Source organism: Aquarana catesbeiana, linkage group LG03 (assembly GCF_042186555.1).
Source record: "Aquarana catesbeiana isolate 2022-GZ linkage group LG03, ASM4218655v1, whole genome shotgun sequence".
Classification (NCBI taxonomy): domain Eukaryota; kingdom Metazoa; phylum Chordata; class Amphibia; order Anura; family Ranidae; genus Aquarana; species Aquarana catesbeiana.
In genome coordinates this window covers 467,299,006-467,421,000 of record NC_133326.1, presented here as the reverse complement: position 1 = coordinate 467,421,000, position 121,995 = coordinate 467,299,006, and the positions used below count along the sequence as shown (strand labels likewise).

The window sequence follows — 121,995 nt, the reverse complement described above, 5'->3', positions numbered from 1 at the left end:
TCAGCCCCGATCCTCCTCTTCTGGGGTCCTCCCACTGACACTCCTGGCTCCTCCTTAATGAGTGCCCCCATTGAAAGCCGCTTTCTATGGGGGCAATCATGTGGGCTGGCTCCTGACCTGCTGTCTGCGTATATTGACACAGACAGCACAGCTAGGCCCTGCCCCCAGTCACAGAATTTGATTGACAGCAGCGATAGCCAATGACTCCCACCCACTGCTGTCAATCTGCCCTGTGGGGAGGGAGAGAGCAGGGAGAGCCACTGCTGTCATGCACAGTTCTGGATCAAGATCAGGCTTAGGTAAATATAATAGAGGTGTGAGGAAGGGAAAAAAAAAAAGCTTTAGGCTTTAGAACTACTTTAAGACAGCAATACCAGTGAGATATTACTGACTTATGAACTCTATGTTGCGCGCTACTGACCCCAGTACTCTGCGCAACTTACTACTGACCCCTGAACTATGCATCAAATACAACAGACTGGCTGCCAAACCAACTGCTGACAAGGCCTGTGTTTGCAATCACACTGAAAAAAAAATAACATTTAACAGTCCAGTTCACCCCTAATCTATTCATATTGTCAGTCAAGCCCTAATAAAGGGGCACACATGGACCCCCAAAATGCGTTGGATACTTTTTGGCTTGTCCCTCTGACTTTGGGCAGTGGTGTGGCACTTCAATTTTTTTATTACACGCTAAAGGAGAGCGTGGAGATCCTCTGGGTTGTAGAAGCTGAAAGCCCAGGAACCAGATCATTTTCATCAACATTAATTTAAGAGAGCAATACCAGTGAGATACTACTGACCTCTGAATCACTTATTACTGACTTCTGATCCCTGCGTCATTTACTACTGGCCTCAGAACTCTGCCTCACTTATGACTAAATTCTGATCTCTGCATCACAAACTTCTACAGATCCTGGTACTCTGCTTCACTTACCCCAGTACTCTGCATCATTTACTACTGACCCCTGAACTTTGCATCACTTGTTAACTTTGAACTTTGCTTCAGTTACTCATGACCCCTGAACCTCACTCCTAACCCTTGAACTCTGCTCCACTTACTACTCACCCCTGAACTCTGCATTGCTTACTACTGACCCCAGTACTCTAGGTCACTTACTATGGTCCCCTGAACACTGCGTCACTTCTAACCCTAGTACTCTGCATTACTTACTGCTGATCCCTGAACTCTGTGCCACTTACTACTGACCCCTTTTAAACTATAGCCAGCATTCAGCGCAATAAAAACCACACCCATTTTTTTTTTTTGCAATGCCGATCCTTTTCCTCTGTCAGGAGGACCCAACATTTAATATTGCATACAGGCCCACTTCTTTCAGAAATTGCCCCTGCATTTGCTCAATCAGATGTCTGATAGACACTCCTCCTTTTTCAAAACTACTGTCATTTGTTTGTGTTGCCATTTGTGCCTCATAAGGGAACAGAGAATAAATTCAGACGTGTTTAGTTACTATTCTGTAGCAGACTGAACTATCCCGCCAGGATGTTGTCACTGCGGACCACAAATTATAGGTGGCAGAGGCATTCCCTGCTCCACAGCTATCCGCAGTCACTGCAAAATTTACTACCTCACTTGCCAACCAGGACCACTCAAATACTTTCAGTTGGGCCATCCAGGATGGCGCTTGTGAACATGGTTCACAAAACACACCTGCAGCAACAGAGCAGGATCACCCACTGCTTTCCCCGATACCTAATCCCTCTCTGCCGGTACCGATTTCTTCAACCATCTCAGAGTGCTCAGATATGTCACGGTCCTCTGATCAAGATAAATGCTCCCTCCTACAAACCCTGCCTACTAGAGCAGACTAGCTCGAAGGCTACAGACATCAACAAATTTCTCACACTGATGCAAAGGTGGCCTCAGTACAACAGACTAAGTTCATGTCCAACACCAATGGCAGTTTGCTCCTCTCAGACTGAAAATCAAAGATGGCACAAACAGTTCCTGCTTGAATAATATCAGGGTACGAAGCATCCCCAAAGCCACAATGTGTGCATATCGGTTAGCTATCGCCACTGACATTCTTAACGTAGTCCTGAGAAAGCCCAATACTGGGGCCTAGAGTGGGATCTACAGACTGGCCCTGCGATGTGCTCTGCAGACATTATTATACCATCAACGAAGCACGGTGTATATGGCCCCTACTGTCTGGCTTACTACAGCTTAACTTACTGTGATTGTTTGTTTATTTTTTTTAATGAAAAAAAACCTTTACAAACATGGTATTCTTACCTGCCTTGCTATGTGGCACTCAAGCAGGCTTGATCCCGAGCTGCACTAAGTGTCCCTTGAGCGGGGCCGAGCCACAGCATGTGTGTCAATGGACACTCAGTGCAGCCTGGGATCAAGCCTGCTTGAGTGCCACATAGCAAGCACCCATAAGGGGGGGGGCAGGAGTTCCGGCATGGGACCCGAAAATAGGAGGATCGGGGCTGCTCTGTCTAAAACCATTGCACTGGGCAGGTAAGTATACCATGTTTGTAAAGGGTTTTTTTCATAAAAAAATAAACAATCACAGTAAGTTTAGCTGTGTTAAGCCAGGCAGTAGGGGCCTGATATATCATGCCTCATTGATGGTATAAAAATGTCTGCAGAGCACATCGCAAAGGCCAGTCTGCAGATCCCACTCTAGGCCCCAGTATGCAACCTGCCTAATTACAAGACCTCGGTATGGGGCTTTCTCCCCACTCCCAGGCTGATTATCAGCAGCAGAAGCCAATGGCCAGTGAAGAGGGAGCTGAGAAAGCCACAGCACAGCACTGGATCAAGATTGGGCTCAGGTATTGTAAGTATAGGTGGGGCTTTGGGGAAGCTGAAAACAGAAGTTTTTTTTTTTTACTTTAATGCAGATAATGTGGGTGGATCTTCACACCGGTTACTCCTATTTGAACAAAGTATTATATGGTAAATTGTTTGGTCTTCTGGTTTTGCTCCCTATTCAAGCCTTATTGTTATGTTGTTGACACTGAGACACCCACTCTGGGCATCGTTTAAGGATTATACTTTTATTAGATATCCTATAATACATTGTACCTGTGCTTAGACTATAGTGACCATGATCCTTGCTAAGCACCATCAACTTATCTGTTGGATCGACCAGAGCTCCTCCTCAACTCACATACTTCTCCTAGCTTTCACCTCCTGAAACCCAAGGTTATGGTGCAAGACATGAGTTAAGTACATCACCTTAGTCATCAACCCCAAGCCTTGAGGACGGAGACTGTTTTTTGTGGGATGTTCAATACAGTCGTTATACTGTCGGAAAGAGTTCAGCCTCCCTTGTCCTGCCCTACTAGACTTGCCACTGAGAGTGAGCTGGCAACCACAAACAGCTGAGAGGTGAGGAATAAAAAGCCACAATAAAGTGCGGACGGAGTTAAAGCAATATTAATTTACCCAGAAAAGTGTAATATTGAGTGGATTAAGAGGAGATGAGTGAGAGTTTGTACTTTTGGAATAAATTGGTTAAAAGGCGCTCAATAACGTGTCTTACCAATAAGTGATACCATATTAACAGAACTGCTAAATACTCTTAACTTCAATTTAAGGGGTTAATATCGGAGATAAAAGGTGTTAAATATTACCCTATGATATAGTATGGACATCTAAGAAAGATCTCAAAACAGTGATAAAAAATCATATATATTTAAAGAACTATTCCATAAAGGGGGAGGAGAGGAGGAAGGAAGGAAAAGGGGAAGAAGGAAAAAAAAAGAAAAGAAAAGGGGTTACTTAAACATGGCACCTAAGAAGGGAAACAAAACACCACAACTTCAGAAGAATAAGAAGGATAAAGCGGAAACCAAAAATAAAAACCCTACAGGGACACAAACAACACAGACATCGCATATTAGAGAGATCTTTCAACAATTACAGCTACAATCTCCCCGAACAATGCAAGTTTTACATACATCACAAGAAATATCAAATATCGCGGAAATATCGGCAACTTCTAGATCGTCTGGAAAAGAACAAATGGATCACCCTAGAAATAGTTCACTAATAGACACATCAGGCTCAGCAACCGATCCAAAAGAAATGGATAAAGAAAATTGGGATATGAGCAAATATATTCAATCTCTCCCAACTAGAGCTGATATGTGCATAGATTGGAAAATTCATATAAATTGGAGATACAGGAGCTTAAGGCATCCATAAAAGTTAAACAAAAATCAGTGCAGCGCTGGACATAAAAGATAAAAAGTAATGGAAAAATTACCAAAAATGTATTATGCACAATCCCCAATATCACTGGATGCCCAATGAATGAGGCATCTTCAGTGAACAGGAGGTGTGTACACAATAAATGAACAATGTAACATTGAACAAGTGATGCAGTATATATATATGATACTGCATCACTTGTTCAATGTTACATTGTTCATTTATTGTGTACACACCTCCTGTTCACTGAAGATGCCTCATTCATTGGGCATCCAGTGATATTGGGGATTGTGCATAATACATTTTTGGTCATTTTTCCATTACTTTTTATCTTTTATGTCCAGCGCTGCACTGATTTTTGTTTACTTGGTCTTTGCCTTATATCGAGGTTTAGTGTTTAGCAGCAGGACGTTTCATCACAATTTTATTTAAACTCACTTATTTTATGTTTTCACTATTTATGCACTTAGCGCAGTTCTTTATTTATTTATAATCCATAAAAGTTACACAAGAAAAAACAGCCATTTTAGATACCAGAGTCTCGAAAACGGAACAAGAACTAAGGAAGATAAAAGAATGTGGACAAAAACAAGGAATCCAAATAAATCAATTAATAAATAGCCTTGATGAGCAAGGAAATAGAAATAGAAGTTCCAACATCAGAATTAGAGGTTTAAAGGAAGATGTGAGTGTAAAAGAGCTGATAACAACATTACAAAAAATTTTTCAAGAGCTAATTCAGGATGTAGAAGAAAAAGATCTTATAATCGATCGTGCTCATAGGGTGGCGGGAATAAGACGATTGGATCCTAGTAAACCACGGGATGTCATCTGTAAGATGCACTACGCTCATATAAAAGACAGGATCATGCTCGCAGCACGCCAAAATAAAAATATCCAGCATGAGGGAGAACCAATACAACTTTTTCAAGATCTATCAAAATTTACATTGGAACGAAGAAGAGCATTAAAGCCCCTAGTGGAGCAACTAAGAAGGAATAACTTACAATATAGATGGAAATTTCCATTTCAATTACAGGCACAAAGAGAGGGACTAAATACAACATTTAGCGATTTGGAAGATCTACCGCAGTTTTTGGCAGCTCTTAACCCTTTCATGACTAAGCCTATTTTTGAAATTTGGTGTTTACAAGTTAAAATCCATATTTTTTGCTAAAAAATTACTTAGAATCCCCAAACATTATATAGAATCTAGAGAATAAAATGGAGATTGTTGCAATATTTTATATCACACGGTATTTGTGCAGCGGTGTTTTAAACGCAAATTTTTGGAAAAGGAACTCTTCCACGAATTTTAAAAAATCCAAACAGTAAAGTTACCCCAATTTTTTTGTATAATGTGAAAGATGATGTTACGCCGAGTAAATAGATACCAAACATGTCATGCTTTATAATTGCACGCACTCGTGGAATGGCGACAAACTATGGTAGCTATGAATTTCCATAGGTGACGCTTTAAATTTTTTTTACGGTTACCAGGTTAGAGTTACAGAGGAGGTCTAGAGCTAGAATTATTGCTCTCGCTCTGACGATCGCGGTGATACCTCACATGTGTGATTTGAACACCGGTTACATATGCGTGCGCGACTTCCGTATGCGTTTTCTTCGCTGTGCGAGCTCGCGGGGACGGGGGCGCTTTAAAAAAAAAATTTTTTTAATATTTATTTTATTTATTTTTATACTTAAAAATTGTGTTTAAAAAAAAAAATGTTTTTTTTTTTAATTTTATTGCTGTCACAAGGAATGTAAACATCCCTTGTGACAGTAATAGGTGGTGACAGGTACTCTTTATGGAGGGATCGGGGGTCTAAAAGACCCCCGATCCCTCCTCTGCACCTCAAAGTATTCAGATCGCCGAAAACGGCGATTCTGAATACTGTGTATTTTTTTAAATTCGGCGCCATTGGCAGCCGAGTAAACGGGAAGTGACGTCATGACGTCGCTTCCGCGTTTACACTGAGAAGGCTGGAACGAAGCCGCCCAAAGCCGCTGGAGGCAGCCGATTGGACACCGGGCCTCCCGATCGCACGGGAGGCCCGGTAAGAGCGGCGGGAGGGGGGATGTCCCCTCCCGCTCCTCCGGTATAACAGCCGAACGGCTTTTAGCCATATCGGTTGTTATATACGGATAGCCGATCGCCCGCTCTAAACAACGGTACCGGGAAGATGCCTGCAGCTGCGGGCATCATCCTGGTATAACCCCCGAAAGCCGAGTACGCAGATATGTGTACGGTCGGCGGGAAGGGGTTTTAATTTATCAGAAGTAGAATTACCGGACTGGCCTATTTTCATGCATGAAAATATTTAGAAAGTCCTGATGAGTTAATGGCAGATAGAATGGGGGGGAGGGGAGAGATCTTAAGTAAATAATGTTATACTGATCTAATGAGGAAATCTTAAATAAATAATTTGAAAGATGAGGAGCGCAGGTAGAAAAAGATCATGGAGTGGGGTGGGGGTGTTTTTTTGTTTTGTTTTTTTCTCGTTTTTTGGAATGGTGTGGATAATTTCACATAACACGTAGTCTTTATGTAAATTATTATGGGGTGGTTTTGTATGGGCAGGTGTATATTTCTTTTTTTCATTAGATAATTATTTGTAGGTAGATCTTGGTTTAATTGTCACTAGGTGATATACAGATCAAAACACAACACACATAGAGAGGATAAATTTAGAAAGGTAATGCACGGTATGTTTTATGCATTTTTGTGAGATATTTAATTTTTTTTTCTTTTTTTTATCAAAAATTGTTTGTACAACTAGTGAGTATAGGATTGGGGTTTCACATTATTGCTACGCGTCGATTCACTGAATAATTTTTTTTTCTCTCTTTTTTTAGATCTATAATAGATTGTTTATCTAGTTAGTAACGGACTTGGGTTGCAAATTATTGTCACTAGGTGATTCACTGAATAAATCACAATTTATAATATAAGGATTAGAGGTGGGTAGGTTATATAAAGGGTACCTTGAAATATACTAAAACGTATGCACGGAATATTTGTTGAATTTTTGTGGGTTAGATGGTGGGAGTTTTTTTTTTTTTTCTCCCTCCCCACTTCCCCTCCTCCTCTAAGATATGAGAATTCTTACTCATATTTTGAGATGTCTCCCACTTCTCATTTGCTCCCCTTTTTTTTTTTTTTTGGGGAGTAGGGAGAGGTATGGGGATTGAAGGAATATAAGATATAAGGGATTAAAGATTTAAGATAATAGCATTTAAATTGCAGTGAGCGGCCACCGATCGGGTGGCGGTTTTTGGTCGTCAGTACCTGGTTCCCCCATTAAAGGGAACTTACGTTGTTTGTAAGATAGACTTTTTATAAGTCAATAGTTTTTGGGTTAGGTAGTGAGTGTTGTGTGTGTGTGTGTGTGAGTGGGGGTTATATATAATATATAAAATTAAATTTTTTTTTTTTCGTCTTTTCTCTCTCTCTAGGTCCGGAGAGACTATGAAAATATGCTCATATAATATTGGGTTGCTGACTGCTGTTACCACACTAATTTCCAATCCTATTTTTATTCAACTTGTGATCACTTGTTCAACTTTTTTATCTGATGCTTGTGAAACGTCTGCTGTACCGCTGATGATTTCAAATAAACCTGCTTTTATCGGTTCATGCACCATGTGGAGATTCCCTTTTTTTTCCCTATGTGGATGACATTGTGACGTGGTGAGAACTACATCCTTTCAGCCACCAGCGTATTGGGAGAGGTGAATCCATCCATCCGATGACCTACAGTCTACCTTGTCTCTGAAGTCGCTGTGTATGCAATTTCCGGTACTGTCCATTGGCACACCTCACCGAGTTTCCAGTGAACACCCATAGGATCATCTGGATCCACAAGCCCTTATGACACCCCGCCGTACGGTGAGAGTGTCCATCCCTTCTGGTAAGCGCATCCACCTTACTATTTCTATATGAAATCTGTATGCAGGAAGATTGCCCACCAGATGTAACAATCACTACGGGATCTCATCAGTGCCACAGTTTGCACAGCGTTATCGCTAGAGTTTTTTATGTATGGACTTTATTCCTTTATATACCACTATACACTGCTGTGATGTAGGGTGATATATATTATTCTAATTAGATGATTCATGTGTGTAGACACTGCACTTATAATTTGTTGTTTATTTTCACTTATATTTTTTGAATCACCATCACATTTTTTTCGGATGAACATCCTTATTACCTATGAAAGGTGATATGTTTGATTATATGTTTGTATAATCACTGAAAACGCATGTTTGATTATACGTTTGTTTAACCACAGAAAAACGCATGGTTAATGACACTTAGCGCTGCATTTATTTATTTATCATATAATATTAGAGGTCTTAACTCGGCATTAAAGAGGTCTCAGGTTCTATACTCTCTCCATAAACAAAAAGTAGGGGTAGTCTTTTTTCAGGAGACACATTTCCGTACAGATCACGTTCCTAATCTACAAAATAGATACTATACTACATGGTATCATGATTCTTATATGTATTCCAAGTCAAAAGGAGTGTCTATTGCAATACATAAGACAATTCCATACCAAGTGCAGGAAGAATGGCGTAATAGAGATGGAAGAGCAATATTACTGAAACTCATTATATATGGTAGAAAATATACTTTTATTAACCGGTTCAATACTGGGCATTTTCACCCCCTTCCTTCCCAGACCAATTTTTAGTTTTCAGCGCTGTCGCACTTTAAACGACAATTGCGCGGTCGTGCGACATTGTACCCAAACAAAATTGATGTTCTTTTTTCCCCACAAATAGAGCTTTCTTTTGGTGGTATTTGATCACCTCTGCGGTTTTTATTTTTTGCGCTATAAACAAAAGAAGGGAGACAATTTTGAAAAAAAAAACAATATTTTTTACTTTTTGCTATAAAAAATATCCCAATTTTTTTTAAAAAAAACAATTTTTTCCTCAGTTTCGGCCGATACGTATTCTTCTACATATTTTTGGTAAAAAAGAAATCGCAATAAGCATATATTGATTGGTTTGCACAAAAGTTATAGCGTCTATAAAATATGGGATAGATTTATGGCATTTAAAAAAAAAAAAAATTTATTATTTTTTTTTACTAGTAATAGCGGCGATCGTGATTTTTTTCCGTGACTGCGACATTATGGCGGACACATCGGACACTTTTGACACATTTTTGGGACCATTCACATTTATACAGCGATCAATGCTATAAAATTGCATTGATTACTGTGTAAATGTGACAGGCAGTGAAGGGGTTAACCACTAGGGGGCGGGGAGGGGTTAGAAGCATTCCCTAGGAAACACATTTAACTGTAGGGGGAGGGGACGTACAAGGGGAGGAGACCAATCAGTGTTCCTCTGTTCTGGGAACACAGATCGCTCTCCTCTGATCTGACAGGACGTGGATCTGTGTGTTTACACACACAGATCCACGGTCCGGCCCGGTTAACGGGCAATCGCGGGTGCCCGGCGGACATCGCGGACGCCGGGCACACGCACTGGGTCCCGAGCAACGCGGTGGGCGCACGTGCGCCCCCCCCCATGGCGGCCGGGAACCCGAGGCCGTCATATGACGTCCACCCAGGATGGGAGATCCCATCTGTGGATGTCATGTGTCTATAGGCGGGTGGGGAAGTGGTTAACATATATTTATCTAATCAAAACCAGCTTAAAATGGGGTCACAATTGATTAGTGAACTTATGGAGAAGGCAGAAGGAATAACTATAATTGGTGGGGATTTTAATTTTGTTTTTGATAAAAATATGGATACCACGGCACCCTCGATAGTACAGACCAACAGGGAAAAGAAAAAATTTAAAGAAATGATGGCAAAATACCAGTTGGTAGATATCTGGCGGGTGTTGCACCCACTGGAGAAAGATTTTACGTTCCACTCAAAAGTCCACGGATCATATCATCGCCTAGATTACTTCCTGATAAATCAGTGGGGGGTGAGTGTTACTATATCTGCCGAGATAGGTTGTACTATATGGTCAGATCATGCGCCAATATTTTTGCAACTTGACATACTTAAGGGTGAAAGTACTAGGAGAAATTGGAGACTTAATGATAATCTGCTGTACGATGAGGCATGTGTATTAGAAATAAGGAAGGCAATAATGGACTTCTCAAACGATCACATTAGAGACAACACATCTCTGCCAATCCAATGGGAGGCACTAAAATGTGTTATTCGAGGATTATTTATAAAACATGGGGCCAGATTAAAGAAAATAAAAAATAACAGAATAACCCAACTACTTAAAGAAAGACCCAAAGTGGAAGCTCAACATAAACTAAATCTAACACGCGAAACATTAATAGAATTAACGGATTTGAAGACAGAGTTACAAACACTGTTGAATGAAAGAACATTACATATAAGAGACAATAACCGTTCCCTATATTATCAACAAGGTAACAAGCCAGGTAAATTGTTGGCAAGGGCTTTATGTAACAGGAGTAAAACGTCGCCTATTGTTAAGATTAAGACAGAAGCAGGGGAGCTGAGATATGACCCAAAAGGGATTCTGAAAGAGTTCCAGACATTTTATACGAAATTATATAATATACCTAATCATAAGGCTAATAGTGATCCAGAGGGTTTTCAACAAAACATTCACCAATATATAAAAGAAACTGCACTCCCTGCATTAACACCAATAGAAACAGCACAGCTAGAACAAGAATTTTTAGAAGACGAAATACAAAGGGTAATTGATTCATTAATACCTGGGAAAAGCCCAGGTCCAGATGGCTTTACCCCATGATTTTATAAAATATTTAAAGAAGAGCTTATTCCCATAATTAAGCGGACCTTTAATACAGTATCTACATCGGTGCCCTTTGTCCCACAAAGTATGCAGGCATATATTTCTCTTATACCAAAACCTGACAAGGACCATAATTTATGCGGCAATTATAGACCAATCTCTTTAACAAACATCGATTTAAGATTATATTCTAAAATAATCGCTAATAGACTCACCCCCATAATACCCGCACATATACACTTAGATCAGATGGGCTTTATAAAAGGAAGAGAGGCGAGAGACAATACCTCAAAAACACTCACACTAGTGGAATATGCACAGAGAGGCTCCATCCCATCCTGTTTATTAGCGATAGATACCGAGAAAGCATTTGACAGGGTGGGATGGAGCATCCTTAAAGAGACATTAACACAATGGGGGATGGGCCCTATATTGTTGGATAAAATAATGGCTTTATATCAGAACCCAACGGCTAAGATTCGGGTGAATGGAGGTCTATCGAAGAAATACACATATCGAACGGAACCAGACAAGGATGCCCACTATCGCCAATATTATATATATTGGTGATGGAGCATTTATTAATAGCGGTTCGGGAGAATAAAGACATACAAGGAATCAAAGTGGGTGATATAGAGTATAAGATGTCTGTATATGCAGATGATATATTGTTATATATTACAAATACTCTTATATCTTTACCAAACTTTATATCAGAATTCAAACGATTTGGAGTATTGAGCAATTTTAAGGTGAACTACAATAAATCTGAAGCACTCAATATTAATTTGTCAAATACTTTGGTACAACTGCTTAGAAAGGATTTTTCCTTCAAATGGCAAGTAAATGCAATTAAATATCTTGGCACTTATATCCCCACTGATTTGAATAAATTACAGGAATATAATTATGTCCCGATGGTGCATAAAATAACGAAAACCTTACAGCAATATGAAAAAGGAACATTTTCATGGATAAGCAGAATAAACATCATAAAAATGGATATACTCCCTAAAATATTATATATTTTACAAACGATCCCTACCTTTCCTGCAACAACTATCCTGAAAAAACTGCGTAGGGTGATTGGGCAATTTGTCTGGGCAGGTAAGACGCCCGGAATTAGTAGAGTAGTGCTAAATAAGACCAAGAAAGAGTGGGGCCTTGCTCTCCCAGACATAACAATGTATCTCAGAGCAATATTGGTAACTAGAATAGTAGACTGGTTTCATAATAGGGACAATAAACAATGGGTGAGGCTGGAAGAAGAGATCACAACCCTAAAATTGAAATCATTGCCCTGGATTAAAAGAGAGCAGAGGCCACCGGATGGCAATATGCCCTCGTTAGTGGTATCTACACTCAAAGCATGGGATATCATGATAAAAAGGGGGTTTGGATCTACCCTTAGAGGCCCAATGACCCCACTATTTAGTAGCCCAGAATTCCCATTAGCATTGGATGAGTATTTGTATAGAATCTTCTACTGTCTTGGATGAGTATTTGTTCTGCTTGTAATGTTAAAAATTGTAAAATTGTTTGGATAAATAAAGATTATAAAAAAAAATAAATAAAACTTTCAGTTGGGCCATCCAGGATGGCGCTTGTGAACATGGTTCACAAAACACACCTGCAGCAACAGAGCAGGATCACCCACTGCTTTCCCCGATACCGAATCCCTCTCTGCCGGTACCGATTTCTTCAACCATCTCAGAGTGCTCAGATATGTCACGGTCCTCTGATCAAGATAAATGCTCCCTCCTACAAACCCTGCCTACTAGAGCAGACTAGATCGAAGGCTACAGACATCAACAAATTTCTCACACTGATGCAAAGGTGGCCTCAGTACAACAGACTAAGTTCATGTCCAACACCAATGGCAGTTTGCTCCTCTCAGACTGAAAATCAAAGATGGCACAAACAGTTCCTGCTTGAATAATATCAGGGTACGAAGCATCCCCAAAGCCACAATGTGTGCATATCTGTTAGCTATCGCCACTGACATTCTTAACGTAGTCCTGAGAAAGTCCAATACTGGGGCCTAGAGTGGGATCTACAGACTGGCCCTGCGATGTGCTCTGCAGACATTATTATACCATCAACGAAGCACGGTGTATATGGCCCCTACTGCCTGGCTTACTACAGCTTAACTTACTGTGATTGTTTATTTTTTTAATGAAAAAAAACCTTTACAAACATGGTATTCTTACCTGCCTTGCTATGTGGCACTCAAGCAGGCTTGATCCCGAGCTGCACTAAGTGTCCCTTGAGCGGGGCCGAGCCACAGCATGTGTGTCAATGGACACTCAGTGCAGCCTGGGATCAAGCCTGCTTGAGTGCCACACAGCAAGCACCCATAAGAGGGGGGGGGGGAGCCAGGAGTTCCATCATGGGACCCATGTTTGTAAAGGGTTTTTTTCATTAAAAAATAAACAATCACAGTAAGTTTAGCTGTGTTAAGCCAGGCAGTAGGGGCCTGATATATCATGCCTCATTGATGGTATAAAAATGTCTGCAGAGCACATCGCAAAGGCCAGTCTGCAGATCCCACTCTAGGCCCCAGTATGCAACCTGCCTAATTACAAGACCTCGGTATGGGGCTTTCTCCCCACTCCCAGGCTGAATATCAGCAGCAGAAGCCAATGGCCAGTGAAGAGGGAGCTGAGAAAGCCACAGCACTGGATCAAGATTGGGCTCAGGTACTGTAAGTATAGGTGGGGCTTTGGGGAAGCTGAAAACAGGTTTTTTTTTTACCTTAATGCAGATAATGTGGGTGGATCTTCACACCGGTTACTCCTATTTGAACAAAGTATTATATGGTAAATTGTTTGGTCTTCTGGTTTTGCTCCCTATTCAAGCCTTATTGTTATGTTGTTGACACTGAGACACCCACTCTGGGCATGGTTTAAGGATTATACTTTTATTAGATATCCTATAATACATTGTACCTGTGCTTAGACTATAGTGACCATGATTCCTTGCTAAGCACCATATACTTATCTGTTGGATCGGACAGAGCTCCTCCTCAACTCACATACTTCTCCTAGCTTTCACCTCCTGAAACCCAAGGTTATGGTGCAAGACATGAGTTAAGTACATCACCTTAGTCATCAACCCCAAGCCTTGAGGACGGAGACTGTTTTTTGTGGGATGTTCAATACAGTCGTTATACTGTCGGAAAGAGTTCAGCCTCCCTTGTCCTGCCCTACTAGACTTGCCACTGAGAGTGAGCTGGCAACCACAAACAGCTGAGAGGTGAGGAAGGGACAAAGTGTTGATAGAGGGGCCAATGTACCTTTTGGTTCCAAACTCCTGGTATAATCCATAAGCAATGAAAAGGTTCATGACTATAGATAGGACCTGCCTCAGAGACCTGTCACGCCATTCCTAGCTTTATATTATGTAGCGTCCCCAGCCTACATCCTGATAGATGGGAGGCAGTGTATGTATGAAAGGAGGCCAATGGTATATTCAGCCCCTTCAGAAGTCAGACGATCCAGGTCCTTCCAATACCCCCTCCATCTATAACTGACACATCAGAGAGTAAACTGGGTCAAGAGGTAGGTTAAACAAGGTCTGGACGGTATGTAGCATGTCACGTAAAAACAATCAGCAGCAATGTATTTTTTTTTTTTTTTGTTTTGACATTCGATACAGATCCAAAGACAATATTACTAAATATTTGATAATTTTATTAATTATTAGTTCCACCAACACTGAATGCATTATTTCATGCAGATTCACAATTTATACTCATTAAGCTTCAGCATTCATTCAAAGAAGCATACCAAAAGAGCTGTTCCCTACAACAATCACAATGCACCTTGCACTCTTCTGACACAAATGGTAAAATCCGATTGGCTACTGTGTTTTCCTCTTCACTCCTGTTTGCAATGCCTTACCCAGGAAGACTGAAGGTTCCTTATCAGAGCAGAACGCCTATGTATTAATATTTGTGTATGCTTATTTTAAATAGATGCTCTATTATCTTTTTCAAATATAGTTATGTATATTGGACCAACTTTGGACTGCTTTATGGAACATGTGCTACATTTACATCAGAAATTTCCTTGTACAAATGTTCAGGTGATAAAGTGTGATACATTTATGTTTCTCTCCCTTTGAGAGGAGGGAATGCTGAGGGGAATGTATCAGGGAACAGAAGAATGCAGAATTTGTGTCCTAGTCAGTTTTCGAACAGCCTCTAATTTAAGCCGGCCATAGCCAGATCAAAATTCAGCAAGTTCAGCAGAAAACAGACAAAATATAAATCCATCTATGAGCCGGCTGGTTGTCTTTGACTTCAATACAAGCAGCCTATCCGTTTTTTTCGTACACTCACTGCCACCAGCACTGATCACTGTATTGTGACAGGTTGGAAACCTCTCACTATCTAAATTCAATAGCACAGTGGGAGGGATTCCCCCATCAACAGTCAGTGAATCAAGTGTTTTTCTTTTTACCGGTGGTTGAAGTGTGCCATCCATGCCACCAATATACAGCAGGCGGTGTAAGGAGAAATACAGTATATACATATATTTTTGCATGTTCTCCGCTGATTATCTCAGCACAGTGAGAATCTGTAACTGACTGTCACAGAAACGGCCAGTTTAACCCTTTCATGACTAAGCCTATTTTTGAAATTTGGTGTTTACAAGTTAAAATCTGTATTTTTTGCTAGAAAATTACTTAGAACCCCCAAACATTATATATACTTTTTTAGCAGAGAATCTAGAGAATAAAATGGCGATTGTTGCAATATTTTTTATCACACGGTATTTGTGCAGCGGTGTTTTAAACGCAAATTTTTGGAAAAGTGACACTTTCATGAATTTTAAAAAATCCAAACAGTAAAGTTACCCCAATTTTTTTGTATAATGTGAAAGATGATGTTACGCCGAGTAAATAGATACCAAACATGTCACCCTTTATAATTGCACGCACTCGTGGAATGGCGACGAACTACGGTACCTTTGAATTTCCATAGGCGACGCTTTAAAATTTTTTTACGGTTACCAGGTTTGAGCTACAGAGGAGGTCTAGGGCTAGAATTATTGCTCTCGCTCTGACGATCGCGGCGATACCTCACATGTGTGGTTTGAACACCGTTTACATATGCGGGCGCGACTTCCGTATGCGTTTTCTTCGCTGCGCGAGCTCGCGGGGACAGGGGCACTTTAAAAATTTTTTTTTTTTTATTTATTTTATTTATTTTTGTACTTTATAAATGGTGTTTAAAATTTTTTTTTTTTTTTTTTACTTTTATTGCTGTCACAAGCAATGTAAACATCCCTTGTGACAGTAATATGTGGTGACAGGTACTCTTTATGGAGGGATGGGGGGTCTAAAAGACCCCCCATCCCTCCTTTACACTTCAAAGTATTCAGATCGCCGAAAACGGCGATTCTGAATACTGTGTACTTTTTTAAATTTGGCGCCATTGGCAGCCGAGTAAACGGGAAGTGACGTCATGACGTTGCTTCCGCGTTTACAACAAGAAGGCTGGAACGAAGCCGCTCGCAGCTTCGTTCCAGTCCGCCCCCAGCCGCCGAAGGCAGCCGAACGGACACCGGGCCTCCCGATCGCACGGGAGGCCCGGTAACAGCGGCGGGAGGGGGGTGTCCCCTTCCGCTCCTCCGGTATAACAGCCGAGCGGCTTTTAGCCGCATCGGTTGTTATACACGGGTAGCCGATTGCCCGCTGTAAACAACGGTACCGGGATGATGCCTGCAGCTGCGGGCATCATCCCGGTATAACCCCGGAAAGCCGAGTACGCATATATGCGTACGGTCAGCGAGAAGGGGTTAAGAAGGTGCGATCTCAGCACCTCACTGGCGATCTGTGACAGAATTCTCACTTTCTGATTCACCATTCCAGAGGTGGATAATCAGAGTGAGAAGCATGAAGCTGGCTAAGTATTCTGGAGAAAGCAAGAAGTCTTTTGACTTCTTTCACCAAACAGTCAGAGCACATCTTCCCCACCATCACACACCCCAAAACCAGCAGGATAGGAATTTATAGTGTATATCTCTCTCTCATCGATAGATAGATAATTTTTTTTTTTTTAGATGTTCACGTCTCTGGCTGGGTTCACACTTGTGCGATGCGTAAACCAGCGTGTTTCCTGTGCAGGTTTCCACATCACACCTACATTGACATCTGTGTACCACTGCGGGTGTCAATGTAAAGTTAATGACACCCCCAGATCATTTCACAGATTGCAGTGCGAACCATGTAATGGTGCAGGAATCGGATCACATGGGTGTTCCCACCCATGCGATACGATTCCAGTGCGGACCAAATAAAGGGTCCTGTACCATTTTGGTGCAAATGCAATATGATTTAGGGCCAGTTCCCACTGTTGCGGTGTCCGAGATCGGATGTGATTCGCACCGCACTGCAGTACAAATCACATCCGATCTCTGTGCGAATCGATTTCAGCCATACAGATAGTATGGCTGAATTTGCATTGCATTCGGACCAAACTCGTACAGGACCCTTTTTTTGGTCCGCAGCAGAATCAGATCACATGGATGTTCACACCCATGCGATCCGATTCCTGTCCGAGTTTGCAGATTGCACTGCAATATGCAAACTGATTTGGGGGTGTCGTTAACTTTTAGGCCCGGTTCACACTTGTGCGATGCCAGACATCGCTCAGGCATTGCATGTTCACATTACATGCGATGTCTGTGCGGTGCGATATTAACCGTACAGATAGTATGGCTGATATCGCACCGCATTCGGTGCAAACACGCACAGGACCCTTTTTTCTGTTCTTGCCAGAATCGGATCGCACGTGTGTTCACACATATGTGATCCGATTCATGTCCGAACTGGCAGTTCGCAGTGTGATATGGAAGCTGAACTGGGGGTGTCGTTAACAATGTATTGACACTCCCCAGCGATTCGCATATGGAAATGTGAAGTGACATGCGAGTCGGTTCGATGCCGGAACCTGCAGTGGATTCGCAGTGTTCTCGCATTGCACCAGTTCAATTTTTATGTTTATCAATTATGAAATATATTTTATTTTAATTTATTAATATTTATACTTGTATACTTTATTAAAATTATTTTTTAATGATTATAAATGTATTTTGCATTTATATGACTGGTGTATAGCTGCATTACATATGTGGATTACATTCATTTACTATACACCATTCACATTTAAATAGGGACATGTATGATCTTTAAATATTGATAAAAACAATGTTTTTTTTAATAATTAGGTTAATGTATATTGTGTAGGGGGAATTTAACTTTATTAATATGTTGGGGAATAATGTGTGCTGTGTGTTAAACTTTTGTATTTTTTATGCTTCCTCATACTGTAATCCCACTACATCACACGAGATTACAGTGAGAGGAGCTGTTCTGAGGAGTTCCCAGTGTTTGTAGATCGCTCCTCAACTCAGCATGAGAAGCGATCTACACACTTTCATAAACAGGCACTCATAGGAGAGCGAGCTCCTCTGAGAATGCCTGAGAACTGAAAAGCGGTATTTTACCGCACTTTCATAAAAGGACACCTAAGTGCTGTGGCTTTCTCCTTCTCAGTAGCTCTGTTATCAGCATGAAACTTCTGACAAGTTATCTGACATATGAGATAAAAGCAGCCTTAAATGTTTCCCTGGAGGTTGCTATAAATAGATTAGCAGACAGCTGGCCTTCTCACAGCACAGCTCTACACCTTACTTTCTTCCTTTGCCTATGCCTATGGGGAGAGGGGGGGGTGTGCGTTTCCTCCAATCAGCTGTCTTGGCTGTATGCCAATAATCCGCTCCCAGTGCTGAACAGGAAGAGAAAATCTGTAACACAATGTGCACTCTCTAAACAGTATATAAAGATGAAGACAGCAGATATACAAGTAAAAACATGTAGGAGTATTTGTCTCATCTCTGTGTATTATCTGAGGCAGTTCACTTCACTGGGCATATGTGAGGGGCTTACATCCACTTTACGTCTGAGGCCTCATTCACACTTGAGCAACGCTACTGCTATGCGTTTTTGTACATATGCACGTTTGCTCATTGCATGTTTTGTTGCATGGCAAAACGCACAACTGCTACCTGTGTTTGGGGTGCAATTTAGAAATGATAAAATACTTGTTTCTGTTACACCCATATGTAAAAACAGCATCTGAAGATGTTGAACTTAAAGAGTTGGCAAAATCTTCTGAGGATAGGAGTAAAACTATTTATCACCCACAACAGGGGTCATTGAGGTAGCTTTTTGATTGGGGATTGTCATCTAGGTTCCCATTGCCAAGACATTAAGGGTAGATTCATCCCAGGAGTGGTGGGACAACACTGGGCAGCTATTTAAGCGTACCCCCACCGCAAGACACAGCAAAATACCTAGTCTCCACTGTGGCCTATTAACACCATTGCATTGTGGTAGTGTGCGCTGAACAAAAAAAAACCCCAAAAAAAGAACCACTTTTACCCACTCTCTCCAAGTTCCAGTGATGGTCCAAACTTCCTCCTTGATCCAATGATAGCCATCCTCTTCAGAGCAGAGCATCACCTTGTCATTCTGCCCATTTCCTGTGACCCCAGTCTGTTGTTTACCGGCCCCATTACAATACAGAATACTCACATACCAGTACATGCTCAGTCCTGGAAGGATGCAAGACGAAGCAGCTAGGGATGACTTAGGCCTCGTGCACACTGGACATTTTTACAGCAGCCATTTTTGGCTTTATACGTTTATTTTTTTTCTACAGTCAATAAACTCCCTATAATGTTATCCTATGTTTCCACATAGGCTGTTAGCAGCAGTTTTTGGCTGGGGCGTTTTTTGGCGTGTTTAACGAGGCTTAATGCTGTATACACAGCATTAAGCCTCATCTGGCTTTTCTCTGCCTCCTCTCTTCAAAATCAATGGTTCCCTATGGGAGCCTATTGATTTGAATAGAAGTCGGAACAAGATTATCCTACTTGTGTGCTGAGAATCTTAAAGGGGATTTCACCAAAATGTAAAAAAAAAATTTTTTTAGCATAGCGTTCCCAAGACGATACTAGACCCTTCAGTCTGGTATGGATCTTAAGGAGAACCCCCCCCCCCCCCCCCCCAAAAAAAAAAAAAATGGTCAGGGGGGCTACACGCTCACACCACCCCCCCTGGATCATAGCAGGCCACATGCCCTCAACATGGTGGACCAAAGCACCTTGTCCCCATGTTTATGAGGGCAAGGGCCTCTTCCCAACAACCCTTGCCCAGTGGTTGTCGGTCTGCGGGCAGGGGCTGGAAGCCTCCTTTTAACAAGGGGGGCCTCCACCCTAGGTGAATGAATATGGGGTACATTCACCTAAAAAAAAAAAAAGTGTCAAAAACAAACACACTACACAGGTTTTTAGAGTATTTTATTAAGGCCCCGGCTCGTCTTGCGCTGTTCTTCTTCTGATGCTGACTCAACACGATCTCCTGGTGTAATGCTGAGTCCGCAGTTTGCAATGACTTATATAGGCATGGGGCGGGGCCACCCAATGGCATAATTTGGAAGCCACTGGGCGTGACGTCACAAGGGGCATGGCTTCCACATTACCTCATCAGGTGGCCCCACCCCATGCCAATATACAGGAGGGAGGTCTCTCTCTCTCTCTCACCCTGCCAGGCTGCGTGATTGGATAAGGGTCTGGTATGGAGCTTGGGTGGGACCCCCATGCCATTTGTGTGAGTGTTTCCCATAAGATCCAAACCAGACCAAAGGGTCTGGTATCGTTGGGGAGGGGGGAAGAGAATCTCACACAAAAAAAAATTTTCTTTTTACATTTTGGTGGGGTTTTCCCATCAAGATTCTCAGCACACAAGTTGCACCAGAAGTCGGATCATCTTGATCAGACTTTATTAAAAAAAATAAATAAATAAATAAAAAAAATAATATATCAATGTTCCCTATGGGAGCCCATTGCTTTGAAGAGGAGGCAGAGGAAAAAAAAAATAATAAAAATCGCATTTTTAACAGTTTTTTTTTCCTGGTGTCAGTACTAGCTTTACAGTTCGTTTTTTTTTTTTTTTTTAAACGCCTGTGTGTCACAAAACACATCTTTAATGGTGGTGTTAAATCCAACTTTAACTGGGCTGTGGCAGGACACAACATGTCACCTCATAAATTTTAATGTTTTTATTTTGTTGAGCGAATATTTACAATACTATATTACAAAACTATAAAAGATTTCCTGTTGAAAAAAAACATTCAAATTGAGTCCCCCCCCCCCCCCCCGCTATAGAAATGCTTATTTCTATAAAACTACATTCCTAAAACCTCAAATGATATTTACAGGAGAAGTGCACCCAAACCTGATTTTGGGTGATCTTGAGGAATCCCATTCCCTCACGGGATTAGTGAGACTCTTTACCAGTCAAGTCTTTATATACCTCAATTAAATCCTGCTTTTACCCACAACTGTTTATATTCATTACTAAAGTGGAAGAAAATGGATTCATGTGGAGGAGGATAGGGAAACAACATACTGGAAGTGTCAGAATTAGTCTACTACAATCCTTGCCAGCTTCACAGATGCATGCTTGTTGTCTTGGCAATGCAAGCAATTACATCTAGGTTTTTTTTTTTTTAAATTAAAAATATTTTAAAGAGACTAGCTAAAAAAAAAACAAAAAAAAAACAAAAAAACAACAAACACCACAACTGAAATACCTATCCTATAGTGCCTCCACATTATGCCAATATCCCATAATGAGGTGGGGGTCAGCATGAGGAACCAGTCAATGTGCTTCATGGTACCCAGGACATTGCCACTCCTAAAGAGTTGGTTTCCAGGCAGACTTTGTGGAGAGGGGACAGGGGAGGAGGCAAGCATTTTCTTCTTTACATGTAAAAGAAAGAAAGTAAAAAAAATGAGTGCACGGCCATCCTAGTGTAACTCCGTTTATTTAAAGAACTGATAAAAACAATCCATGGATTGGAGGCATGTAGTACATAAGTTCTCCTTTCCCAGATGGCCACTACAGGGGGGGTGACAAGTAAACTGGGGAAATATCCGACCTGCCCAATGCGATGCGATGATCAACCAATGGAAAGCCAGTAAGTCAGCCCACTAGGTTGCTATGACAAGACTTGATAAAAGGAGGCCACACCTCTGAAACATGTTGTCATAGCAACCTTGCGGGCTGACATACTGGTCTCCTTCCTCATCAGTCAATCACTGCAGCGCAAGGCCGGCTGGTCCAGGCTCATGCACGTTCTGCAGCACACACCAGAGATTATGCAGGACTGTTCGTGAGCTGCCATCCCGTCACTTGTCACCCCCTGTAGTGGCCATCTGGGAAAGGAGAACTTAGGTACTAAATGCCTCCATTTGTACCAGAAAATGTGAGTGCACTCTAGGGATTGTTTTTATAATTTATTTAAATAAACAGAATCACACTAGGGCGGCTGTGCACTCTTCCTTTCTTTGTTTGCATAGATCCCATTCCACCACCAAATGGATTAACAAGAGAGCTACAGCACCCTTAGTGACAGATGTGTTTTTTTTTTTCTTTTTTTAAATCAGCATTACCAGCTGGACTTGGGATTTTTTTTCTGACTAGCGCATAGACTGGTGAAGTGTTTGTTTTAATCTTCTTTACAGGCACATTCTTTGCTAAAATTGCTGACTTATGCAACAGGGTCTCTAACGACCAAACTATGCATCTCTGTCTTATGGTAGAATTACAGGTTCTAGAAGCATAACAGCATTCCCCTCTGTGAGAGAACATAGGTATTTATGTATTTTATCTTAAAGGGTTTGTAACCCTTCTAAAAAGTACTTGGCGTCCATGATAAACCATGGTCAGTTTACAGGGGGGAGGGCAGAACCAGGTAGGATCATCCAGGTATTTCAGGTAACACAGGAGGCCAAATGACACAGCACAAACACTGTGCTGTATAACATGCTTTAAAAGGAACAGGAAGTTCTATTTTTAATAACTAGGAAAAAACAAGCACAGCATCTGCCTTCCTCAACACACCTCCAATTATGTAAAGTGATTGGTGCACTTAAAATAAAAAAAACAAAAAAAATAACAAAATCGATCTAGCAATGAAATCTCCTGTAGTTAAGTCACTCAGACACACTTAAATGCTTCCTAAACAGGTCACACACAGTCCTACGAACAGTGAGATCACCTTCAGCACAGATATATGCAGTTTTATACACACTTCATCCAAGTCTGTGCACAGGCTATGTAGCAGACAGCTCCAGGATATCTAATATCTGCAGAAGGAAGTTCTCACTGGTGCTGGGGGTTCAGAAATCATTGTTTAATTGATTCGTCTCTTCTGCTCTGGCAGCACAAACTCCATCATGTCTACTTTCATGTTCAGTTCTGCTTCTGTTGCTTTCTAGAGGAAGACAAAAGTGAACGGTAATATAGATAGCCACTCTCCCTGCATAATTATTAAATGGGGTGCTTCAACAGCCGAGGGGGGCACACACACACACACACCTTTCTGTAGCTACTGACACACCAGAGATCCCAAACTTGCTGCAGTTTGTTTGGTCACCACGAGGAGGTGAAGACATCTGGTGGACAGAAGCAGCTGCTATAGAAAGATAATGATGTAAATTATTCCAGGCTGAAGCTCCCATCATCTAAAACTATTCATCAGCAAAATATGTTCCCCCATCCAAATTTTTACTATTATTTTATAGACTTATAACGTGCAAGCTACTGGGCTAATGAGCAACTTACCAGTTCCCTTTTTGCCTCTTCAATCTTTACTTTTACCAGAGATGGATTCTAGAAGATAAAGGTCACAGCGGGTCAATGAAAGAGAACCTGTCACCATTATATTTTATGCACTAGAATGCAAAAATGAAAGTGACTTTGCAGCGAATAATTAAAATAAAGGTTCACCTGTAAAGCTGGCCATACATGGATTGAAATCTGTCTGATTCAGCAGGGACCAGCTGAATTTCAAACCATGTATGAGCTAGCTGATTTTAATCAAATGACTTGTGTACAACCAGCCTTTCATGTTTTTTTCCCTGAATGATCAGTGTCGCCAGCTATAGCCGGCAATAGGAATCGTTGTATTCGGCTTGCGGGTAAGGGGGACACAGGAGAGCGACACGTCCACAAGCCCTGGTTTGCAAACAGATTTCAACTAGTGAGTTTCTCTTAGTGGGAAACTGGAGGAGGTAAAGTTGGCCATACACTGAGCGATGTCCGCCAGTTCCTGCTAATTCAGCCAAAATGTACTTAGATGGCCCTGCCAGCTCCACTTTGTTTGAATGACTTTTGTTGAAGGTGCCTGCTTGGATATTTTTGCCCAAACAGCAGCTGCATCCACTGTTTGGGTTTTCTGACAGCTGTCAAAATGCAATAGCCTAGGCCGGGAAGTATCATCCATCCACACTGTTTAGTATGAAATCTAACAGTATATGGCCAGCTTTAGTATTTACAGTCTTCTTTCCAGGTAATCATTAATTTTTAGTAGCCAAATTAGCAATGCATAGTCTTTACCAAGATAAAAAGCATTCTGTGTGCAGCAGCCCCCCTCAATCCAGCGATGTTGCACAAGAGACTGGGCTGTCCAGGACTCTTCCTCCTTATTGGCTGAGACAGCAGCAAAGTGGCATTGGCTCCCACTGCTGTCAAAGTCAGTGAGCCAATGAGAATATCTATCTATCTAGACACACACCTTTTTTGGTAGGAGAAGATCTGGCAGTCATACATTAATATCACGTGCAAGGACTAATACACGGAGTCTTACTGGCAGAAAGATCTTGAATTAAAAATAAAAGTTATGTTCCTTAACCACTTCAATACAGTGCATTTTCGCCCCCTTCCTGCCCAGGCCATTTTTCAGCTTTCAGCACTGCCACATTTTGAATGACAATTGCACGGTCATACAACACTGTACCCAAATGAAATTGTTATTTTTTCCCCACAAATAGAGCTTTCTTTTAGTGGTATTTGATCACCTCTGCGGTTTTTATTTGCGCTATAAACAAAAGCAGAGTGACAAGTTTAAAAAAAAAAAAAAATAATTTTTACCTTTTGCGATAATATATATCCAATTTTTTTTCTTTAAAACAAATTTTTTTCTCAGTTTAGGCCGATAAGTATTCTTGTACATATTTTTGGTAAAAAAAAAAAAAAAAAAATATCGCAATAAGCGTATATAGATTGGTTTGCGCAAAAGTTATAGCGTCTACAAAATAGGGGATAGATTTATAACATTTTTATTTTTTTACTAGTAATGGCGGCGATCTGCGATTTTTATCGTGACTGCGATATTGCGGCGGACATATCGGACACTTTTGACACATATTTGGGACCATTCACATTTATACAGCGATCCGTGCTATAAAAATGCATTGATTACTGTATAAATGTGACAGGCAGGGAAGGGGTTAACATTAGGTGGTGATCGAGGGGTTAACTGTGTTTGCTAGGGAGTGATTCTAACTGTAGGGGGTGGGGACTCACTAGGGGAGGAGACCGATCGGTGTTCCTCTGTACTAGGAACACACCATCGGTCTCCTCTCCTCTGACAGGACCATGGATCTGTGTTTACACACACAGATCCACGGTCCTGCTGTGTTACCGGTAATCGCGGGTGCCTGGCGGGCATCGCGGCCGCCGGGCACGCGCACCGGGTGCCCAGTGACACGGCGGGCGCGTGCGATCGCCGTCGGCGGTGCGCACGCGCCCCCTGGTGGGCTGGGAAAGCGAGGACGTCATATGACGCCCCCCACGAGAGCTGCGCCGCCTGGCCGTCAATTGATGGCCAGCAAGCAGCTAAAGACCTTGCGAAGAAACGGCTGTTAAAAACAGGCACTGAGATTAAGCCATGCGCTCAAACTGCATATGCAATGAGCACATTATGCTGATTATATTCACATGTACAAATCAGACAGTTCTCAAATAAAGATTACACTGAAAGAATGTGTTTAAAGGGTACATTTCCCCAACTTGCTAGAGACATGCCATAAAAAAAACAAAAAAAAAAAAAAAAACAAACACTCGCAGGTGAATACTGCAGGCACCAGTACCTACAGCAGATGAATACCCTGCTGTTACGGCCAATTTCCAGGCCTTTCTAAAGGGCTTTTAGGCAAGGTCAGGTGTTACTGTTACTATACACCCCACCTACACACATTCCTATTGCCCCATACGATAGGCTGTTTCAATGGCCATTAGAAAGGGGCAGGCAAGCTTTGTAAAACTCTCAATGCCAAAGCTTTGCCTTAAAATTCTATATACCTTAAAATATAAAGTAAATCAATACAAAACTTACTGGAGCCAAGTCTAGGTAAGATTTAAGCTTTTCTTTTGTAGCTGTGGATTGTGTTTTCAGCTCTGCCAGCGTCTGCAAAACATTAAAGATTAAAACATTACAATCAGCAAAAAACATACTGATCTATTGAACTGATAATGACAATGTAGGCCATTTCTGTGTCTCTAGTGACAGTGATTTTTCAATATACAGGTGCATCCCAAAAAACATTTAAATAATCAAAAAGTTAATTTATGTCAGTAATTAAATAAGTGAAATTCGTATTTTAAATTGATTCATTACACACAGAGTGATATTTCACACATTTCTTTTTTAATTTTGATTATTATGGCTTACAGCTAGTGAAAACTCACAATTCAGTATCTCAGAAAATTAGAATATTATGAAAAAAGTTCAATATTGTAGACTCATGGTGTCACACTCTAATCACCTAATTAACTCAAAACACCTGTAAAAGGTTTCCTGAGCCTTTAAATGGTCTCAGTCTGGTTCAGTAGGTTACACAATCATGGGGAAGACAGCTGACTTAACAGTTATCCTCAAGGTCAGGATGCCCTTTCCAGAGACAGTGTTATTTTGCCCTGCATGGGCAAGGAGACCAGCTTTTTAAATACATAGATAACATTGGACTATAGAGTTCTACAAATTTAAAGTACTACTGCATTGAGAAAAACATAGCATTTAGGATTGAGGTCAGCAATGGCTGGCTAAGTACCTGGCTGCCCCAGCTTTAATACTTTATTTCACCAACTAGAAGCAGCACTCAGCAAAAAAAGCTACTTCAGAATGCCACAAAAACTATTAAAGCCACTACTCTGCAATAAGTCAGGCAAGTAGCTTTGTTGGAAGGCACAGTCAGCAATTGGAACACAGGTTAGTAAAGGTTTTCTTTAAGTGGCTGTAAAGGCAGAAGATTTTTTATTTTAATGCATTCTATGCATTAAGATAGAAAGCCTTCTGTGTGCAGAGCCCCACTCAGCCGCCCCAATACCTACTTGAGCCCCCTCTCAATCCAGCGATGTCCACTAGCGCCTCGGCCAACGCTCCCATCTGATTGGCTGAGACAATCAAACTGTTAGCCAATGAGGAAAGAGGTCGGCAGTCCAATGCTGCATCTGTCCTGTTCCGTTCTCCCCCCCCGAAAAAAATTATCTGCAGAAAACCCAATAGTGTTTATGTGGCTTAAGACTGCGAACTGAGCAATCAAACACCGCTGATCGCTCAGTTTCCAGAGCCCCCTGAGAAAAAAAAAAAAAAAAAGAAGAGTTGGTGACTGTCAGTCGCTGGCTGTCTGCTCTGCCCCCCCGCACTCACTGGAGCTCTTGGGCTGTCGAGGGGGCGGGAGCAGCTCACTGAGAGGCTGAGCCAGGTGCCGGTCCAGGTATGTGGGCAATGTGGGCATATCCCGACCATATAGTCACAATCTTCCTTGAGCCTGGAATGGGTCTGTAAATTCAACCTGCTGTCTGCTGAAAACAGGTCACAGGAGTGCAGAACGCACTGCACTCCTATAATCCACAGGAAAAAGTACAGTCAAACGAGCTTTGGCTGCACTTCTCCTTTAAGGCTCCACTTGCTGACTTTAACGTACGTGTGTGTACATACAATAAAAAGGTATCCCATTTGCTCTCTTTAGGCCTGTTAAATATACCAATGAACATATTCCTGTGTCTATTTACCAACAAAAATAGGATTTTTTAAAACAGCTTACCTGTAAAATAATTTTCTTTCGATGGACATCACGGGACACAGAGCCACAGTAATTACTGATGGGTTATATAGGTATCACTGGTGATTGGACACTGGCACACCCTATCAGAAAGTTCAACCCCCTATATAATCCCTCCCCTTGCAGGGATACCTCAGTTTTGTAGCCAAGCAATATAGTGTATTAGAAGAGGGGCGGAACCTCTGTGTCCCGTGATGTCCATCGAAAGAAAAAGATTTTACAGGTAAGCCGTTTAAAAAAATCCTATTTTCTTTCTCGAACATCACAGGATACAGAGCCACAGTAATTACTAATGGGATGTCCCAGAGCAATGCTATCTGAGGGGGGGGGACCACGACCAAGTAGGGTGTAATCAGACCTGAGGACCCTGTACCTCTGCCTGCAGCAAACTACGCCCAAAGGCAATATCCTCATGCCTTCTCACATCCACCTGATAGAATCTGGTGAATGTATGGACTGAAGACCAGGTTGCGGCCTTGCAGATCTGAGCCATAGAGGCCCGGTGATGCACTGCCCAAGAAGCACCAATAGCCCTTGTGGAATGTGCCCTAATCTGAACCGGAGGAATCTTCTGTTTCAAACTGTAAGCTTGAATAATCAACTGTCGAATCCATTTAGAAATTGTAGCTTTTGACGCTGCCTTGTCCTCTATTGGGACCCTCTGGCAGCACGAACAAAACATCCGTTTTGCGAATCTGAGCAGTTGCCTCGAGATAGACCCTGACTGCTCTTACTACATCCAACGAATGTAGTGATCTCTCTTCCGGAGAACAGGTATCTGGAAAAAAGGAAGGCAAAACAATGTCCTGGTTTAAATGAAAAACAGAAACCACCTTTGGTAAAAAACTAGGATGAGGGCGCAGTACCACTCTATCCTTGTGTACAATCAAATAAGGCTCCTTACAGGAAAGGGCTGCTAATTCTGATACTCTTCTAGCAGAAGAAATGGCTACCAGAAAAATTAACTTCCTTGTCAACAAGGCCAAAGGAATCTGACTTATTGGTTCAAAAGGCTGTTTCTGTAACACAGCCAGAACCAAGTTCAAGTCCCAGGGATTTAGGGGCGCCCTCACCGGAGGATTAAGATGCGTTACCCCCTGTATAAAGTTACGGACCAAAGAATGCAAAGCAAATGGTTGTTGAAATAATACTGATAAGGCCGAGACCTGGCCCTTGATGGTATTCAAGGCCAGCTTCATCTCTAAACCCAATTGTAGAAAATCAAGAATTCTACCTATCACATATTTTCTGAGATGCCAACCCCTGGATTCACACCAGGATACATAAGCTTTCCAGACTCTATGGTAAATCATTCTGGAAGCTGGCTTCCTTGCATTAATCAAGGTAGCTATCACAGAACCTGAAAGCCCACGACTCTTCAGAACGTGGGTCTCAATAGCCAAACCGTCAAATTTAGCGTTTGTAAGGCAGGATGGAACACTGGACCCTGAGATAACAGGTCTGGTCGTACCGGTAGTGTCCACGGGGAACCTACCGTCATCCTTACTATTTCCGCATACCACGTCCTGTGCCAAGCGGGGGCCACCAGAAGTACTGACTTCCTTTCCTGCCTGATCCTGCGAAGAAGTCGCGGCAGTAGCAGAATAGGCGGGAATGCATAAATCAGTGAGAACCGATGCCACGGAATCACCAACGCATCCGTCCCGCATGCAGGAAGATCTCTTGTTCTTGCCACAAATCTGTCTATCTTTTTGTTGAATCGGGATACAAAGAGATCCACATCTGGGACCCCCCATCTTTGGCATATGTTCCAAAAAACGTCGGGATGTAGAGACCATTCCCCTGGAAGTAACTTCTGGCGACTTAAATAGTCCGCCTGCCAGTTCTCTATCCCCGGAATGAAAACTGCCGATATGCCTGGCACATGTCTCTCTGCCCAGACTAAGATCTGGTTCACCTCTTTTTGAGCAGCTCGGCTCCTGGTGCCTCCCTGATGACTGACATAGGCCACTGCTGTGGCATTGTCGGACTGGATCCTGACCGGGCAACCCTGTAGCCTGATAGTCCAGGCCTTTAGGGCTAGACCTACAGCACGGATTTCCAGAATGTTGATGGGTAAGGTCCTCTATCTTGGACCATACCCCCTGAACTGCAGCCTGTTCCAGAACTGCTCCCCAACCTGTCAGACTGGCATCTGTTACCACCGTCCAGGTAATTGGCAGAAAGGATTTCCCCTTCTGCAGGTTTTCGGGAATGAGCCACCAATTGAGGCTCTGACTCACCGCATGAGACAGGTGCATCGGAAAGTCTAATGCCTGAACCTTCCTGTTCCAGGCTGACAGAATACGGTGTTGCAGCAGTCTTGAATGAAACTGAGCATACAGAACTGCCTCGAATGAAGACACCATCTTCCCTAGCAGCCTCATACAAAGGCGGACAGAAGGACCTTTCTTGGTCCTGACTGCCAGAATCAGCTCCCTTAAAGCAGCGATCTTTGCCTGAGGTAGAAATACTTTCTCCTGGCTTGTATCTATGATCAGACCTAAATACTCCAGTCTTCTTACTGGTTTTAGGAAAGATTTTTCTAGGTTGAGGATCCAACCTAGGTGTTCCAGATACTTGATTGTGGTTCTCAAGTTGCCGTTCAAGGAGGCTACCGACCGGTCTATCAGTAGCAGGTCATCTAGGTATGCTATGACAGCTATACCCTGAGCCCTTAATCTGGCCAGCGGAGGGGCCAAGACCTTTGTGAACACCCGAGGTGCAGTGGCTATTCCAAAAGGCAGAGCCACAAACTGGAAATGGCGCCCTCCTATCTCGAAGCGCAGAAACTTCTGATGAGCAGGAAAAATGGGCACATGCAGATATGCATCTCTGATGTCTATCGATGCCAGAAATTCTCCTCCCTGCAGGGTGGAGACTACTGTCTGAATTGATTCCATGCGGAAAGACTGAAGCCTCAGGAATCGGTTCAGATCCCTTAAATCCAGAATGGGTCCGACATCCCCATTTGGTTTTTGGACCGTAAAAAGGTTGGAATAGAAGCCCAATCCCTGGTCCTTTGCGGGAACCATCATAATGACCTCTTGCGACAAAAGTTGCTCTAACGCTAGAAGGAGCGACTGCTTCTTCTCTGGGTCTCTGGGGACACCTGATCTGAGGAACCGAGGAGAGGGAAATTCCTGAAACTCCAGCTTGTACCCTAAGGTTACTGTGGAGATTACCCATCTGTCCTGGAAGTCCTCCTGCCAGAGCTCTGAGAACTGTCGCAGTCTTCCCCCTACTCGAGCGAGCGGGGGCACCCCTTCATGAAGAGGTCTTAGTGTTTTGCCTAGTAGGCTTCTTCCCCCAGGACTTCTTTTGTTCCTGGGGTTGACTCTTGTTTCTGAACCCAGGAGGAGGAGGCCATCGAGACTGCCTGGAGGCTGAGGCCCCTGGTGCTGGGGAAAGAGTCCGTTTAAAAGAGGGACGCTTACTCTTCTTCTTGACAGGTAAGAGTACTTTTCCCACCAGAGATTTTCTTGATATATTCATCCAAGTCCTCTCCAAAACAACCTTGCACCACGAAACGGAAACCCAGCCAGCAGCTTCTTACATGGTGCTTCGGCTGACCAATTTTTCAACCACAGCATTCTACGTATATGCACCAACCCCAGTGAAAGACGAGAGGTTTGCACGATAGAATCTCTGATGGCGTCAACAACGTAACATAAGGCCGCAGAAAGGTTAGCCAACCCCTGGGCCTGCTCTTCAGGTAATACTTTGATGACCTGCTTAACATGGTCTCTTAAGTACTGACAGACTCCAATCACTGCAACTGCAGGTTGAGCCACTGAACCTGCCAAGGAGAAAACATCCTTCAATAGGGATTCCATCTTTTTATCTACAGGATCCCTGAGCATTGTCTACAGGACAAGTCAGACTATTGTTTACGGAGGAAATGGCAGCATCAATGGCCGGTATTCCCCACATTTTAATAAACTTTTCTTCCATCGGATAAAGTGTTGAAAACTTTTTCGGCGGAAAAAAAAACGTTTGTCTGGGTGATCCCACTCAGAATTAATGAGCTTTTCAAGTAAATTATGAACAGGAAAAGCATGTGCTGTTAGAGGAGGCTTCAGTGACCCCAAAGAAGAAGAGGGTTCTGTAAATGATTCAGATACGGGCAGCTTAAATGTGGAGCGGACCAATCCAGTAAGGATCTGCACTAAGACTTTCTCCTCCTGGGAAGTCGCAGAGGGCCCCTCTCCACCTGATTCCTCAGAAGAGGAATTATCCGTCCCATCCTGATCCTCTGAAAGGGATTCCTCTCTTTTATCCCAGAGCTCCTCTTCCTGAGGGTCTTGGGAAACAGAGGAAGGCCTAGTGCGTTTTCTTCCACTGAGTGAAGATGTAATCACGGCCATTAATCTCTCCTCTAAACCACTAATGGCTGAGGAAAAAACCTCCTGTGTAATGTATACAGGGGCTGAAGTGCCGGAGGCAGGTATAGCCCATGACCCCAATGGCTCCCTCTGGCTAGCCGTCCTGGCCCCTCAGGGGGGGGAGGATTCTGCAGAAAGGGGGTCCTCAGAACCTGACCGAGATCCCCTAGAGTCTCTGGTTCTTGGGGTGTTTGAACCTCTTCTACCCATAGTGCAAAGCAACAAGGTGGAGGTATCACAAAATGAACACTGACTGCTGAGCGATGTAGTCCGGCTAAAAGCTCTGCTACCAAATGCCCAGTCTGGTGTTACCTTAGTAAATGCTGCCTAGGAGAATGCCTGTGTCCCACCTTACATGCGACCGTCAGCTCTGTGTCCCTCCAGAAGGCTGTGTGCACCTGTACAGAGTGCTTTAAATAGCCTGCAGCTGGCCTCAGTGGGCATCTAAGCACCTGTGCCGACGCCCCGCCCCCCCCTCGAATTTTAAAAAGACGAGAGCTTTCCGCGCTGGCCGACCCTCCGGAAACAATATGGAGGAAGGCTGAGGGAGGGGGAGGAAGGAGAGAGGCCAGTAGTGATGTGCCTGTAGCCTGCAAATGGCGGCAGCAGTGCTCGAGCGGTGTAGAACCGCGTTAGACACCTGTGGCCTCCCCCTAGCCTGGGGGGAACATTCGTACAGGAGAAATCCCCCCATCCCATCCTACCTGGAGCCGGCCGGAGACGCTGTGCAGCGTGAGAACACTGAGACCGACATCAGCATGTGAAGGTATGTGCTCTTGGCAGCCCCCGGTGGTCACAATAGGCATAGCATGCATTTACCTTAAAGGGGTTGTAAAGGTAAAAATTTTTTCACCTTAATGCATTCTATGCATTAAGGTGAAAAAACTTCTGACAATACCGCCGCCCCCAGCCCCCCCCGTTTTACTTACCTGACACCTCGAAAATAGGATTTTTTAAAACAGCTTACCTGTAAAATCCTTTTCTTTCAAAGGACATCACGGGACACAGAGCCACAGTAATTACTGATGGGTTATATAGGTATCACTGGTGATTGGACACTGGCACACCCTATCAGGAAGTTCAACCCCCTATATAATCCCTCCCCCTTGCAGGGATACCTCAGTTTTGTAGCCAAGCAATATAGTGTATTAGAAGAGGGGCGGGACCTCTGTGTCCCGTGATGTCCTTCGAAAGAAAAGGATTTTACAGGTAAGCTGTTTTAAAAAATCCTATTTTCTTTCTCGAACATCACGGGACACAGAGCCACAGTAATTACTGATGGGATGTCCCAGAGCAATGCTACCTGAGGGGGGGAACCACGACCAAGTAGGGTGCAATCAGACCTGAGGACCCTGTACCGCTGCCTGCAGCACACTACGCCCAAAAGGCGATATCCTCATGCCTTCTCACATCCACCTGATAGAATCTGGTGAATGTATGAACTGAAGACCAGGTTGCGGCCTTGCAGATTTGAGCCATAGAGGCCCGGTGATGCACTGCCCAAGAAGCACCAATAGCCCTTGTGGAATGTGCCCTGATCTGAAACGGAGGAATCTTCTGTTTCAAACCGTAAGCTTGAATGATCAACTGTCGAATCCATTTAGAAATGGTAGCTTTTGACGCTGCCTGTCCTCTATTGGGACCCTCTGGCAGCACAAACAAAACATCCGTCTTGCGGATCTGAGTAGTTGCCCCTAGATAGGCCTTAACTGCTCTTACTACATCCAACGAATGTAGAGATCTCTCTTCCGGAGAACAGGGATCTGGAAAAAAGGAAGGTAGAACAATGTCTTGGTTTAAATGAAAATCAGAAACCACCTTCGGTAAAAAACTAGGATGAGGGCGTAGTACCACTCTATCCTTGTGTATAATCAAATAAGGCTCCTTACAGGAAAGAGCTGCTAATTCTGATACTCTTCTAGCAGAAGAGATGGCCACCAGAAAAATTAATTTCCTTGTCAACAAGACCAAAGGAATCTGACTTAGTGGTTCAAAAGGCTGTTTCTGTAACACAGCCAGGACCAAATTCAAGTCCCAGGGGTTTAGGGGCGCTTTAACCGGAGGATTAAGACGCATCACCCCCTGCATAAAGTTTCGGACCAAAAAATGCGAAGCAAGTGGCCGCTGAAATAATACTGATAAAAGCAGAGACCTGGCCCTTGATGGTACTCAAGGCCAGCTTCATCTCTAATCCCATCTGTAGAAAATCAAGGATTCTACCTATGACATATTTCCTGGGATGCCAACCTCTGGATTCACACCAGGTTATATAAGCCTTCCAGACTCTATGATAAATCATCCTGGAAGCTGGCTTCCTTGCATTAATCAAGGTAGATATGACAGGACCTGAGAGCCCACGACTCTTCAGAACGTGGGTCTCAATAGCCAAACCGTCAAATTTAGCGTTTGTAAGGCAGGATGGAACACTGGACCTTGAGATAACAGGTCTGGGCGTACCAAGTCCTTCTGGGCCAAGCGGGGGCCACCAGAAGTACCGACTTCCTTTCCTGCCTGATCCTGCGAAGGAGTCGTGGTAGTAGCAGAATAGGCGGGAATGCGTAAATCAGTGAGAACCGATGCCACGGAATCACCAACGCATCCGTCCCGCATGCAAGAGGATCTTTTGTCCTTGCCACAAATCTGTCTATCTTTTTGTTGAATCGGGATGCAAAGAGATCTACATCTGGAACCCCCCATCTTTGGCATATGGCCCAAAAGACGTCGGGATGCAGAGACCATTCCCCTGGAAGTAACTGCTGGCGACTTAGATAGTCCGCTTGCCAATTTTCTATTCCCGGGATGAAAACTGCCGATATGCATGGCACATGCATCTCTGCCCAGACTAAGATCTGGTTCACCTCTTTTTGAGCAGCTCGGCTCCGGGTGCCTCCCTGATGATTGACATAAGCCACTGCTGTGGCATTGTTGGACTGGATCCTGACCGGACAACCCTGTAGCCTGATAGTCCAGGCTTTTAGAGCTAGATGTATCGCCCGGATCTCCAGAATGTTGATGGGTAAGGTCCTCTATGTCTTGGACCATACCCCTTGGACCGCAGCCTGTTCCAGAACTGCTCCCCAACCTGACAGACTGGCATCTGTTGTTACCACCGTCCAGGTAACCGGTAGAAAGGATTTCCCCTTCTGCAGGTTTTCGGGTATGAGCCACCAATTGAGGCTCTGACGCACCGCATGCGACAGGTGCATCGGAAAGTCTAATGCCTGAACCTTCTTGTTCCAGGTCGACAGAATACTGTGTTGCAGCATTCTTGAGTGAAACTGAGCATAGGGAACTGCTTCGAATGAAGACACCATCTTCCCTAGTAGCCTCATACAAAGGCGGACTGAAGGACCTTTCTTGGTCCTTACTGTCAGAATCAGCTCTCTCAAAGCAGTGATCTTTGCCTGGGGTAGAAATATCTTCTCCTGGCTTGTATCTATAATCAGACCTAAATACTCCAGTCTTCTTACTGGTTTTAGGAAAGACTTTTCTAAGTTGAGGATCCAACCCAGGTGTTCTAGATACCTGACCGTGGTCCTCAAGTTTCCCTTCAAAGAGGCTACCGACCGGTCTATCAAGAGCAGGTCGTCTAGGTATGCTATGACAGCTATACCCTGAGCCCTTAATCTGGCCAGAGGAGGAGCCAAGATCTTTGTGAACACTCGAGGTGCAGTGGCTATCCCGAAAGGCAGAGCCACAAACTGGAAATGGCGCCCTCCTACCTCGAAGCGCAGAAACTTCTGATGAGCAGGAAAAATGGGCACATGCAAATATGCATCTCTGATGTCTATTGATGCCAGAAATTCTCCTCCCTGCAGGGTGGGAACTACTGTTCGAATTGATTCCATGCGGAAGGATTGAATCCTTAGGAATCGGTTCAGATCCCTTAAGTCCAGAATGGGCCTGACATCCCCATTTGGCTTTTGGACCGTAAAAAGGTTGGAATAGAAGCCCAATCCCTGGTCCTTTGCGGGAACTATCATAATGACCTCCTGCAACAAAAGTCGCTCTAACGCTAGAAGGAGCGACTGCTTCTTCTCTGGGTCTCTGGGAACATTTGATCTGAGGAACCGAGGAGAGGGGAATTCCTGAAACTCCAGCTTGTACCCTAAGGTTACCGTGGAGATTACCCATCTGTCCTGGAAGTCCTCCTGCCAGAGCTCTGAGAACTGTCGCAGTCTTCCCCCCACTCGAGTGAGCGGGGGCGCCCCCTCATGCAGAGGTCTTAGTGTTTTGCCTAGTAGGCTTCTTTCCCCAGGACTTCTTTTGTCCCTGGGGTTGACTCTTGTCTCTGGACCCCGATGGAGGCGGCCGTCGAGACTGCCTGGAGGCTGAAGCCCCCGGCGCTGGGAAAAGAGTCCGTTTGAAAGAGGGACGCTTACTTTTCTTCTTGACAGGTAAGAGAGTGCTTTTCCCACAAGAGATTCTCTTGATATAGTTATCCAAGTCCTCTCCAAACAACCTTGCACCACGAAATGAAAACCCAGCCAGTAGCTTCTTACATGGTGCTTCGGCTGACCAATTTTTCAACCATAGGATTCTATGTATATGCACCAACCCCAGTGAAAGACGGGAGGTTTGCACGATAGAATCTCTAATGGCATCAACCACAAAGCATAAGGCCGCTGGAAGGTTAGCAAACCCCTGGGCCTGCTGTTCAGGTAATACTTTGATGACCTGCTTAACATGGTCTCTTAAGTATTGACAGACTCCAATCGCTGCTACTGCAGGTTGGGCCACTGATCCTGCTAAGGAGAAAACATCCTTCAATAGGGATTCCATCCTTTTATCTACAGGATCCCTGAGCATCTGAGCATTGTCTACAGGACAAGTCAGGCTATTATTTACGGAGGAAATGGCGGCATCAATAGCTGGTATTCCCCACATTTTAATAAACTTTTCTTCCATCGGATAAAGTGTTGAAAACTTTCTCGGCGGAAAAAAACGTTTGTCTGGGTGATCCCACTCAGAATAAATAAGCTTTTCAAGTAAAGTATGAACAGGAAAATCATGTGCTGCTTGGAAAGGTTTCAGTGACCCCAAAGCAGAAGAGGATTCTTTAGCAGTTTCAGGTATGGGCAACTTAAATGTGGAGCGGACCAATCCAGGGAGGATTTGCACTAAGACTTTCTCCTCTTGGGAAGTCGCAGAGGGTCCCTCTCCACCTGAATCCTCCGAAGAGGAATCATCCATCCCATCCCGATCCTCTGAAAGGGATTCATCTCCTTTATCCCAGAGCTCCTCTGTCTGAGGGTCTTGGGGAACAGAGGAAAGCCTAGTGCGTTTTCTTCCACTGAGTGAAGACGTAATCACGGCCATTAATCTTTCCTCTAGACCAGGGGTCTCAAACTGGTGGCCCTCCAGCTGTTGTGAAACTACAAGTCCCATCATGCCTCTGTCTGTGGGAGTCAAGTTTATAACTGTCAGCCTTGCAATGCCTCATGGGACTTGTAGTTTGGCAACAGCTGGAGGGCCGCCAGTTTGAGACCCCTGCTCTAGACCATTAATGGTTGAGGAAAAAACCTCTTGTGTAATATATACAGGGGCTGAAGTGCCAGAAGCAGGTGTAGCCCCTGACCCCGATGGCTCTCCCTGGCTAGCCGTCCCTGGCCCATCTTTAGGGGGGGGGGATGCTGCCGACAGGGGGCCCTCAGAACCTGAACGAGATCCCCTAGTGTCTCTGGTTCCTGGGGTGCTTGAACCTCTTCTACCCATAGTGCAAAGCAACAAGGTGTGAGGTATACAAATGAACACTGCCCGCTGAGCGATGTAGTCTGGCTAAAAGCCTTGCTACCCAATGCTCAGTCTGGTGTTACTTCAGTAAATGCTGCCTAGGAGAATGCCTGTGTCCCACCTTACATGCGACCGTCAGCTCTGTGTCTCTCAGAAGGCTGAGTGCACCTGTACAGAGTGCCTTTAATAGCCTGCAGCTGGCCTGAGTGGGAGTCTAAGCACTCTGTGCGGACGTCCCGCCCCCTCCTCTACCGCCCCCCCCCTCAAGTTTTGAAAAAAACGAGCGCTTCCCGCGCTGCCGACTCTCCTGTCATGCTTCCGGGGAAAGGCTGGGGAGGGAGGGAGGCTGGTAACAAGATCTGCCTGAACGGCTATCTTGAGAGATGGTGGCCATTAGGCCGCAGAGCCCGGGTGGTATAACCACTTTCTAGACCCCTGTGGCCCCTCTCTAGCCTGGGGGGGAACATTCAAACATGAGAAATCCCCCTTTCCACCTTACCTGTTTGCAGCCTGCTTGAGATGCTGGGACATAAACAGCGATTACAACACCTGAGACAGAGCCAGCATGTGTAGGTTTGTGCTCTTGGCAGCCCCCGGTGGTCACAATAGGCATAGCATGCATTTACCTTAAAGGAGTAAAGCCACTAGAACTCAAAAATTCTGTGGAATCTCCTCTTACCTTATCCAGCCGCAGGGTGCTGTTTACACAGACCCAATCTTCACCTCTCACGGTGGGCTCCGTTTGAAAAAAACGTCAGAGACTGGGGCCCCCATCAGTAGGGGGATCCAACAGTTCTGGGACCGTAAAGCACCTCGCCAAAAATTAGGAAGTTTAAAGCCATTTTCTGATCTGCGGGGTCCAGCTCTCTAAAAAGAGAAGCATTACGGGTAAAACCTCGTTTCTTCGGACAAGAGGCCCGGGTACCATTCAATTCGGCCATGAAAAGACACTTTGAATGGACCCGGTTCGCCTGGCTTGCCCCAGTATAGGATCTTAGGATATTCCCTTTGGAGCTCAGCACAGGACATCTTTACACGTCCATCACCTAAGACACTGGCGTAAAAACTGAGGTATCCCTGCAAGGGGGAGGGATTATATAGGGGGTTGAACTTCCTGATAGGGTGTGCCAGTGTCCAATCACCAGTGATACCTATATAACCCATCAGTAATTACTGTGGCTCTGTGTCCTGTGATGTTCGAGAAAGAAAGTAAGCTTCTCGTTCCCGACATCTATTCCTCCGCTCACCCTGGCCGCTGATTGGCTACAGTGGATGGATTGGAAGCAGCGCAGCCATTGGCTCGCGCTGCTGTCAATCACATCCAATGACGCGGCGCGCTGGGGGGCGGGGCCGAGTGATACAGTGAGCGGCTATAGCCACCAGCTGTATCACGGGAGCGCGCCCGCAAGCACTAACCACCATGCGAGGGAGCTCGCATTAAGGTGGTTAATGCTTGCGGGGAGGAGCTGAAACAGCCGCCGAGGGACCCCAGAAGACCAGGTTCGGGGCCACTCTGTGCAGAACGAGCTGCACAGTGAAGGTAAGTAGAACATGTTTGTTATTTAAAAAAAAAAAAAAAAAAAAAAAAAAAAAAAATTTACCTTTACAACCCCTTTAAAAAGGAGAAAACCTACTAGAATTAAAAAATTCTGTGGAATCTCCTCTTACCTTATCCAGCCGCAGGATTCTGTTATACAGACCCAATCTTCACCTCTCATGGTGGGCTCCGTTTAAACAAACCGTCAGAGACTGGGGCCCCCTACGAATAGGGAGATCCACAGTTCTGGCCCTGTAAAGCACACAGCTAGAAAAAACATTTTCTAATATGCGGGGTCCAGCTCTCTAAAAAGAGAAGCGTTACAGGTAAAACCTTGTTTCTTCGGACACGAGGCCCGGGTACCATCCAATTCAGCCACGAAAGGACACTTTGAATGGATCCGGTCTGCCTGGCTTGCCCCAGTATAGGATATCGGATCTTCCCCTTAGAGCTCAGCACAGGACATCTTTACACGTCCATCACCTAAGACACTGGCGTAAAAACTGAGGTATCCCTGCAAGGGGAGGGATTATATAGGCGGGGGTTGAACTTTCTGATAGGGTGTGCCAGTGTCCAATCACCAGTGATACCTATATAACCCATCAGTAATTACTGTGGCTCTGTGTCCCGTGATGTTCGAGAAAGAAAAGTGGAAAACAAGCATTTCATCTTTGGAGTAAAGATATGTCTGGATGGCCGCACACTAATAAAATAACCAGCCAATGCGTTTGACACCATTCTTGTTCTTAACCGCTTGCCGACCGCCTCACGCAGATATACTGCGGCAGAATGGCACGGGCAGGCAGAGAAAAGTATGGGTACGTTACTCTTTTATAGCGTCAGGTACCCCCATATACTGCCTAAAAAAGGTTTTAACCCCCTGATTGCCTCTTAGTTAACCCTTTCACCCCGTCACTAGTGATCACCGTATAAAAAAAAGTGTCACAGGTGACCCTAGGTAGTCAGTTATTTAGGTTCACCGTCAGCTCCTTATAGCGTCAGGTACCCCCATATACTACCTGATAAAGGTTTTAACCCCCCCGATTGCCCCCTAGTTAACCCTTTCACCAGTGATCACCGTATAAGTGTTACGGGTGATGCTGGTTAGTTTTTTTATACCCGCCGTTTATTACACAATAAAGGTTTAACCCCCTGATCGCCTGGTGGGTGATATCAGTTTTTAGTGTCCGTCAGGGTCTGTGTCGCCCCAAGCAGCGTCAGATTAGTGCCAGTACACGGCACGCACCTCCTTTAGTGGTATAGTGTCAGATCTATACTAGCGTCCCCAGCAGTTTAGGGTTCCCAGAAACGCAGTGTTAGCGGGATCAGCCCAGTTACCTGCTAGCACCTGCGTTTTGCCCCTCTGCCCAGCCCACCCAAGTGCAGTATCGATCAATCACTTACAAAACACATAACTGTAGCGTTCGCAGAGTCAGGCCTGATCCCTGCAATTGCTAACCGTTTTTTTGGTAGCGTTTGATACAGTTGCTGGCAGCCTAGGAGCTTTTTTACCTGCGAGTCTCACTACTGTACCAGTAAATTTAGAGGCCAAAATGGCAAATCGAAGGTACAGTAGTAAAGAGACCTACACGTTTCTGAGCATGACAGATAGTGAAGAGGAAGTCACTCATCTGTCAGATTCAGGCTCAGAATAATCCTGTAGACTACAGCGGCTCCATGACCGATAGCTCTGACTACGGAGTTGTGGTCCCTGTACCAGACCCAGATCTTCTTCTGCTGTTAAGGTGCAAGAACTGCAGGTCCCTCGTATGGAGCAGAGAAGTACTAGTGCCGCTCATCCTTCTGGTGAGCTGGCAAGCACCAGTGGCCTAGTACACCCTGGTCATACATCCAGCACTGCAGTATCACGTGGTGACATGGCGAGTCCCATAAGTGCAGTTCAAGCTGGCAACACGAGTAGTGTCCCGCTGCCACCAACAAGACAAAGACAGGCCCGTCGTGCCCATAGTGTCCTTCCTGCAGAATTTGCCAATCCTAATTGGGAACCCACCACTTCTGCAGCACCCGTACTTCCCCCATTCACTGGCCAACCCGGAATTCAGGTGGAAACAGTTGATTTTACGTCACTTGATTTTTATTTACTGTTTTTCACAGAAGATCTTTATAGCTCTATTGTGGACCAAAGTAATCTGTATGCTGGTCAAGTCATTGCCGCTAATCCCCAGTCCCCCCTTGCCAGAGATTGAAAACCAATTACGGTTTCTGAATTTAAGACCTTTCTGGGCCTATCCCTTGACATGGGCATAGTTAAAATGAGTATGTTGCGGTCATATTGGTCCACCGACCCAATTTACCCTATGCCCGTGTTCTCTGCCTCCATGGCCAGGGCATGATACGAGCTGATCTTGCGGTTCATGCATTTCAACAATGAATTCTGTTGTCCTCATGGACACCCTGGATACGATTGGCTCTACGATTGTTATCTCCCCATCAAGTTGTCTGCGTTGACGAGTCCCTGATTAAGTTTTCTGGCCGCTTGTCTTTCAAACAGTATCTTCCCAGCAAGTGTGCCAGATACGGGGTCAAGATGTATAAGCTCTGTGACAGAGCCACACGCTATACATATAGTTTTATGGTTTACGAGGGAAGAGGTGGTGGTCACAGACCTGCCGAACTGCCCAGATTACATAGGGAGCGCTGGCAAGATTGTGTGGACCTGGTGTCACCCTCATTCAGAAAGGGGTACCATTTGTATGTGGACAATTATTACATGAGCGTGCAACTTTTTAGTCACTTGTTTAAACATCAGATTGGCGCATGTGGCACCGTGCGATCTAATTGCCGGGGCTTACCCCAGAGGCTTGTAGATTCCAGTCTTAGGCTGGGGGAGAGAGCTTGCTTTAAGTGTCATAACTTGCTCGCTGTGAAGTGGAGGGATAATAAGAATGTTTTCGTTCTGTCCTCCCTTCATGCAGACACAACGGTCCAAATTCCTACGGCGACTGGTGTTGTGGAGAAACCCCTCTGTGTCCACGAATATAACCAAAATATGGGAGGGGTGGACCTCAACGACCAGTTGTTGGCGCCGTACCTAGTTGCCCGTATGGCCAGACACTGGTATAAAAATTGCAAGTTAGACTTACCGGTAACTTGTTTTCCAATAGGCTTTCAGGACAGCACCCGGAGAGAGATCATGGCTCCTCCTCCCACAGGAAACACCTCATCAATTAAGTCTTTAAATTGGAATCCTCCACGTTGCCTCATCAGTTGTTTGTAGAGAACTCCAGCCCCAGCTGCAACACATAAGCGACAGTTATATCATAGTATTACAGCATTAGCATAAAAAAAAGGGCGGGTTACTGCTGTCCTGAAAGCCTATTGGAAAACAAGTTACCGGTAAGTCTAACTTGCAATTTTCCAAAACGTCTTTCAGGACAGCACCCGAGAGGATAATCGAGACTTACTCCATTTAGGGTGGGACAACAGCCTGTAAGACTTTCCTTCCAAAAGCCTGGTCCCCAGCCGTCAGGAGATCTAACCTATAATGACGGGCAAAGGTTGTCAGACTTGTCCAAGTAGCTGCCTTACAGATTTGTTCGGGGGTGGCGCCAGCTTTTTCTGCCCAACTCACCGCCGAAGCTCTTGTAGAATGAGCCCGGACATTTAATGGACTCTCTTGACCTGTAAGGGAATAGGCTTCTGAGATAGCCATTCTCAACCATCTGGCAATGGTTCCTCTAGAAGCTTGTCTTCCTTTTTTATTACCGGAAAATAAAACAAACAGAGCATCTGAACATCTAAAGTCTTTAGTGTTTTCCAAGTAACTCAAGACTGCTCTTTTAACATCCAGGGTATGGAATTCTTCTTCCTTCTTACCCGATGGATTAGAACAAAAGGTAGGAAGTATTATTTCCTGAGTTCGATTCTGGATCGAAGCGACCTTCGGCAAAAAATTAGGATCCGTCTTCAGAACAATTCGGTCTGAAAAAATGGAAAAGAAAGGCTCCCTGATTGATAAGGCTTGCAGCTCACTAACTCTTCGAGCTGTTGTAACAGCCACTAAAAACACTGTTTTCAAAGTAATCAATTTCAGGGAGGCTAAATTAATGGGTTCAAAAGGTTCCTTGGTCAGGGCCTGTAGAACAACCGATAAGTCCCATGCTGGACAGCTTTTGATTACCACTGGTCTAGACCGGGTAAGAGCTTTGAAGAATCTTATTACTAAAGGTTCTGATGAAATGGATTTTTCCAGGAATACCCCCAGCGCAGCAACTTGAACTTTGAGGGTGCTGACCGCTAAGCCCTTGTCCGCCCCTTCTTGCAGAAACTCAAGCACAGAAGAAATTTGTTTCGGAGATCTGTCAGATGCTGTGCACCAGGAGTTGAAGATTTTCCAGACTTTGGAATAGATTGCTCTTGTAACCTTCTTTCTACTGGATAGGAGGGTAGCTACCAACCTATCCGAGAAACCTTTCCTCTTCAAGAGCTGCTCCTCAGTAGCCAGGCCGTGAGCTTTAGTTTTGCTACTTCCTGGTAAAACAGAGGACCTTGTAACAGAAGGTCTTTTAACGGAAGGTGCCAGTAAGGTTCTTGTTGCATCTGAAGAAGGGATGAAAACCAAGGCCTTTTTGGCCAGAAAGGAGTGATGAGGATCACTGTTGTCTCCTCCTTCCTGATTTTTGCTATGACCCGAGGGATAAGCTGAAACGGGGGGAATGCGTAACAGAGGTGAAACTTCCAATCTTGAGCCAGAGCATCCACTCCCAGTGATGCCTCGTTCCTGTTCAGGGAGAAGAAGCGAGACATTTGCGAGTTTTCCTGGGTGGCAAAGAGATCCACCCTTGGGCGCCCCCATTTCTGCACTATTAACTGGAAGACTTCTGGATTCAATTGCCACTCTGCCTCTAAAATCTGGTTCCTGCTTAGGAAGTCCGCTACTCTGTTTAGGGTCCCTTTTAAATGGACCGCGGATAAGGATAGAGTATGGAGCTCTGCCCAACTCAGAATGCCTTTTGCCAAGCCCTGCAGAACTTTGCTTCTGGTTCCCCCCTGTCTGTTTATGTAAGCCACCGCCGTGGCGTTGTCTGACAGGATCTGAGTATGTTGCCCCTGGACTTCTTTCGTAAAGGTCAGTAAGGCCATTTCTATAGCTTTTAGTTCCCTCCAATTTGAGGACCTCAGCGCATCTCTTGTGTCCCACAAGCCCTGAGCCCACCGGCCGCTCATATGAGCCCCCCAACCCCAGGAACTGGCATCTGTTGTCAACCTCACCTGAGTTGGGAAGGACCATAACAGCCCCTCTGAGTACCTTGTCTGGTTCTTCCACCACCACAGACTTCTTTTTACTGAAGTAGGGATCCTCACTAATGAATCTAGTGAATCCTGCTGGTGATTCCAGGCTTTTAACAGGAAACTTTGCAGAGGTGTGAAATGGAGCTTTGCCCACTGGATGGCCGGAATGGAAGAGGTCAGGGTTCCCAATGCTGACATAACCCTCCTGATGGGCAGAACTTGATTGGACTGTAGCAATGACACCACTTGTACCAATTTTTCCTGTTTTTCCTCTGGAAGAAAAATTTTTTGTTCTAAAGAGTTGATACGGAAACCCAGGAACAACACTTCCTGTGAGGGAATCAGATTTGATTTTTGAAGGTTTAAAATCCACCCCATGGATTCTAGATGAACCCGGGCTCTGAGCAAGTTCTCTTGAAGACCTTCTCTGGTCTGGGCAAAAAACAGCAGGTCGTCCAGATAAGGAATAACTGAGATCCCCTCTAGACGCAGAGGCGCCAGAGCTTCGGCCATTATTTTCGTGAAGACCCTTGGGGATGATGACAGACCAAACGGGAGTGCTCTGAATTGCAGATGTACCACCTTCTTCCCTTCTTTCAGTGCTAACCTCAGATATTTCTGCGACCTGGCGGCAATAGGAATGTGGAGGTAGGCATCTTGTAAATCTATTGATGCCATATAGCACCCTTGATACAGGAGGTTTCTTACTGAAAATATCGAATCCATCCGAAACCTTCTGTATTCTACCGATTTGTTCAGCATTTTGAGATTCAGGATAAGACGGAACTTTCCTGAAGGTTTTTGAACCAGAAAGACATGTGAGTAGAACCCCTGGAAGAACTCCCCCGCTGAGACCGGAACAATGACTCTCTGATTTTTCAGTTCCTGAATTAGGGACTTCATAGCGAGAGCCTCGACTGCGTCCCTTGGGATGTTTGTCACCAGGAATCTTGTTGGAGGTTCTTCCGTAAATTCTATCACATACACCTGGGAGAGCATCTTTATAACGAATTGATTCGAGGAAATGGCTCTCCACTGAGGAAGAAACTCCTGGAGTCTTCCCCCGACCTTGACGGAGTCATTGTGGTTTTGCGGAGGCCGCAGGAGGATTGAAGAGCACTCCACCCCTACCTTTGGGCTTCTGAGAAGACCATGACTTCCTCTTGCCCTGCGTTTTTCCTTCCTGCTGACTCTTTTGGGGCCGAAAGAAATGCTTACGGGTTTGCACCTGTTTCTTCTTAACCGGAAACGACTTTTTCTTATCTGCCGTGCGGTCAAGAATGGACTCTAGCTCTGAACCGAATAGCAGATCACCTGCAAACGGAATACCACACAATCTATTTTTAGATGCAGCATCCCCTGGCCACGTCTTCAGCCATAAGGCCCTTCTGGCAGAATTTGTTAAAGCTGCTGACCTTGCTGACATGCGGATAGATTCCGCAGACGCATCCGCAATATATGATATTGCTGCCGACAGGGTTGAAAAAGAGTCTAGAATCTCCTGTTTTGAGGAATCTGCTATGACATGGGCTTTCAACTGGTTAACCCAGTGATCTAAGTTCCTTGCAACACAGGTTGTTGCCATTGCTGGTTTCAGATTGTGCATTACTGACTGCCAGGTTCTTTTAAGCAGCAGGTCCATCCTTTTGTCCATGGGCTCCTTCAGAGTGCCCATATCCTCAAAAGGCGAGGTCCATAGACTTAGAGACCCGAGAAAAGGCCGAGTCCAATTTTGGAACCTTATTCCATATAGAATCTGGATTTTCTTCAAATGGAAATCTTTTCTTGTGAGCCCGGGAAAAGAAAGGCTTTTTCTCAGGTTCCAGCCACTCTTTTTTAATCATATCAGTGACAACCGAATGGACCGGAAAAGAACGGCCTTTTGAATCTCCTAAACCAGCATACATGCGGTCATGCAGGGAGAGTTCCTTCTTTTCCTCTTCTATCCCCAAAGTGGCATGGATTACTTTCAGGAGTCCTCCCACCTCTTCTAGTGACAATTTATATTTAGAAGCGGTATCCGATTCATTTTCCTCCTCCTCAGAATCTGTATCATCTGGAGCGAGGGAAACGGACCCTTGAGAAGTGTCCTGGGATATCGGACCCCCAAAAATTATTTGAGAACCACTCTGGGGTTCTGAAGATGGCTGCGGAACCAGAGGATCCCTAGAGGGACCTGGCTTCTCTCTTAGGTTTGACCTAAAAGCTTGAAAGGTGACCCGGAGCTCATCCTTTATTGTTGACACTAAGTCGCCACAAACGGATGGAGTCTCCTCTCTGACCAATTTTGTAATGCACTCTGCACAAAGCGTTTGTCCAAGCATCGCTTAATTTTTCTTTGCAGACAGGGCACCTTTTCTTAACTGGTTGGGCAGAACCTTTGGCCTGGACAAACAGAAAAGAGACATAGAACCACGCTTAAAAGGCTGTAATACAGCGCAAATAATACACCCAGGTGCACTAAGGAAGAAACATCTCGTTTTCCATGTGCCCAGCAAGCCACCACCACCTAATCCCCTGCTGTAGGGCAGATATACTAAATCTGGCCACTGCAACATACCTTCTGAAGAGGGGGTAAGATCCTGTGCTGACATGCGGATAGGTGGGGGAGGGTGGGTGGTGGGGGAAGGGGGGGAAAAGGGTGAGTAACCCCCCCCCCACAGGAGAAAACGGCCCAGGGTAATAGAGGACACAGTCCCTTACCTTAGCCTTGCTGGCGCCTTGGCTTGCCCCCTTATCCGCTGCATCGCTATCCATAGCTGTCTGCGGTGCGTGGTGAAACGACCGGTTCCAGATTAAAAAACGCCGCTGCGCTGACCTGGAACCGGAAATAAAGGCGCCAGGTGACCCTGCCCTCTCCCACTGCGCTTTGCGCCCGGAAATGACGCACGCGCCGACCCGGAAGTGCTGCCTCCTCCCTTACAGGACGTGGCTGAAGCGCTCTTCTGCCACCAGCAATATGGCGGCCGCCACCGCTCATCCCTCATGTAGAAGGGAACATAGGACATCCGCCCATCAGGCTAAAAATTTTGGAGGCAGCACCCCCGGACGTACAGGCTCTCCCCGAGCACGGAAGAGGGAGAGGGAGCCCACGGGACCGTCCATGTAAGAGGCAAGTGGGAGGCTCACTCTCCTAGCCTAAAAAAAGACTTAACAGGTGAGAACCTGTGTCTCCCAGGATAAACCTGAGAGATCATGGCTCCCACCAGAGGTGTTCCTTCAGCTGGAGGAAACACAAAAAACTGATGAGGCAACGTGGAGGATTCCAATTTAAAGACTTAATTGATGAGGTGTTTCCTGTGGGAGGAGGAGCCATGATCTCTCTCCGGGTGCTGTCCTGAAAGACGTTTTGGAAAAAAGTGTTTGTATACTTATATCAATTGGCTTTGCTGAACGCTCATGTGCTATACAGAGCTTCAGGATGGACTGGATCCTTCCTTAAACTCCAGGAAGAGATAGTCAGAGCCCTTCTATTTCCAGACAGTGCTTCACCTCACCTTCCCAATCCAAATGCAGTAAGCCAGCTGCATGAGAGGCATTTTTTGAATGTCCTCTCGAGTACCCCTACCCAATGAGCCCCCCCAAAGAAGATGTTGTGTCTGTAGCAAGCGCAGATATAGGCGCGACACCTGCTATTGTCCCTCCTGTCCTGACAATCCTGGTCTTTGCATTGGTGAATGTTTTGAACGCTACCATACACTAGTGGAGTTTTAGCGTAGGGTACAGCACTGCACAGAGTAGGACACACTTTCATAGGGTCTCCCAAGATGCCATCGCATTTTGAGAGATCCGAACCGTTACAAATAAAAGTATAAACAAAAAAAAAATATATATATCTATCTATCTATATCTATCTATATATCTATATATCTATATATCTATATCTATATCTATATAGAGATATAGATATAAGATAGATTAGATATAGAGATAGAGAGATATATATAGATCTATCTCTATATATAAATAAAAAAACAAAATAGTTGTCGTTTTATTGTTCTCTCTATTGTTCTGCTCTTTTTTTACTGTATTCTATTCTGCAATGTTTTATTGTTATTATGTTTTATCATGTTTGCTTTTCAGGTATGTAATTTTGATATACTTTACTGTTTACTGTGTTTTATTGTTAACCATTTTTTTGTTTTCAGGTACGCCATTCAGCTGAAGCGTGAATTTATCGCGACAGCAACAGCGTTTGCTCCCATGATACATAAAGCCGTGACTCCAGCGCTGTAGGAGGCGATTTCATCACCAGTGTTAAAAACAAAATGGTGCATGTATGCCCATCATTAGAAGTGGGTGGATGAAGGGAGGTATTCTAATGGTGGGCATACCCACCGATCTCTTTTTCCTTCAACCCACAGGCTGCATTAAAAAAAATAAATAAAAAAAATGTAAAAATTACAATATATGCCCAACAAGGACCAGCAACATACTGGTATGTTGCTGGACTTTGAGTGGTTATACCAGAATGATGCCTGCGGGTTTAGGTATCACCTTGGTATCATTCTTTTCAGCCAGCGGTCGGCTTTTATGTAAAAGCAATCTATTTAGCCTCTATACTGCTTTTCCAAGCAGTGGGAGGGAATGCTCCCACTTCACCCCCCACAGTCTTCCATGGTTTTCTCTGGCTCTCCTGTCCCAACAGGGAAAATGAGAATGCAGCCGGTGGTTCCGCCAGCTGACCATAAAGCTGATCAGAGACCGGAACGGCTCCAATCATCTCTATGGCTTAAGAAACCGGAAGCTACGCTATTTAATGACTTAGATTTCACCGGATGTAAACCGCGCCATTGGGAAAGCATTTTATCACACTGATCTTGGTGTGGTCAGATGCTTTGAGGGCAGAGGAGAGATCTAGGGTCTAATAGACCCCAATTTTTTTTTTTAAAAAGAGTACCTGTCATTACCTATTGCTATCATAGGGGATATTTACATTCCCTGAGATAATAAATAAAAAAAAAAAAAAAAAAAAAAAAAAGAAAAAAAAAAGGGAACAGTTTAAAAAGCACCCCTGTCTCTCCTGCTCCCGCGCAAAGGCGAACGCAATCGTCGGTCTGGCATCATATGCCAACAGCAATTGCACATGTGAGGTGAGGTATCACCGCGAAGGTCAAATCGAGGGCAGTAATTTTAGCAGTAGACCTCCTCTGTAAATCTAAAGTGGAAACCTTTAAAGCAGGGATATGCAATTAGCGGACCTCCAGCTGTTGCAAAACTACAAGTCCCATCATGCTCTACCTCTGGATGTCATGCTTGAGGCTATCAGAGTCTTGCTAAGCCTCAGGGGACTTGTAGTTCTGCAACAGCTGGAGGTCCACTAATTGCATATCCCTGCTTTAAAGGCTTTTAAAAATGTATGTCGTTTGTCGCCGCTGCCCGTTTGTGCGCAATTTTAAAGCATGTCGTGTTTGGTATCCATGTACTCGGCCTATGATCATCTTTTTTCTTTCATCAAACATTTGGGCAATATAGCGTGTTTTAGTGCATTAAAATTTAAAAAAGCGTTTTTTCAAAAAAAAAAAAAATAAGCGTTTGAAAAATCGCTGCGCAAATACTGTGTAAAAAAAAAAATAAAAAACACCCACCATTTTAATCTGTAGGGCCTTTGCTTTAAATATATAATGTTTGGGGTTCAAAGTAATTTTCTTGCAAAAAATTTTTTCTTCATGTAAACAAAATGTGTCAGAAAGGGCTTTGTCTTCAAGTGGTTAGAAGAGTGGGTGATGTGTGACATAAGCTTCAAAATGTTGTGCATAAAATGCCAGGACAGTTCAACCCCCCCCAAATGACCCCATTTTGGAAAGTAGACACCACAAGCTATTTGCTGAGAGGCATGTCGAGTCCATGGAATATTTTATATTTTGACACAAGTTGTGGGAAAGACAATTTTTTTTTCCCACAAAAGTTGTCACTAAATGATATATTGCTCAAACATGCCATGGGCATATGTGAAATTGCGCCACAAAACACATTGTTGCTTCTCCTGAGTACGGGGATACCACATGTGAGACTTTTTGGGAGCCTAGCCACGTACGGGCGTAAATTTTTGATTTCACTCCTCACTGCCTATCACAGTTTCGGAGGCCATGGAATGCCCAAATGGCACAATCCCCCCCCCCCAAATGACCCCATTTTGGAAAGTAGACACCCCAAGCTATTTGCTGAGAGGTATAGTATTTTGCAGATCTCGCTTTTTGTCACAAAGTTTTGAAAACTAAAAAAAAAAAATTTTTTTTTTTCCCTTCATTTTCAAAAACAAATGAGAGCTGCAAAATACTCACCATGCCTCTCAGCAAATAGCTTGGGGGAGGGGGTCTACTTTCCAAAATGGGGTTATTGGGGGGGGGGGGGGGTTGTGCCATCTTGGCATTTTATGGCCTTCAAAACTGTGATAGGTAGTGTAGGTAGTGAGGAGTGAAATAAAAAATTTACGCCCTTAGAAATCCTGAAGGCGGTGCTTGGTTTTCGGGGTCCCGTATGTGGCTAGGCTCCCAAAAAGTCCCACACACGGTATCCCTGTACTCAGGAGAAGCAGCTAAATGTATTTTGGGGTGAAATTCCACATAGAACCATGGCATGTGTGAGAAATATATCATTTAGTGACAATTTTGTAAAAAAAAAAATTTTTTTTTTTTTTTGTCATTCAATCATTTTTCTACAAAAAAAAAAAAATTCAATGGGCTTTCCAAAATGGGGTCATGGGGTGGGGTGTTGTACTGCCCTGCCATTTTAGCACCTCAAGAAATGAGACAGGCAGTCAAACTAAAAGCTGTGTAAATTCCAGAGGTACCCTAGTTTGTAGAAGCTATAACTTTTGCGCAAACCAATAAACATACGCTAGTTGACTTTTTTTTTAACCAAATCCAAAAAGTCATCTAGATGGCCATCCAGACATCTCTTTACACCAGACTTTCTGCTACATGCGGGGACAGCACCCTTTGCTTGTGCAGTGGAGGTGGAACTTTAAGGGTGAATACCTTGAGGGGTGTACTACTTTGCTTTGTTGGACTGGAATGCATTTCATCTTTACTAGACCTACCCTCATATTGAAAGAAAACCACTTCAGGTGATTCGGACCACTGGGTTTCTCACCCTAAATGGTGCAACAGCTATCAGCAGCTGATGTGTTTGGGGACAGCCAACCCAACAATAATTGTAATTAGAAAGGACTATGCCCACTTTTGTATATTTTACTGTAGATCACCATCAACTGGCGGGGTCTCTGATGGGCATATACAGACTTATTTCTATCAGTATAATTGTTCATTTATTACAGCTACTCTATGCAAGACCCTGGATTTTACCTGCATACCAGCTCACTTAGTACACTTTATTTATTCATGATAAGGGTAAGTGAGGTCTATATGGACTGTGTGGATCTTGGCCTTTGACCTCACTTACACTTTTTTTCTTTACAGTTTAGTCTTTTTTACACAGCTTGGATTGTTCGACTAGTTTTTGGTGTATATACTACTTACCCGAGGGATAGCCTCTGGGCCGGCAGGCATGGAAAGCTGCTGACTCTCCCTTTTACATCTCTGCATTTTGCCCTTATTCTTTCTGGGGTTAGACATTTTACAACTCTAGCAGATATGGTTTGTACTATTTTTTTCTTCCCTATTGTATCATGAGAATATATATTTATTAGATAGAGATATCTATATATATCTATATCTATCTATTCTACTTTTTGTTATAAAAAAAATTCCAATAAACTCAATTTTAGTCATACATTTAGGCCGAAATGTATTCGGCCACATGTCTTTGGTAAAAAAAAAAAAAAGTCAATAAGCGTATATTTATTGGTTTGCGCAAAAGTTATAGCGTCTAGAAACTAGGGTACATTTTCTGGAATTTACACAGCTTTTAGTTTATGACTGCCTATGTCATTTCCCGAGGTGCTAAAATGGCAGGGCAGTACAACCCCCCCCCCCCCCCCCAAATGACCCCATTTTGGAAAGTAGACACCCCAAGGAAATTGCTGAGAAGCATGTTGAGCCCATTGAATATTTTTTTTTTTGTCCCAAGTGATTGAATAATGACAAAAAAAAAAAAAAAAAAAAAAAAAAAAAAAAAACTTACAAAAAGTTGTCACTAAATGATATATTGCTCACACAGGCCATGGGCATATGTGGAATTGCACCCCAAAATACATTTAGCCGCTTCTCCCGAGTACGGGGATACCACATGTTTAGGACTTTTTGGGAGCCTAGCCGCGTACGGGGCCCCGAAAACCAAGCACCGCCTTCAGGATTTCTAAGGGCGTAGTGTTTTGACTCCTCACTACCTATCACAGTAGACACCCCAAACTATTTGCTGAGAGGTATGGTGAGTATTTTGCAGCTCTCATTTGTTTTTGAAAATGAAGAAAGACAAGAAAAAAAAAATTTTTTTTTTCTTTTTTTAATTTTCAAAACTTTGTGACAAAAAGTGAGGTCTGCAAAATACTCACTATACCTCTCAGCAAATAGCTTGGGGTGTCTACTTTCCAAAATAGGGTCTTTTGGGGGGGGGGTTGTGCCACCTGGGCATTCCATGGCCTCCAAAACTGATAGGCAGTGAAGAGTGAAATAAAAAATGTACGCCCTTAGAAAGCCTGAAGGCGGTGCTTGGTTTTCGGGGTCCCGTACGCGGCTAGGCTCCCAAAAAGGCTCACACGTGGTATCCCCATACTCCGGAGAAGCAACAGAATGTATTTTGGGGTGTAAAGTCACATATTCCCGTGGCATGTTTGAGCAATATATCATTTAGTGACAACTTTGTTCAAAAAAAAAAAATGTGTCTTTTTCCCGCAACTTGTGTCACAATATAAAATATTTCATGCCTCTCGACATGCCTCTCAGCAAATGGCTTGGGGTGTCTACTTTCCAAAATGGGGGGGGTGTTTGAACTGTCCTGGCATTTTATGCACAACATTTAGAAGCTTCACACATGTCAAGCTTCTAAATGTCACACATCACCCACTCTAACCACTTGAAGACAAAGCCCTTTATGACACTTTTTGTTTACATAAAATTTTTTTTTTTTTGCAAGAAAATTACTTTGAACCCCCAAACACTATATATATTTTTTAAAGCAAATGCCCTACAGATTAAAATGGTGGGCGTTTCATTTTTTTTTTTTTTTCACACAGTATTTGCGCAGCGATTTTTCAAACGCATTTTTTGGGGAAAAAAAAAAAAACACACTTTTAAATTTTAATGCACTAAAACACACTATATTGCCCAAATGTTTGATGAAACAAAAAAGATGATCTTAAAATTGCGCACAAAAACCTGCAGTGTCGACAAACTAAATACATTTTTAAAAGCCTTTACAGGTTACCACTTTAGATTTACAGAGGTGGTCTACTGCTAAAATTACTGCCCTCGATCTGACCTTTGCAGTGATTCCTCACATGCATGGTGCAATTGCGGTTTACATTTGACACCAGACCGACGCTTGCCTTTGCGCGAGAGCAGGGGGGGGGGGGGGCAGGGGTGCTTCCCCCCCCCCCCCTTTATTATTTTTTTGCTTTTTTATCTTGTTTTTAAACTGTTCCTTTCATTTTTTTTTAATCATTTTTATTGCTATCTCAGGGAATGTAAATATCCCCTATGATAGCAATAGGTAGTGACAGGTACTCTTTTTTTGAAAAAATTGGGGTCTATTAGACCCTAGATCTCTCCTCTGCCCTCAAAGCCTCTGACCACACAAAGATCGGTGTGATAAAATGCTTTCCCAATGGCGCTGTTTACATCCGGCAAAATCTAAGTCATGAAATGCTCGTAGCTTCCGGTTTCTTAGGCCATAGAGATGTTTGGAGCCACTCTGGTCTCTGATCAGCTCTATGGTCAGCTGGCTGAATCACCGGCTGCATTCTCAGGTTCCCTGTTGGGACAGGAGAGCCAGAGAAAACCATGGAAGACTGTGGGGGGTGAAGTGGGAACATTCCCTCCCACTGCTTGGAAAAGCAGTATAGAGGCTAAATAGATTGCTTTTACATAAAAGCCGACCGCTGGCTCCTTGGGACAGGAGAGCTAGAGAAAAACATGGAAGACGGTGGGGGGTTGGGATTCCCTCCCACTGCTTGTAAAAGCAGTCTAGAGGCTAATTAGCTGCTGGCTGAAAAGAATGATACCAAGATGATACCTAAACCTGCAGGCATCATTCTGGTATAACCACTCAAAGTCCAGCAACATACCAGTACGTCGCTGGTCCTTGTTGGGCATATACTGTAAACTTTTTGTTCATGCAGCCTGTGGGCTGAACGAAAAAAAAAAAAAGAGAGATAGGTGGGTATGCCCACCATTAGAATACCTCCCTTCATCCACCCACTTCTAATGATGGGCATACATGCACCGTATATATATGCCGAAGCATGGGGGCATCCTCCCGCAAAAGTTAGGAGCAAATTGCTCCTCCGCCCTCTGCTGCCCCCACGCTTCGGCATATATGCTGAAGTATGTAACTGTGGTGGTGAAATCACCTCCGACAGCGCTGGAGTCACGGCTGTGTGTATCGTGGGAGCAAACGCTGTTGCTGTCAAGATAAACAGATCCGCTCTGCAGCTGAATGGTGTACTTGAAAACAAAAAAATGGTTACCAATAAAACACAGTAAAGTATAAAAAAATTGCATATCTGAAAAGCAAACATGGTAAAACATAATAACGATAAAACATTGCAGAATAGAATACAGTAAAAAAAGAGCAGAACAATATAGAGAGAAGAGAGAGAGAGAATGAGAGAGAATGAGAGAGAACAATAAAACGACAACTATTTTTGATTTTTTTATTTTATATTTTTTTTTGTGCTTTTTTTTTTTTTACACTTTTTTTTAGTAACTAACTTTTGTAACTGGTACCAGGTTTGGGTCTCTCAAAATGCGATGGCATCTTGGGAGACCCTGTGAAAGTGTGTCCTAGTCTGTGCAGTGCTGTACCCTACGCTAATACTCAACTAGTGTATGGTAGCGTTCAAAACATTCACCAATGCATAGACCAGGATTGTCAGGACAGGAGGGACAATAATACCGGGTGTCACGCCTATATCCGCGCTTGCTGCAGACACATCTTTTTTGAGGGGCTCGTTGGGTAGGGGTACACGGGAGGACATAAGGAAAATGCCTCTCATGCAGCCGGCTTACTGCATTTGGTTGGGGAAGGTGAGGTGGGGCACCGTCTGGAAACAGAAGGGCTCTGACAATCTCTTCCTAGAATTTAAGGAAGGATCCAGTCTGTCCTGAAGCTCTGTATAGCACATGAGCGTTCAGCAAAGCCAATTGAAATAAATAGACACTGTTTCGTACCAGCGTCTGGCCTTACGGGGAAACTAGGTACGGCGCCAACAACTGATCGTTGAGGTCCACCCCTTCCATATTTTGGTTATATTCGTGGACACAGGGGTTTCTCCACAACACCAGTCGCCGTAGTAATTTGGACCGTTGTGTCTGCATGAAGGGAGGTAAGAACGAAAACATTCTCATTATCCCTCCACTTCATAGCGAGCAAGTTATTACACTGCAACCAGGCTCTCTCCCCCAGCCTAAGACAGGAATCTACAAGCCGCTGTGGAAAGCCCCAGCAATTAGATCGCACGGTGCCACATGCTCCAATCTGTTGATCAAAAAGGTGACTAAAAAGTGGCACGCTCGTGTAATAATTGTCCACGTACAAGTGGTACCCCTTTCTGAATAAGGGTGACACCAAGTCCCACACAATCTTGCCAGCGCTTCCTATGTAGTCAGGGCAGTTTGTCGGCTCTACGTGACTATCTTTGCCCTCATAAACCATAAAACTACATGTATAGCCTGTGGCCCTGCCACAGAGCTTATACAGCTTGACCCCGTATATGGCACGCTTGCTGGGAAGGTACTGTTTGAATGACAAGCGGCCAGAAAATTTAATCAGGGACTCATCAACGCAGACAACTTGATGGGGAGTAAACAAGTCTGCAAAAACACTGGTTGAAGTGGTTTACGAGGGGCCGAATTTTGTAGAGCCGATCGTATTCAGGGTCTCCACGAGGACGACAGAGTTCATTGTTGTTGAAGTGCATGAACCGCAAAATCTGCTCGTATCGTGCCCTGGTCATGGAGGCAGAGAACAAGGGCATATGGTGAATTGGGTCAGTGGACCAATATGACCGCAACTCACTCTTTTTATTTATGCCCATGTTGAGGGAAAGGCCCAGAAAGATCTAAAATTTGGAAACCGTAATTGGTCTCCAATCTCTGGCAAGGGAGGACTGGGGAATAGTGGCGATGTGTTGACCAGCATATAAATTGCTTTGGTCCACAATAGATCTATAAAGATCTTCGGTGAAATACAGCGAATAAAAATCCAGTGGCGTAAAATCAACTGTTTCCACCTGAATTCCAGGTTGGCCAGTGAATGGGGGAAGTACGGGTGCTGCAGAAGTGGTGGGTTCCCAATTCGGATTGGCGAACGCAGCAGGAAGGGCACTATGGGCACGACGGGCCTGTGTTCGTCTTCTTGTTGGCAGCGGGACATTACTAGTGCTTGCCACCTCGCCAGCTTGAACTGCACTTATGGGACTCACCATGTCACCACGTGATACTGCAGTGCTGGATGTACGACCAGGGCTTACTAGGCCGCTGGTGCTTGCCAGTTCACCAGAAGGAATAGCGGCGCTAGTACTTCTCTGCTCCATACGAGGGACCTGCGGTTCTTGCACATCAAGGACAGAAGAAGCTTGGGGTCTGGTATGCCTGACCTTGGCAGGGACCACAACTCCATCGTCAGAGCTATCTGTCATGGAGCCGCTGTTCTCTACAGGATCGTATTCTGAGCCTGAATCTGACAGATGAGTGACTTCCTCTTCACTATCTGTCATGCTCAGAAAAGTGTAGGCCTCTTCACTAGTGTACCTTCGATTTGCCATTTTGGGCTCTAAATTTAGAGGTACACTAGTGTGACTCACAGGCAAAAAAGCCCCTGACTGTTAGCGACTGATTCAAAACGCTAACAAAAAACTGTTAGCGATCACAGGGATCAGGCCTGACTCTGCGAACGCTGCAGTTATGTGTGCTTAGCGTTTTGTAAGTGTCAGTGATCGATCGATCGATACTGCACTTGGGTGGGCTGGGCAGGGGTGGGCCGAGAGGCAAAACGCAGGTGCTAGCAGGTATCTGGGCTGATCCCGCTAACACTGTTTATGGGAACCCTAAACTGCTGGGGACGCTAGTATAGATCTGATCGGATCCTTATCTGACCCTAAAAACGTAACTTATATCACCGCCGGGCAATTAGGGGGTTAAACCTTTATTAGGAAATAAACAGCGGGTGCCCTGAAACTGTAATAAACTATAAAAAAAACAAACTAACCAGTGTCACCCGTAACAGTTATACGGTGATCACTGGTGAAAGTGTTAACTAGGGGGCAATCAGGGGGTTAAAACCTTTAGTAAGTAGTATATGGGGGTCCCTGTTGCTATAAAACGCTGACGGCGAACCTATATACTTACCTCCCTAACTAGCATCACCTGTGTCACTAATACAGCGATCAGAAAAACGATTGCTTAGTGACACTGGCGACGGGGGGTGATCAAGGGGTTAACCTTTATTAGGGGGGGTTAGGGGGGTACCCTAGACCTAAAGGGGGCTAACCCTAACACTTATAACTGTCACAAACTGACACCAATGCAAAAAAAAAAACTGCTATTGGTGTCACTGTGACAGGGGGTACAGGGGGGTGAAAAGTGTGCCTAGTGTGTTCTACTGAAAGTGTAGTGTTGGTGCAACTCACATTGATGTCTTCTCTCCTCTGTGCCGGAACGAAAAGACCGACACGAGGAGAGATGACATCACATCACTTCCTCTGTTTAGAGGCAGAGGAAGGATTTCATTCGCCGGGAGCAATCGCGAGGGGGTGGCCACGAATGGATGGCCTCCCCTTCACCTCTGATCGCCCGTGAACAAATGCCGGCAGCCCCGGGCACGGGGGGGGGGATCCGATCGCGATTCTGCCTGCCCGTGCCATTCTGCTGACGTATATAGTCGTGAGGCGGTCAGCAAGTGGTTAAAGCTGTAAATATCAAGTGAATATGGGTGCAGATGAAGCACTTACAAAAAGAGGGTAAAGTCCCATCCACGTATACCCTTGTTGAAAAATAAAACAGGAAACACCACTCCACTGCACCTTCACTATCCACTTTAAATACACCTTACCAAATGGGATTGACTTCCAAGTTATAAGAAGTCAAGATGCGCCCATGTCACATAAATGCATGTAGCTCCACAACGGCATGGGGTCTATGTGCTCTAACCCCACTCACTCCAAATTCATGTTTGTGGCCAAAGTGATCAGTAAAGAACCGATCCGTAAAAGCTGATTTTTATTAAAAACATAACATAGCATATTACTCACAAACATCATCTTCATATGCTTGAACCATCACAGTTAGATTTTATTAATTGGACATTGCACAGTCTTTCAGTTTTCACATATTTGATCTAGGTTTTTCACGTTTATATATTTAACGCTGCACTGCTTTTATGTTTTGCATTCACAATTTGTATGGTTTGATGTGCTAGCTGCTCATTTATACTACTTAGCGCAATTTCAAATTTAATGTAAGGTTTTGTATATAGACGAAGAGGGGTTGATTTACTAAAACTGCAGCGTGCACAAATTGGTGCAGTTCTGCATAGAAAGAAATCAGCTTCCAGGTTTTTTTGTCAAATCTCAATTAAACAAGCTGAAGTTAGAAGCCGATTGGCTACCATACACAGTTGCACCAGATTTTGCACTCTCCAATTTTAGTAAAATCAACCTCAGAGTGTTTATCTGCCGTTTTAATACCATTTCCATGCCATCTATAGACTGTCTAACATAATGCTTTGCAAGAAAAGACAGTTCACCTACAGACCTCAGAGAGGGACACCAAAGAGCGATGAGTCAGAGAATCCTCCATCCCTGCCGCCGACAGCTCATCCTGCATTAAAAAAGGTAGGAAAATGAAACTTAATGAGAGAGTGTCAAGGAAAAATGTTACCTAGAGCTAAGGCAGGCCAGTAACCCCAATTGGAAATTAATAAAATAAGCTAATACTCAGAATTTTGTTTCAGCGCTTTTCGTTATAATGGCTTGCATGCCATCTAAAACATTGAAAAAGGGTCAGGTATGATATACAGTTGGTGTATCCTTCATGAGTGCACACAGACCCCAAAAGGTACTATGCTCTCGCTGCACAATTGTGGAGAAATGCCACTAAGTTCCCCCTTCTCTGCTGCAGCTGCGCTAGTCACAGGCAGCTGAAGCAGAGTAAAGATTGCAATTTGTTTATGCTGGGAAGAGGGCATGAGCTAGAACCCAATGCGGGGAGTAGGGGGCTCCTGTAACAGGGCTGTCATTTAGCACCACTTACTGGACCATGGAAGAGGAGGAGAGGCAGAGCTGCAGTACCCAGAGTACTGTGAAGAGTCCAGCGAGAAGCAGACCAGCTGTAAGCTGTGCAGCGGAGGGCTATTTGATTGTACTGTAAGACAGAGGGTCACTTACCACATTTACTCCTGAAATCTGTAGCAACTGATACTGAGCTCAGTGGTAAAATGACACAAAGGTCAGTTCAGAATTAATGATTCTTATTTAATGAAGCAAAAAACATGTTGTTTTATCAAGGTAGATTAGCTCCTACCAAGATACAAATTTTTGGCCAGATCAAGCGACCACCAATCCACGGTGCCTGAAGACAACATTTGGGTATGTGTGAGGAATACAGTTAGATTGGACAAGACACACACACACACATCCCTTCTCCCTAGGCTTAAAAGAGTAACTCCACTTTTGTTGAGAAAAAAAAATAAAAATAAAGTCCCTTTAGGTGAGCAATTTACATTGAAGGATTTTACCAAACATTGTTACAGATTCCTACTGGTTTTAAAAAGCTGCATTTTCAATGGAAAGCCAATACCCGTTTCTGCGTTCATTCTGATCAGCACTTGCAGTGCAAGTTGCAGGGTCTGAATCCCTTTAGAAATCATCAAAGATGTCCCACAGCCTTCTGGGACCAGTGAAATATTCCAGGAGGCAGAGGGTGGAGGGGAGGGCGAAACTATGCAGCTTCAGTTTTTAACTGAAATTGCGCTTTAACTCTTTGGGAATATCTCAAAGTGACATTTTTGTTGCAGAGGATGCCTTAAAATCTGACTTGTTCCTTAGTGCAGACTTCTGAGAAAATTAACAAACCAATCACACAAGCAAGGAATGATATTTCTGGGAAAGTTCTGTAAACCAACTGTCTACAGAAGACCTCCTATATTGCATTGAATTTTACAGGAAATCACAAAGGCTGCAGATTGAAAAGTAAAAGGTAATTTTTGAACAACATTAAAATTACAATTTGGCTTGTGTAGCAATTGTATATGACCTCTCTATTTTTATTTGCTATACTTTTTCCCATAAAAGTGGAGTTACCCTTTAAATGTGAATGCTCTGCCAAGCAATCATGCTTATGGCAATGCTGGCAAATCAGTAGTTAGCACAACTCACTTTCCTGCTAGGTCTATGAAAATATTAGGATCTACAATCGCGCACCTTTGCAGTCTGGATCTTGTATTTATACTCCTCTGATTTGTCTTTCAGCTTCTTCATATTTTGCGCTCGGACCTCCACTTTGGCTTTTTCCACACTAGACTGCTCTTCTGCTTTCCGGAGATCCCTTTGGGTCAGAAACAATATTCAGTGCCGATTGACCTAAGTTTAAAGTAAGTGCCATATGTTCTACACTTCCACTTTTTTCTCCTTTAGAAGAGAAGCAATGGTTTTGCTCAGAGCAGCCCCAAACCTCCTCTCCTGGCTCCTTCCCTTTGGCAAGCGCCCCCATAGGAAGCTGCTCCCCATAGCGGCACAATCAAGAGCCGCACTGCCTGCAGCCATAGACAGACAGCGAGGCTCAGCCACACCCACTTGTCACAGTATTTGGCCGAGCCAATGGCTCCTGCAGCTGCCTCTTTCCTGTGAGGAGAGAGCACAGAGAGCCACTGCTCTCAGGTACAGCACTGGATCAGGCTTTAGGTATTTGGGGGGGGGGGGGGGCTCCTAATCACAGAAGGTTTTTTTAACTTAATGTAGAGAATGTATTAAGATATAAAAAACAAAAAAAAAAACAAAAAAAACATAAGCCGTTAGAATCATTTTAATACCATGTAAACAAACTCTCAGCATGGTCCTACAAATTATTTTTTGTCTGAATGTATGTGAAAAGGATTCTATACTTCACTCCGTGGGTCTGCCCACCCAAGTCCCTGATAAAATACTGTATGTCCGACATTTATTAAAAACCTGTCCATTCGGGTGAACAGACTGATATTCTCAGAGGATTCATGGTACTACTTACTGTTCCAGGGACTTCTCCAACACAAGAGCGTTTGTTAACTTTTTTCTCAAGTTCATCAGCTCCAGTTCCAACTCTTGATTACTGGACTCTATGGCCACCAGCTTAGAACTCAGGTCATTCACTGCTGGGATGTAGCTGAAATAAAAGTAGCAGCAGTCACAGCAGAAAACTGTCAGCGGCTCTTAGCTGCTAGGACACATATCTGTCATAAGTGGTGGCCATTACCAAGGCATTTATCAGATTGCTGAATGTACTAAATGTAACACCACCAGTGACATCACCTGCGTAATGCATTCCAGGGGGTGTATTAATGACAGTGAGGCTGTCAATGAGGCAGCTAGGGGACGCATGCTGCTATCTAGTAGGAAGTCAGCAACAATAGGCTGTAATAGAACTTCAGCAGCAAATTGTGAGAACTGAAAAAGCATCAGAAAAACATTTGAGGCTACAGTACTTTTACTGAACAAAAACACAGATGAGGTACAGTCATACCTTGTTAGTGAAGAGTCCTTTATCTCCAGTGCCAGGCAACTGTCAACAAGCTGGTTCAAATATGTATTACCCATGCGAGAAAGGTTAGTGTAGGATGGACCCAGACTATCCGAGAGTAGCTCCTGTAGGTAAGTGGCTACAAGAAAAGACAAGGATTACATTTAAAGCTTTGTCATAGTAAAAATGCCCCACATTATCAAACTTCTTTAAAATGGGGCCCTCCATCTCAAAATGTTAGAATCATTGTCATTAAAAGGGGTTTGCTTTGTACACATGAATTTAGCATTAAAACAAAAACAATGTTGGTTCTTCAGAAATCAGGGGTTTAAATCAGACAAGCAGGGCCGGTACAAGGGGTGGGCTGAAGGGGCGGATGCCCTGGGCAGGACCATTTACTGGAGGAAGGGAGGCGCAATACAGTGCACTCCTACATCCGGCACAAGTCTGAGACCAGTCCCGCCCTGCCCCTCACTTCTCACAAGTGAGAGAACGGCTGTCAGCTCCTGCAGCGATTTCTTCCCCCTCCCTCTCCTAAGTGACTCCAATGTTAATGTGAGTAGCGCTCGCACAGCCAGGCCGCCCATCTGCTCCCCCAATTGAAGTGCAGACCGGGTCTCCCGCTTGTCATAATGACTGCAGCAGACCCGACTCCTGAAGCCAGCGAGCAGCGTTCGACCCCCAGCCTGCCCCCGTTTGTATGCTCAGAAAGCTAAAACTCACAGCAAGGAAATGCAGGATGATCTGTGCAGTCACATGCCAATTCTTATCCAATCATGCTACTCCAGCCCCTCCCCTTTTCCCTGCCGCCAGATTTGGACAACTTTAGGCAGCAGTTCCAGAGGAGGAGGAAGTGGCTAAATAACCCCTCAGCGCCTCTGAGCCACAGTGAGTTTTGTTTTCCTTTGCTTCGGGAATAGAAAGCAGCAGCATGGACAGGGAGAGAGAGGGAGAGGGCCAGCAGCATGGACAGTGAGAGGGAGAGGGCCAGCAGCATGGACAGTGAGAGGGAGAGGGCCAGCAGCATGGACAGTGAGAGGGAGAGGGCCAGCAGCATGGACAGTGAGAGGGAGAGGGAGAGGGCCAGCAGCATGGACAGTGAGAGGGAGAGGGAGAGGGCCAGCAGCATGGACAGTGAGAGGTAGAGGGCCAGCAGCATGGACAGTGACAGTGATAGGGAGAGGGAGAGGGCCAGCAGCATGGAGAGGGAGAGGGCCAGCAGCATGGAGAGGGAGAGGGCCAGCAGCATGGAGAGGGAGAGGGACAGCAGCATGGAGAGGGAGAGGGACAGCAGCATGGAGAGGGAGAGGGAGAGGGAGAGGGGCAGCAGCATGGAGAGGGAGAGGGGCAGCAGCATGGACAGTGAGAGGGAGAGGGAGAGGGGCAGCAGCATGGACAGGGAGAGGGGCAGCAGCATGGACAGGGAGAGGGGCAGCAGCATGGACAGTGAGAGGGAGAGGGGCAGCAGCATGGACAGTGAGAGGGAGAGGGGCAGCAGCATGGACAGTGAGAGGGAGAGGGGCAGCAGCATGGACAGTGAGAGGGAGAGGGGCAGCAGCATGGACAGTGAGAGGGAGAGGGGCAGCAGCATGGACAGTGAGAGGGAGAGGGGCAGCAGCATGGACAGTGAGAGGGAGAGGGGCAGCAGCATGGACAGTGAGAGGGAGAGGGGCAGCAGCATGGACAGTGAGAGGGAGAGGGGCAGCAGCATGGACAGTGATAGGGAGAGGGACAGCAGCATGGATAGTGATAGGGAGAGGGACAGCAGCATGGTAGGTTAGTTGTTTAGTGCAGGCAGCAGAGAGAAAGGGGAACAGCATCCGAAGAAGACATGCTCTTACAGTCTGTTCATCCTGACACCAGGCTGTGAAAGATCTTCATCAGAGGGACAGAACACAGACTTGCATTCCTTTAAACCAGCAGAAATCCTGTTTCTTACATTAGATCTCTACCTGAGAGAAAAGAATGCAGGGTCTGTGTGTTCTGTCTCTCTGCTTCACCTTAAAGCTTTAGAGCTCATTCACACTCATTTTGCTTTCTGAAGAGCAATCCACATGCAGATCACTCTTTAGAAAGAACTAGACACCCACAGCCACTGCCTTTATGCAGCTAAACGGGAGTAGCAGTGGGGGGGGGGGGTTAAAAACTTGGCTCAACTGCAGGGTTTAACAGCCTCCCTCACCACTTGTGTTAATGAGTTCTAACGTTGCTGGTGTGGTTCCACAATAAGACAATAAAAATACCACATTACTCTCAACGTATGTGTATATATATAGTGTGTGTGTGTGTGTGTGTGTGTGTGTGTGTGTGTGTGTGTGTGTGTGTGTGTGTATATAGTTCCTAGTCGCCGCTGCGCCCAACAGGCGATTCCTAGTCCCTGGCGGTGGGACTTCACAGAGAGGCTGGCCGGGAGGCAGGATGGAAAACGAGCATGGAGTGCTGCCACTCGCCGGAGCTATTAAAATGGGAGTGCGATCAAGGAGGGCATCATCACTCAAGTAAGCAAATTGCCATCTGCAGATGGCATAATTAACTCTAAATGGGGGGGGGGTTGCTTAATTAGCAATGGTATTGGTAATTTTCCCCAGGAAGGGGGTTAATGCACGGTAAATGATGTATTAGTGGCAGTTAATTAACCCCCTTGTGCGTGCTGCATTAGTGGCACCAGTGGGTTAATTAACACAGACAAGGGTACCACTAATGCAGCACAAGGGGGTTAATTAACTGCCACTGGCCACTAATACATCATTGACAGTGCATTAACCCCCTTCCTGCTGCATATTACCAATACCATTGCTAATTAACCACTTACTAACCCAACGCAGGTGGCAGCCACCAGGACGTACCCACATGTCGCTGCCTGTTTCGGGTGCGTGCTTCTCCCACCTACTCCCCTGTGATTGTACACAGCGAGAGTCTGTTATTTGTGGCTGGGAGCTGCTGATCGGCTGTGTCTAATCACAGCGCAGAGCTCTGTGTTAAAAATCAACACAGTGCTCTGTACTGAGGGAACAATCCTTTTTTTTTTCTTTTCTGTGCAAAGCAGGGAAAATAAACAAATCAGTCAGTAGTAAAAAGCAGCTCACATTACACATTGTTAGATACAATTAACCCCTTGATTCCCCCTAGATGTTAACCCCTTCCCAGCCAGTACCTTTAAGAAAGATTACAGTTGAATGTTATAGGTTTCAGTGAGAAATAGTGTAATCCCTTGATTTTGCACTTTTATATGTTAATATTTTGTATTGAGTGTTCTTTTTTGCTGAAGGCCATGTATGTTGGTTGAGAAGTTTGATATTTTTTGATTTTGCATTTTTCCTATTTATGTGAATATTTGGTATTGGGGCACTACCTCACACAAAATAATGCAAAACTGAAAACTTTAGTATGTTCACATGGGCCTTGTCAGAAAAAATAGTTAACAGGCCTTTCTACAAGTACATTTTTTGCATTATTATTTCAAAGTGCCTCCAATAAAAATACATATAATTAAAATGTGTGTTTCTATTGCATTAAACTTAATTGAATTTGTATTGTTTTAAGTATATTCTTGTTTTGAAACTACATTAATTCTTTCTTAGAAACGGGGGGGGGATGGGCACAGTTTGCCATCTTCGCCCTGGGCACCAAATGGCCTTGTCCCAGCACTGCAGACAAGTACCAGACTGCAATACCCACTCACTGTGTAAACAAACCTCTATGTGCCCTGCACCAAGGAAAAATGAATACAAATTTTTTTTTTTTTTTTTAGCTAACATGATGAACCACAGCTAGCTGTTCTACCCAAGTAAATGCTGTGATGCCACCTAGTGTTTAAACTGAAAATGTGTGATAAACAGCACTTTGGAAAAACGTATGTGCACTGTGAAAGGCTTAAAGTGGATGTAAACCCGATTCTTGAAATTTGAGCTGGGCAGAAATATCTGCAGTGTTTTGTTATCTCTCAAAGCACTATCCCGTTTTTCTGTTATCAGCCTGATAACTCCTGACAAGTTCTCCATCACATATGAATGAAATAAGATGAAAGCAGCCAGTTTTGAACGATTCTACAAACAGAGCTGGAAGGCTCCACCTATGAGGAGAGCTTGGATCAGCTGTCTTGGCTGTATGCCCAGGCTTCACTGCAGTGTGGAACAGGAAGAGAAAATCTAACAGGTTGTGCACTTTCTAAACAGTATATAAAGCTGAAGACAGCAGATATACATGTAAAACCTATGTATGGAGTTTTGTTTCACCCCTCTGTATCATTTGAGGCTGTTCACTTCACTGGGTATGTTTGAGGGTTTACATCCACTTTAAATTGCTTATATAAAATACAACATAACAGACAGTTCAAACCAACTCCAAAATTGCCCATGTGACACTTTTAATTAGGGGTGCAACGGATCATCACCGATCCGTGAGCCGAACAGGCCAGCCCGTTCGGATCGGCACACCCGCGATCCGCGGCCTCAGGTCTTAGGAAAGGCCGCGGCTTTGGCCTAGCTCCGGAGCCGCGGCCATCTTGGTACACCCGGCGGCGCTGAGCTGCGTGCTGACGTCATCACCCCACCCTCAACTCGTGGGTCCGGCGGCTGGCTTGGCGGCTTCTATTCTTAACTGTAAGGTAAGACTAACAGCACTAGTCTTACTAATACTCATCTCATAATGTATACAGTGGGGAGTCTGTGGATATTACAGCACTGCAGTGGGGGACATGTGGACTGGCTATATTACAGTGGGGGGAGATGGCGTGGATATTACGGTGGGGGGAGATGACGTGGATATTACAGTGGGGGGAGATGACGTGGATATTACAGTGGGGGGAGATGACGTGGATATTACAGTGGGGGGAGATGACGTGGATATTACAGTGGGGGGAGATGACGTGGATATTACAGTGGGGGGAGATGACGTGGATATTACAGTGGGGGGAGATGACGTGGATATTACAGTGGGGGGAGATGACGTGGATATTACAGTGGGGGGAGATGACGTGGATATTACAGTGGGGGGAGATGACGTGGATATTACAGTGGGGGGAGATGACGTGGACATTACAGTGGGGGAGATTTTTTTTTTGTTGATCCGAAAATGATCCGAACCGTGACTCCTGATCCGAGGAACGATCCGAACCGTGAGTTTTTTGATCCGTTGCACCCCTACTTTTAATAAGTACCACGTTATAAGCGAGTCCAAGGATCAAACACAAATATAAAATGCTTAGAAAGTGAAATTTAAAACTTGCTGTAATGACTGGAATCATATCGTCACTGTGCACGTACCTATGAACAAAAACAGAAGAAGTGCTCCAAAACGTGCCCATGCCACCTTCACACCATACTCTTACCGGAACTATATGACACTAGGCGTTTGGATCAAAAACGCTTTTATACAGATATTTTGCCTCCATCTTGCTTTAGCAGTACAGGCCCTCTGGCTTCACTTCAAGACTCCAGGTCCAAAAAGGTAAGTAAGCCAAGTATATAAGACGACCACAGAAAACACCTCATCACTAGAGATGGTCTCGGGTGTGTTCGAAACCCCACGTCTGATCCCGCCAGGAAGCAGACACTGCACACCGCTAATCACAGGCAGCAAGACATTTCCCGATCTCTACAGCTGCGGATCGGGAAAGGTCTCACTGCCTGTGATTAGCCCTGTGCAGTGTCGGATTCCTGGTGAAATGGGCAGGTCGGGTTTCGAACGTGCACGAGCCCATCTCTATGAGATGGGATTGATTGCCACCTGAGGGCAATGCAATCAAACACTTAAATATGGATGTGCCACATCCTATGTAATCTATAAATGCGAAATAACAGAATAATGGACTTTGTAGGTACATATAAAAGAATATACAAATTTTAATAAATTCACATTAAATACATACATATACAAACAGAAATATTTATGTTAAAGCAATATGGGACACAGTGTTTAATCCCAGAGGTAACACTACGAAAAAACTTCCTGTGTGGCAATATTGAAAAAACGCCCACACTATGATGTAGCGTCCCTCTTGGTAATTGCCACAGTCCTCATAGGTTAAAAAGGATTGCTCGCTCTACATGTTTTGCGACCTGTTGTCGCTTCTTCAGGACCTTCAGTAATTCTATTTGGAGAAATATACTTAAGTTTAAAAAAAAATTTTTTATAGTTATTTATTTTACATTATTTTATTTTTACACAGTTTAAAAAAAAAAAAATTGTGTCACTTTTATTCCTATTACAAGGAATGTAAACATCCCTTGTAATAGAAAAAAGCATGACAGGACCTCTTAAATATGAGATCTGAGGTCAAAAAGACCTCAGATCTCATATTTACACTAAAATGCAATAAAAAAAAAAAAGTCATTTAAAAAAAATGACATTGGAAAAAAAAAAAAAAAAAAAAAATGCCTTTAAGAGGCGTGGGCGGAAGTGACGTTTTGACGTCGCTTCCGCCCAGCAGTGTCATGGAGACGAGTGGGCGCCATCTTAGCCTCACTCGTCTCCAGGCACAGCACGGAGTAGGACGCGATAGCCCCCGCCACTGATAAAAGTGATCTTGCGGCGAATCCGCCGCAGGGACCACTTTTATCAGAAAGAGGACCGCCGCACGAAAACGGGGATACTGGGGTTATGGCAGCTAGTTGCTGCCATAACAACGATATACCCCTTCAAAGTTTGGATGTACATCGGCGTGCCAGAAGTGGTTAAAGTAATTTTTTTCAAAAAAATTGCATTTGAAAGACCGCTGCGCAAATACAGTGTGACATAAAATATTGCAACAACCACCATTTTATTCTCTAGGGTGTCTACTAAAAAAAAATTATAATGTTTGGGGGTTCCAAGTAATTTTCTAGCAAGAAAAAAAAAAAAAAAATGATTTTAACTTGAAACCAACAAATGTCAGAAAAAGGTTTAGTCTTTAACCACTTCGCGCCCGGAGGGCATCCTGGGACGTCCTCAACTTTGCGGGGCTATATCTGAATGATGCCTGTAGCTACAGACATCATTCAGATATCGGCTTTTTCAGCCGGCGATTCCCTACACCATAAGAATGATCATAGTGGCTGTTCCGCCGCTTGATCGTTCTTACGGGCGGCGGGAGGGGACGCCCTCCCCTCCCGTGCTTGTACCGTCTCACCGCTTCCATCGGTGAGTCGGACACAGGATCCGCCAGCCCTGGATGGTAATCATAGAGATTTATGTTTACATTCCTTGTAATAGGAATAAAAGTGATCAAAATTATTATTATTTTTTTTTTTAAATGTCAAACTAAAAAAAATAAAATTCAAATTAACAATAAAAAAAAAAAAAAAAAAAAAAAAATTAAAGTGTCCCTGTCCCCGTGTGCTCGCACGCAGAAGCGAACGCATACGTAAGTCCCACCCACATATGAAAACGGTGTTCAAACCACACGTGAGGTATCGCCGCGAACGTTAGAGCGAGAGAAATAATTCTAGCCCTAGACCTCCTCTGTAACTCGAAACATGTAACCAGTAAAAAATTTTAAAGCGTAGCCTATGGGGATTTTTAAGTACCAAAGTTTGGCGCCATTCCACGAGTGTGTGCAATTTTGCAGTGTGACATGTTAGGTATCTATTTACTCGGCATAACTTCATCTTTCACAATATGCAAAAAAATTGGGCTAACTTTAAGGTTTTGTTGTTTTTTTTTTTAAAGCGTGAAACTTTTTTTTCCAAAAAAAAACACGTTCGAAAAATTGCTGCGCAAATACCGCGCGAGATAAAAAGTTGCAATGACCGCCATTGTATTCTCTAGGGTCTTTGCTAAAAAAATCTATACAATGTTTGGGTGTTCTATGTAATTTTCTAGCAAAAAAATTATGAATTTTACATGTAGGACAGAAATGTCAGAATTGGCCTGGGCACGAAGTGGTTAAGTGGTTAAACTGTTTTCACTTACACATAGTCTATTCCATTGACAAATTGTTACAATGTTTATACTTGACTTCAACCCATAAAGGATGTCTTGATTCTTGGCAGACTGCCCAGTTTTTCTCTTCCTTTCTTTTGAGGGCTGTGAGCATAGAAAGAATTGTGAAACACTTTAGTCAAGATCACGATAACGATTCTTGACGATTAATTGTGCAGCTCTAGTCCAGACGCTTGGTCCAGACGCTTGGTCTAGTCCTCCGCTTGGTCCTGCCTGTTCAGAGAAGACTAGACCGGAACCTTTGCATTTATTTGTGATGCAAAAAGGTATACCTGGGGAGCTCCCCATCTGTCTACTATCCTCTGAAATACCTCCGGACTTAGGCTCCATTCGGACTCTAGCACCCTTCTTCTGCTTAAAAAGTTCGCTATCTGGTTTAGGTTGCCCTTAAGATGCACTGCTGTTAAGGATGCCACATTGTCCTTTGCCCAAGTCAGAGTCTTTAAGGCCAAGTCTAGAAGACACCTGCTTCATGTGCCCCCGTCTTGAGATGTAGGCCACTGCCATGGCATTGTCTGACAACACCTGGATGCGTTGGCCCCTGATCATCTGTCTGAAGGCCCACAACCCCAGGAAAATGGCCCTTAGTTCTCTCCAGTTGGAGGATCTCCTGGATTCCTCTACTGACCAGGACCCCTAGACCATCTGGTTTTCGAGATATGCACCCCACCCCCAGAAGCTCACATCTGTTAAGATTTTTGCTTTTTTTCCTCTCGCATGGAGGCAAGCCCACTGAACAGCTGGGATTGAGGCTGTGAGAAGCCTCAGCATGGACATGGCTGCCCGAACTGTAACAGATTTGTCTGTACTTTCTTTACTACCACCTGCACCTTGATCATCTTTTCCTCTGGGAAGAAAATCTTTTACTGTACCGAGTCGATGACATAGCCTAGAAAAATGATCACCTGAGAGGAAATTAGGTTTGATTTTTCTTTGTTCAGAATCCAACCCAAATTTTCTAAATGGCTCTGCGCCCTTTTCAAATCCCTGCATAATAGATCTTTTAAGCTGGCGAACAAAAGGAGGTCCTCCAGATATGGTACTACAGATACCCCCTCCAACCTGAGCGGTGCCAGTGCTTCTGCCATGATCTTCGTGAAGATCCTTGGGGAAGTGGAGAGATCGAATGGGAGAGCCCTGAACTGAAAGTGCGACACCACTCCCCCTGCTCTGATTGCCAGACGCAGATATCTCTGTGACGGCGTTATGGAAACATGCAAGTATTCGTCCCCGAGATCTATGGAGGCTAGAAAGCACCCCGCGGAAAGAAGCTCTTACTGAATAAATGGTGTCCACACAAAAATTTTTTTAATCGAATGGACCAGTTTAAGATCTTTAAATTCAGTATTAACCTGAACTTTCCTGACAGCTTTTTCACTAGAAAAACATGTGAACACCCTAGTCCTTCCTCTTCCTGGGGTACTGGGATGATTACCTTCTGTTGAAGGAATTGTTGCAAGAGTGATGTCATCACCAAAGACTATTCTTGATCTCTGGGGAGCTGTCACATAAAATCGAGATGGCGGGTTTCCGAGAACTCCAGTGAGTAGCCCTCCAAGATTACTTTGAGAACAAAAAAACACTGGACGTCACCCCCTCCCACTGCGGGAAAGGACTGGAGCCTTCCTCCCACAGTCAGGAGACTGTCACTGGGTCTTTACGGGTTGGCGAAACACCCCAGACTTCCCTCGACCCCTCTGGGACTGCCAAGGTCTCTTTTGTCCTGAGTCCCGGGTCTAGTAAAAAGGATGAAAATTTTTAGGTTGCGGTGCAACTTTCTTTTTGGCCGGAAATGCCTTTTGTCCAGAACAGCATCAAGATCGGGCCAAATACCAGATCCCCCTCAAAGGGTAGACCACACAGCCTAAATTTTAGAGGCTGAATCGCCTGACCAGGTCTTTAACCACAAAGCTCTTCTAGCTGAATTAATGCCAAAGATCTTGGACAACTTCACCGACTCAGCCGAGGCATCGCCATGTAACCTACTGCCTTTTGTACGACTGGAAGAGTATCTAGCAAATCATTGCAAGAGGTTCCTGCCTCAATATGGCCCTTTAGTTGTTCCAACCAATATTCTAAATTCCTGGCTACCACAGTAGATGCCATTGCTGGTTTGAGATTAGCCAGTGTAGAATCCCAAGCCTTTTTTATAACAAAGGATCAGCTCTCTTGTCCATAGTGTCCTTTAAAACCCCCCATGTCCTCAAAAGCCAAGTCTGTGTTTTGCGTTATTTGCGAGAAAGCTGCGTCAAGTTTAGGTCTCTTGTTCCAAACTTAAAAGGGAGTCCCACCTAGAAAAAAAAAAAAAATATTAAAAGCCAGCAGCTACACACATTGCTCGGCTCTCAGCTGCTGCCCCTGCCATTCTCTGTGAGGGAATCAGGAAGTTAAGCGTTGCGGCTTCACTTCCCGGTTCCCTATTGTGCATGCGCAGGTCTCACTGCGCGTTCTAAGTGGCCCCCGCTATCTCCTGGGACCTGTGTGTTTCCCAGGAGACAGCAGGGGGGGTGGTGCGGGAGGGGGCGTGACTCCCGCGGGAGTCTATTCCCGGAAGTGGATGCAGATACCCGTCTAATACAGGTATCTGGACCCCCCTCCCCCCTGAAAGGTGCCAATTCTGGCACCGGAGGGGGGGGGCGGGGGGGGGGAATCAGATGAGCGGAAGTTCTACCTTTGGGTGGAACGCCGCTTTAAGCGCCATCTTCATCAAAAGGGAATCTCCTTTTAAGAGACCTGGAAAAAAAGGGGGCTCTCTCTGGGTCCTTCCACTCCTTTTTTATAGATTCTGTCAACACTTTATGCACCGAGAACACCCAATGCTTGACCTCATCCATACCCTGATACATTTTGCCATGTAGGGACAATTGGGTCTTATCCTCAATATTTAGGGTCGTATGTATGGTCTTTAGAAGGTCGTCGTCTACCTCTTCCAAAGACAGCCTATAAACGAGAGGAAGATACCTTTTTCTTCGCCTTCCCCTTCGTCTGACTCTGAAGACTTTTCTCCTCAACCTCCGACTCACTAACCACTCTCCTGGCTGCAGAGAGAACATGAGTGCTGGGTGGAGAACTATCTGTCGACTGCGCCACCAGACGTTTTTCCAGATTAGAGCGGAAGGACTGAAACTTATCTTCCAATTCCTTCCGGAAAGAAGTGAGCATCTCTCTAGGTTGGGCAGAGGGAGCTTTAGAGGAAGTCTCCTCTCTGACCAAGTCCTGCTACACAAGACCTGCACAAGGTTTGGTCCAAGACTCCCTAAGGGAAACGCTACATGAAGCACATCATTTCTTAGGGGGAGGGGGAAACATGCTTAGTTTTCTCTTTAGATTTAGTCTGAAATACACCAAGCCAACAAACACTTTGTTTGGGGATCTGCTGGAGAGGAGATCCAATGCACAGTATATTTACTGTCAGTGGAACAAGCATAACCCCACAAAACCACTGCTGAAAAAAAAAACAAAACAAAAAAAACCCACCAAACTCCCCAGAGAAGTCACCCGTGTAGTGTGAGGCAGGCTCCCTTCCCCACTACAGGGGAGGAAGGGAGGGACAGAAAACATACATAGCCCAGGTAATTTTAACAGACCACTGCCTCTCCTACCTGGGCTTGGCTGGTGCTCATGGCTCCTGCTCCCACCACCGCTGCTGGTTCCTCTGGCTCCATTCTCCCAGTGTCCAGCAGCTTTTAATTCAAGTTTTTCCCGGGTCCATTTGTTGCTGCGAGGACCGGAAATTGCACCGAGGAAGCCTCCCCTTCTGTTTTCCAGCAGCCAAAACAGGAAGACGCCACGCTCCGCCGGAAGTCCCGTCCTGTCCGGCAGTGACATCACCCGCCACTCAGACCAGACCATTGCAGACTCCCTCAGCCTGTGCCCTCCGATCTATCGGCGTGGGACCCCCATCAGCCTCTGCCCTCGTCGGGCTCAAGAAGTGGGATGACACCGGAATACCCCCCCACCCGTCAGGGGGGTGTTAGGCTGGCCGTAAGATAAGAAAAACAAAAACGCAAACAGGTATGCTCCTACCCTACTCCACCTGGAGAGAGCACAGCACACCCCTGGTCCCCTGCAGCGCTTCCACCATGGCTGGAGGAAACACTACAAAATGAGGCCGTGCTGGAAGTGTCCAGGCTTTAAAGGAATGACTGCAGTGTTTCCTGGGAAGTGGGTGGAGCTGTGCGCTCTCCAGATGCTGTCCTTAAAAGAAGGTGGGAAATCAGGGATTTTTTCTTTTTTCCCCCACACACTCCGATTGCTTTTTACTGTGATAATCACTAAAATAAGCAATCTGTAACAATGTTCAAAGGTTTTGTTTCTTAAAACCTTGTTTACTACTGTAAATAGGGCACAGGGAGCCCTCCCTACTGGGAGCACAGGGTGCTTATTGACAGCGTCTATAGCCACTGGCAATAAATCGCATGTAAAAATCTGAAATGCTGGTTGTACCCAAGTCAAATCAATCAGATCGACTTGGGTACAATCAGCCTGCCTATAGATGGTTTGAGTCTTGACCAATCCCTGCTGAACCAGCCAAGATTCAAACCATCTATGGCTGCCTTAATTCTACTCAAAAGGATAATTGTACCTGTGTAACTAATGGTAAAAATTTTATTTGGTCAAATGTTCAATTGTTTAATGTCCTGGGTTACAAGGGTCGTAAACAGTGTAGCTAGCCTTAATCGTTTTCAGTAAAATGCAAGTAGGGCCTTTTCAGGTTAAGAACAAAAGTGTTTAACCAACCAAATGTCTTTACATGCTAGTAAATGGGGAAACAAAACTATTTCAAGAAAGATTTTGATTGCTGACACAGTAGTATGGAAGCAGAGGTCTAGAAGTCAGTATGCAGAATATCATGCATGGAAGTTGTCTAGGTGCATAATATAATGAAGAGTGATGAGCACAACTGTATATCCAGTTTACATACCCTGGCAGAATTTGATTTCTTGGCCATTTTTCAGAGAATATGAATGATACACAAACTTTTTTCACTCGTGGTTAGTGTTTGGCTGAAGCAATTTATTAACAACTGTTTAGTCTTTTTGAATTATAATGGCAGCAAACTACCTAAATGACCCTGATCAAAAAAAAGTTTACATACCCAAGTTCTTAATACCGTGTATTGCCCCCTTTAACATCAGTGACAGCTTTAAGTCTTTTGTGGCATTTGTGGTCGAGGCGCTTTATCTTCTCAGATGGTAAAGCTGCCCATTCCCCTTGGCAAAAAGCCTCCAGTTCCTGTAAATTCTTGGGCTGTTTTGCATGAACTGCACATTTGAGATCTCCCCAGAGTGGCTCAATGATATTGAGGTCAGGAGATTGAGATGGTCACTCCAGAACCTTCACTTTATTCTGCTGTAGCCAATGACACGTCGACTTGGCCTTGTGTTTTGGATCATTGTCATGTTCCGTTTTGGATAATTGACCTGTGCTTCCATACTACTGTGTCAGCAATCAAAATCTTTCTTGAAATAGTTTTGTTTCCCCATTTACTAGCATGTAAAGACATCTGGTTGGTTAAACACTTTTGTTCTTAACCTGAAAAGGCCCTACTTGCATTTTACTGAAAACGATTAAGGCTAGCTACACTGTTTACGACCCTTGTAACCCAGGACATTAAACAATTGAACATTTGACCAATTAAAATTTTTACCATTAGTTACACAGGTACAATTATCCTTTTGAGTAGAATTAAGGCAGCCATAGATGGTTTGAATCTTGGCTGGTTCAGCAGGGATCGGTCAAGACTCAAACCATCTATAGGCAGGCTGATTGTACCCAAGTGTCTAAGTACGTCCCATACGCAGCTTCCTGGCTGATGAATGCAAATGTTTCTACAGTATTTTTTGATAACATACTGCATTCATTGGGCCAACAATTTTGACCAAATTTCCTGTGTCTTTGTAGCTCACACATTCATAAAACATAAGCAATCCACCTCCGTACCTTTCATCATAGGCCTTGTTGAGGCATCTACAAAGTAGAGTTTAGGGTTGTGGCCAAAAAGCTCAATTTTGGTCTCATCACTCCAAATGATTTTGTGCCAGAAGGTTTGAGGCTTGTCTGTGCCGTTTGGCATTTGCATAGTAATGGCTTTCTTCTGGCGACTCGACCATGCAGCCCATCTTTCTTCAAGTGCCTCCTTATTGTGCATCTTAAAACGGCCACACCACATGTTTTCAGAGAGTCCTGCATTTCACCTGAAGTCATTTGTGGGTTTTTCTTTGCATCCCGAACAATTTTCCTGGCAGTTGTGGCTGAATTTTTAGTTGGTCTACCTGCCCGTGGTGTGGTTTGGTTTCAACAGAACCCCTCATTTTCTACTTCTTGATTAGAGTTTGGCATTCTCAATTCCTTTGCTATCTTTTTATATCCCTTTCCTGTTTTATACAGTTTAACTACCTTTTCCCACAGATCCTTTGACAATTTTTTTGATTTCCCCATGACTCAGAATCCAAAAACGTCAGTGCAGCACTGCATGAATGATGCAAGGGTCTGTCAGGAGTCCAGAAACTCAGACCTTTTACACACACTAATTACAAGCAAACAGGTGAGGATGGTTACCTTCTATAGCCATTCAAACCCCTGTGTGTCAACTTGTGTGCATGTCATCAGGCCAAAATCACCAGGGTATGTAAACTTTTGATCAGGGTCATTTGGGTAGTCTGTTGCCATTATGATTTGAAAAAATGAGTAAACACAGTTGATTGATAATAAATGGCTTCAGCCAAACACTAGCCATGAGTGAAAGAAATGTTTGTGTTATTCTCTGAAAAATGGCCAAGAAATCAAATTCTGCCAGGGTATGTAAACTTATGAGCACAACTGTACATGCTAGATGAGAAGTGCCTCTGTTTGCTATGACAAAGGGATTAGGTACTTTAAAGGCTTCCGATTGTTGTATTATTTGTAAGTACAAAGTGGACTTTTTTCATTGGTTATGGGATCCAGTAAATGCATACCTCTGGATAAGAGTTGTTGGAGAAGAATTTGGTTGGATTGAAGGAGTTTTGCGCTAAATTGGTGTACTCCTGTTTCTATGGAAATACTAAATTATTAGTCATCACACATAAATTTACAACAACGCTGTGATTGATCACTGCTATCACATGGTACAAGGCTGCTGTGACTGGTCCTGGTACCATGTGTTTGCTGTGACCAGAGATCACACAGGAGTAAGCAAGGCTGTCATGAATGACAGCCTTGCTTACTATTGTAACTGATTGCTGTGATTGGTTGTAGAGATCACATGGTACCAGAGCCACTAACAGCCCAATACCATGATTCAAACAAAGGGATAGCAGTGCGGGGTCCTCATTAGGATAATGCAGTCATTCATTTCATAAAATCAAAAAAGTACACTTATATAGCAAATTCTCGGTACTCAGCACAGGTAGGAGATAGGAACACCACAGGGTTGTCAGTAGGATGATGGATGGACTGTAAAGCTGTCAATAGATGTAAACCAGTCCTATATCTCTGGCGAGATCAAATCATGACAGCTGTCAATCAGCGTTCTGCACAGAAACAGTCTGCCTCATTGCAACCCCTATCGTGTCAATGAAAAGTGAAGAATGCTGCTGGGGGGCTGGATTGGAATTGTCACTGGAGGAGGAAAAACTGACCCGCGTTATTCAATCCAGCCCCCAGCAGAACCCTTCACTTCTCATTGACGTAAGAGGGGTCGCCACGAGGCGAGCTGTTTCCATGCAGAACGCCGAGATTTTGATATGTAAGTGTACTATTTGTTTTCATGAAATAAAATTACTTGATTATTCTAATGAGGATGCCGCACTGCATCTCTTTGACGTTTGAGCTCCTCGGATCTTCTCCTGGCAAACTGCAGGACCCTTTAGAATCGAGCATAACAAAAAAAAAAAAAAAATGTAATAATAATAATCACCTTCAGCTTTTATTTCTGCAGTTTTCATTTTCTGATCCTCAATGACAAGGGTTAGATCTTTATCTCGAGCCTCATTCCACTCTGCTAACTGACACAAGATCTCCACCGTCCGTGTGTTCACCTCGTAGGGTGGCAGTGCTTTGTCACCAAACATTTTCTTCAACCATGTGATAATCTGCAGGAAGGATAAAAAATGCTAATAACAAAATTACCCTAATGGCTTATCACATCACCTGCGCTGGGCTATGTTGTGAAAAGTAGTCCCAGTACAGTTCAAGGGTGTCAATTCACAATGCAGGGCATTGGTGTGCACCGGGGGAGGGAAAAAAAATCAAATAAATAAATTATATATATTTATACACCCCACCCCCCCAATCCCCGTGTGGTGCGATCAAAAGAGTTGTGCTCTCCAACTGGAACTTTCTCAGTACTGCTGAATCAGTACATGAGGGGGTGGGGTGGAGGGAGGCATAGCACCTGGAGAAACGCCAGCTCTGAGCCAGTGCGTCCACTCTGAGTGCCCCGTCCCATCTGTTCAGGGAGAAGAAGAAATGCGTCTGTTTTCTCTCGAAGCGAAGAGGTCTACACAGGGCACCCCCCCACTTCTGAGAGATTGCCTCGAAGACCTCCTGATTCAAAACTCAGTTGCCTTCCCTCAGCATTTTCCTGCTGAGGAAATCTGCCACCTGGTTTTGTTCCCCCTTCAAAATGTACCGCTGAGAGGGACAGAATGTTTGCTTCGGCCCATCTGAGAATGGTTTCTGCCAGGACCCACGGGAATCTGCTTTTGGTACCCCCCTGCCTGTTTATATAGGCTACTGCTGAGGAGTTGTCTGATCGGACTCGCACATGCTGTCCCTGGAGTTCCCTCTGAAAGGCTCTGAGTTTGAAGGCTATAGCTCTCAATTCCCTCCAGTTGGAGGACTTGTGTCCTTTCTCAGCCAGACGCCCTGAACCCGTGCTGCTCACATCGGTCGCGATAGTCCTGGACACTGGTAGGACCCAATCCAGACCTTGTGAAAGATTGGCCCCCTTTCTCCACCACCAGAGGGATCTCTTGATTTGACTCGGCGCCGTTATCAGGGAGTCCAAAGACCCCTGACTGTGGTCCCAAACCCTCAGGTTGAACAGTTGTAAAGGGCGAAAATGCAGCCTTGCCCACTGAACTGCTGGGAGCGAGGAGGTCAGTAAGCCCAAAGCTGACATAGCTTTTCTTACAGATATCTGATGGCTGCCCTGGAGTAACAACATTGCCCTGTCCACCTTCTGGATCTTTTCTAAGGGAAGGAAGACTTTCTGCTTTGTTGAATCCAACATGTAGCCCAGGAAAATGACTTTTTGTGATGGAACCAAGTTGGATTTCCCCAGGTTCAAGAGCCACCCTAGATTTTCCAGAATGTCTCATTACCTGTAGATCCCGAGACAACTGATCCGGGGAAGAGGCAAACAGGAGAAGATCGTCTAAGTATGCGACTACCGAGATGCCTCTGAGTCGCAGAAAAGCCAGGACCTCCACCATGACCTTGATGAAGATGCGGGGGAGGGGGCTTTGGGGGGAGGATAGCCCGAAGGGGAGGGCCCTGAACTGTAAGTGAAATGTCCCTTCTCTGGTATTTACCGCCAACTTGAGGAACTTCTGGTACCCTTCTGCAATGGGAATGTGCAGATAGGCATCTTTCAAATCTATAGATGCCATGAAGCAGTTCAGGGGAAGAAGTGCTTTCACAGAGTACATCGAGTCCATTTGGAACCTCTTGTAGGTGACAGACATTCAGAGGGTTCAGGATGAGCCTGAACTTTCGACGGTTTGCGGACCACAAAGATGTGGGAGTAGAAGCCTCTGCCGGTCTCTCCTGTTGGGACTCGTACTACCACTTCTTGTTCCTCCAACTCCTGAAGGGAGGAAAGAGCTGATGACCTTCCTGCGCATTTTAGCAGCTCGGTGACAAGGAGTCTGAGTGGTGGAGATTTTGAAAACTCCAACCAGTATCCTCTTATGATCCCCAATACAAACTGGTTGGAGGTAATCATTTCCCACTGTGGGAGGAAGGACCCCAATCTTCCTCCCACTGTGGTTCCGTCATTTGGTCTTTTTGGGCTGTTCAGGAGGGTGAAAAATAGCCCCCCCACGCCATTCTGCCCCCAAACTTTCTTCTGTTGTTCAGTTTTTGGGGGGGGGGGGGGTCAAACTTCCTCCGAGGGTGAGACTTTTAGTCTCTGCAAATTTCCTTCTAATCGCAAAGGCCTTTTTCTTGTCGGCCGTCCGATCCAAGACTGCCTCCAAACAGGTCCAAACAACAAGTCCCGTTAGAGGGATTTCGGAGAGTTTGACCTTAGATGCGCTATCTCCCTGCCACGTCTTAAGCCATAAGGCTCCCCTTGCTGAATTGGCTGCAGATCTTGCAGACATACGCACTGATTCTGCCGAGGCGTCCAAAAGATAAGCCACCCCCTTAAGGTGCATGGGAAAAGAAGACAGGATCGTTTTAGACGTTCCTGCTTCTATGTGCGCTTTAATTTGTGTCGGCCAATATTCCATGTCCCGTGCCACCACTGTGGACACCATGGCAGGCTTGAGATTACCCAGGGAAGAATCCCAGGATTTTTTCAAGAGCGAGTCCATCCTCTTTTCCATGGGATCTGGGAGTGCCCCCATGTCCTCAAAGGCCAGGTCAGTATGCCTGGAGACCTGTGAAAAGGCAGCGTCTAGTTTAGGAGATTTATTCCATACTAGCGCCTCCTCTTCTGAAAAGGGAAACCTTTGTTTCAGAGTTCTTGAAAGTTCCTTTCAGGGTCTTGCCACTCCTTGGATGGCATCGACCAAGACATCATGGACCGGAAACACCTTTTTATGTTCCCCTAGGCCCCTATACATCTGGTCGTGGAGCGACAACTTCTTCCTTTCCTCCTGGATTCCTAAAGTGGTATGGATAGCTCCTAAGAGCTCCTCCACTTCTTCCAGAGAAAGTTTGTAGCGAGAGGCTTTTGTGGATTCCCCATCCACTTCCTCTCCCTCCGACTCCCCTTGGGAATCTGAAGAAACGCCATCAGGCTCCTCCTCAATTTCCTCTCTGGAGCCTCCTAGATTCTCTCCACTCCCAGAGGGAGCATCCATTAAGCTTGGAGCAATACTCTGTTGTGCTTGTTGTGGCAACTGGAAACTAGAAAAAAAAAAAAAATGACTCAAAAGGACTGCACGGTGCTAGAAAACTCCTTGACGGATGCAGCTAGATCCGTACATTGTTCCGCTGACTGTTCTCTCACTAACCCCTCTATGCACTCCTTAGAGGGAATTGGACCAGGATTCACCCATCGTGGCTCTGCATGAAGGACATTTTTTCTTTGAATTGTGGGGCGACTTGACTTTGTCCGCAGACTTGCTCTGAAATACAGACCCAAAAAGAAGAGAAGAGCAGTCAGAAAACCCACCATGACCACCAGCACTTCACACAGAGGGCCACCGGGGGTGCTCTTCCCAGGACCAAGCACCACCAGGGTCTTAGTTGCATCCATCCCCCCCCCACCAAGGGAGACAAACACCCGTGGAGCTTACGGGAAAAAAGGATAAGGGAACACCACCCCAGGGTTCCTCTTACCTTTGAGTGGCTGGTGCTGGATTCTCCAGGAGCAGTTCATGAAGCCTCCCGCTGAGGATTGGTGGTTTTCATTTACTCTGTGCGCTGTCCCCACAGCAAAAATGAGGCAGCACCAGCCCGAAGCATGGCCTGCTTTCAAACCCCGCGGCCGGAACTGGAAGCCGTGGGTCAGACGAAAGCACTGACGTCACCCGCCATTTGACCCAGCGCTCCATGCTGGCTGCACAGTGCAGGGCGGCCATAATGTACTTCCGCCTTATGCCACCATCGGACAGAGGAAAGCGGACCCCACCAGCTTTACTGCTTCGCCAAGAGAAGCTGGAGGCGCGTAATGCACAGTCAGTCATTCAGGTACCCAGGTTCACTAGCCCTTCAGACTGTAAAGGGAGAGGGAGAGGCCTTGGTCCCCCCCGCTCAGGAAACCATCGGCCTCAGCCTCCCTGGCCGTTTAGCCCTTGGCCCTTAGCGGTGTCTCTACGCCGGAGGAAACACCAGAACTGAGGGGCCGGCGGGACAGTGAGGCTTAAAACTTGAAATCTAAGGCGGTGTTTCCTGAGATGGGAGGAGCCAAGGTCTCTATGGTGCTGTCCTGAAAGATGGAATGGGGAAAAAGCCAAGCTCCCCTGATCCTGTCCTGTGCCATACTCACACAGGTACTCATTAATGGCCCTCTGCTGAGTGTGCAGCCGCTGCATCATTACCAACGTTGAGTTCCAGGTGGGCATGTCACAAATGAGGCGGCTCTTGGTCAGGTTGCATTCTCTTTGAATGTCAGCCAGCCGAGCACTGGCATTTTATGACCGGCGGAAATGACCACAGACTTTCCTGGCTTGCCTTAGGAGATCCTGTAAGCCCGGGTACCCGCTCAAGAAGGGCTGAACCACCAAATTCAGGACGTGAGCCAAACAGGGAACATGGGTCAAGTGTCCCTGTCAGAGGGCGGAGAGAAGGTTGGTGCATACAACCATTCCTGGCTGAAGCTGGTGTGACATCAACCACCTCTAAGCCTGCCCCTGCAGAGCTGCCAGAATCTCTGCCCCAGTGTGGCTCCTGTCCCCTAAGCAGACCAACTCAAGCACCGCATGGCATCTTTCTGCCTGAGTGCTTGCGTAGCCCCTTGAACACCTACGGAGCACCGCTGGTTCAGAGGACAAATCTGCAGAGAAAGAGGCCATAGAGGAAGAAGAAGAGGAGGGGGTGGAGGAGAGAGCTGTGGCAGAATCACCACTACTAGCATTTTGTAGGCGTGATGGCGGAACAAGCTCCAACAATACTGAACCCTGTCCTGCATCCTTCCCAGCTGTCAGCAGAGTTACCCAGTGCGCCGTGAAAGAAAGTCCCTGTCCATGCCTGCTGGACCATGAGTCAGTGGTAATATGCAGCTTACTGCTGATCGCCCTGTCCAACGAGGCCAAGACATTGCCTTCCACATGCGGAAAGAGCCGGGATGGTCTTCCATTAAAAGAAATGGCGTTTGGGAACCTGCCACTGAGGTACTGCACATTCCACAAATTCACAAAAGGGGGCAGAATCTATCAGCTGAAAAGGCAGCAGTTGCAGTGCTAGCAATTTGGCCAAGCTAGCATTCAGACACTGAGCATGTGGATGGCTGGGATCGAATTTCTTTCAATGGTTTAGCAACTGGGGTAGGGAAATTTGTCTGCTAAAAATCAGATGTTGGTGCTAGCAGATTGGCTGCAAGTACTTGGGACACCTATTTCTATACCTTCATTCCTCTCAGTGCAGGTTTCTGAGAGGACTGGAGGCATAGTGGGGTTGGAGATCCCAGCTGATGAAGAGCAAGGAGAGCCTTGTTCTTTGATGTGGGTCTTTTAACCCCCCTGGCGGTATTCCCGAGTCTGGCTCGTGGTGAGATTTTAGTACCAAAAGCGGTAACCCCGAGCCAGACTCGGGATCGCATCGCTGGATCCTGGAAGACGTGACTTACCTTGTCTCCGGGATCCCGCGATGTTCTCCCGCTGTGTTTGGCGGCCGGATCTTCCGCCCGATGCACCGTGTGCCCTGGCTTCCGTTTCCTGCGAGCTTAGCAATGCAGGGGGTGGAACCAGCGGCAAATTCAAAAAGTATAACACAAACACACTGACACATTGTAATCCTATTGGATTACATTACTAAATAAAATAAAATTGACCTCAGATTGCTCACCAGTGCTTGTCCAGTGCCCCGCCTGCAGTTTTACTGTACTTTGTAAACTGCAGAGCGACCATGGCATCAAAAAAGCACGCTTCAACCTCAAAAGCGGCATATGACCTGCTGGAAAACAGCGACAGCATCGCTTGCAGAAGTGAGTGATAGCGATTCAAGTTCGTCATCAGGCACGGAAAGTGATTTCAGCGATGATCCTCCGACTGTGCCCAGCGATGTGCGGACTTGGTGCTCGATTGATTGCAGTACGGAGCACACAGCGCCCCCAAGATTCCCGTTTACCGGAGCGCCTGGTATCAAAGTGGAGGTTGAAGATGACAGCCTCTTGGGATACCTCCAACTCTTTTTGACTGATGAGGTCATAGAAAGAATTGTTACAGAGAACAATTGGTACCAGGAGCAACATGCTGCTATACCTCAGAGGTTTTCAAGGAGCAGAAAATGGGAACCAGTGACAAAAGGAGGACATCTGGAAGTTTCTGGGCCTAATTATTCTCCAGGGAGTGGTGGGGAAACCCCTGCAGAAGTGGTACTGGACAACCAACAAAATATTAGCCACTCCTTTTTTTTTTGGCACCATCATGTCGGAATACAAATTTTCTCTCAAAATGAAATATCTGCATTTTCAAAATAATGAAGAATTTGATGAGCCTTCACATCCAGCTCCAAAACTAATAAAGATTTGGGACCTATATCAAATTATTCTGAAAAATTTCCAGCAGACCTATGTACCATACAGACGTCAGTATCGACAAAAGTCTAATGGCCTACAAAGGAAGACTTAGCTGGATACAGTACATCGCATCTAAGAGCACGATTCGGCATAAAATCATTCATGCTCTGTGAAGCCAGCACTGGTTACATATGGAATTCGGTCCTTTACACCGGGAAAGGGACCAAATTCAATGAAAGATTCAATAAATTATGGAATGGCAACCGCTTCTGTTCTCACTTTGATTGAGCCATTGCTGAATCAGGGGTACTGTGTAACCACAGATAATTTTTATACTTCTCCAGAACTCTACGAGTTCCTTCTGCAACACAAGACAGATGCATACGGGACTGTTAGAGCTAACCAGCATGACATGCCGCCCACCTTTGGCAATAAAAAGCTCAAGGCAGGAGAAATAGTTGGCTGGCAAAAAGGCAAAATGATGGCACTAAGATGGCGCGATAAAAAAAGGATGTGTGCCTAATGGAGTACCATTCACAACACCTCTGCTCTCATGGTACATACAAAAGGTGGAAAAGACGTAATGAAACCTCAAGTCGTAATGGACTACAACAACACCATGGGAGGTTTGACAGGGCTGACCAGGCCATTACTTTTTATCTTGCTATGAGAAAGCAACAAAAAAAAAAAAAAAAAAAAAAAAAAAAATTATCTTCCGGCATCTTCAACAGTGCCTGTGGAATGCTTTCATTCTTCAAGAAAAAAAAAAAAAAAAAAAAAAAAAAAAAAAAAAAAAGGTGGCAGGCCTGTGGTTCATGCAGACTTCGTTTGGAAAGTTGCCGAACTTATATTTCTCAAGCACCAAACACCAACCACTGTAAATAGATTTGGACGTCGTGGTGCTGGCGTTGTCAACCCGGAACGCCTGACAGGTCGACACTTTATGGACCACATTCCACCAACGGAAAAGAAGGCAGCACCCACAAGGATGTGTGTGGTTTGCTGCTCTAAACGTGACGACACAGGAAGGAAAAATCAGAAAAGAAACCCGGTTCTACTGTCTTGACTGTGACGTCGGACTTTGTGCTATACCCTGTTTTAAAATTTTCCATACCCGAGATGTTTACTAAAGCAATATGACTACTAATATTGCACTCTTATTTGGCCAAAAAAATGTCAGGGTTTTTGATTTATATTATTTACTAAAATTTATTGAATAAAAAGTATTATTACTATTATATTATTTTTTTGTTATTATATTATAATTTATGATTTTGTGTTTCAAACTTTATATCATACCCAGGATGTCTACTAGACTCTTGTTTGGACAGATTTCAGTGAGTTATTCCTAAGAATTACAGGCCTACAATATAAAAACGCCACATTTCCATGCAAAAATAATGGTACCGCTTTCAGCACCTAAAATCCGAAATAATCATACCGCCAGGGAGGTTAAGTGCTGTTGCCAACAGATTTCCTTGGGGGTTGTCATATGTCTGGTCAAGCATGTGGTGCCCAAGCAGCTGCTGTTTTGGCCACGCTTGATACGCTCCCGCAGTACATTATGGGGCCTTACGCTGCGCTCGAATTTGGTGCGAACGCCCCATAAATGTTCGGTTTTCAAGGAACGGGTGAACAGCCAATGTTCGACCCGAACATAAAGCTCATCCCTACACTTAACCCCTGGACCATTTGGCTGGCAAAAGATCAAAGCACTTTTTGCGACTTTGATCACCTCTGCGTTTATTTTTTGCGCTATAAAAAAAAAAAAAAAAAAGTACTAGTTACTTACCGGTAACTGTCTTTCTAGGAAATCTTCCAGGACGGCACACCTGAGAGATGAGAGGCTCCTCCCGACAGGAAACACAATCAATCAACAGCTGTTTTAAGTCCACACCCTTCCCCTTGATCCTCAGTTTGTAGAGAAGTAACTCCTGAACCTGTTTCACAAGGGAAATCATTCCTCATAGGTACTCACCTTCTAGTGTTCTAAAATTTTCCCTCCTCCAACGGGTGGGAAGTAGGCCTGCCGTCCTGGAAGATTTCCTAGAAAGACAGTTACCGGTAAGTAACTAGTACTTTTCTCAAGTCATCTTCCAGGACGGCACACCTGAGAGGATAATCAAGTAGCTCAGGCCTACCTTTAGGGTGGGACCACTGCAAGACCCTCTTGGCGAACCTAGGTTCTGCAGTGAGCTTTACCTTCACTCCATATGCTTGATGAAGGTATCTTAGCTGGATCATGCGGCTGATCTGCCGGTCTACTCCACCGGTGTCCCTGCCTTCTCTGCTTCGGATGCAGGATCTAGGTGGAGTGGGCTCTTAAAGATGGAATCAGAAAACATGTTAAACTTGTAGGTTATCAATGTTGCCTGTCACACATCTAACAACAATGGCCTATTCTGCCTATAGGTGCTGCTTAGAACCACTAAAAAGATTAATCGGAGAGCTGTGTTGTAAGACAAGGACACTACATTGATCAATAAGGGAGCCTGTCTTAACACAACCCTGTCCAGGGAAATAAAACTTCCAAAAGGGGGGCCCCTGACAGACAACCTTTTTTGTTCATTTTTATCTTTACGTCAGCAAAGACTGAAGGGAAACCTACTTAAGGGAAATAGATTAACAAAAACTTAACCCCTGGGTTTAAGGCATGCCCAATCTAGTTTTACTTATGCCTGAGAGCCTACTCAGGAGATTAACATCCGTAGCAGGAGGAGAACACTCATACTGCTACATCTAGTTTTGCTAGAAGGGCAAAATGAAGGCCATGCACCGAGCTGTAACCTATTTGGTCGGGTATACATCTTTATACTTCATCTTCAGGCCATAAAACTCCTCTGAACCGAACTTCCTAAGTTCTTATTACAGGGCGACTCATTATCGCCTTCCTCCAGTGACCCATAACTCTACCGGGCTTCAACCCTAGGAAATGGCTCTGGCATCCCTGAAAGTAAGGGGTCGAGGCTTTCTGACATGTGACATTTGCAGCCAGAACTCCTGGCCCTTCCACGGAAGAGAAGGCTGAAATACAAAAGGTGATACATGTATTATTAATATCACAAATAAAAAGAAAAAAAATCATAGATTGTGGACATAGCACAATAGATTTAAACAGAAAGGACACAAACAGACAAAAATGTTGTGTATCTGAGTGTGACTAGCTAAACCAACATATCAAACATGGGAAGAGACCCAAATCTGAACCTCACAGTCTGGTTTTCTGATGTGCGGCCAATATGTAAACATTAAGACACAAACACACCTTAAATGCTGCGCATTTCTGAAGTGCAGCTAGCTAGGTCATAACTGGTAAATACAGAAAGGACGGGAACCCCCTTTTACAATGGTGTTTTACTGATGTACAGCAAAACAAGGCCTTAAAGAGAAGACAGAAAGACCCAAACTTCTATGTTGCGTATTTATGACGAACCACCAAGTACAGTTATAAGACAATCCTTTCTGTTATGCAGTTCTGTAGTGCAGTTACATAGAACCAACACAGAGAACACAAGCAACCTACAGCATTGGGTTTTTCTGAAGTGCCATAAGGTAAGGCAATATAAAACAGAAAGCACCAACAAGCTTCAATGTTGAGTATTTCTGCTGTGCAGCAACATAAAAACAAAGAAACAACAGACAGCCTTTATAGCTGCGATCTTTCTGGTCTACTGCAAAATAAGGCAATAACTCCACAATGAGTATCCCTGCTGCGTAGCAAAACCTCAACAGGAGGGACAGATAAGCTTAGGGTTCCCACACCCGTGCGACCCAACCTGCCACTTGGGACTGCAAGACGCCTGAGAAGTCATATACTATGGCTTCCAAAGGGTACCACTCGTGACTGTGCGACTCCAGGTCGCAGCATCTCCAGCAGTCCCTGCTTACGGAACCACAGACCTCAAGATTACACAGGTCGCAGGAAAAGCAGTTTTCAGGTTGAACAAACAAGGGGTCCCCATGCTGTGGCTCCCTGGAGGAGTGCAGCCAACAACCCCCTACTGTGTATACCTAAGAAACAGCAAGGAAGATCAATGAGAAACACCACTTACTGCTGTGCCTTTCTGATATACAGACGATAAGGCAGTAAATATAGGACATACAGGACACAAGCAATGTTCAATCTTTGTGTATGTCTGATGTGTAGCATATACCAATACTGAGCAGAGATGCCATCACACTCAATGTGTCTCCCTGCTGAGCAGCAAAAACAAAATCAGAAAAAGACAAACAACCTTCACTGTTGTGTCCTTTCTGATATGCAGCCAATAAGGCAGTAAATGTAAGACATAAAGGACAGACAACCTTCAATCTTGTATGTGTCTGACGTGCAACAACAATTTTGAATAGAGATAGCACATCCATATTCAAGTGATTTGGCATGCGACTCAACATGTCAAATCGCATGCCTAAAATCGGCAGCCATTGCCGTTAATAGCACTGTCTGAATCAGTACGGGCCACTTTGTGGTGCTGCACTGATTACCAATGGCAGTATGTGTACTACCCCAGGCACAGGTTCAATTTTGTATTTTCCAACAAAATCAGGACCATCCATCTTCACTGCTGCCTTTCTGATAAGCAACCAATAAGGCAGTAATACAGGACCCACAGACAGACCTCAGTCGTGTACATCTCTGATGTGCAACAATCTAACAATTCTGAATAGAGATAGCACATCCATCTTCAAGCGATTTGGCATGCGACTCAACATGTCAAATCGCATGCCTAAAATCTGCAGCCATTGCCGTTAATAGCACTGTCTGAATCAGCACGACGCCACTTTGTGGTGCTGTACCGATTACCAAAGGTAGTATATGTACTACTCCTGGCCCAGGTTCAATTTGTACTTCTGTTATGGAGCCCGACAAATCAGGACCATCAATCTTTCCTGCTGCCTTTCTGATAAGCAACCAATAAGGCAGTAATACAGGACACAAAACCCCCACAGACAGACCTCAATCTTGTGTAGGTCTGATGTGCAGCAATATAACACTTATGAGCAGAGATGTCTTTACCAGACTCAATGATGTGCGTTTCTGCCGTGCGGCACAAAACCAGAAAGTACAGACCACCTTCCCTGTTGTATTTTTCTGATCTGTAGCCAAACAAAGCAGTACCTTTAGGACATAAAGGACACCCAACAAGCTTCAGTGCAGTGCATTTCTGATGTACAGCAATATACCCCTTATGAGCAGAGATGTCACAAATCTCAATGTGTATTTCTGCTGTGCCACCAAACACCCCAGCAAGGACAAACCTTCACTACTGAGGTCTACTGGTGAGCAGCCAAGGAGTCATGGTGTATCCCTTTATGAAATAACCAAACAGGGGCAATTTATTTCATAGGCCTAGCCTGGGCTGTAGATACTAATCCTTCACCACCAGTGAAGGAACCAATCCTAAAATGGTTGGACACCTTACTATAGTAGCTGTTGTCCTACCTTACCTCCGTAGATTGAGCAAACGCTAGCCAGCTCATACACGGGTGGGGCTGATTAGTAACTAAAGTCTCAATGAGCCCAGCCCTAGAGACCAATTTAAGACCCCTAGAAAGGGTGGTTACCAATTTAGCCTGGAGGTAAATAGCCACCTGCAGGCCTTAAACAAGCAATCATATAGCCATCTAGCTTTTGCATATGTTTGCACAGAAAATCCTTATTCAAAGGATATAGGAAAACGATTTATGGTAAATCGCTTTTAGATCTGTCACTGAGTGGACTGTAGCCCAAACCAACAAAAAGGTTTTTCTTACCCCCTGCATTAAAATATAACCACAATGTAAGAGTGGAGTGGGAGGTTGGAGCTTATGAAAAGTTACCCATAGCAAGCAACCCCCAAAAGGAGGATCTGTCACAAGGGAACCCCTACTGTGCCACACAGAAGCTTGGTCCCTGCCACATTGTTGAAGGTTAGGTCAGCTTTTAAGCATCTTGGAGCAACTTCAGATTCCTAGCAGCTGGGCTAATAGAGCCAGATAACCTAGTGCACCTGCTGAGCAAGGGAGCTTACTCCTGAATCCTTCAACCATTGCACCATTAATAATTTGTTCAGTGGTATACCTGGCCAGTAAGGAACTCTTTGTTCTACCAGGTCACCCCTTTGCTATATTCACCCCTACTAATGTACCACAACCGGGTATGTAGGGAGAGGCTGGCAACCTACTATTGTGATAACCACAGTGTCTCTGCTATAAGAGGGAGCTGTGGCTGGTGGTTTTTAGCAGTAGCTTCTGGGCTGTTTTGTTATGCAGACCCCAGGCCCTGCACTGCACCACTCAGTAAATATAGGTGGAAGGGGAAAAAAATGCCTTACCTACCTCTTTCCCATCTGAGGTGGTTTAGGCACATTCGCTCCTCTGCACCACTTGTCCACCATACAGCATCATTGATGTAAGAGGGAGCTGTGGCTGGTGTTCTTAGCAAAAGCTTCTGGGCTATTTGAATCCAGACCCCAGGGGAGATGATCTCAAATGCCCAGAAACCATCTGGCTGGGATTGGGGATTTTTGACTTACCGTTGTCGTCTTCCCCCTTTTGCCACAGCCACCGGGCTTGCTTTTCCATCCTTATGGTCCACACACAAGGAGGATAGCCGCCAAAGTGCCCCCCCCTCCAACTGCTGTCCCTTTAGGGAGCTGCAAGGTTAGGCTGTGTCCTGCACTGTACCAGTCAGTATATACACATATGGGGAGGGGGGGGCAATGCCATACGTTCCTCATTCCCATCTGAGGTGGTTTAGGCAGACAATTACCATAGTGAATTGGTGCCTCCTCGAAAGGAGGATGTGGGCGCCTGCTCCTGCTGACTCTCAGCCTTCCCTTCTGGGTAAGAACGCGGGTCGTTCAGGCGGTGCCCTCCCCAGCAGCCCACGCGAGCTACCAGGGGCCCAGAAGTCAGGGGATACGATCCCCCTGGAAAGAACCGACGGCCAGCACCCCCGTCTGAACGGACGCCCGGACAGGTAAGGGGGGAGACAGGATAAGGGCCCCTGAAGTTCTGGGTACACCACTGTACCCAGGGGCCTTCAGCTATCAGGGGGGCTTTCCCAGTTTTTGCTGCCCCCTCTGAAGAAAGGATAGGGGAACCCCCCCAGGAAGGATAAATATATCCTACCAGACCCAGAGGCTTCCCAGGCATTTGGTCCGGCTCCCAGGGGGAGACCACCAGCCCCAGGCTTCGGTCATTTGGAAAAAAAACAAACAGTTTCGCTGTGTAGGGAGAAACACAATCAAAAACTGAGGATCAAGGGGAAGGGTGTGGACTTAAAACAGCTGTTGATTGATTGTGTTTCCTGTCGGGAGGAGCCTCTCATCTCTCAGGTGTGCCGTCCTGGAAGATGACTTGAGAAAAAAAGCATTTTTTACTTTTTGCTATAATAAATATCCCCAAAAAACATTAAAAACATTTTTTTTCCTCAGTTTAGGCCGATGCGTTTTTTTTTTTTTACCAAAAATATGTAGAATACGTAATAAGCATTTATTGATTGGTTTGCGCAAACGTTATAGTGTCTACAAAATAGGGGATAGTTTTAGGGCATTATCAATTTTTATTTTTTTTTTAACTAGTAATGGCGGTGATCTGCGATTTTTATCGTGACTGTGACATTATGGCAGACAGATCGGACACTTTTGGTGCCATTTTGGGACCACATTTATACAGCGATCTGTGCGATTAAAAATGCATTGATTACTGTGTAAATGTGACTGGCAGTGAAGGGGTTAACCAGGAGGGGGGCGCTGCAGGGGTCAAGTGTGCCCTTGGCATGTGTTCTAACTGTGGGGGGGATGGGCTATGTGTGACACGACACTGATCACCGCTCCCGATTACAGGGAGCTGTGATCAGTGTCCTGTCACTAGGAAGAATGGGGAAATGCTTGTTTACATCAGCATTTCCCCATTCTTCCTCTCCGTGAGAGAATCGCGGGTATCCGCTATCACACTTCGGCCATTGGCTTCGGGTGCGGGCATTGCAAGTAAGGGAAACCAGACGCCTTCAGGCTTCACAGCCGGTTTCCTACTGCGCATGCACGAGTCGGGCGAACATTTTCTTAGTGTCTTAAAGAGTCTTAAAGCTGAACTCCAGTGATGAAAAATCTCAACTCTTGTAGTGAGGAAGGTAACCCATGGCAAGGGTAATCTACTCATATTGCCTGAAGATAATGAATAAGGTGAAATGCTAACCACCTTCTTCGCACCTGCATGCTTCCTCTTCTTCACGTGAGTGGTCCTCTGAAGCCTCCTCTGGCAACCTGTCCCATTGAAGACTCCTCTTATAGCTATCCCCCGTTTCCTCCCACAACAGCTTCCCCACACCCATGAAGTCTCCTCCTGCAGCCACCACTCAAAAGGCTCCTTCCACAGCCATAAGGGGGTCAAGATTTGTAACCACTTTAATACTGGACACTTTTACCCTGTTCCTGCACAGGCCAACTTTCAGCACTCTAACACTTTGCATGACAAATTCCCAGTCATGCAACACTGTGCCCAAATGAAATTTTTATCATTTTTTTTTTCCCCACACAAATAGAGCTTTCTTTCGGTAGTATTTAACCACTTGCCGACCGGCTCACACAGATATATGTCGGCAGAATGGCTCTGCTGGGCGAAACCCTGTATGGGTACATTGTCCCCTTTAAGACCCACCAGGGGGCACTCGCTGCACGGCGGGGAGCCTGACGCGCATGGCCGGCGCAATCGCGCTAACGAGAGCCAGCATGGGGATTTGTGTGTGTAAAAACAAATCCCTGTTCTGTCAGGGGAGAGGAGACATGTTGTTTGTTCCTACTAAAAAGGAAGGTCTCCTCCCCTAGTCAGTACTATCCCCATACAGTTAGAAACACTAACTAGGGAACACAGTTAACCTCCTAATCGCCCCCTAGCGATAACCCCTTCCCTACCAATGACATGTACACAGTAATCGGTGCCAAATATTATAATATATATATATATATATATATATATATATATATATATATATATATATATATATATATATATATATATATATATATATATATATATATATATATATATACACATATACATACACACACACACACACACACACACACACACACACACACACACACACACACACACACACACAGATAAAGTTTTTTGAAACATTTTTTGGGGAGATTATCGCAAGTAGTAAAAAATACTGTTAAATTTCAAAATTGTTGGGTTTTTTGTTTATAGCGCAAAAAATAAAAAACGCAGAAGTAATCAAATGCCACCAAAAGAAAGCCATTTGTGGGGGAAAAAAAAAAATTTTGTTTGGGTATAGCATTGCATGACCGCGCAATTGTCATTTAAAGCGACAGTGACAAATTGTAAAAAGTGCTCTGGTCAGAAAGGGGGTAAAATCTTCCGGGGCTGAAGCAGTTATAACCACTGAATTTTTAGCTAAATAAGGTAAAAAAAAAAAAAAAAAAAAATTTTATTTATAAAATTTTGCAAATAAATAGGATTTTTATAACAGCTTACCTGTAAAATCCTTTTCTTGGAGTACATCACAGGACACAGAGCACCATAGTAATAAAGGTGGCCTATAACCACATAGTTAGGTGAATGTACACTGGTATAACCAAAAAGGATACAGGAAGTGCCCCTTCCTATATAACCCCTCCCATACCAGGAGTACCTCAGTTTTTGTAGCAAAGCAATATATACACAGATCCCAATAAGAGGGCAGGGACCTCTGTGTCCCGTGATGTAAGCCAAAAAAAGGATTTTACAGGTAAGCCGTTATAAGAATCCTATTTTCTTTATCAGATATCACAGGACACAGAGCACCATAGTAACAACTATGTGGGATGTCCCAAAGCAATGCCACCTGAGGGGAGGGAGACACAAAGCAAAATAGCCGCCTCCAGGCGTAAGGACCCATACTGCTGCCTGCAGCACACTGCGCCCGAAGGCGGTGTCCTCCTGCCATCTTACATCCATTTGATAAAATCTTGTGAATGTATGTACTGACCACCAAGTAGCGGCCTTGCAAATCTAAGCCACAGAGGCTTGGTGATGCACTGCCCATGAAGCACTGACTGCCCGGGTAGAGTGCGCTTTAATCTTAAAAAGGAAGGAACCCTTCCTTTCAGGCCACAAGCCTGACTAATCACCTGACGAATCCACGTAGCAACAGTAGATTTCAATGCTACCTGACCCTTTCTAGGGCCTTCCGGCAACACAAACAAAACATCAGTTTTCCGTATCTGAGCAGTCACTTACAGATTTTAACTGCCATCACTACATCAAGAGAGTAATCATTTTTCTTCTGCAGAACAAGGTTCTAGGAAAAAAGAAGGTAAGGAAACATCTTGATTCAGATGAAACCCAGACACTACCTTTGGCAAAAAGGTTGGGTGCAGACGCAGCACCACCTTATCCTTGTGAATGATTAAGTATGGTTCTTTACAGAAAAAAGGAGCCAATTCTGATACTCTTCTTGCAGAGGTTATCGCAACTAGGAATACCAATTTCCCTGTCAAAAGGCTCAAAGGAATATTCCGTATAGGTTCAAACGGTTGTCTTTGCAACACAGACAAAACCAGATTAAAATCCAATGGGCACAAGGGTATTCTAACTGGCAGAGTTACCCCTTGTATGAATGCCCGGACTAAAGAATGCGAAGCAAGCGGCCTTTGGAAAAATACTGCCAAGGCCAAAATCCGACCCTTGATTGTACTCAAGGCCAGCTTCATTTCTAATCCTAATTGTAGAAAGGCCAGAATTCTTGCTATGACATACTTACGGGGATACCAACCCTTGGTTTCACACCAAGTGGTATAGGCCTTCCAGACCCTGTAATAAATGGTTCTGGATGCCAGCTTTCTGACATTAATCAGGGTGGTTACTAACGAACCTGAAAGCCCCCGATTTTTTAGAATGTGGGCTTCAATAGCCACACCGTTAAATTTAGCATTTGAAAGGCAGGATGGAATACCATAGAGGTGTGGAATTAGATTGATGCATCGTGATTCGGGTGTCCCCCGATGCGGCATCGATGCATGCCAAAAAAAAAAAAAAAAAAAAAAAAAATCAAAAGTCGGGTGACGTCATCCCGACTTGCCCCGCCCCTCCCGGAAGAGAGCTCTGACCGTTTTGTCAAAATAGCTTTTGTAATTAATGCAGAGTTATAATCCATTAAGTGGCCACTGCTGTATGTGTTTTTTAAAATACTGTATAACATGCACTTTTTTCCCCTTAAAATCAGGGGAAAAAATCGCGGGTGCGTGTTATACGCCGATCCCCTGCAATCCCCAGCTGACTGAGCGATCGCCGGCCGCCGATTTGAAAATGGCGCCGCCGGCGCCGAAATACAGAGCCAGTACAGGGCTGTTTGTCAGTTGTGGATTCTAATCCAGGCACCGGATTAGTGCACTTTGTAAAGCGGAGTTCCACCTGTTTTTTAGTTTATTAAAAGTCAGCAGCTACAAAAAGTGTAGCTGCTGACTTTTATTAACCAGACACTCACCTGTCCCTCGGTACATCGATGAGGCCGCACGGAGCCCCGCTCCTCTCCTCGGCGTCGTCATATCTACTGTGGGCAGTGACACCCGCCTGTAACAGCTTATGGTTTCACAGCTGGGCGTGCACTGCCATTGGTCCCAGAAGATCTCTAGCAGGGAGAGGCCGCCTAGAGTGAGAGGAGGAGTCACCTAGGCAGTCGGGACAGGAAGTCCCACTAAAAAAGGACACACACTATTCCCCCCCCCCCCAAAAAACACCACACACACACACACACACACACACACACACACACACACACACGACATGCCAAATGTAGAATGTCAGGGGGCAAGGAGTGCTTAAGGCAGAAGTTCCACTTTTTGGTGGAACTCCGCTTTAAAAGGTGTGAGGTTATTTTTAAGTCAAAGAAAAAGTTCCAGTAACTTTGTTTACTAAAAGTCAGCAGCTATAAAAAAAAAAGCGTATCTTCTGACTTTTAATAAAGACACTCACCTGTCCCACAATCGAGCAACATGGCCTCCCAAACCCTCCATTCTCTCCCCTGCCTGTCCACGGCACTAGCAATACTACTGTGGGCATTCGGCTGTGACAGCTTGCAGCTTCACAGCCGGGTGCGCATGTCTCACTGCGCTATCCTGCACAGCCGGGCAATCTTCTGGGACCTGTGATGTGTCCCAGAAGATTGCAGGGAGGAAGGGCCGCCTAGGCGGCCCAAGCGGAATCGTGATGCATTGCGGAATCGATAATCGTGATGCATTGCGGAATCGAATATCAGATAATCGCAATCGAATCAAAATTGTGAGACCAGTGAAGATGCGCACCCCTAGAATACCGGTCCCTGCGACAGCAGGTCCGGACAAGGTGGAAGAGTCAAAGACTCCCCTACTGCCATTCTCACAATCCCTGCATACCAGTGTCTTCTGGGCCATGCCGGGGCCACTAGGATTACCGGCTTCCCTTCTTCCCTGATCCTGTGAAGCAGCTGAACTGGAGGGAATGCTTAAATCAGTGAAAACTGATTCCAGGGGGTCACTAACGCATCTACTCCAAGTGCAAGTGGATCCCTTGTTCTCGCCACAAAATTGTCCAACTTCTTGTTGAACCTAGATGCCAATAGATCTACATCCGGCGTACCCCATCTTTGGCATATGGTCAAAAAAGACATGGAGATGTAGAGACCTGTCAACTGTTGACGGTTCAGAAAATCTGCCTGCCAATTTTCCACTCCATTTCCACTCCTGGAATGTAAACTGCAGATGGGCAGAGAAACATGTTTCTCTGCCCAAGACAGAATATGGTCCACCTCGCTTTGGGCTGTGTGGCTTCTGGTGCCCCCTTGGTGATTGATATAGGCCACTGCTGCGGCATTGTATCCTGACAGGAGCATTCCGCAACCTGGACGTCCAGGCTATTAGAGTCAGGCGTACTGCCCGAATCCCTAGGATATTGATGGGCAAGGTCTTCTCGGACTCTGACCACTTCCCTTGAACAGTGTTCTCTTCTAGAGCTGCTCCCCAGCCTCATAGGAAACTAGAATGAAGGATTTCCCCTTCTGTAAATTCCTGGTTATCAACCACCAGTTGAGACTCTGGCATACCTTTGGAGCCAGATTCATTGGATAATCCAAGGCTTGGATCAGTTTGTTCCAAGCAGACCGAATACTGTGTTGCAACAGTCTTGAATGAAACTGGGCATAGGGAACTGCTTTGAAGGAAGCTACCATCTTCCCTAGTAAGAGCATACAAAAGGCGAATGGAAGGACCCTTCTTTGCCTTGACCAGCTCTCTCAGAACGTTGACCTTTGCCTGAAGCAAGAACACCCTTTCCTGGGTCGTGTCTATGACCAGGCCCAAATACTGCAGCTTTCTTACTGGCTGTAAGGATGATTTCTCTAGATTGAGAATCCAACCCAGGTGTCTCAGATAACTGTTCTGGACACCCCCCTGATTTAACCCTGCTATTGACTGATCTACCTGCAGCAGGTCATCTAGGTATGCTATTATTGCTATAGCCTGGCCCCTTAGTCTTGCTAGTACTGGGGCTAAACACTTTTGTAAACAGTCAGGGAGCAGCGGCTAACCCAAACAGCAAGGCCACAAACTGAAAGTGGCGCTGCTCTACTGCAAACCGCAGAAAATTCTGGTGAGCGGGAAATATTGACACATGTAGATACGCACCCTTGATATTTATGGATGCTAGAACCTCTCCTCCCCTTAGGGTGGAAATAACTGACCGAAACGACTACATTCGAAAGCCCACGTCCCTCTCTTCTGAGGGAACCTCTATTATCACTCCCCGATACAGTAATTGGTCCAGTGCCAGAAATAAGGACTTTCTTTACTGGGTCCTTGGGAACATTTAATCTTAGAAAACGCGATGGTGGAAGCTCTTGGAACTATAGTTTGTAGCTTAGGGCTACTACAGAGAGGACCCACTTGTCCTGGATTTCCTTTTGCCAAGTTTCTAAAAACCACCACAGTCTTCCCCCCCACTCGATCGAGCAGGGGCGCCCCTTCACAAGGAAGCCTTGGGATTCTGTTTTGTGGATCTCTGACTTCAGGGTTTTTTGTAGTCCTGTGCCTGGTTATGAGGCTTTGCCCCCGACGGTGGACGGCGTCGAGACTGCCTGGAGGCTGTTGCCCCAGACATCTGAGGAGAAGGTTTGAAAGAAAGCAATCTATTCTTTTTCTTAACCGGCAGAAGGGTACTTTTACCCCCCGAAATCTTTTGGATATACTTATCCAAATCTTCCCCAAACAACCTTTCTCCATGAAACGGAAACCCAGCCAGAAGCTTCTTGCATGGTAACTCAGCTGACCAGTTCTTTAGCTAAAGAATCCTGTGCATCGGTATCAACATGAGCGCAAGGTGAGACGTCTGATGGATAGAATCCTTGATAGCATCCACTGCAAAGTATAGGGCCCTAGGTAGCTCAGCTAAACTTTGGGCCTCTTCAGTTTGAGCAGGAACTTTAATAACCTGCTTGAATTCATCCTGAAGGGATTGACAGATGCCTATTGCTGCCACTACAGGTTGTACTACCGCACCAGCTACAGCAAATGAGGCCTTAAGTAGAGATTCCAACTTCTTATCAGCTGGATCACCAAGTACTTGTACGTTGTCCACTGGACAAGTTAAACTCCTGTTCAGAGGAGATAGCCGCATCTACCGCTAGCGAAGGAAACATCCTCCACCTCTGCAGGAAGCAACTTATATCCAGAACGAACCAAGTCCGTAAGGGACTGGATTAGCAATTTCTGAGATTACAAATTTGAGAAAGGTTCTTCAGACGCTGAATCCTCAGAAGAAGAGTCACCTGAACCTCCTTCTCGCAAAGATATCCCAATATCATCTGCCCATTATTGCTCCAATACTGGAAGGTTAAGGGCAGGAGAAGGGGGATCTGCTGCGTTTTCTCACCTCCTGGGAGGAAAACGCTAACATCTCGGCTATTTTCCCTTCCAACCAGCTAGAGCCAAAATCGTCCTTAGTGACAAATGCAGAGGCTGGGATGTTGGAGGTAGCCATCATGCCTGCGAGACAAGATGGCTCAGATTCGCCAGACGCCCCAGGTCTTTAAGGGGAGGATGGAACTGCGGGCACGGGACTAGGAGCCTCAGGCTCTGACCATAGCAACTTTGCACTCCCCCCTGACGAATTACCCCTCCTGGGGGAAGGCATAGACCCAAGCACAAAAAAAGCAGGAGGTGCTCAGTCTCAGTGCTGAGTAAAATGTGCCCCTTGAAAATGCCTGTATCCACACACCCATACAGCTAACACGCCACTTGTATGCTCTGTGTCCTTCTGTCAGCCGGAAACTTAGAGTGCAAACCTTTTAAAGCCAGTGAGCCTTGCGCCTGTGCCGTATCTCATGTGCACTCTGCTCCATGTGCATGCCGGCAGCGTCTAAGCCACACTTTCTATCTACTGGAAATGATCACAGACAGATCCAGCCTTCACGGCAGGCTGTATCATGCCAGACCTTCAAGGATCGGGTCCCCCTTTCATGGGTCCACTCCCTTGTCCTGGACAGCACCCTGCCGTAGAACTCTTTGGTTGTATAAACATGACCAAGGTTCCGGGTCCAGCTCTCAAAGAAGCATTACAGGCAAAAACCTTGTTTCTTCTTCCACGAGGTCCGGGTACAATCCATTTTGGCTTTCAAGCACTTTAGATGGATTCATTTGCACAGCTCCTTGATCCTGTCAGGGAGTGCTTAGCAGAGCTCTCTTAGCATTTCATCAACCGTGACCAACACCTTAGACACTGGCGAAAAAAAACTGAGGTACACCCGGTATGGGAGGGGTTATATAGGGAGGGGCACTTCCTGTTTCCTTTTTGGCTATACCCAGGGGCGTTTCTAGGTCTACAAAAGATCTGGGGCTAGAGCCCATAGTAGTGAAGTAAAGAAAGTCATACACATGTATATAATATTCATTTAGGTGTACAGTATATATATCTCTGAGTGTGGATTCCCCCTTACATCAGGGTCCCCAGAGAGCCTCCCTCGTTACATCAGGGTCCCCAGAGAGCCTCCCTCGTTACATCAGGGTCCCCAGAGAGCCCACCCCCTCTTACATCAGGGTCCCCAGAGCCCCCTTCATTACATCAGGGTCCCCAGAGATCCCACCCCCTTACATCAGGGTCCTCAGAGAGCCCACCCCCCCCTTACATCAGGGTCCCTAGAGAGCCTTCCCACTTACATCAAGGTCCCCAGAGCCCCCTATTACATCAAGGTCCCCAGAGATCCCACCCCCCTTACATCAGGGTAACCATAGCCCCCCTTACATCAGGGTCCCCAGAGAGCCCCAGGGCTCAGGAGTTGGCTACATAAACAATGCAGGGCTCAGCTGTGCCCATCTATGCAGCCTCACCAGTGCCCAGCAATGCACCCCCCCACTGCAGTGCCCTCTGTCCCCTGCACCCCACTACACACACACACACACACACACACACACAGTGTAAGTAGGACTCTTACCTTAAACAGGTGTACAGCAAGCAGAGCATCTGAGATCGGCATCACAGAGCTGGATGGGGGCGGGAACTACAGAAGTTAACTTTTCACATTAACAGGCTGGTGATTGGTTGCTAGGATTGTGCAGCAACCAATCACCTGCTGTTTAATGAAAAAGTTAACTCCTACGGTTCCCGCCCCCATCCAGCCCTGTGATACTGGGCACTCACCACTGTCCAATAAGGGGACAGCAGCGAAAATATTCACGGGCCAGGTGCCCGCATTCAGCAGTGGCGGGCCGGGTGCCAACCACTGCCCTAGAGACTCGGGGCTATAGCCTCAATAGCCACCCCCTAGCAACACCTCTGGCTATACCAGTGTCCATTCACCAAAAGGTGGCGTATATCATAGTCCCACTAGAAGTCGCTGCTCTCCGCCATTACTAGTATAAAATAAATAAAAAATCCCAGTATATACCCAATAGTTTTTAGACACTAACCACAAATATACACTTATTGATATTTTTTTTTACCAAAGATATGTAGAATACATATTGGCCTAAATTGAGGAAGAAATTAGATTTTTTTTTAACTTTTGTTGGTTATGTTTTATAGCAGAAAGCAGGCTGGATAAAAATCACTGATAAAATAAATACATAACAAAAATAAAGATTTTTATCAAATGTATTTTAATAAAATGCTTTTGGAGTAAAAATCTATCTAAAGATATTATTGTATCTTAATAGAAAACAAATTTAGTTTATTCAGCATGAAATGGAGCTTAGTTATGTAGCATAAAGCTGTATATTCTGCAATATTTACATTTTTACATTCAATTAATCCAAGTTCTGCAAGCTGAGATAACATGCACTGCATTCTTGCATTCACACAATTTCACAGTAACCATGAGATAAAACAAAGTTCAGGAATATTCCTTGATCCCATTGTTTTGAAAATCTATGTACACTACAAACTGTATGACTGAATCGGTTCTGATATTGCTGTTTTACTAACCTGGCAGCTTATTATTCTAAATAGGAATCTTTCATTATGTTTGCAAATATTAAAGATTCTAACTACCAGCAAGAAGAAAGGGCCCTTTCACACATGCTTTCCAATCTGGTCCGCCTGTCCGTTTTTGAGGTGGACCTGATCGGGCGCGCCATTCACCCCTATGGGGCAGCGGATGTCAACGGGTACATGTCCGCTGACACCCGGTGCTATCTGATCCTGTCCGCCAAATCCAGACGGATGGAGACTCCATTTCCCATCCGTCTGGTGGATTGGATGAAAAACAGACAGGCAGTCGGTTGTCATCCAATATCCCACTAGAGGTGAGCAGGGCTGTGATAGGTACTTCTCTGCACAGTGAGCAGAGAGGGACCTGTCATCCACTTGCTCAGTGGGGATCAATAGATTAATTCCAACTGAGCAAGCAGAGTCCGTCAAATGGACAACCCGTGTGAAAGGAGCCCAAATCCTTACATTTAAACAGCACCTGTCATTTCAGATCGATCATGACAGCACCTGTTATCAAGCATCCACTCACCCGCTGCCGCCACGTCCCTCATCTTGCTGTGTCACTGCTGCATCACCAGACGTCCCATTAAAGTGAATGAAACTGACGTGAGTCAACAGCGGGTCAGAGGAGGAGCTGCTGCAGGACAGAGATGACAGTTGCTATTTAAAAATGATTTAAATCAAGCCTTTTTACTAGTGATTTAAATCACCTTGATTTAAATCAAATCCACCCTGGCAGAAAAGTAAAATAATGTTTGTTTTTTTTTTTTTGTTTTTTTCATATTGTCAGTCTTTTTTTTGTTTATAGTGCAAAAAAAGTTAAACCGCAGAGGTGACCAAATACCACCAAAAAAAATCAATTTTACTTGGGTACAGTTTCGCACGACCACGCAATAGTCAGTAAAGTAACGCAGTGCCGTATTGCAAAAAGATTGCCTGGTCATGAGGGGGTAAATCTTCCAAAGGTCAAGTGGTTAAAGAGTTCAGCTTTACTTCTTCATATTGTAATGATGCAGCATTCCCTGTACAAATTATACCAATGACATGTACACAGTAATCGGTGCCAAATATTATATATATATATATATATACACACACACACACACACACACACACACACACACACACACACACACACACACATATATATAAGACAGAGGAGGCACCACATACAGGAAAGCACTCTATGAGCAGAATAAATATATATATATCTCGTACTGTACACAATGGCTGTATGTCCTGTCTCATAGGTTCCTCTAAGTCAGCACGGGAATATCCCCTCACACACCCCACACCTACCAGGCCGGCCTGCTGTGGCAGTGAGGAATCCCCCCGCACCGACTGCATCTTTCCCGGACACCGCGGAAACCAAGTTGACAGTCCCGCTCACAGAAACCCCTCCCACCACAAGCTTCTTCACACTCAACTTTATTGACAAGAGCGGAAGAGGAGGCGAGCCGCGACGTCATTTGTTGGCAAGTTTTGCTCAGTGAGTAAGTCCGCAGCCTCCGCTTTGGTGACAGTGTGAGGAAGTGTCCTTTGCGCCGGTCATATGGCAAGAGCTGTAAGGAATTCTTCTCGCTCTCAGCTCCCGCTGGTTGTCGGGTGTGTTTAGGATGGGAGGGGGTCTGTATTTGTTGATAGGGAGTGTATGTACTGGGGGCATCTATGTATGCTGATGGCTTTGTCCTGGAGAGGAGGGGGATTATCTGTACTGAAGGGTCTGTTCTGGGGGGGGGTCCACGCTTGGGAAGGGGATTTAGGTGGGAGGTCAGTCTGTGCTCGGGGAGTCGGTGTGTACTGAGGAGTCTGAGCTGGGGGGGGGGGGGTCACACTGTGCTGAGGAAGATGTATGTATTAGATCCCTTTCACACTGGGGCCGCATTAGTGAAGTTTAAGCAGCGCTAACCAAAGAAAGGGTTAAAAGCGCCCGTGTTGCGGTGTCTCCGAAGCGCTTTTCAGGCGATTTGAAAGCGCTGCCCATTTATTTCAATGGGCAGGGCGTTTTGAGAGCGCTAAATACAGCGCTCCCAAACCACCCCAAAGATGCTGCTTGCAGGACTTTTTTCAGAACATCCCGCAAGTGCACCGCCCCAGGGTGAAAAGTCACACTAGAATAAATGGGGGGCGGATTTTGGGTGCTTTATAGCCACCATTTCTAGCGCTAAAATATGTCTGAAAATGCTTCAGTGTGAAAGGGCTCAAAGCGGAACATTAGGACACTTTCACACCGAGCCGGGGGTTGGCGGTAAGACGCCACTATTTTTAGCGGTAAGACGCCGCTATTTTTAGTGCTGCTTTTCTGCCGCTAGCAGGGTGCTTTTTACCCCTGCTAGCGGCTGAAAAAGGGTTAAAAGCGCCGCTGCAGCGCGCGTTGCCGGCGCTGCCCATTGATTTCAATGTATACACTGCTCCGAAAGTGCCTCAAAGAAGCTGCTTGCAAGACTTCTTTGAGCCTCCTGCCAGCGCAGCCCCAGCGTGAAAGCACTCGGGATTTCACACTGGAGTGACAGGAGATGCAATTTGCAGGCACTAATTTTAGCGCTATAGTGCCTATAAAGTGCCTCAGTGGCCTACCTCAACTATTAGACCCCTTTCACACTGGGGCGTTTTTCAGGCGCTTTTGGGCTAAAAAAAAAGCGCCTGAAAAACACCTCTCCTGCAGTCCCAAGTGCTTTCACTGGGGCACTGCACTGGCAGGATGTTAAAAAAAGTCCTGCAAGCAGCATCTCGAGTATACACCACTCCTGCCCATTGAAATGAATGGGCACTGCTGCCAAAGCGTGTCAGCAGCGGTGCTACACAGGCGCATTTAACCCTTTATTCACCAGCTAGCGGGGTTTAAAAGTACCCTGCTAGCGGCCGAATAGCACCGATAAAATTACGGTAAAGTGCCGCTAAAAATAGAGGCGTTTTACTGTCAACGCCCGCTCCAGTGTGAAAGGGGTCTAATTCAGTCAGATTCAGCAGTGCGGAATTCGTACAGTATGCTGTGCAAGGGCGGACAGGTAGGTAAGTAGCTTTGATGCAGAAGACGTGACAAAGCATTGTCTCTTCAGCATTAAAAATCCTGCCTATCCACCAATTTTAATTCTATAGCTGAAAGTTCCACTTTAAGGGGGGAGGCATGATTGAGGGTTGTTAGGGGAGATCTGTATGGAGGATATGGGCTTGGAGGTGTGATTTGTGCTGGTTGTACACTATAGAGCTGTAGAGGGGGTAATTTTGGTTGTACGCTGTAGAGCGCACTGTGCGTTCCACACACCTGACCCTTGCACTATAGACCCTTAGCCCTGGTTCTTACTGAATGCGAGTTTGAAATCGTGCGACTTCACTTGAAATTGCACAATTTCAAAGCCACACGTCAGTGCGACTTGGCTGACATCTGTGCAACTTCATGCAAGTCACACCTAAAATTGCCAAAAGTAGTGCAGGAGCTACTTTTTCAAATCGGTGCAGCGTGGCAATGTCGGTGTAGCACCGATTTGAACAGTTCCATTGACGACAATAGGGTGCGACTTCTCAAGTTGCTCCAGTGTGAACGTATGCTTTGGTGGACTTTGTCAAAATTGTAGCAGCTGCGCATGGCAACCAGTAAACTTTTAGATTTTTTTTTTTACTGAACAAGCTGATTGCTTGTCATGCACAGCTGCTCCAGATTCACCCTGCCAAGTTTTGATGAATTCAGCTCACTGGGATTTACATTTTAGACTCCTGCACCCTATGATACAAAGGGTACAATCAGCGCAAACACAATACAGTGTTACCAATTAATTGCCAGCTGAAGTGATTGTAAAGTCTCTTTTTTTTTTCCAACAAAAATAAAAAACATGTTATACTTACCTGCCCTGAGCAGTTGGTTTTGCACAGAGGAGCCTGGATCCTCCTCTTGTCGGGTCCCTCTTCGGCTCTTCTGCCCCCCCCCCCCCCCCTTTTGAGTGCCCGAGCCGAGGCACAGCTCCATGTATCCATTCAGACACGGAGCTGCGGTTTGGCCCCGCCCCCTCTCTCTCCTCATTACCACACTAACTTTGATTGACAGCAGGCGAGCCAATGGCACTGCTGCTGTGTCTAAGCCAATGAAGAGGGGAGTCCTGGATGACTGAGGCAGTTGTGAACATCGCTGGTTTGAGAGAGGGCTTGGGTAAGTATTAGGGGGCTGCTGCACACAGAAGGTTTTTTTATCGTAATGAGAATGCATCAACCGCTTGGCGACTGCTGCACGAACATTTACGTCGGCAGAATGGCACGGACAGGCAAATGGGCGTACAGGTACGCCCCTGTAAATTTGCCGCCGTGTGGGCGCCATCGGCAGCACGCGCGACCCTGCTGCGAGCTCCGTAAGTGTGATCGCAGGTCCTGCGGACCTGATGTCAGCTGGGATACCCGCGATCGTCTCACAGAGAGGAAGAACAGGGAAATGCTGATGTAAACAAGCATTTCACCGTTCTGCCTAATGACACTGATCACAGCTCCCTGTGATCAGGAGCGATGATCAGTGTCGTGCCACACCTAGCCCATCCCCCCTACAGTTAGAATAACTCCCTAGGCCACACTTAACCCCTGCAGCGCCCCCTCCTGGTTAACCCTTTCACTGCCAGTCACATTTACACAGTAATCAATGCATTTTTAATCGCACTGATCGCTGTATAAATGTGAATGGTCCCAAAATTGCGCCAAAAGTGTCCGATCTGTCCGCCATAATGTTGCAGTCACGATAAAAAATGCTGATCGCCGCCATTATTAGTAAAAAAAAAAAATTATTAATAAAAATGCCCTAAAACTATCCCCTATTTTGTAGACGCTATAACTTTTGCGCAAACCGTGTACTACTACACAAATTTTTCCCGGCTATGTCTGACATTTACTGGCGCTGTGGGGAGGAAAAAGCAACCCTCCTACACATATTCTGGTCATGCCCCAAGATTGTAGATTTTTAGAAAGCAGTCCTTCAGATTACACAAAAGTTCACGGAACGTAATGTTCTGGAGAACCCTGCTTTCTTTCTTCTACATGCGTACGCAACTCCTGAAAGCATCTATAAGAAATCGGTGGTACGCCACCTACTAGACGCAGTGAAGGCATGCGTCCCATTACACTGGAAGTCGACGCAACCACCTACAGTTGACATGTGGCTAAGGAAGGTGGAAGACATAAAACAGATGGAAAATCTCATACTATCAGACCAACACAAACAGGAAAGGTACTCCAAAACATGGACATTGTGGAATCTCTTCATATATTCAGATGAAGGCCAGGCCCTTCGAGGGAATAATCCCAACCCCTAAATTGTATTTCAATATTTCAATTCCACCATCTGACGTGATGGATTGGGAATCTTGACCCCAGGAATTTAGTTAAATGGATTGCCCTCTAGACCCATGTTCGTGGACTTCCTCTTCTACCCCCTGGATCCCCCCCCCCAGTCACCTCCCCTCTATTCTGTACATTCTTCATTCTTTGCCCTCTAGGTTCTTACTCTCTCTATACCTCTGCTACCCTAGAACAGCTGGAAAATGGAAAGGGACTGGGTTCTGGGAGCAACAGAGTACACATACTTTGCACTATGGAACACAGAATCACATTACAGACCGGTCTCATAAGGGGACAGCTGAACACGGGTGACACCCAGAACCTTTATCCCCGGGATGGTATTATGTACGTTATATCCCAGGATTTTTCAGCACCCCAGTACATATGGAGGGGCCCTCCTCGGGGTCGCTGGTACTACATTGGAAAAGGTTTACTAAGTAATATCTGGGTTTGCGTGGGTAGAGTGTAATACCGGAATATACCACCGGGAGGTTTCTGTATGTGGGACATTACCCATGCGAATTAGTGCTCTGCAGTTACAAATGCCTATGTAACACTTGTACCTAGGAATACATCGGCCTAGCATAGGGATGCCTATAAACATCTTTTTTATTGACATCCCTTGTATTTACATTTAAGTGGCTATTAGTATGTTACACTTGGATGGTTTTAGAAACACCGGTCTGTACTAGTCTTTATGTCTCAGATGTAAAATTTCCCTTTGTTGTTTGGAGATCTGAGGCTGGTATCATATAAAGTACATTAATGAACATTTATAACTTTCTTTTTTTCTATTTCTATATGTAAATACACCTTTATTGGGACTCAGTTTTACATTTAATTTTAATTTAATTTACTTTTACAAGATAGTTACTGGGTTTGTAAGATGGTGAACATGTAGTACCTTAATTCACCACTGAGGATTCTGCCTATGTGATATACTTACCTGAATAATTTAACCTGTATTACATATCAATAGATGTATGATGTCAATATCACTCTGTGTGAAATATGTCTGCCAATATGTTAAAGGGTTAGCGGAGATGCACGGGTCCGTGATAATTTTTGCCTACGGACAAAAGGATTTGGATTGTGTTCCTCCAATGGGGTTGCACCTGGAGGGGGGCTTTATGATTGAATAGCCAATCACATTTCCTATAGCGATGGGAGAAGGGAGGACCCAGCATGTCCGCTTACCATATAACCTGTGAGGTGTAGTAAGATGGCGCCGCCTTTGATAACGTCGATGACGAAACGCGTAAGGCGGGGCTACGCACTTACGTCATTTCCGGGTACGGAGCGAGGGAGCTTGGAACGCAGCTGGACCGCACGCTGCGGGAAAGCTCTTCCTGGTTTCGGCTTCACCCACAGTGTAGTGTTTTGCGGTTTTTATTCTTGTTCCCAATCGGGGATTATTATTTTAATAAAGCTTTTAATTATACTACACTATGAGGTGACATCTTTTCTTATGAGGATTTCTCTGGCGATTCCCCTTCTTGGACGTGGTGTAAGGTGATATGGAGGATTGACCTGGGAATCCTGGGACAGAGGATACCATATTTCAGCAACCACGGGATACCAACCAAGAGGACGGCATTGGGATCTTTAGTGTCTGTCACCCCTGCAGGGGTATTGGGAGCCGGTGAGTGGGGAGCCAAAAGGGGGAGCACAGAAGTCATTCTCCTCTGTGGGCACTACAGTCACTAAAGCAGTTGGAACTTTGTTATGATATATATATTTTGGAATATATCACTTTTGAATAGACTTTTTGTATTTTTTACTTCATTTGGATTTTAGATCTTATTTTTTATTTTTTCCTTTATTTTTCCTATTGGATTGCATTTGTTATTTACTTTTGGGACACTTTGGACTAATTACAGAGTTGCACAGTATTATATATGCTAGTAGCACCATTGGTCAGCACCTGCACTGACTAATATCTCACACTTGCCCATTACATGTGAATGGGATGTTTTCATCATTTTTTGGTTTCACTTTTTTCCAAATTTTTTTCAATTTTTATGGTATTAATCAATTTATGAGCATCCATAGTTATTGCACTTATTCACCCTTTGCGTATGGTATATATTAATCAATCTACTATTTATTATAATACCTTTATCAACATTTACTGTAATCACTCATATACCCCCCATAAGGGAGCGCCATACCCCCATTTACATTCTGTTACATTCGTTAGCCCTTTTTGAGGGCTTAACTAGGGGAGGCAGCATACCTTCTCCTTGGCCATTCCTTCTCTTTTTCTGATATCTCTCCTCACTGCCCTCTTATCTCTTTTCTCTCCTAGAGGGTCCACACTCCCTTGTTTCTTTCATCCCCACCTTTCCCCCCCCTTCTCTTTCTTCTTCTTCTTTTTCTTCCTCTTCCCTCTCCTTTGTTCTCTGTCCTAAGCGCAGAGTTTTTGCGGTTTTGATACAGTTGACATGTGGCTAAGGAAGGTGGAAGACATAAAACAGATGGAAAATCTCATACTATCAGACCAACACAGACAGGAAAGGTACTCCAAAACATGGACATTGTGGAATCTCTTCATATATTCAGATGAAGGCCAGGCCCTTCAAGGGAATAATCCCAACCCCTAAATTGTATTTCAATATTTCAATTCCACCATCTGACGTGATGGATTGGGAATCTTGACCCCAGGAATTTAGTTAAATGGATTGCCCCCTAGACCCATGTTCGTGGACTTCCTCTTCTACCCCCCCCATCCTGGATCCCCCCCCCCAGTCTCCTCCCCTCTATTCTGTACATTCTTCATTCTTTGCCCTCTAGGTTACTTACTCTCTCTATACCTCTGCTACCCTAGAACAGCTGGAAAATGGAAAGGGACTGGGTTCCGGGAGCAACAGAGTACACATACTTTGCACTATGGAACACAGAATCACATTACAGACCGGTCTCATAAGGGGACAGCTGAACACGGGTGACACCCAGAACAGTCATAAGAGATGATCCAGACCATCACCACTAACCTCACACCTGGTGGGGTATCAATCCCTGTAACATTAAGGGAAGTAACAAGATGGATAATCTGTATGATATTGTAATGTAACTCATTTCTTGTGATTTGATGCTTCTTGTATCTGATATATTATTGAAATGTTGTCCCTATGGGACCCCTTCTCTCAGAATAAATGAAAAATTAAAAAAAAAAAAAAACACTTTTGCGCAAACTATTCAATAAACGCTTATTGCGATTTTTTTTACCAAAAATATGTAGAAGTATACATATCGGCCTAAACTTAGGAAAAAAAATATTTTTATATATTTTTGGGGGATATTTATTATAGCAAAAAGAAAAAAAATAATGCGTTTATTTCAAAATTGTTGCTCTTTTTTTGTTTATAGCACAAAAAATAAAAACCGCAGAGGTGATAATATACCACCAAAAGAAAGCTCTATTTGTGGGAAAAAAGGATCTCAGTTTTGTTTGGGAGCCACGTCGCACGACCGCGCAATTGTCAGTTAAAGCGTCACAGTGCCGAATCGCAAAAAGTGCTCTGGTCTTTGGCCAGCCAAATGGTCCGGGGCTTAAGTGTAGAGGTCGACCGATATGGGTTTTTCTCTGGCCGATGCCGATATTTAGAAATCGCGGTGGCCGATGGCCGATATGTGATGCCGATTTTTTTTTTTTTTCTTTTCTTTTTTTTTCCCCCTTCATCTCATAAAATCTAACAGTTAGACCCCTTTCACACTGGGGCGTTTTTTTAGGCGCTTTTGGGCTAAAAATAGCGCCTGTAAAGTGCCTGTAAAACGGCTTCCCTACAGTCTCAGTGTGATATCCCGAGTGCTTTCACACTGAGGCGATGCGCTGGCAGGATGTCTTTGGAGTGGTGTATACCGCTCCTCCACCACTCCTGCCCATTGAAATGAATGCGCACCGCTGCCGAAGCGGCTGCAAAGCGTTTCGGCAGCAGCACTTCAGGGGCGCATTTAACCCCTTCCTCGGCCGCTAGCTGGGTTATAAGCGCCCCGCTAGCAGCCGAATAGCGCCGCTAAAATGACGGTAAAGCGCCACTAAAACTAACAGCGTTTGGGGGTTCCAAGTGATTTTCTAGCAGAAAATACAGAATTTTTACTTGTAAGCAACAAATGTCAAAAAAGATTTAGTCTTTAACCAGTTGCCGACCGCCGCACGACTATATACGTCGACAGAGCGGCACGGGCAGGCAAAAGGACGTGTATGTACGTCCTTGCCTGCCCGCGGGTGGGGGGTCCGATCGGACCCCCCCCGGTGCCTGCGGCGGTCGGCAAATCTCCCCCGGCGATCGGAGGTGAGGGGGAGGCCATCCATTCGTGGCCCCCCCCTCGCGATCGCTCTCAGCCAATGGGATCATTTCCCTGCCTCTGTATTGTACACAGAGGCAGAGGAAATGATGTCATCTCTCCTCGGCTCGGTATTTTCCGTTCCGGGCCGAGGAGAGAAGACTGCAATGTAAGTGCACCAACACACTACACACAGTAGAACATGCCAGGCACACAAAACACCCCGATCCCCCCCCCCCGATCGCCCCCCCGATCACCCCCCCCCCTGTCACAAACTGACACCAAGCAGGTTTTTTTTTTTTTTTTTTCTGATTACTGTATTGGTGTCAGTTTGTGACAGTTACAGTGTTAGGGCAGTGAGTGTTAGGCCCCCTGTAGGTCTAGGGTACCCCCCTAACCCCCCCTAATAAAGTTTTAACCCCTTGATCACCCCCTGTCACCAGTGTCGCTAAGCGATCATTTTTCTGATCGCTGTATTAGTGTCGCTGGTGACGCTAGTTAGGGACGTAAATATTTAGGTTCGCCGTCAGCGTTTTATAGCGACAGGGACCCCCATATACTACCTAATAAATGTTTTAACCCCTTGATTGCCCCCTAGTTAACCCTTTCACCACTGATCACTGTATAACCGTTACGGGTGACGCTGGTTAGTTTGTTTATTTTTTATAGTGTCAGGGCACCCGCCGTTTATTACCGAATAAAGATTCAGCCCCCTGATCACCCGGCGGTGATATACGTCGCCCCAGGCAGCGTCAGATTAGCGCCAGTACCGCTAACACCCACGCACGCAGCATACGCCTCCCTTAGTGGTATAGTATCTGTATAGATCAATATCTGATCCGATCAGATCTATACTAGCGTCCCCAGCAGTTTAGGGTTCCCAAAAACACAGTGTTAGCGGGATCAGCCCAGATACCTGCTAGCACCTGCATTTTGCCCCTCCGCCCGGCCCAGCCCAGCCAAGTGCAGTATCGATCAATCACTGTCACTTACAAAACACTAAACGCATAACTGCAGCGTTCGCAGAGTCAGGCCTGATCCCTGCGATCGCTAACAGTTTTTTTGGTAGCATTTTGGTGAAATGGCAAGCACCAGCCCCAGGCAGCGTCAGGTTAGTCCCAGTACCGCTAACACTCACGCACCGTACACCTCCCTTAGTGGTATAGTATCTGAACGCATCAATATCTGATCCGATCAAATCTATACTAGCGTCCCCAGCAGTTTAGGGTTCCCAAAAACGCAGTGTTAGCGGGATCAGCCCAGATACCTGCTAGCACCTGCGTTTTGCCCCTCCGCCCGGCCCAGCCCAGCCCACCCAAGTGCAGTATCGATCGATCACTGTCACTTACAAAACACTAAATGCATAACTGCAGCGTTCGCAGAGTCAGGCCTGATCCCTGCGATCGTTAACAGGTTTTTTGGTAGCGTTTTGGTGAACTGGCAAGCGCCAGCGGCCTAGTACACCCCGGTCGTAGTCAAACCAGCACTGCAGTAACACTTGGTGACGTGGCGAGTCCCATAAGTGCAGTTCAAGCTGGTGAGGTGGCAAGCACAAATAGTGTCCCGCTGCCACCAAGAAGACAAACACAGGCCCGTCGTGCCCATAGTGCCCTTCCTGCTGCATTCGCCAATCCTAATTGGGAACCCACCACTTCTGCAGCGCCCGTACTTCCCCCATTCACATCCCCAACCAAATGCAGTCGGCTGCATGAAAGGCATTTTTATGTCCTCCCGAGTACCCCTACCCAACGAACCCCCCCAAAAAAGATGTTGTGTCTGCAGCAAGCGCGGATATAGGCGTGACACCCGCTATTATTGTCCCTCCTGTCCTGACAATCCTGGTCTTTGCATTGGTGAATGTTTTGAACGCTACCATTCACTAGTTGAGTATTAGCGTAGGGTACAGCATTGCACAGACTAGGACACACTTTCACAGGGTCTCCCAAGATGCCATCGCATTTTGAGAGACCCGAACCTGGAACCGGTTACAGTTATAAAAGTTAGTTACAAAAAAAGTGTAAAAAAAAAAAAACACAAACAAAAATATAAAATAAAAAATAATAGTTGTCGTTTTATTGTTCTCTCTCTATTCTCTCTCTCTCTATTCTCTCTATTGTTCTGCTCTTTTTTACTGTATTCTATTCTGCAATGTTTTATTGTTATTATGTTTTATCATGTTTGCTTTTCAGGTCTGCAATTTTTTATACTTTACCGTTTACTGTGCTTTATTGTTAACCATATTTTTGTCTTCAGGTACAGCATTCACGACTTTGAGTGGTTATACCAGAATGATGCTTGCAGGTTTAGGTATCATCTTGGTATCATTCTTTTCAGCCAGCGGTCGGCTTTCATGTAAAAGCAATCCTAGCGGCTAATTGGCCTCTAGACTGCTTTTACAAGCAGTGGGAGAGAATGCCCCCCCCCCCACCGTCTTCCGTGTTTTTCTCTGGCTCTCCTGTCTCAACAGGGAACCTGAGAATGCAGCCGGTGATTCAGCCAGCTGACCATAGAGCTGATCAGAGACCAGAGTGGCTCCAAACATCTCTATGGCCTAAGAAACCGGAAGCTACGAGCATTTTATGACTTAGATTTCGCCGGATGTAAATAGCGCCATTGGGAAATTGGGAAAGCATTTTATCATACCGATCTTGGTGTGGTGATGCTTTGAGGGCAGAGGAGAAATCTAGGGTCTAATAGACCCCAATTTTTTCAAAAAAGAGTACCTGTCACTACCTATTGCTATCATAGGGGATATTTACATTCCCTGAGATAACAATAAAAATGATTAAAAAAAAAAAAAAAAAATGAAAGGAACAGTTTTAAAATAAGATAAAAAAGCAAAAAAATAATAAAGAAAAAAAAAAAAGCACCCCTGTCCCCCCTGCTCTCGCGCTAAGGCGAACGCAAGCGTCGGTCTGGCGTCAAATGTAAACAGCAATTGCACCATGCATGTGAGGTATCACCGCGACGGTCAGATCGAGGGCAGTAATTTTAGCAGTAGACCTCCTCTGTAAATCTAAAGTGGTAACCTGTAAAGGCTTTTAAAGGCTTTTAAAAATGTATTTATTTTGTTGTCACTGCACGTTTGTGCGCAATTGTAAATCATGTCATGTTTGGTATCCATGTACTCGGCCTAAGATCATCTTTTTTATTTCATCAAACATTTGGGCAATATAGTGTGTTTTAGTGCATTAAAATGTAAAAAAGTGTGTTTTTTCCCCAAAAAATGCGTTTGAAAAATCGCTGCGCAAATACTGTGTGAAAAAAAAAAATTAAACACCCACCATTTTAATCTGTAGGGCATTTGCTTTAAAAAAATATATAATGTGTGGGGGTTCAAAGTAATTTTCTTGCAAAAAAAAATAATTTTTTCATGTAATCAAAAAGTGTCAGAAAGGGCTTTGTCTTCAAGTGGTTAGAAGAGTGGGTGATGTGTGACATAAGCTTCTAAATGTTGTGCATAAAATGCCAGGACAGTTCAAACCCCCCCAAATGACCCCATTTTGGAAAGTAGACACCCCAAGCTATTTGCTGAGAGGCATGTCGAGTCCCTGGAATATTTTATATTGTGACACAAGTTGCGGGAAAGAGACAAATTATTATTATTTTTTTTTTTTTTTGCACAAAGTTGTCACTAAATGATATATTGCTCAAACATGCCATGGGAATATGTGAAATTACACCCCAAAATACATTCTGTTGCTTCTCCTGAGTACGGGGATACCACATGTGTGAGACTTTTTGGGAGCCTAGCCACGTATGGGACCCCGAAAACCAAGCACCGCCTTCAGGCTTTCTAAGGGCGTAAATTTTTGATTTCACTCTTCACTGCCTATCACAGTCTCGGAGGCCATGGAATGCCCAGGTGGCACAAACCCCCCCCAAATGACCCCATTTTGGAAAGTAGACACCCCAAGCTATTTGCTGAGAGGTATAGTGAGTATTTTGCAGACCTCACTTTTTGTCACAAAGTTTTGAAAATTAAAAAAAGAAAAAAAAAATTTTTTTTTTTGTCTTTCTTCATTTTCAAAAACAAATGAGAGCTGCAAAATACTCACCATGCCTCTCAGCAAATAGCTTGGGGTGTCTACTTTCCAAAATGGGGTCATTTGGGGGGGGGTTTGTGCCACCTGGGCATTCCATGGCCTCCGAAACTGTGATAGGCAGTGAAGAGTGAAATCAAAAATGTACACCCTTAGAAATCCTGAAGGCGGTGATTGGTTTTCGGGGTCCCGTACGCGGCTAGGCTCCTAAAAAGTCCCACACATGTGGTATCCCCGTACTCAAGAGAAGCAGCAGAATGTATTTTGGGGTGCAATTCCACATATGCCCATGACCTGTGTGAGCAATATATCATTTAGTGACAACTTTGTGCAAAAAAAAAAAAATAAATAAATAAATTGTCACTTTCCCGCAACTTGTGTCAAAATATAAAATATTCCATGGACTCAACATGCCTCTCAGCAAATAGCTTGGGGTGTCTACTTTCCAAAATGGGGTCATTTGGGGGGGGGGTTGTGCCATCTGGGCATTTTATGGCCTTCAAAACTGTGATAGGTAGTGAGGAGTAAAATCAAAAATGTACGCCCTTAGAAATCCTGAAGGCAGTGATTGGTTTTCAGGGCCCCGTATGCGGCTAGGCTCCCAAAAAGTCCCACACATGTGGTATCCCCATACTCAGGAGAAGCAGCTAAATGTATTTTGGGGTGCAATTCCACATATGCCCATGGCCTGTGTGAGCAATATACAATTTAGTGACAACTTTTTGTAATTTTTTTTTTTTTTTCATTATTCAATCACTTGGGACAAAAAAAATGAATATTCAATGGGCTCAACATGCCTCTCAGCAATTTCCTTGGGGTGTCTACTTTCCAAAATGGGGTCATTTGTGGGGGTTTTGTACTGCCCTGTCATTTTAGCACCTCAAGAAATGACATAGGCAGTCATAAATTAAAGACTGTGTAAATTCCAGAAAATGTACCCTAGTTTGTAGGCGCTATAACTTTTGCGCAAACCAATAAATATACACTTATTGACATTTTTTTTACCAAAGACATGTGGCCAAATACATTTTGGCCTAAATGTATGACTAAAATTGAGTTTATTGGATTTTTTTTAGAACAAAAAGTAGAAAATATCATTTTTTTTCAAAAATTTCGGTCTTTTTCCGTGTATAGCGCAAAAAATAAAAACGGCAGAGGTGATCAAATACCATCAAAAGAAAGCTCTATTTGTGGGAAGAAAAGGACGCAAATTTCGTTTGGTTACAGCATTGCATGACCGCGCAATTAGCAGTTAAAGCGACGCAGTGCCAAATTGTAAAAAGTGCTCTGGTCAGGAAGGGGGTAAATCCTTCCGGGGCTGAAGTGGTTAAATGGTTAAACTGAGAACTTCTACACATGGAGTTCAGTCTATTGATAAAAGAACCCGAAGAGATACAAATGTATCTTCTTATCAGACTTGGCAGGCTGCCCAGAGGAGGAGAGAAGAAACCTTCAGACAACTTGCAATTGACTTCTATTACAGAAGTCATTTGCAAGTCCCGCTGAAGTTATAATCGGCTTTTTTTATCAGCACAATCGGCCGATGCCGATTAAGTAAAAAAAGCCAAATATCGGCCGATATATCGGTCGACCTCTACTTAAGTGGTTAAGATAAAAAATCTTCTGACTTTACAACCCCTTTAAAGGATAATCACAACCCCTCAAAAGGAACAATATAAAGAAGAAGTGCAGCGCAAATAAACCAATCAGGAATGAAATATAAAACTGTATAAAATTCCAAATGCTTGGTAAGAAAAACCACAAAGCCTAGACACCAGTAAAACATCCACGTATGGAAACAGAGATCCAGAAGAGCCCGTACGCGTTACACTCCCCTGACATCTCATTGGACGTAACACGTACAGTAGGGAGCAGCTACGCTCGTATGACAACACCCGCTACAATCATGTTAGACAGAGATTACATGGAGCTTTGTCCTGTGTCTTATGAGCATTTATTGAGCGTTCTTTATGTGCGTAGGAATTTTTTACCTTAACTCCTTAGCGCCGACCGTATGCAAATTTGCCTTCTCAGCTTGAAGGGGTTATACCGGGGTGATGCCTGCAGGTACCGTCTTTTAGAGCGGGCGGTTGGCTTTTTAGCGATAACAACCGATGTGACTAAAAGCCACTTGGCTGTTATCCTAAAGGAGCCGGAGGGGACGTCCCCCCTTCCGCCGCTCTTCCCCGGCCTCCTGTCCCACCGGGTTACCCGATCCACGATCCGCCACGTCTGCTGGCTAGGCTGAGACAGGAACGAAGCCGGAAACGGCTTCGTTCCAGTCTCCCATGTAAAAACATGGAAGTAACGTCACTTCCGGTTTACTCAGCTGCCAATGGCGCAGATTTAAAAAAAATGACATTATTCAGAATTGCCAATTTTGGCGATCTGAATACTTTTAAGTGCAAAGGAGGGATTTGAGGTCTTTTAGACCCCCCGAGAGATGTTTACATCCCTTGTGACAGCAATAAAAATGATCAGAATTTTTTTTTTAACCGCTTCAGCCCTGGAAGATTTGGCTGCTGAATGACCAGGCCATTTTTTGCGATTCGGCACTGCGCCACTTTCATTGACAATTGCGCTGTTGTGCGACCTTGTACCCAAACAAAATTGACGTACTTTTTTTCCCACAAATAGAGCTTTCTTTTGGTGGTATTTGATCATCTCTGCAATTTTTTTTTTTTTTTTTGCGCTATAAAAAAAAGAGCAACAATTTTGAAAAAAAACACAATATTTTGTACTTTTTGCTGTAATAAATGTCCCTATTTTTTTTTTTTTAAAAAGCTAATTTTTTCTCAGTTTAGGCCGATATGTATTCTTCTACACATTTTTGGTAATAAAAATTGCAATAAGCGTATATTGATTGGTTTGCGCAAAAGTTATAGCGTCTACAAAATAGGAGATAGATTTATAGCATTTTTTTATTATTATTATTTTTTTACTAGTAATGGCGGCGATCTGCGATTTTTATCGTGACTGCAACATTATGGTGGACACATCAGACAATTTTGACAAATTTTTGGGACTATTGGCATTTATACAGTGATCAGTGCTAAAAAAATGCATTGATTACTGTAAAAATGTCACTGGCAGTGAAGGGGTTAACACTAGGGGGTGATCAAGGGGTTAACTGTGTTCCCTGCTATGTGTTCTAACAGAAGGGTGGATGGGACTTGCTAGGGGAAAAGATAGATCGGTGTTCATACTTAGTATGAACACACAAACTGTCTCTTCTCCCCTCAGAGAACCAGGATCTCTGTGTTTACACACAGAGATCCCGGTTCTCACCTTCTCACGAGCGATCGCGGGAGCCCGGCGGTCATCGCGACCGCCGGGCTCCCGCATCGGCTCCAGAGGGCGGGCAGTGGGCACGCGTGCCCCTAGCGGCCACTAAAAGGAGCAACATAACATGACGGCAATTTGCGCAGCTGAGCCATGTTGCCGCAGTACAACTGTGGCAGCTGGTCGGCAAGCGGTTAAAGTGACAATGTAAAAAAAAAAGAAAAACATTTTTTTTTTCAAAGCGTCCCCATCCCCATGTGCTTGCGCAGCAAAGAAAACACATGCGTAAGCTGTTCCCGCATATGTAAACATAGTTACATAGTAGGTGAGATTGAAAAAAGACACAAGTCCATCCAACCTTCCAACCTATGTGTGTGATTATATGTCAGTATTACATTGTATATCCCTGTATGTTCATTCAGGTGCTTATCTAATAGTTTCTTGAAACTATTGATGCTCCCCGCTGAGACCAAGGCCTGTGGAAGAGAATTCCACATCTTTGCCGCTCTTACAGTAAAGAACCCTCTACGCAGTTTAAGGTTAAACCTCTTTTCTTCTAATTTTAATGAGTGGCCACATGTCTTGTTAAACTCCCTTCTGCGAAAAAGTTTTATCCCTATTGTGGGGTCACCAGTATGGTATTTGTATATTGAAATCATATCCCCTCTCAAGCGTCTCTTCTCCAGAGAGAATAAGTTCAGTGCTCGCAACCTTTCCTCTTAACTAATATCCTCCAGACCCTTTATTAGCTTTGTTGCCCTTCTTTGTACTCGCTCCATTTCCAGTACATCCTTCCTGAGGGCTGGTGTCCAGAACTGGACAACATACTCCAGGTTTGGCCAGACCAGAGTCTTGTAGAGTGGGAGAAGTAATGTCTCTGGAGTTGATCCCCTTTTTAATGCATGCCAATATTCTGTTTGCTTTGTTAGCAGCAGCTTAGCATTGCATGCCATTGCTGAGCCTATCATCTACTAGGACCCCCAGGTCCTTTTCCATCCTAGATTCCCCCAGTGTATAGATTGCATTCATATTTTTGCCACCCAAATGTTATTTTACATTTTTCTACATTGAAGCTCATTTGCCATGTAGTTGACCACCCCATTAATTTGTTCAGATCTTTTTGCAAGGTTTCCACATCCTGCAGAGAAGTTATTGCCCTGCTTAGCTTAGTATCATCCACAAATACAGAGATTGAACTGTTTACCCCATCCTCCAGGTCGTTTATGAACAAATTAAATAGTATTGGTCCCAGCACAGAACCCTGGGGGACCCCACTTCCCACCCCTGACCATTCCAAATACTCCCCATTTATCACTACCCTCTGAACTCGCCCTTGTAGCCAGTTTTCAATCTATGTACTCACCTTATGGTCCATGCCAACGGAACAGTGTTCAAATCACATGTGGGGTATCGCCGCGATCGTCTGGGTTAGAGCAATAATTCTAGAAAAAGACCTCCTCTGTAACTCTAACCTGGTAACCGGTAAATTTTTTTAAAGCATCGCCTATGGAGATTTTTAGGTACTATAGTTTGTCGCCATTCCACGAGTGTGCTCATTTGCTCAGCATAACATCATCTTTCACATTATACAAAAAAATTGGGCTAACTTTACTGTTTAGTTTTTCTTTTAATTAATGAAAGTGCCTTTTTTCCCCAAAAATTGCGTTTGAAAGAACGCTGTGCAAATACCGTGCAACCAAAAAATTGCAACGATCGCCATTTTATTCTCTAGGGTCTCTGCTAATATATATATATATATATATATATATATATATATATATATATATATATATATATATATATATATATATATATATATATATATATATATATATATATATATATATATATATATATAAAATGTTTGGGGGTTCTAAGTAATTTTCTAGCAAAAAATACTGATTTTAACTTGTCAACAAATGTCAGAAATAGGCTTAGGCATTACCACTTGCCTACCGGGCACTTACACCCCGGACACTTCCTGCCCAGGGCATTTTTCAGCTTTCAGCGCTGTCGCATTTTGAGTGACAATTGCATGGTCATGCTACATTGTACCAAAACAAATTTTTTAGCATTTTCTTCACACAAATAGAGCTTTCTTTTGGTGGTATTTATTCACTGCTGGGTTTTTTATTTTTTACAAAAAAGACCAAAAATGTTTAAAAAAAATAGGTTTTTACTTTATTTCTGTCAGTAAATTTTGTAACCAAGTTATTTTTTGCCTTCACTGATGTGTGTGATGAGGCGGCACTGATGGGCACTGATAGGCTGAACTGGCGGGCATTGATATGGCCACTGATTATGTGGCACTGATTATGTGGCACTGATGAGGAGGCACTAATATGCCGCACTTATGGGCATTGATAGGTGGCACTGATATGTGGCACTGATGAGCACTGTTAGGTGGCACGGATAGGCGATACTGATGGGCATTGATGGGTGGCACTGCTGCCCGACACTGATGGGCAATACTGATGGGCATTGATTGCCAGCACTAACTGGCATCGCTAATGGGCACTGATTGGTGGCAGTGGTGGGCACTGATTGCTGCCACTGGTGGGCACTGATAGCTGGCATTGGTGGGCACTGATTTGTGACACAATATTGCACTATTGTAATCAGGACCCTGATTACATTCCTAGCTGTCACCTGTGAGGAGATGCAACTGATCGGC

The 121,995-nt window shown here is 44.7% G+C and overlaps 1 protein-coding gene across 2 annotated transcripts; it reads right to left on the bottom strand.

Annotated features, from left to right (window-relative positions):
• Positions 1 to 21,095: 21,095 nt before the first annotated feature.
• On the bottom strand, positions 21,096 to 103,847 carry HAUS1 (HAUS augmin like complex subunit 1). Of its 2 annotated transcripts, XM_073620854.1 has the most exons (10): positions 103,696 to 103,847; positions 78,517 to 78,691; positions 62,700 to 62,835; positions 62,208 to 62,342; positions 61,406 to 61,529; positions 59,739 to 59,804; positions 26,229 to 26,300; positions 23,675 to 23,722; positions 23,429 to 23,525; positions 21,096 to 23,324 (listed from the first exon to the last, which is right to left on the bottom strand). In XM_073620854.1, the coding sequence occupies exons 1-9, from the start codon at positions 103,741 to 103,743 to the stop codon at positions 23,439 to 23,441; spliced, it is 891 nt and encodes a 296-aa protein (XP_073476955.1). In that variant the 5' UTR covers positions 103,744 to 103,847; the 3' UTR covers positions 21,096 to 23,324; positions 23,429 to 23,438. The 2 variants fall into 2 exon arrangements, with proteins under 2 accessions (XP_073476955.1, XP_073476956.1); XM_073620855.1 differs by lacking the exon at positions 23,429 to 23,525.
• Positions 103,848 to 121,995: the final 18,148 nt, after the last annotated feature.

Excerpts from the sequence above, each read along its gene's own strand:
- HAUS1 (XM_073620854.1), bottom strand. The coding sequence starts at position 103,743 with ATGCAGTCGGTGCGGGGGGATTCCTCACTGCCACAGCAGGCCGGCCTG. Across the intron at positions 59,805-61,405 it reads ACAAGATCCAGACTGCAAAG|GATGAGCTGTCGGCGGCAGG; the intron begins GTGCGCGATTGT and ends TTTTTAATGCAG. Across the intron at positions 23,526-23,674 it reads AAGAGGCAAAAAGGGAACTG|CAGCTGCTTCTGTCCACCAG; the intron begins GTAAGTTGCTCA and ends ATCTTTCTATAG.